General features: G+C 47.2%; 4 protein-coding genes and 3 long non-coding RNA genes across 19 annotated transcripts; all 7 read right to left on the bottom strand.

The window, feature by feature from the left end:
- Positions 1-3,560: 3,560 nt before the first annotated feature.
- PDZD9 (PDZ domain containing 9) lies at positions 3,561-10,683 on the bottom strand. Its single transcript, XM_072986314.2, has 5 exons — positions 9,773-10,683; positions 8,388-8,444; positions 6,736-6,909; positions 4,569-4,761; positions 3,561-4,035 (listed from the first exon to the last, which is right to left on the bottom strand). Exons 1-5 carry the CDS (start codon positions 9,897-9,899, stop codon positions 3,780-3,782), a joined length of 807 nt encoding a protein of 268 aa, XP_072842415.2. The 5' UTR covers positions 9,900-10,683; the 3' UTR covers positions 3,561-3,779.
- Positions 10,684-21,327: 10,644 nt separating this feature from the next.
- On the bottom strand, positions 21,328-24,222 carry LOC144584733 (uncharacterized). Its single transcript, XR_013539159.1, has 2 exons — positions 21,856-24,222; positions 21,328-21,455 (listed from the first exon to the last, which is right to left on the bottom strand). It is a non-coding gene; the product is annotated as an uncharacterized LOC144584733 (long non-coding RNA).
- Positions 24,223-24,495: 273 nt separating this feature from the next.
- LOC144584730 (uncharacterized) lies at positions 24,496-26,423 on the bottom strand. Its single transcript, XR_013539156.1, has 2 exons — positions 26,286-26,423; positions 24,496-25,361 (listed from the first exon to the last, which is right to left on the bottom strand). It is a non-coding gene; the product is annotated as an uncharacterized LOC144584730 (long non-coding RNA).
- Positions 26,424-36,723: 10,300 nt separating this feature from the next.
- Positions 36,724-43,029, bottom strand: LOC140703196 (uncharacterized). Of its 3 annotated transcripts, XR_012082573.2 has the most exons (4): positions 40,869-41,046; positions 40,161-40,320; positions 39,430-39,555; positions 36,724-37,101 (listed from the first exon to the last, which is right to left on the bottom strand). It is a non-coding gene; the product is annotated as an uncharacterized LOC140703196 (long non-coding RNA). The 3 variants fall into 3 exon arrangements; XR_013538684.1 differs by lacking the exons at positions 40,161-40,320; positions 40,869-41,046 and adding an exon at positions 42,703-43,029; XR_012082570.2 differs by having other exon boundaries at positions 40,161-41,046.
- A 28,222-nt stretch (positions 43,030-71,251) lies between these two features.
- On the bottom strand, positions 71,252-82,253 carry LOC110070704 (uncharacterized). Of its 3 annotated transcripts, none has more exons than XM_078381548.1 (7): positions 81,847-82,253; positions 81,262-81,336; positions 79,773-79,925; positions 78,488-78,562; positions 75,886-76,180; positions 74,201-74,407; positions 71,252-71,949 (listed from the first exon to the last, which is right to left on the bottom strand). In XM_078381548.1, the coding sequence occupies exons 1-7, from the start codon at positions 82,162-82,164 to the stop codon at positions 71,735-71,737; spliced, it is 1,338 nt and encodes a 445-aa protein (XP_078237674.1). In that variant the 5' UTR covers positions 82,165-82,253; the 3' UTR covers positions 71,252-71,734. The 3 variants fall into 3 exon arrangements, with proteins under 3 accessions (XP_078237674.1, XP_078237677.1, XP_072842376.2); XM_078381551.1 differs by having other exon boundaries at positions 79,773-79,847; positions 81,847-82,251; XM_072986275.2 differs by lacking the exon at positions 79,773-79,925 and having other exon boundaries at positions 81,847-82,249.
- Positions 82,254-83,510: 1,257 nt separating this feature from the next.
- On the bottom strand, positions 83,511-95,635 carry SLC35F6 (solute carrier family 35 member F6). 2 transcript variants are annotated; one of them, XM_078381562.1, is made up of 6 exons: positions 94,525-95,635; positions 90,220-90,292; positions 88,351-88,522; positions 87,521-87,733; positions 86,534-86,644; positions 83,511-85,803 (listed from the first exon to the last, which is right to left on the bottom strand). In XM_078381562.1, the coding sequence occupies exons 3-6, from the start codon at positions 88,511-88,513 to the stop codon at positions 85,337-85,339; spliced, it is 954 nt and encodes a 317-aa protein (XP_078237688.1). In that variant the 5' UTR covers positions 88,514-88,522; positions 90,220-90,292; positions 94,525-95,635; the 3' UTR covers positions 83,511-85,336. The 2 variants fall into 2 exon arrangements, with proteins under 2 accessions (XP_078237688.1, XP_072842401.2); XM_072986300.2 differs by lacking the exon at positions 94,525-95,635 and adding an exon at positions 93,215-93,524.
- Positions 95,636-96,918: 1,283 nt separating this feature from the next.
- Positions 96,919-135,458, bottom strand: LOC110070705 (uncharacterized). 8 transcript variants are annotated; one of them, XM_078381519.1, is made up of 9 exons: positions 110,565-114,152; positions 108,572-108,638; positions 107,594-108,063; positions 106,753-106,905; positions 106,326-106,472; positions 102,650-102,889; positions 102,094-102,228; positions 101,228-101,389; positions 96,919-98,251 (listed from the first exon to the last, which is right to left on the bottom strand). In XM_078381519.1, exons 3-7 carry the CDS (start codon positions 107,940-107,942, stop codon positions 102,152-102,154), a joined length of 966 nt encoding a protein of 321 aa, XP_078237645.1. In that variant the 5' UTR covers positions 107,943-108,063; positions 108,572-108,638; positions 110,565-114,152; the 3' UTR covers positions 96,919-98,251; positions 101,228-101,389; positions 102,094-102,151. The 8 variants fall into 8 exon arrangements, with proteins under 8 accessions (XP_078237645.1, XP_078237651.1, XP_078237655.1 ...); XM_078381525.1 differs by having other exon boundaries at positions 107,594-108,005; XM_078381529.1 differs by lacking the exons at positions 108,572-108,638; positions 110,565-114,152 and adding an exon at positions 132,026-135,458 and having other exon boundaries at positions 107,594-108,005.
- Between the last annotated feature and the right edge of the window lie 5,133 nt (positions 135,459-140,591).

The raw sequence follows: 140,591 nt of genomic DNA, 5'->3' as shown, positions 1-140,591 counted from the left end.
GCACCTGATTCTCACCCTCCCCTCCCCATTCCCAGCCCCATCCCTATTTTTGGAGTCTTTGATCTTCACCACCTCTCTGTGATGCCAAATACCTGGGGGATTTCCTCAATCAGTTCTCCTCTCGATTAAGTACCAAGTGCCAGGCTGGTGAGATTCTCTGGAATATCACAGTTCTGCAGAAAGAAGACCTCGTGATTTTACCGATCTGTCGGCTCCTCCTCTAGTCAAGAGACAAGCCGGGGTGTGTGAATGAAACAGGTCCCTGGGGGGGGGGAGGCTAGGTCCTTCCTGCTCCTGGCTTGTGATGTCATTAAGCCAAGGTGGCTACCTCACCCCACTCCAGCACCTGCCTGACTGGGATCTCTGCACCCACCTCCAAGCAAAGACAAAACAAACAAACAATAAAAAAGACAAAAAGGTGACATCTTAAAGATTAACTGCTATATTTTAGTTGTAGGAGAGGCAGCCGTGTTAGTCTATGCAAGCAGTACAGGCGGGGGGGCGGAGGGGGGAGCCAAAAACATGGTGGTCTCTTAAAAGTAACTTTTTAAATAATTTTTAATGTGAGCTTTTGTGGACAAGCTCAGGTTCTCATGAAGGGAACGTGCCCACGAAAGCTCGCATGAAAACAATACAAAAGCTAGTCTTTAAGGTGCCACCACCATGTTTTTTGTCTCCCCCCCCCTTATAATGCTCTATTTTAATGTGAGCTTCCTCCGTGGACCGACTCCATTTCTTCCGACCCTGAGTTGGTCCACCAACGCTCCCATGAACACACAGCAGTTAAGGCACCACAATGTTTTTGTCCTCTTTCTAAAATATTTTTTTGTTTCTTTTATTTATTTATTTTGTTTGCCTGACATGCTAAGCACAGACTCCTGGGCGGGGGGGGGGCTCCCTCTTCCAAAACCACCCTAATCTTCCAAGTCTCTCCAGTCAGTTGCCCTTGTTTTCCCTGGCACACCGTTCCCATTTTTATCACTGTTTTTGTTCTTTCTTTCTTTCTTTCTTTCTTTCTTTCTTTCTTTCTTTCTTTCTTTCTTTCTTTCTTTCTTTCTTTCTTTCTTTCTTTCTTTCTTTCTTTCTTTCTTTTTTTGCACTGCAGGATAGACTCTTCCAAATTAGATTTTGCTCAACTGCCTTGGAGGTGAACCAGAGCCAAAAAGGCAGAATGCCATATATATATGGCATGCTGCCTTCTTGGCTCTGGTTCACCTCCAAGGCATAAAGGGGAGTATTTATATGCCTTGGTCCCGCCTTGGGCTTTGCTCTTTATTTCCAATTCCGAGCCCTTTTGGGGAAAGGGGTGGCATGCCAGAGCCTGAGAGCCTTCCATGCCGTGCAAGAAGAAGGGGAGCATGGGTTGCAGAACACACACAGAGACAAAGACTCCCCCCCCAGCCTGACAAGGGGTGCTTCTCTCCCCCTTCCTCCCCCCTGCCCAGACCCCTGTATTTTGCTGGGGAAGGATAGAGGGGAGGGTTATTTTCGAGTCCCTGCTTCCCAGCCAATCAAGGAATACCTGTCCGATCAGCTGGCAGGGGCAGATTCTGTGTGGAAAAACATGACTGCCCTAAACATGATGGGTACAGAGGACTGGAGGTGGAAGAAGGATAAGCCAGAAATTTATCCAAGGCGTGACTTCAGTTCTGGTTTGCTCTGTCATTAGGAGGCCTCGCCATGGATGAGAACTTGCGTCATGGGACTTGTTGTTAAGTGACTCAACTCGGACACGCCTCGGTTCCCCCCCCCCAATGACTCGGATTTGACTCCTGACACAGAACCCACCTGTCTTGATATAGATTATTAAGGTTAAAATGTGAATTATGAATGGGATATGTAGTCATGGAATATTGAGAAGGAATCCATATTGGTTCTGTGTTAGCATGCCTGGATGTTTCGAGAAGGTTTTCTCCACGAGGCAGATGGAAAATTCCAGGGAAGCAACTTTGGCCTGAGACGATAAGGAGCCAAGGCACGACACCCTTGTTTGCATCGCGACCCGAGAGGAGGGACAACAACACCTGTCCTTCTCATGGGAATTGGAGGCGTGGTGAGGAGAGGCAGTCCTTTGCGATGACTGGTTAACATCTCAGAAGGTTGGAGAAGAAGGGTGGCCCCAGTAGGGAAGAAAAATGGAGAATGGAGTCGGAGGCTTCAGTTTTGCTTAAAAGGGGGGGGGGCTTGTATGAGGACATTTCTTAACGAAGCCCAAGCAGGAGTGAGGAGTGAGTATGCCTGCCTCCCACCACGAGGTGGAGGTGGTTGTTTAGCCATGCCTGACTCTTCGTGACCCCCACGGACCAGAGCACGCCAGGCCTCTCCTGTCTTCCACTGCCTCCCGGAGTTGGGTCAAAGTCATGTTGGTCACTTCGATGACCCTGCTGTCCATCCATCTCGTCCTGTGTCATCCCTTTTTCCTCTTGCCTTCACATTTTCCCAACATCAGGGTCTTTTCCAGGGAATCTTCTCTTCTCATGAGATGGCCAAAGGATTGGAGCCTCAGCTTCAGGATCTGTCCTTCCAGGGAGCACTCAGGGTGGATTCCCTTCAGAACGGATAGGTTTGTTCTATTACACGGAGATGCAAGTCAAGGAGGAGGTGCCCCCAGAGCCTGCAGTGAGCACACCCAGCCCCACCACCGGCTCCTCTCCAGGGGTCATCCAGCCGGCCCCAGGCCAGCCAGAGGCCCTCCTCCTGGATCCTGCAGCCCCCTTGGAGCCCTGCCTGACCAGCAACGCCCTCAGACAGTCTGCCCCCAGTTCTTTCTGGCACATTCAGGCAGATCATGCCTACCAGGTAGGACAGGGACCGGCAAGTGTCTCTCGGACCTTCGGAGACGATGGTTTCCTCCTTGGTGGTTTGGAATCATTCCTTAGCTTGGGTAGAAAACATGGATCTTGGACAGCTTGCATTTTGGGGGGGACGACAACTGGCGGTAATCCTTGCTAGCCGACACTGAGGAAGCAGCGACCGTCGTGAGCCTCATAGCTAAACATCAATGTTTAATAATGCCCAGCAAGACCCATGTGGAAGTGCTGAGGGCCTACATTCCAAGTAGGGACCACTTGTTGCCCACCCTCTGTTCTATAGACTTACTTTTTATATGACCCCCATTGAATCCCAAACGTTCACATAAGCCTGAGGGGCGGTCCCTGGATCTATCCCTCTGTGGCTTTGGCCCTGGTTGTACTTCTGATCATTCGTCAAGTCTGGAAAAGAATACTGTCTTATTGGACATTTTGGAGTAGTTTACGGTTTCTAAAAACTGGCATCTCATGAAGTGCAGTCCACCCACCCTCACCAAAATAAACACACTTCTCTGTAAAGCATCTGTCCCCAGCCTGGCATCTCCCTGTTACCAACATTGCCTTGTGCTGGGATGTGACATATCTGGAGGGGACCCAGTATCAGGAAGGCTGTTCTGTGGCGCGGGGGGGGCGACTCACCCAAAACTCCAGCTGGTGCAGAATACAGACCAGCTGAGCTAGTGGGGCCTCATAGTTAAGGTTCCAAAGAGATTGTAGAACCCCAAGTTTCAAATGATGATTTCAATAACATGAGCAGCAAAACAGTTTATTCATAATATTCAGAAATGGATGAATCGGAGCATACGCTAGCCACAACAGTGAAGATGAATATCCAGATGGAAGAGGATGGATTGGGTCTAATCGTCATCCGAAATGGGCCCTACCTCCCGATAGCAGGTCCGGTGGAAAAAAGTGCAGCTGCAAGAGATGGAAAACTCCTGGCAGGTGAGACGAGAAAATGCAATGGGCTCATTCGGTTTCTCCAATTGTTGGTAAGTCAGCATCAAAATCTAGATGAATCATGATGTCACAACCAATGTCTGAACCCACAGTCAAGGTATGCATCTTCCTTTCATAGTCATGCAGGTCTTCAGGGATCCATTTTGGAGGGGAAATGTCGTCCTTATCGAAACGAACAGCGTGGCCTCCGTTCTCCTCGATGTCACTGTCCTCGTGGGAGCCTTCGCTGCTTGACCAGGTGTCTTCGCTGGGACAGCTTGATACCCTAAAACATACAATGCAGTGAGTGATAGACACAAAAACTTTCTAAGAGAAGCCCTTTCTAAATCAGTTTTCTAGGTGGTCGATGTTAAAGCAGTGTTCTCCTGTCGGTATATATTCCTTGACATATTGAAAATGAGACCAAGGTTGGAAGACACATCTCTGTGTCAAAGGATTAGGCAGCAGCTTTGGGGCTTATTTTCAGGGGATTTTTTTTTCATGTACAACCATCTATGCTTATTCAGATTCAGTCCTGTCCTCTTCTTCTGGTTGCTGCACAAGGGTGGAGGGCAGGGTTTCACTTCACTGGGGCTTACTTTTGGGGGGTAGGGCTTATACGACGAGCATCCTGAAAAATCAGGGATGCCAGGAATTGAACCCAAGGATTTTAGCTTGAAAAATATGTGCTGTGTCACCCAGCTATGCCACCTCCCTAAACTCCACCTTGCAGGAACTCACTTTGATTTTCAAATTTTATCCCCTGTGCTTTTCAGGAACTTTCCTCAGAATTTTAGTTAGGATTCTACTGATACTTACTCCTCTATCTCTGGCCCCTTCCTTTCAGGAATATTGTTGACAGCGGCTTCCCATCTCCTGGGCAACTTCACAAAATCTCTGTACACCTGGATTTGAATGATTGTGCCGATAGGGGTGTTGCGGAACAGTTGAAGGAGTTCCCGCAGTGTCCATGCTAAGACATTCGCATGCCCAATCTTAAGCAGGACGTCACCTCGGAAAATAAAGAGTTCTTAATTTGCTAGTTGCCCTAACAATTTTGGCTACAAAGATGATACCAAAAAATGAAGGTGAATGTTGGACAACTATTCCTTTGTCAAGAAGACTGCTAGTTGCTAGTTCAGAGTGATTATTTGCCTTGCGATGTCTTCAACAGGATCTGATCGTCAGAAATACGTTTGTTTTCCAACAGTAAAGGAATCTGAGGGCTAGGGAACGTGCAAGCCCATATGTTGGGTTGAAGCTGCCATCGACCCTCACCATGGATTATCCTGGCTGGGTCTGATAGGAGTCACAGGAAACAGGATCCAAAAAGTCGCATTCCATCTCTTCTGGGTGACAGGTAGAGATGGGTATGAACTGGTTCGTCTCAGTTCGTAAAAGCAAGCCCTCCTCTGCCTCCTCAGCTGATCAGCCACTCCCCAGACCCAGCTTGCTTGTTTTCTCCACCTCCTCCTCCTCAGCTAATCTCCCAGTCACGAGCAAGAGTGCAGACTTCTCTGCCAGGCCCCTTGGTCTGAGTGGGAGATCCTCCAGGAGGGCAGGGCAGGGAGGCCGGAGCTGTTGCCAGGACTGGGAGATCCGTTGAGGGGCTGCAGGAAGCCTGGCACGCTGGGCCTGGCGAGGGGCTGATGGAGCCAGAGGTGGCGAGGGAGTCTTGACAAACTGGGACAAACTGGTTCACGCCCATCGCTAGTGAAAATTTTAAAGAGAGAACTAAGTCTTGAGCCGAAAGTTGCTGAAATACAAGGTGACCTTCATGGCTAAGGGAACTGTCATAACATTGCTGCCCTTTTTGGAGGCAGACAGGCTAGCCTGCAGACCCTCACAAAAACAGCACATACAGACACACACTTATATAAACATACACGACAAGATCCTTAGGGTGTTGTGAGGGGAGTAGGAGACTTTTGGAACAACCCGGTATTCTAGTGATGATTTTAAAGAGGGTTGGTGAAGCCCCATAGCACTAACCATCTCTGTTGAGGACAGGCGGGATAGCCCTAGGATTTTTGCACCAAAAACTGCAACTGGGAGAGTCACTGAATGAAACTCTGCCCCATCCCTGCTGGAAAAAGAAGTGTTAGAAATGAACTAGAGGTTTAGGTAGTGATAAATATTTTTAGGGGGGAAAGGATTACATGTGGGACAAAGCAAGATAGGGAGAACATATCTGAATCTCCGAAATTTCTGGTATGATCTGTGCTTGAAGGGGAACTTAAAGGGGTTCCAGTGCCCCATCTGGAAGACCTCTAAGTTGTCTAATTGTTTCATGATGTATTTGAATGCATATCTGATACCTCTGAAAAACCACACATGCAGAATTATTAGTGAAAATTGAGGTTTCTCAGAAGGCATACAATCTAATGCCTTAACTTTATTGCACATGCACTTGACAGCATCCAGTAAAAAAAACTGTCATGCATTTTCTGTCTCTGTCCACTGTTTATGTGGATAAGGACATTTGCAAATAAAACCTTAACGTGTGTATTGCAGATTAGAAAACTTACAGAAAAGCTTTTAAAAATTAAGCAAGAGGCACTTTTTGCATCCCTACCAGCTGTCACTAGAAGGTAAAGATGCTGCTCTCCAGTTCAGCTCAAAGGGCTCTCCATACTATCGTTAGGAAGGGCGAGGCAGTTGCAAGGCATTGGCAACATGGCGCCCATGAAGGCTTCCCTTCTCTCCCTAACCAGTTTATTGTCTTCAGGAGCTATGTAGAACACTGTCCTGGAGCTTTGGTATGCAGAGTGGATAGATGGTGTTCCACCCTACATTTCAGGCCTGTGTTGCACTCAGCAAGAAAAAGTGACTGTTGCGGTAGGATGTGCCAAAATCCTAACCAGGGCATTCTGGAAATGACCAGCTGGGACCACCGCAGAGCACACAGAGTCTCCATTTGGAGAGGCATGTTCTCTTTATCCAAGAACTAGCATCCCTCCAGAGGGCTTGCATCTTCTTGTCTCACCTGAATGCAGTTTTCCATCTCTAGCAGCCGCACCATTTTCCACCAGACATGCTATTTGGAGGTAAGGCCCATTTTGGATTACGATTAGCCCCAATCCATCCTCTTGGATCTGGAGAAATGTCCTTGCTGTTGTGGCTAGCGTATGCTCCGATTCATCCGTTTCTGAACCTTCATCTAGATGAGAATAAGAGGCGCCTTAATTAGTTTCATTTGCCACTCCCCCCCACCATGGACCTCCTCCCCAGTTTCAACATATGATGCTTTTCGACTACAAAAGGCAGAAGAAATCTACACGTTAATGTGCTGCATTTTTATCATGCTCTTCCTCTGAAGAGCTCTGCTTTTTCTTTCCATCCACCCCCTAGTTGTTGTTTCTTCATTGTAAACGTGAGATCCATGAGCCTGAGATATACAGTGGGGTCTTGACTTAAGAACGGCTCGAGTTAAGAACATTTTGACTTAAGAACCACTCTCATAAGAAAACATTGACTTGACTTAAGTACTTAGATTTGAGTTAAGAACTGAAAAAACCCACATGGGAGGCAGGGAAAGTGCAAAATGTGAACTTTCAGTTAACTGTTGGCCAGTGAAAAGGGTGCCTGTCTGCTTCCTCACTCCTCCCAGCATTTAGAGAGTGGATTGGGAGACAGTCTTCGGACTGCCTGGTCCTGTCCTGCCTGGACTGTCTTTTCCCTGCCTTCCCTGAACCTTTCTTGACCTAAGAAAAAAAGAAACAAAATATCCCCCGCTAGTGGTCGAAGGCGGAATAGCAGCTTCCCATTAGTTTCTATGGACGGAAAAGAGCAGATACGGATCAAATGGTTTTCAGTGCATTCCTATGGGAAATGCAGATTTGACCTGAGAACTTTTTGACTTGAGAACCGCCTTCCAATACGGATTAAGTTCTCAAGTCAAGACCCCACTGTAACGGCTACCAGGCAGTGTAGGCTGCACGGGGAACGTAAACCACCCAGTGAGAGATTTAGGCACTAGAGGGTGGTGGTGCCGTGAAGACTTGATCGTTTTATTGGGCATATGTGAAGACGCGGACTAAAGTCCATGAAAAAAGGGTATACGAAATAAAATCAATTGATTATAAAGCAGCTTATTGAATTACTTTTTGCATTGGTGATACTAATTTTGTATTACTTTAAAAAAAACACGTACTAGGCAAGAGAATGGCATAAAACTGAAAAAAGAATTACTAAAAATTCTTGAAGTCCCCTTTTAAAGGTAACTTTGAAAAGTCTCTAGAAAATGTTACTCATTACATCAGGCAGTAAGCAGCACAGCTGCTTCGTTTCTACTTGTGTTGCCTTTGGAGTGTAACCTTACTGCATCCACATTAACAGAAAGGGCAACTTCTCGAGAGTAACCACGTTACTTGTAACTAATTACTGCCAAGCTCTGCCCACCGGGAACCCTCAGAGATACCTCTGGGAAGTCCAAGAGCAAGAGAGAAGGCAAGACCCACAGCTGCCCAGTCCCCAAACGACTGCTACCTGGTGCCTGATCACAAACGTCCTTTTAGCTACCATGGCTTGGAAGTTATCCAGGGCTCTTTGGAAACTGTGCCAAGTCAGGAGCCGTCGCCACATTGTGTGGCCCTGATCTCCATCCCTTCATCGCGTCCTGGCTCTCCTGCCGCTCACCTGAATCCCAGTCGCTCTCCCAGTCTTCACACTCTCCGAGAAGGCGTTCTTCATCTTCTGTAGCAAAAGAACATTTGGACATATTGGAAAAACTAATATACTGTAGTATATTAAAGGCATAGAACTGCAAAACTCCAGGCAGCCTCTCGCAGCATATACCCCCATGTATATGTTCGACAGCATGGGGGTGTCGTGGGAGCCCCCAGGACCACCTTCTGAGTCCCTCAACTCTAGGAGGGACCACAGGCATTGTAAAGCAACGTGTCCAACTTTCATCCCGGAGACACAGCCCAGAAAGGTACCACGGTCAAGGGTATCAAAGGCCACGGAAGGGTCCAGCAGAACCAACAGGGACACACTCCCTACGTCCAGTCCTTGGCATCAGTAAACCCTAGGCACACTGAGGCTGTTACCTCAGGTAACCGATGCTGTGTTGAAGGAGAGAGCTGTGTGCGAAGGAGCCCATTCCTTATTCTCTAAGTTAGTCTGATGCCTTCAGGTGGAGTAGAAGATATTGTCCTGTCTCCAGCCCTGAATCAAGATGTCACTGCCAGGCCAGCTGGCTTTGGTGCATCCACTGAGGAATGTGCCATTTTGTTTTGGGCCTCAGGCGGCAAAATGTCTTGAGCTGACCTTACCATAACCATTCACCTTCTCATACTGGGCTGAAGGATGCAGTTCCCCCAAATTATACCACCTCTTGGCAGAGAAGTATAAGAAAAATCCAAGCCAAATGCATTCACTACATTTTTTAAAAATCAGTTTAAAGGTATTTGCAAGAATAGGCTACAGCTCATCCGAGGACTTGGGCATGCCAGTGGGACTCGTGACTTTTTTCTGAATTTTTCCTTGGAGATATATGAAGTTCTGAAGGACTTTTAGGGAGGGTCAGACCATGAACAGTCTTTGTGTGTGTGTGTGTGTGTGTGTGTGTGTGGGTAACACTTGGGCTGGCTCACTGTTACTACCGGAGAAAGAATGTCATCCACGCTCCCATAGCCCTCATAATTGGTCTTAAGGGTACATGTCCAACACTTAGATCCGTGTACACGTTAACAATGGAAACGATCATGCATTCGCAGGACGACTGTTTCCACTCCACCAAAGTAGATAAGGATCCAGGCGATTTGCTATCCAACATAGATCCAACTTGTGTCCATACAGGCAATCTATACCTTCTTGAGAGACTCCATTGGTGTTCACCCTCACTCCCCTTTTTCCACCTGAGAAGATGCTAGACCTCAAGGCTGGATCTCTGAACCGAAGAGATCCAGCCACATGGACTGAGAAAGAAAACTGTCTGCTTTAGAAATGGACGTTCTATGAGAGTAAAATACAAAATACAAATTTTAAAAAAATTGAATTAATGTGATTCTTTAACTCACCCTCTGTGGCAACCGATCCATTCCGATCCCTTGGGCTCTCGCTCATCTTGTCAAGTCTTGATAGCAGCAGGAGTACAGGAAAATCTAAAATTTGGGAGGACATATAATAAATGTATCTAAATTTCATTTCTCAAGTTCGGATGCAAGGGGCATCGATCCCCATCAGGGGTTGGACCCCCAAGGGGCAACACTTACCCTTCTCTCCTTGTGGTTCAAACCAGCTCCGGCTTGGAAGACAGACAGTGGGACGGAAGAGAATGAAATCCTCTTTTCACATTGGCTAGAAAAAAAGTCTCTTGGAAGCGAGCCCATTGTTGGTCTAGCGCCCTCTCCTTGCAGGGTGAGTTCCGATCCAGAGCCATATTGGCCAATCTGGTGAGACATGCAAATCGTTCCTTTCCGATAGGCTGTCAGGGAGCGGTGTCTTCTTCTGTAGTCAGTTTTTCGGAGACACAGGAAGAAGAGTGACCGGGTCACTAGATTGGGTTGGGGGGAAAAATTAAATAAAAGAAATAAATAAGAATGTCTTTGGTCTAGTTTGTTTCCATGCAACCTGTTGGAATGTTATCTCCCCCCCCCCAATTGGTTATTTACTGTATGTATTGTGCAAGAAAACCACATTAGGAAGAAACAAAACAAAAAGAAAAATATACCCTTAAATCACAGAGAGCTCAAGGATTTAGGTATCTGTCTACAGAGCCAGAGGTTGGGGGTTCGATTCCCCCACTGGGTCTCCTGCAAGGAGAGCCAGCCTGTATGGCCTTGGGCAAGCTGCACAGTCCCAGGGAGCCCCCGGGATAAGAGAATGGTGACCCACTTCTAAATTGCTCTTTATCTGGAAAAACCTGAAAGGGGTTACAGTAAGTCAGATCTGAGTGGATGGCATGCCATGATTAAAGCTGGCTAGGTAGCTTGGTGGTTGAAGTATCTGTCTGCGGAGCCAGAAGCTGGGAGTTCAATTTCCCGCCATGCTTCCAGGGAGAAAAGCCAGCCTGGGTAGCCTTGGGCAAGCTGCGCAGTCCCAAGACACCCCAGAAGAAGGGAAGGGTCAACCAATTCTAAGTATTTTCTACCTGGAAAACCCTGAAAAGGATCATCATCAGTCAGAATTCACTTGACAGCACATAGCATCATGCAAAAGTGAATTTGGAAAGGGGCCTACAAGGTCATCAAGTCCAGCCCCCTGCTCAATGCAGGAATTCCAATTAAAGCAGATCTGACAGATGGTTATCCAAGTTTTTCTTGAATGCCTCCAGGGTTGAAGCACTCACCAACTCCTGAGGTCACTGGTTCCACTGTCATACTGCTCTAACAGTTAGGAAGTTTTTCCTGATATTCAACCGAAATCTGGCTTCCTGTAACTCGAGCCCAGTTTTGTGTGTCCTGCACTCTGGGATGATCGAGAACAGATCTTGCCCCTCCTCTGGAGGACAGCCTTTCAATATTGGAAAAGAGTCATCCTATAAGCCCTCTGTCTTTTTCTCTTAAGGCTAAACAAGCCCAGTTCTTTCAGCCTTTCCTCCTAAGGCTTGGTTTCCAGCCCCCTGATCATCCTTGTCACTCTCCTCTGAACTTGTTCCAATTTGTTAACATCTTTCTTGAAGTGGGGTGTCCAGAACGGGACACAATACGCAAGGCCTAGCCAGTGCTGAATAGTGGGAGAATAGCACCTCGTGGGATTTGAAAACTAGACTTCTACCATGTTTCCGCCAAAATAAGACAGGGTCTTACATGATTTTTTGCTCAAAAAATGCATTAGGGCTTATTTTCAGGGGATGTTTTAATTTTTTCATGTACAACCATCTACATTTATTCAAATACAGTCATGTCATCTTCAGGTTGCTGCACAAGGGTGGAGGGCGGGGTTTTCACTTAACTGGGGCTTCTTTTTGGGTTAGGGCTTATATGACGAGCATCCTGAAAAATCATACTAGGGCTTATTTTTATTATTATTTTTATTATTTTTATTATTTTTATTATTTTTATTATTATTATTATTATTATTATTATTATTATTATTATTATTATTATTATTATTATTATTATTATTATTGTTGTTGTTGTTGTTGTTGTTGTTGTTGTTGTTATTATTATTATTTTATTTTATTTTATTTTATTTTATTTTATTTTATTTTATTTATATCCCGCCTATCTGGTCGTGTCAGGACCACTCTAGGCGGCTAACAACATTAAAAGATAATACAATAAATATACATATAAAAACAATTTACATAACAGAAATACTGAGCAGAATGGGAAAGCTAAAGGAGAGGGGGAAAAAAAGGGTGTCAGGAATTATCTGATGGGAAGGCCTGCCTAAACATCCATGTTTTTAATTGATTCTTAAAAATACCCAGCCACGCGAATCTCAGGAGGTAGGTTGTTCCAGAAGTGAGGAGCCACCGCCGAGAAGGCCCGGTTTCGTGTCTTCTCCCTCCGGGCCTCCCTCGGCGTCAGGCTCCTCAGCCTCACCTCCTGGGTCGCGCGGGTGGTCCGGGTAGAACTTGGTGGGTGAAGGCGTTCCGCCAGATATCGAGGTCCTAAACCATTTAGGGCCTTATAAGTAAGCATTAAAACTTTGAAGTTGACACGGAATCGTATGGGCAGCCAATGCAGTGCGGCCAGAGTGGGCGAGATATGTTGGAATTTTCTCACTCCACTGAGTAATCTGGCCGCTGCATTCTGGACCACCTGTAGTTTCCGCAGCAGCCTCAAAGGTAGCCCCACGTAGAGCGCATTACAGTGGTCTAATCTTGACATTACGAGCGCATGTACTAAGGTAGTGAGGGCCCCCACATCGAGGTAGGACCGCAGCTGGGCTATCCGCCTAAGATGAAAAAAGGTGGTACGGACCACAGACGCCACCTGGGATTCCATAGTGAGCGCCGGGTCCAGATGGATCCCCAAGCTGCGGACCCCATCCCTGGCGGGCAGAGTCACCCCCCCGAAAGTGAGGGAGTTTCCCAAATCCCCAACTGTCGGTGCGCCCACCCTCAGTACCTCCGTCTTGTCCGGGTTCAGCCTGAGCCCATTCTCCTGCATCCATTTGCAGTACGGTCTCCAGACAGCGCTGAAGGGACAGAACGGCATCTCCTGCAGTTGGTGAAATGGAGATGTAGAGCTGAGTGTCATCCGCGTACTGATGACACAAAGCTCCGCACCCCCTGATGACCCCGCCCAGCGGCCTCATATAGATGTTAAACAGCATTGGGGAGATGATCGACCCCTGTGGAACCCCACAATTGAGACTCCACGGGGCTGAGATACTCTCCCCAAGCTGTACTCTCTGGGGACGGTCCTCCAAGAAGGAATGGAGCCAGGCCAATGCAAGGCCCCCAATTCCCAGCTCGGAGAGCCTCCCCAGGAGGATACCGTGGTCAATGGTATCAAAGGCTGCTGAGATGTCAGGGAGAACCAACAGAGACAGTTTGCCCCTATCCGCCTCCCTCAGTAGGTCATCACACAGGGCGACCAGTGCCGTTTCTGTACCATGGCGCGGCCTGAAGCCCGACTGGAATGGATCCAGGGCATCTGTTTCATCCAAGAGCGCCTGAAGCTGATCGGCCACCACCCTCTCGACTACCTTGCTTAAGAAAGAAACATTGGCGACGGGCCTATAGTTGCCAATTTCGTCCGCCGCCAAACTAGGTTTCTTTCTTTTTTTGAGGTTAGGTCTTATTTTTGGGGAAACAGGGTATTAATGCAGCGTAACATAACATGGGCCTTTCTTTGTAGCCACATCACACTGTTGGCTCATATTTGGCTCAATTCCAAGATCCTTCTCACTTGTAGTTTTGCTGAGCCAGGTATCCCCCATCTTGTAACTGTGCGATGGGTTGATTATGATTATGATTAATGCACTGATGACCTTATGATTCATTTAGCATCTGAATAGATGGCATAGAGGCATTTCCCATGGGTTTGTATTCAGATATTTGCCAGTGTTTTGGACACAGAGCCAGTGGTCTATTGAGTTATGGCCATCATCCCGCGGGGGGGGGGAGGCATGGCCATGCTCTTGATGCTATCTGACGCATGCAGGAAGGGCTGGTTGGGCAGAGTTCTAACCCCGCCATGCAAACCAGTTGCCCGCTCCCTTTTAATGGATGGCTCAGATGGATCCCTCCTTCCACCCCAATGGATACAGAGAGGGCTTGGTCTTTCTCCTTCCTCACTCATCACAGATGCGACAAACTCCCTGGTGGAGTGGATGGAGCAGAAGGAAAACTTTAGCTCCGTGGCTTGGGCATCTGGTTGCAGAGCCAGAGGTTGGGAATTCGCTTCCCCACTGAGGATTCTGGACAACCACTGGACTTAATGATCCATAGCATCCTGTAGTGCTAAGATGATGGTGACGAACACAAATATATGGAATACAATGGAGAAAAAAGTTCTTTATGTGTATCAAAATGTTGAGTGATTCACACTGGTCGGCACAGGTCTCTGTTTTCTGCTTTGTTTGTCGCTTGTTCTGCTGTCCAAAGTCTTCAACATTCCCAGAATTTTCCCCCCTTCAAATCATTTGTTCCAGAACAAGGTTTTTGTGTGCCCGAATAAACACCAAAAGGAGGACAAGCCAGTGAGATTTTCCATCAAGAAGAAAGAACGCTCCGCTTAAAAACGTTTGCTACTTATATACAGCCCCATAGGACTTAAAGAACTCTCTGCCACTTAATCATGCAGTCTGCTCGTGGCTCCCGTCCCCACCCTAGCGACCTGGGTACTCGTGTTACCATTCTTGGCAGGAGGGAAGGCCGCGCCAATCTCGAGCTGGCTAACTGAACCCATTCAGATCAAACTCAGGCCGTGAGTGGAGGCTTGACTGCAGGACTGCAGTTGAACTGCTCTGCCACGAGGCTCCTTAGACAGTTTAAAATCAGTCTAAATTTAGTTTAATTTCAAGTCATTTTATTATGTCGTGTTTATGTTTAATTTTCAAATTCCAGAAGACATTTCTGGATGGCTGTTAAAGGAGCAGTAACGGAGAAACAGAAAGGAAATGGGGGTTTCTCAACAATGAAAAAAGAGGTTTTAAATCTGAAAATTCTGGCTAAACAGGGATCTAGTTAGTGTCAGCTCTTCGGAGGTTTTCCTTCTTTGGGCACCTCCTGAGAAGGCAGGATTCTCTGGAAAAGACCCTCAGGCTGGGAGAGGTGGCAGGCAGCAGGAAAAGAGGAAGACTGAGGGGGAGTGGGCTGACTCCCTAAAGGAAGCCACAGGCTTGAACCTGCTGGAGCTGAATGGTGGGTGTCGAGGACGGGACATTTTGGAGATGGCTCATTCCTGGGGCCACCGTACATTGGAGTGGTCTTGACGGCACATGACAATCACTAAGCTCATGGAAGATGATGGACGTTTATGGAGGTTGTGTCTAGATCAAAAAGATCCTGTGCAGGGCAGTTCTCTTGAGACCTTCAGCCTGCTTTGGATAGCCGAGCACCCTCTGCAGCCGTCTCACATTGTCTGATGATGGAGCCGGCGCTTCGCTAAGGGCCCAGTGGGGCTGCAGTGAGCTAGGAAACCTCTCTTTCTTGGACGTGGCTTTGTGTCGCTCTACGCTGGCTGAAATCCTGTGGCTTTGTGTAGCCTCTTACAGTAGAGCAGGCCAATTGAAGCAGCAGAGATTGGGTGAGTCAACGGCCCTGTATGTGCTGTTGAGTCAAACAGACCTACCCTGAAGTAAGTTGTAACCAGAATAGGCCTGTTCGAATCCAAGAATTGACTTACCAAATCGCCATTGATTCAATGGGCTTCCCTTAATGTGATTTCCCTACACCAGGCAGCAGAATTTCAGCCACTCTCTGTTCATAAGTCTCCGATTTGAGCTGTTGGTTTCTTTTCTTAGAAGAAGGGTGGGCAACCTCCAGAGTTTCAGGGACACACACACACACACACACACACACACACACACACACACACACACACACACTCACACACACACACACACACACACACACACACTGCTGAACCTCAAAGGATCCTGTTCTTCTGACTCCCCCCCACCTCGGGAAAAGGGTTCCTGGAAAAATGGGAAGTTTTTTATAGCTCTCTTGCGCCCTCGAGCGACTGTTCTTTTAAAAAGAAATCTAAAGCCGTTTCAATTGATCTACCACTCCACAGTAGCTAAACCCCACTCTCTGGGCAGTTTACAATATAATTATGCAAACCACACTTTATCTCACAGTGGTGTGTAGTGAGCTGGGCACTCATTTTACCAGCCTCGGAAAGACGGAAGGTGGACTCAGTTCTTAGCCAGCTACCCAAGTCCATTGGGATCGAATTCAGGTGGTGAGCAGAGTCTCTTGAGTGCAGTACAGCCGTTAAACCCCTCTGCCACAGGGCTCTATCTAAGCCTTTTTTGGGGTGTGTTTTGGGTGCCCCCAAGGGTGTCCTACACCACGAGGTGGTTCAGGGGACAACATGACAGACTAGGACCCGGGAGATCTAGGTTCGAATCCATCTCCAATTAAGTAAACTCACTGGGGAATGGGTTGAGCCATTTCCTAAACACGTCCCTTACCTTGGGAGCCCTATTTAGGGTTGCTATGAGTTCGTTTTCGCCCCTCAACCTTTCCCCTAATTCTTGGTTCTTGATCCCCTTTCCTTGGTTGCACACTGTGGGAAAGAGTACGTGTGGCTCACAGGTACATTCCTAATCCCTGTCCTTGCATTGAAGGCCCTTTCAAATGGAGAGTTTGTTCTCCTTAAAGCACCAAGTTCTGCTCTGATGTTACCAATATTTACCTCACCATCCGTACGACATTAAGGCTTGTCTCGCTTAATACAGTGCTTCCCTCCATCACTTTCTGCACCTTTTCAGCTCTCTTGAAAACATTTTATCAGTAGCATTGCTTTCTGATGGGGGTAGTTTAGCATTATGGGGCTTCCCATTTAAAGCTCATATTTGAGGCGACAACTCCAGGATAGAAACTTAAAATGGGCACTCAAAAGAAGAAAGAAAGCCACATAAAAGTTTGCTTACAGATCTTACAGATCAGTGTGGTGGGAACGGATGATGCAAACGCGATGTTGACAGGTTTGATGTAAACCTGAAGAAAACTGTTAATCCAGTTTTGTATAAAGCAGTTGTAAGGAGCAAAAATAATGTAAGTATTTGTCAGGATCCATGCTAAGAATGAATGTAAAGGTAACAATTTATACAGCTGGGATGATACAAGATACAGTGGTGCCTCGCTTAGCGATGTTAATCCGTTCTGCAAAAATCACTGCAGAACAAAAACGTTGCTAAGCGATTTTAAAAAGCCTATAGAAACACATTGAAATCCCTTCAATGCGTTCCTATGGGCTTAAAACTAACCTTTAAGCAAAGATCCTCCATACGGTGGCCATTTTTGCTGCCTCTTAAGCGAGGAATCCATTCCTAAACACAGCGGGCAGCCATTTTGTTTACCCGGCGGCCATTTTGGAACCGCCGATCAGCTGGCTGAAAATGGGGGCTTTGCGATCATCGCAAAGTGAATTTTCCCCATAGAGAACATCGCAAAGCGATCGCTTTTGCGATCGCAAAAATGCATTGCTAAGCGATTTTGTCGTTAAACGGAGCGATTGCTAAGCGAGGCACCATGGTACTTGTATCAGCTGTGAAGGGAAACCAAGGACTGGCTGAACCCAGAATAAATCCAGCAGCTTCAGCACACACACTCTGTGGAGGTGTGGTAATGTAACGTTGTGGAGAGAATTTTGAAGAAGAAGACTCTATTGGACTGATTTATGCCTAAACTCTGTTAATATTACTGTGAATGCCCATTGGACTGAAGGAGGACAAAGCTGTATGTATGTATCCTGCAACAAACTTGATTTAATATAATTTCTGCTATCAATACTGTCTCTTTGCTTGATGACTCCATCAATCTGGGAAATTCTACTCGTTAGCGCCACCTGGCATGCTACCAACTCTGTCAGATGTAATTAGAAATTTGCAGAGGAATACCCATGTTGTGGAAAGCTGCTTTTGAAAAATAATGAGTGGGATTAAATTCTCATCGCCCAAAGAAGTGAGTGACCTGTATAGTTACAGTATATCACAGAAATGAGAACACCCCCTTACATTTCATAAATATCTTTGTCTGTCTTTTCATGGGACAACACTGAAGAAATGACACCTGGCTACGATGTAAAGCAGTGAGTCTACAGCTTGTATAACAGCTGTATAAATGTGCTGTCCCCTCAAAATAATGCAACACTCAGTCATTAATGTCTAAACCGCTGGCAACAAAAGTGAGGACACCCCTAAGTGACCAGGTCCAAATTGGGCCCAAGTGTCACAAGTCTCAGGTGTGAAGGGGGAGCAGGTGTTCTCACTCTCACTCTCTCCGACCGGTCACTGGAAGTTCCACGTTGGTACCTCATGGTCATGAACGATCTTCTGAGGATCTGAAAAATCATGGCCTAGGCTATCAGAAGGTGGCCAAAATCCTGAAACTGAGCTGCAGCACGGTGGCCAAGACCATCCAGCGGCTGAACAGGGCAGGTTCCACTCAGAACAGGCCTGGCCATGGTCAACCAGAGAAGTTGAGTGTCCGTGCTCAGCGTCCTGTCCAGTGGTTGGCTTTGGGAAAGCGACGTACGAGTGCTGCCAGTACTGCTGCAGAGGTTGAAGGGGGGGGGGTCAGCCTGTCAGTGCTCAGACCATACACCGCGCACGGCATCAAACTGCTCTCCAGGGCTGTCGTCCCAGAAGGAAGCCTCTTCTGAAGATGATGCACAAGAAAGCCCACCTACGGTTTGCTGCAGACAAGCAGATTAAGGACATGGATTTCTGGAACCACGTCCTGTGGTCCGATCAGACGAAGATAAACTTATTTCGTTCAGATGGTGTCAAGCGTGTGCGGCGGCCACCGGGTGAGGAGTCCAAAGACAAGTGTGTCGTGCCTATAGTCACGCCTGGTGGTGGTGGGAGCTGCAGGAGTGCTGATGGCACTGGGGAGCTACAGTTCTTTGAGAGCACCATGAATGCCAACACGTCCCGTGACCTCCTGAAGCAGAGCATGATCTGCAGGGCAGTATTCCACCATGATAACGACCCCAAACACACCTCCAAAACGACCACTGCCTTGCTAAAGAAGCTGAGGGTAAAGGCGATGGGCTAGCCAAGCAGGTCTCCAGACCAAAACCCTACTGGGCATCTGTGGGGCATCCCAAAATGGAAGGTGGAGGTGAGCAAGTTCTCTAACATCCACCAGCTCTCTGATGTCATCATGGAAGAGGACTCCAGGGGCAACCTGTGAACTCTATGCCCAAGAGGGTGAAGGCAGGGCTGGAAAATAAGGGTGGCCACACAAAATATTGACACTTTGTGCTCAATTTGGACGTTGTCACTTAGGGGTGAGGGCGTCCTCACTTTTGTTGCCAGCGGTTTAGACAGTAATGGCCATGTGTGGTGTTATTTTGAGAGGACAGCACATTTACACTGTTAGACAAGCTGTATACTCATTGCTTTACATTGTAGCCCAGTGTCATTTCTTCAGTGTTGTCCCATGCAAAGATTGTAAGGAAATGGAAGGAAACTGGGAATTGTAGTTGTACCAAAGTGGAGCCTATTAGGTTCTATGTAAGATGAATTTAAAAGAGATGTTTTTCAGGAGCTTGTTGTGCAGAGTTGTTTGCCTAATTCACAAGGTCAGACAGCCCAGGAAAAGAAGACAAAACATCGTCTATAAATTCATCTTACACAGAACCTAACAGACCTCATTTTAGTATAACTACAATTCCCAGTTTCCTTCCATTTCCTTACAAAGATATACTAAAATATTTATGAAATGTGAGGGTGTGTACTCACTTCTGTGATATATTGTACATCTTTAAAAGTAACTCCTTGTTTTCTTGGTTTTCTAACTGGAGCAATTACTTAGTAACTAGAACAATTACTTAGTAACAATTACTAGTTACCTAAAGAAATTACTTAGTAACCATTACTAGTTACTTGGGAACTTTTAAAAATCACAATGGCCTTTGATACAAAATACACAAGTAATGAATCCATCTTCCTTTAATTACTGAAACGTGTGTGTGTGTTTCAATTTCTATATCACCCCATTTGTATTGCCACGTTCTGGGCAGTTTACAATATGCAGCTGGAATTGGTACAAGCTAAAAGATATGACTCTGTCTCATAGCAAAAGTTTCACATACTGAAGCCTTAATTTTTGCAAAGGGGAATTAATGACAAATAATCAGTTACTTGTAAATGGGTCTTTCCAAGTGCCAAGGACCCGTGGCCCTCTCCATGCCCCTTACCCAAAGAGATGAGGAGGCTGGCAAAAAGCCACAAGTAATCCTGCACCGCCCTTCCTTGCTGGGAATTGACCAGGGATGGTCCATGAACTGCAATAAACCTATAAAGGCGGATAAGGGGATTAGCTGCCCAACAGCTCACGAGAAAGGAGCAGAAATGGGTCGGTTGCCACGCATTCGACTTGTGGTGTTCATTCACCAGCGTCCACATAGAAGACAGATCCCGTTGTTTTCCTAACAGAAAGAGCAGGGCCAGCAGTAGCCATTCTCACAACGCGCCAGGGCCAACGTAGACGTCGCTGTTTCAGTAATGTATACATGCAACCCAATACACTGTTAAAACTCCTGTTGATGTTCAGCAGTATAACAGCTGTTTTCCTTTAAAAATAAGGTAAGAGTATACACCTTGTTTTCATGACAATCAGATCTTATGGATGGTTTCAAGAGCACAACTATGATTGACACTAGTAGGTGCTTTCTGCACACTTTATCCTTGAATTTTAAGACAATCCACATTTTTCCCAACAGCCTACAGCACTGATAGGGCTTCCTTGGTGAGGTGGCTCAAGGAGACGCAGCACAGTTATTTTTTGGAAAGTACAGTGGTGCCTCGCTATACAGTTACCCCACATGACAGCTTTTTCGCTAGACATTGATTTTTTGCGATCGCTGTAGCGATTCGCAAAACAGTGATTCCTATGGGTGAATTTTGCTGGATTTTCGCTAGACGACGATTTGCTTTTCTCTAGACAGCGATTTCAGTGGAACGGATTATCATCGTCTAGCTAGGCACCACTGTATTCCGAATGGTTTTTATACAGGATATTGAAGATGTTTATGTGTTTGGGGGATTGGAGCCATTGTTCCATGCTATGAGCATGCCGTATATGGAGCATTATGATTGCAAATGTTGTCTCCTGTGAACGCCTCTGTGATAAGCGAAATAACTGAAGGATGAAAAGAATGTCCTCTATTAAAACTAGAAGCACACAAGCACATGGACTTAATGGTGTGTTTGCTAACACTTCTAAAAGAAATGAAATTCTCATTTGCTCACACAAACACACTGGCCCGCTTCTCTTTCCCATGTTATCGTCACTTGGTAGCATGAAAGCGAAGAAACATGTGCTTTAGGCAAGGTGGCATGGGAGCAAGGCGATTGATCTGTGGGGGTCCCTTCACATGGCTCAACTCACTCCTCCAAAGGACAGCGACCAGCTCGTGAAGTGGATGGAGTTTGTACTCCACTGTAGTCTATCCCCAAAACCAACCCAACAGAGAGGAGTGAGTTCAAGAGTCTGAGACCCTTTTTCCCTTCATGTTCCCTTCGAGCCTTCTGACCTGCCTGCTCTCCTCTATCTGCTTGTGGCTCCGGCTCTGTTCCTCCTCCACCAGCTTCTTGGCATCAGGGTCTTCTCCAAGAGCCTCCCTAGAAAACAAGAAAAAGGAACCCATTCACCACTCCTTTAACCAGGCTTCTGTAGAAACTCTACCCCGAAAACCTTGGAAGGGTCGCCACAAGTCAAACACAATTATTATTATTACTGTGTCTGGTGGTGCCATAAACAGTATAGTTCTGGAGCAGGTGACCTATGCTGGATTTATTATATTTAGTTTTACAGGAGTCAAATGCCATCTTAAACAGATTTTGAAAAACAAATTTCCTTTATTCTTGTTGACTTTCATCTTAAAACTCTCATCCTCCACATTTTTATCCAATCCTCTATTTTAATTTCTATCTTTAAATCATTTTCCCAAATTAATTTCAAACCTTCTGTTCCCCAATCTTTTTCCTCTTGTTCCAAAATTATATCATATATTTTACTTACTACTCCCTTCAACATTGTATCTTGCATATCTTCATGTGATGAAAGAAATTGTTCCTACTCGGTAAGTTCTCAACATTTACCATTAGTTTTCAACCAATCATTTGTCCAGATGTCTAACTGAAAAAAAAATTATACCATGATAGCTTATTAGTTTGAAACTTAAACATAATCAACTCCTTTGATCTCATTTTGCTCATCCTTTCTTACAACCCTTTTATTCCTAAACAGTTCTGCTAAACCCTTTAAATTTGTAGGAAAACTTTCTATTTCAGTCACTAATTTTAATGGTGAAGTTGAGGACAAAACTTCTCTTTATGTTTATTCCATATATTTAACATATTTCAGCATTCCCATTTATTTCTGAAGATTCCATGTCCCACCAAATTAATTTTTCTTTAATGTATATCATATCTTAATTGGTTTGTTCCAAATGACTGACACTCCTGTCAGTCATTTGGAACTCTAATGCAGGAACCTATGAGAGGACAGGAGGGGCGGGACCAAGGAGACAGTTGGGGACAGTTAGGGAGAAGATTTGGAAGCCATTAGCAAGAGAGAGGAAAGTTGGTGCATGAGAGAATATAAAGGAGTTACCAGGAATAAGAAATAAATAGACAGTCAGAATATATTGTTACCGTGATTCAAGTGAATAAATACAAACAAGCACATATGTAATCAAATCCATGTTTAATGAATGAATAATAAAAGAACAGCAATGACTTTACATCTGTGATTTACCCACCAAGCCTTAAATAAACCTGGTTGTATTTGGCAGCACTGGTCTAAGATTCATATTTGGTACATTGAGGACCTATAGTGGTCTTTTAGGCCAGATGGGCGGGGTATAAATCAAATAAATAAATAAATAAATAAATAAATAAATAAATAAATAAATAAATAAATAAATAAATAAATAAATAAATAAATATCTTCTAGTGGCAGCGAAAAGGGTGAAAAGAACAAGTCGTGTCTGAGTGGACCTGTCTGTGAGGGAAGACAAACAGGAGACACTGGGGGTGCGCCACCATCATTTTTAAGATTAGGAATATCTAATCCTCTTTTTCTGAGCCTTATACCAATATCTTTTGTTTATTCTAGATTTTTTACCTTGATTACAAAATCCATTAATTCATCCCTGCCAATACTTTAAAAAATCATCATCTTCTAGTTGTATTGGGAGCATCCTAAATAAGAAAGTAAACTTTGGTCCTATTTTCATTTTAATTATAGCAATTCTCCCAAACCATGATAATTTCAATTTAGAATACTCTTGCAGTTTATCTTTAATATCATTTTTTATTTATTAATTTTTTCTCCTTTAATTTTTTAATTGTTCTAACTATATTTATACCTTCATATTTAATATAATCACACATTTTAGCACTATATTTATTCACAAACATTTCTTGTCCTGTATATTATAATTAAACATCATCATTTGTGATTTTTGCCAATTAATCATTAATCCTGTTATTTCCCCAATTTTTTTCTAAATGGTTTTTGATATTATCTATACTCTCTAGTGGGTTTTTAATAGTCAATAGCAAACAAATTAATTTTAATTATACTGTTTTTTCCTATTCCTTGAATTGATTCATCATTTCTTACTGCATTAGCCAACAATTCTATAACCATACAAAACAATATTGGTGAAAGTGGACAGCCTTGTCTTGTACCTCAGCCTAGAAAAATCTTTTCTGTTAAACCATCATTAACTATTACTTCTGAAGTATTGTCTGAGTATAATTGATCTATAATCCCTCTAATTTTTTTTTTTTTACCAAACCCCTGGTTCTCTGAGGTAACATTTAACAAGCAGAGTTGGGACAACAATAAAAAAAGCCCTTTAATAAAAATTACCTCAGGGAAGCATCTGTGAGGTCCCTACCCTTTTTTCTGTGAGGTCCTTACCCCTACCCTTGTCCTTTATCATATCCATCTTTGTGCAAAATGTTCCAGCTAATTTTAAGGACAGATGGAGAAGGGAGATTGCCCCCCCCTTTCACAGAAAGAAGTTGTTCCATGACCTGTACCAGAAGGCAATAATTGGATACCACGCTCTGTTTCATGATGAACAGCCCTCTACCTCCCACCCCAGAAGATCTGTAGCCAATAGCTTCAGGAAATCTATAGCAGGGAGCAAGCAAAATGCAACCAAATGGTGCAAAATAAAATTTAAAACGGTAATTCTTAGAATAAAACAAGAATTTTACATAATTGCTCCTGATCACTTGGGTCACTGATAACTCAGGTCGGTCATAAAACCGAGAAAAGACTGCAGCCAAAATATCTGAAGGAGGATAAGACTTAGAAAGATAGCTTTGAAGGAATGAGAAAATATCTTCAGAAGTAAGATGTGTTGCTGGAGACCGAGACCAAGGACATCCGTAGGATGGTATTCCCCATTAATATCTATGGATGTAAAAGCTGAATATTAAAGGAGCCGCATGGCGCACTGATTAAACTGCCAAAATTGTGCTCATGACCTGAGGTTCAATCCCAGGTAGCTGGCTTGAGGATGACTCAGGTTTCCAAGGTTGGTACACTGAGTACTCAGCTCCCCGGGGGGGGGGGGCGCGCGAAGGAATGTATAGCCTGCTTAATTAAATTGTAAACTGCTCAGAGGGTGCTTTAAGCATTATGGGGTGGTATATAAGCAGCGTGTTTTTTAAAAAGCTGATGGGAAAAAATGGTTCAGAATATGGACAGCTTTACCGATCTCATGGACCACAAGAGAGTGGCCCCTAAGTGGGTGCTGGATCAAATAAAGCCTCGGCTCTCTAGAGAAGTGAAAATGGATGGATGGAGACTTTTATACTCCAGAAGTACCAAGACTCACACAAAATGACAGCAATGTTGGAAAAAAAACAAGACAAGTAGGAAAAGAGGAAGACTGAATCTAAAAGCCATGGCCTTTCCTTTTGAGGTCATGAATTCACAGAGCACATAACTTGGAATTGATGTGATGATGCACAACAACAGTTGTGAACTGCTTTTGTCCCATAATAATAGAGTCACAATACAGCAATATATCAACAAAAACTCAACAGCATGCAGTGATTTCCAGACGGTATTGGATGCCATACTCCCAGAAGCCCTTAGGCAGCATGGCCAATAACAAAGGATTCTGTGACCTGAAGCCCACTATCATCTGTGAGCCTGCAGGCGGAGAAAGTCACACAAACTTTGTAAAGTGGGGTGGGGTGTGGAGATGCTGCCCTTTCTAAATCTGTTTTCTAGGTGGTCGACGAGGTGGCTGGACTGCAGTGGCCAGCATTTCTCCCTGTTGAGTACATTGCCTAGGACTATTTATTATTTTTAATATAGAAATTATTGGAAAATTGTATTTCTTTAGAAATAGAAACAAGCAAACAAACAAACAAAGTAAAAAGCCAACAAAATACAAAAAAACAAAATCAATAGTATCACGTCCATCCTCATTGTCACTTTCATTGTTGGATCCCTCGCTGCTTATCCATTTCGATTCGGTAGCACACCTTGATACCCTAAAACATACAATGCAGTGAGTTATAGAAACGAAAACTTTCTAAGAGGAGCCCTTTCTAAATCAGTTTTCTAGGTGGTAGATGTTAAAGCAGTGTTCTCCTGTCAGTATATATCCTTTGACAAATTAAAAACGAGACAAAGGTTGGAAGAGTACATGTTTTACCATCTTTTACCATCTCTGTGTCAAAGGTTTAGGCAGCAGCTGAAGGGAAATGCATGTATCTGAGACTTAGTTACGCCATAGACAATGTTGGGTTAGCAAAGTCAATTTTCTAATTTTTCAGCCATCTTTTGAACAGGATGCATTCAAAAAAGGTTACCACAATCAAAGCACAGAGTACTTTGTGTCGTAAAAACCAGGTTTCCTAAGAAACTGCTTTTACACGAGACAGAGAGGGTCCGGAATGATCAGCTCCTTTACCAGGCAAAACCGGGTCCATTAATTTTACCCTAGGGCAGCTGAACACTCTCCCAAGTCTGACCCGATTTAAGAAAGAACAAAAGCACTTACAGGAGTTCTAGGGAATCTAATCTTCCTAGCACTCTTTAATATGTAGGACCCAAATGGTAGCATTAAGTAAATGTGGCCGTATTGAGCACATCAATCTAAATAAGCCAATTAACTATCATAGCTTATGGTCTATCCAAGAAGCCAACTTCCAGACATTTAGCATTTTTATATTTTATTAGAAAAGTATATAGATTAGAAAGAAATTCATTTAAGAAAGCAAAACAAGACATATTTCTATAATCAATTATTTCCAACCCCAGCCATCACCAAAAGACAGAATTCCTCTATAAAAAACGAAAATAACAAACCACTAACTATTATAATTAGAGGAAGGCTGACCTTCTTTCCAATTCCAGTAAAACTACATTTTCAAACAAAACTGTAGATTCTATTAGGTAGAAGTCAGTCTTACTGTCCTTTCCAAAAATAAAGTTCTTCTGACGTCCATCTTCTAACTCTCTCTGTGCTGGAAAACCTCCTCTCCTCTCATGCTGGAATTCTTTTCTTATGCTGGAATTCTTTTTTCTCTTCTCCTTCCCATGAATCTTAAATAGAGTTATGTCCTTGCTCCTTCTGGGCTAAGATAGTTGCTTGGTTACAAGATAAAGGTCACCTTGAGCTGCAAACTGCAAAAGAAACCGTCCTTGGAAATTTTACCTCTCTAACTCACACACAGAAATCAAAAAGGATTTTTCCAGACTAACTTTGTACCTATAAATTAAATCACTATTTAACTTTCATAAACAAGTTCATCACACTTTGTAGAGTCAGAATACAGCAATATATCAACAAAAACTCAACAGCATGCAGTGATTTCCAGACGGTATTGGATGCCATACTCCCAGAAGCCCTTAGGCAGCATGGCCAATAACAAAGGATTCTGTGGAACTGCAGCCCACTATCATCTGTGAGCCTGCAGGTGGAGAAAGTCACACAAACTTTGTAAAGTGGGGTGGGGTGTGGAGATGCTGCCCTTTCTAAATCTGTTTTCTAGGTGGTCGACGAGGTGGCTGGACTGCAGTGGCCAGCATTTCTCCCTGTTGAGTACATTGCCTAGGACTGATGGGCGCGGTACTGCAAAAACATGCATAGGGTCTATTATTGATGTAAGTTTGTTTTGTCAGAACTGGGTAATGTTGCCTTGTGAGGCTTTTTTTTTGGCAAGAGTAGTAGAGTCATTTCAGAGATAGGGGATAAAATTGGGATGTTGTCCATTTGGGTTTGAACATGGAACCTATCCTCAGATGTCATCACTCCAGGTGTAATATACCATGTTTCTCAAAAAGTAAGGGTCTTATATTAATTTTTGCTCTAAAATATGCAGTAGGGCTTATTTTCAGGGGATGTTTTTTTCATGTACAACCATCTACGTTTATTCAAATGCTGTTGTGTCATCTTCTGGTTGCTGCACAAGGGTGGAGGGCGGTGTTTCACTTCACTGGGGCTTATTTTGGGGGGTAGGGCTTATATGACGCTCATCCTGAAAAATCATACTAGGACTTATTTTGAGGTTAGCTCTTATTTTCGGGAAAGCAATATATAAAGAATTTTGTACTGATACTTTTACCTGGCTGTTTAATGAACAAATAAATAAATAAATATTTTAGCCACATGCCTTATTCCCTGCATCTGTTTTGTTGATGTCAGAAATTTTACTCTTAAGCAGAGAGCTTGCATGGATGGACTGTGCCAAGGGCTTGTGCCGTAAGTGGAAACATGGAAGGGCTTTGAGTTCATAAATAACTAACTTCAGATAAGAGGAGGGGGGGGGAGAGAAGAGCTACTTGTCAGTCCTGGAGGTCATGATTTGAGTAGAGGTTTGGAAGACCCTCCTTCAAATCCTGGAGACCCAAACCTAGGCAGCATAAAATCTAGAGCAACTGACGGCTACCTGCGTTCCTGTACAGTGATATTGCTGAAGAAATTGAGCTCAGCTAATATATTCTGCCAGCTGCCCTCAGACTTTAAAAAACTCAACAACTGACCTCTCGTCTTCCCCAGCTTTCCATGACTTGTTTTCTCCTTAGATAATTTAACAAAACAGTTAGTTATCTGGTTATAGCGCTGAGAGGAGCGGGATTTCGGTATAACAAAATGTCCACACTAAATCAGTAGGATAGGTGTGTGTGTTTAGTCGTTTAGTCGTGTCCGACTCTTCGTGACCCCATGGACCAGAGCACGCCAGGCCCTCCTGTCTTCTACTGCCTCCCGGAGTTGCGTCAGGTTCATGTTGGTTGCTTCGCAGACACTGTCCAGCCATCTCATCCTCGGTCGTCCCCTTCTCCTCTTGCCATCACACCTTCCTAACATCAAGGTTTTTTCCAAGGACTCTTTTCTTCTCATGAGATGGCCAAAGTACTGGAGCCTCAGCTTCAGGATCTGTCCTTCAAGTGAGCATTCAGGGTTGATTTCCTTTAGAACTGATAGGTTTGTTCTCCTTGCAGTCCAGGGGATTCTCAAGAGTCTCCTCCAGCACCACAATTCAAAGGCATCAATTCTTCGGCGGTCTGCTTTCTTTATGGTCCAGCTCTCACTTCCATACATCACGACAGGAAAAACCATAGCTTTGACTATTCGGACTTTTGTTGGCAAGGTGATGTCTCTGCTTTTCAAGATGCTGTCAAGATTTGTCATCGCTTTCCTCCCAAGAAGAAGGCGCCTTTTAATTTCAGGGCTGCTGTCTCCATCTGCAGTGATCATGGAGCCCAGGAAGATAAAATTTGACACTGTCTCCATATCTTCCCCTTCTATTTCCCAGGAGGTGATGGGACCAGTGGCCATGATCTTAGTTTTTTTGATGTTGAGTTTCAGACCGTTTTTTGCACTCTCCTCTTTCACTCTCATTACAAGGTTCTTTAATTCCTCCTCACTTTCTGCCATCAGAGTGGTATCATCTGCATATTGGAGGTTGTTGATATTTCTTCCGGCAATCTTAATTCCGGCTTGGGTTTCTTCCAGTCCAGCCTTCCGCATGATGTATTCTGCATATAAGTTAAATAAGCTGGGGGACAATATACAGCCTTGCCGTACTCCTTTCCCAATTTTGAACCACTCAGTTGTTCCATGACCAGTTCTAACTGTTGCTTCCTGTCCCACATATAGGTTTCTCAGGAGACAGATAAAGTGGTCAGGCACTCCCATTTCTTTAAGAACTTGCCATAGTTTGCTGTGGTCCACACAGTCAAAGGCTTTCGCATAGTCGATGAAGCAGAAGTAGATATTTTTCTGGAACTCTCTGGCTTTCTCCATAATCCAGCGCAAGTTAGCAATTTGGTCTCGAGTTCCTCTGCCTCTTCGGAATCCAGCTTGTACTTCTGGGAGTTCTCGGTCCACATACTGCTGAAGCCTACCTTGTAGGATTTTGAGCATAACCTTGCTAGCGTGCGAAATGAGTGCAATTGTACGGTAGTTGGAGCATTCTTTGGCATTGCCTTTCTTTGGGATTGGGATGTAGACTGATCTTTTCCAATCCTCTGGCCACTGTTGAGTTTTCCAAACTTGCTGGCATATTGAATGTAGCACCTTAACAGCATCATCTTTCAAGATTTTAAATAGTTCAACTGGAATGCCATCGCCTCCACTGGCCTTGTTGTTAGTCATGCTTTCTAAGGCCCACTTGACTTCGCTCTCCAGGATGTCTGGCTCAAGGTCAGCAACTACATTGTCTGGGTTGTCCGGGATATCCACATCTTTCTGATATAATTCCTCTGTGTATTCTTGCCACCTCTTCTTGACGTCTTCTGCTTCTGTTAGATCCCTTCCATTTTTGTCTTTTATCATGTTCATCTTTGCGCAAAATGTTCCTCTAATATGTCCAATTTTCCTGAACAGATTTCTGGTCTTTCCTTTTCTGTTATCTTCCTCTATTTCTTTGCATTGTTCATTTAAGAAGGCCCTCTTGTCTCTCCTTGCTATTCTTTGGAAGTCTGCATTCAAGTTTCTGTAACTTTCCCTATCTCCCTTGCATTTTGCTTCCCTTCTCCTCTCTGCTATTTCTAAGGCCTCGTTGGACAGCCACTTTGCTTTCTTGCATTTCCTTTTCTTTGGGATGGTTTTCATTGCTGCCTCCTGGACAATGTTACGAGCCTCTATCCAAAGTTCTTCAGGCACTCTGTCCACCAAATCTAGTTCCTTAAATCTGTTCTTTACTTCCACTGTGTATTCATAAGGGATTTGGTTTAGATTATACCTGAGTGGCCCAGTGGTTTTTCCTAATCTCTTCAGTCTAAGCTTGAATTTTGCTATGAGAAGCTGATGATCAGAACCGCAGTCAGCTCCAGGTCTTGTTTTTGCTGACTGTATAGAGCTTCTCCATCTTTGGCTGCAGAGAATATAATCAATCTGATTTCGATATTGCCCATCTGGTGATTTCCATGTATAGAGTCGCCTCTTGTGTTGTTGGAAAAGAGTGTTTGTGATGACCAGCTTATTCTCTTGACAAAACTCTATTAGCCTTTGTCCTGCTTCGTTCTGAACTCCAAGGCCAAACTTCCCTGTTGTTCCTTTTATCTCTTGGCTCCCTACTTTAGCATTCCAGTCCCCTAGAATGAGAAGAACATCTTTCTTTGGTGTCAGTTCTAGAAGGTGTTGTAAATCTTCATAGAATTGTTCAATTTCAGTCTCCTCAGCAATGCTGGTTGGTGCATAAACTTGGATTATTGTGATGTTGAATGGTCTGCCTTGGATTCGTATTGACATCATTCTATCATTTTTGAGATTGTATCCCATTACAGCTTTTCCCACTCTTTTGTTGACTATGAGGGCTACTCCATTCCTTCTACGGGATTCTTGCCCACAATAGTAGATATGATAATCATCTGAGCTGAATTCGCCCATTCCTGTCCATTTTAGTTCACTGATGCCCAGGATGTTGATGTTTATTCTTGCCATCTCCTGTTTGACCACCTCCAGCTTCCCAACGTTCATAGATCTTACATTCCAGGTTCCTATGCAGTATTTTTCTTTGCAGCATTGGATTTTCCTTTCACTTCCAGGCACGTCCACAGCTGAGCGTCCTTTCGGCTTTGGCCCAACCACTTCATTAGCTCTGGAGCTACTTGTACTTGTCCTCCACTCTTCCTCAGTAGCATGTTGGACGCCTTCCGACCTGAGGGGCCCATCTTCCAGCGTCATATCTTTTAGCCTTTTGTTTCTGATCATGGGGCGTTCTTGGCAAAGATACTGGAGTGGCTTGCCATTTCCTACTCCAGGTGGATTGCGTTTAGTCGGAACTCTCCACTATGTCCTGTCCGTCTTGGGTGTCCCTGCACGGCATAGCCCATAGCTTCTCTGAGTTACTCAAGCCCCTTCGCCACGACAAGGCAGCAATCCATGAAGGAGAGTAGGATAGGACTGTCAGTTAAATACCAATGAATTCCACAGTGGGTTTAGGGAAAACTTGTACAATGCTACTGCCTGTTTAGAAAGTGATTTTTGATCAATGTTGACACAGTTGTTTCAGAGGAAACCTCTTTCAAACATAGTTTTAACTGAGCAGAAACTGTTAAAAGATGAAGGGTTCCTGTTTAATGACATTTACCAGACAACCTTCTAGCAGTGGTGCCTCGGTTTACGAATGCCTCGGTTAATGTAATTTTCAGTTTATGACTGAAAATCCATTGAAAATAATGTCTCGGTTTACGAATGTTTTTCACAATACAGTACGAAGAAAGTTGCCCCAGGATGCATTGCACCTGGAAGGCTTATAGCACTGCCCCGTGCATGAATTCCTATGGGAAACCATGTTTCGGTTTGCGAATACCAGCCTCTTGCCATGAAGCCTAAAGCTTTTCTTGCCAGTAACGACCCCTTAGGTGAAGGCCTTGCATCTGTTTAGAATAGGAAAGCACCCAAGGATGGTAGTGTGGTGGTACCCAGAGAGCCATGTTCAACGGCAGGATATGAAGTTCTACACCCCAACCTTGACAGATAAGAATTTATTTATTTATTTATTTATTTATTTATTCATTCATTCATTCATTCATTCATTCATTCATTCATTCATTTATTCATTTATTTATTTATTTATTTATTTATTTATTTATTTATTTATTTATTTATTTATTTATTGGGCTTGTATCCTGCCCATCTAGACTGTGTCTACTCTGGGTGGCTCACAACAAATAGAGCAAAACCAATTAAGATATAATAACAATTTCACAGCAATGCACAATCATTCAAGATGGAAGGTAAAAATAAATTAAGTGGTACCCGGAGGGAAGGCCTGCCTAAATAGCCAGGTTTTAAGTTGGCTTTTGAAAATACCCAGGGAAGGGCCACATGGATCTTGGAGGGGAGATTATTCCAAAGACGGGGAGCCACTGCCGAGAAGGCCCGGTTTCTTGATTTTTCTTTCCGGGCCTCCCTCAGCATTCGGCTCCTCAGCCGCCCCTCCTGGCTAGAGCGAGTGATACGGGTAGATCTAGGTGAGAGGAGGCGTTCTGCCAGGTATCAAGGTCCTAAACCATTTAGGGCTTTATATGTTGTCACTAAGACTTTGAAATCAATGCGGAAACGAACGGGCAACCAATGCAAGGCGGCCAGAGTGGGAGAGATATGTTGATGTTTTCTCACCCCACTGAGAAGTCTGCCCCCCCCCATTCTGCACCATTTGAAGCTTCCACATCAGTCTCAAAGGTAGCTCCACGTAGAGCGCATTACAGTGGTCTGACCTCGAGATTATAAGTGCATGGACGAGAGTGGTGAGGGCCCTGCTATCAAGACAGGGACGCAGCTGGGCCATCCGCCACAGATGGAAATAGGCGGAGGGGACCACTGACACCTCCTGGGTTTCCATGGTGCTAACGCCTAGAGTGGACGACTAGTACAGATAGGTGGGGTATAAATCAAATAAATAAATAAATAAATAAATAAATAAATAAATAAATAAATACATAAATAAATAAATAAATACATAAATAAAATCACTTACATGTTTGCATTTACGATTTCTTCGTTTCTTATCGCCTCAAGCAAGTTCCATAAATCTTCCTCTAGAAGGTAAAGTGTTAAGGTTATAATTTCTTCATTGTCTCCTGCAACACAAATGAAAGATGGTCGGGAGTGGGTCTAGGAAGTAATTTCCCTCTTGCAAATAAACTGTGCATTCTGAGCTCACAAGCTGCCCTGTCAGGCACGATCATCTTCCTTTTCACCAGAAAACCATCCCAACACGGCTTCTTTCTTACTTCTCATGGAGGGCCCTGTGGTTCACATAGGGCACACAGGACGTTTTGGAGGCTTCGGTGGAGTCCGATAAGAAGGTATCACATCCTTCTCTTGACGTTTCTTTCGGACGTGCCACTCTAGGAGCTCCTGGTCCTTGTAGGCAAGGAAACGACTCTGATGGGATGAACGGAGAGGCTCTGGGGAAGAACATGTTGAGGACGGGGCTGAACCACGCTGGGCGATGATGGAATCCATGGATGAAGAGCAGGTCATCCTGCAGTGATAGGGAATGGATTCAGAAGCACAAAGAAAGCAAGTTAGGGCTCCTGATTTGTTTTTCTTCTTGTTTTTATATACCATTAAGGCAATGCTGACCTCCAGTGACCCCTAACAGGGCTGTCAAAGAAACCATAAAATACTAACCGTTTTTGAATCCACCAGAGAGTTTTAAGAAGGAAGCAGTCACTGAACGGGCATTATTTAGTTCGTCTCACAGTTAAGATGGACATATTAACCCGAAGAGATGCTGAATACAAATCCTTCAAAATTTAAGTTGCTGCTCGAATTTCTCCATTTCTGATGGAGTGGCTTCATCAGCGAGCTACTTGGGGGGTATCAGCAAATTGAACACTTCCTCTACTCCTCAGCAGAGGGGGAAAGGAAGTGAGGAAAAAAAAACAGATCATAGTAGACTGTCACTGATGCGTAGCATCACATATTTAAATTTTTTAAAAATCCTTTGCTTTTTCTGAAGGAAAAGACAATGCCTGCAGCCAAATCCATAATTCATTGTAGAAGGCAACTACACATAGGTGAACTGGCTAGCTAAGCCAAACAATTATTTGAATTAATGTTATTCTTTAACTCACCCTCTGTGGCAACCGATCCATTCCGATCCATTGGGCTCTCGCTCATCTCAAGTCTTTTTGTTGATTAGACGTATGGGAAAATCCTTTTCTCCCTTAGTAACGGGGAGGTCTCCTCGTCGTCCTCGCCATACCGGGTCTCTCTCACCCGTGACCTGTCCCCATAGTCCTGGGAGTACATCCTCCTCCTCCTCCTCCTCCTCAGCCCACCATGCTCTTTGTTCTTCATCTTCTGGCTCCACAGCCTCTCTTTCTTCTCTCAGCTGCCTCCTCCACTCCCTTGCCCATGATTCTCCCCAGTAAGAGGGGCGCTGAGGAAGTCCCTTCCTCCCCTGATAATCAGCCTCCTCCCAAGGCGCCTTTACCCGCTCCCATTTCCCGGTCCACGGGTCTTCAACCCAAATGAGTTCCCAGCCACCCGGGATTTGATCGTCTTCTCTATTTATCATCCCCATTCCCGCCTCTGCCATGGACCTCCCCCTTCCTCCTCTTCCCGCCAGTTCTTCTTCCGTTTGGGGGGCTCCTGTCAGACCTTGCAGGCTTGTCTCCATCTCTCTGGTCTCAGTCCCCTGGTGTATTCTTTTTTTGGGGGGGGCGCATTGGTGGTGGGGTAGTTTGTACCTCTATGGAGGTTCTACCTGAGGACGGCACTCCGAGGAGAGTGTCTACTCTCTCGTCTCGTTTATCACAGCAGGGTGGGCAGCACCAAACTCCATAAGCGGTGATGATAAGCCCCCATGGCAGAGGAGTAAGTGGCTGCATGGCGGCCAAAAACAAATAACGACGCCAACCAAATAACTCCTCATCTGTTAACAGTAAAGGAGTGTGACCACCTGTGACAACCGAGCGGGGTGTAAGAGGATTGGTTGGAAAGTCTTCCATTCCCTGTGACTCTTGGGAGTCCCAATCTCCTGAATAAGGAAAGCCCTCCTGACGATCAGAGGGGAAGACTGTCCTAGCATGGGCCTGACCAAGCACAGGCTCAACAGTTGTAGAACGGAGAAGGCCGAATGGGTTAACAGCTGGTTTGGTCGAATCTGCAAACATTGTGCTGCCGGAGCTGAATTTGAGGGAGCACAACACCTGTGAAGTGTATGTGGAGGCACAAAGCACTCCGTAGCCCATGGCTCAGAACGATGCCAGGTGGGGCAGGATGGCGGTGGTGGCAGAAAGCTCAAAGCTCCTACACCTAATAAAAAGGGCTGGTCCTACGCAACCTTGTCAGTGTGATAGGACCTACCTGAGGAAAATTACCCAGACCTGCCTGACAGCCGCAGGGTGCTTGGGTGGACTCCTGCGAGTCCTTTTCCTATGATCCTATGCACGCACCGGCAGCTGAGACGGGGCCGCAGGCTACTACGTGAGCCAGCCCATTGATAAAGAGGGCTGTTTTGGGCCAAATTATCAGCCACCAAACAGGTCTTACCCCAGGCAGGGATACCACCGACTAGCAGGGCTAACGGTGGGAGTTGCAGGCCCCCCCTTTTCAAAGGCAAAACTAGGGCTGTCAAATGTTGGCATAAAGCCCTTGCCTTAGCCCCTAAGGATCATCCAGTCCAGCCCCTCTCAGGGAGGCCCCGTGGGGGAATCGAACTCCCAACCTCTAGCCCTGCAGGCAGAGACCTGTAGCCCTGACCTATCCAGTTGGCTCATAATCTTTGAACAGCAGAGCTGGAAGGGAGCCCCAAGGATCATCCAGTCCAGCCCCTCTCAGAGAGGCCCCGTGGGGGAATCGAACTCCCAACCTCTAGCCCTGCAGGCAGAGACCTGAATCCCTGAGCTATCCAGCTGGCTCATAATCTTTGAGCAGCAGAGCTGGAAGGGGCCCCTAGAGATCATCCAGTCCAGCCATTCTCAGAGATGCCCCGTGGCGGAATCAAACTCCCAACCTCTGGCTCCACAGCCACAGACCTCAACTACTGAGCCATCCAGTGGTTCCTGATTTCACTGACAAGGGTTCTGGGCCTGATGGTTATGGAAACTGCCATAAGGAGAATCTTTTCGGAAAGTAATGTGAGAACCTAGTTTTCCATCACTGCAGTCAATAATGAGGATGGTCTAATTTTCAAACCCAGTAACAGGTAAAGACGTGGGTTTAAAAAGCAATCTAGCTCTAGATCCAAGAGAGGGATACGAATGGGCCTCCAACGGGATTTCCCAAAGCTTTGCTCACAGGTCCCAGGTTTTCACCTTCTGATCCTCAAGAATGAGGTCATGCTGACTTAGAAAGCCAAGATCTGAAGCACAGTCTCTGGCCTCCCTCCAGTGGCCCGTTCTGGTCACTTCATCATTTGAAATGGATATGGTTAGGATTTTTCTTTTAATATTTTTAATGTTTTCAGACTGTGGATAAATGAATCAGTGGATACTGATCCCATGGATAAGGGGAATCCTACTCTATTTACTGGTTTTTCCAGTATGGAAGTGAGAGCTGGACCATAAAGTTGGCTGACTGCCGAAGAATTGATGCCTTTGAATTGTGGTGCTGGAGGAGACTCTTGAGAGTCCCCTGGACCGCAAGGAGAAGAAACTTCTCAATTCTGAAGGAAATCAACCCTGAGTGGTCACTGGAAGGACAGATCCTGAAGCTGAGGCTCCAAGACTTTGGCCATCTCATGAGAAGAGAAGACTCCTTGGAGAAGACCCTGATGTTGGGAAAGTGTGAAGGCAAGAGGAGAAGGGGACGACAGAGGATGAGACGGTTGGACAGGGTCACTGATGCGACCAACATGGATTTGACCCAACTCCGGGAGGCAGTGGAAGACAGGAGGGCCTGGCGTGCTCTGGTCCATGGGGTCACGAAGAGTCGGACACGACTTAATGACTAAACAATAACAACAACTTTATTTACAAATTTACATATTGTCTATTCCTAATTAGGGACTGTCTATTTTGCAAGCTGGCAAACATGACTTTCCAAGCTGTCTGATGAGAAAACTGGTATTCCAGCTGGACCATGGTGCTCCCGAGCTCCACGCTCGGTGAGATCATCTCCTTCGTTTGAAAGTGGATCTTTTCTTCCTTGAAAGCCTCAGTTCTCAATCCAGCCTCTTTCAAATTCTGAGCCTTCTCACAGCATTTCGAAGCTTTTCCCCCAGCAGAGACTAAGAAGAATTTTGACAGAGGTCCAGAAGCTAAGTTTGGGAGGACAGTAAGCCCCAGTGCCTTCATAGGAGAGGAAGTGAGAAGGGCAGTCTATCAAAAGAAGAAAGAAAAAGAGAGAAAGAGAATAAGAGCATCTTGGAGTCTTTACAACCTCGCATACTTCCTTTAGTAAGATTGGCTGGGCGGGACCTTCTTGGGCTGGTGTGACTGTCAATCTTTGCAGCACTAACCAATCATTTCTTCCCTGCCCTTGAATTCCAAGAGAGCCCCGCCTTTCTGCTGAGATTTTTCTCCCTCTCTTTAGTCTGTCATTGTAGGCTGTTCAAATGCAAGTAAATAAAACCTTTTATTCTTTCTCCAACTAATATTTCAGAGTGAGGTATTGAGACAGTTAATTTTGTCGTTCTGTGCCATCAAGTCAGAACAGCACAATAATTTACATTTTTGTGTAATCCTCTAAGAGAAAAAACACACCCTCTAATACAGCTTTCAAAGCAACTGAGATATTTGAAGAGTGCTTTTGCCAGTTCTACTCCCCCAGTGAGATTTCATGGCCAAATGGAGAAATGAATCCTGTTCTCCCTAGTCTCTCACTCTATCCACTAGACCACTGGTTCTTAACCTTGGGTTACTCAGGAGTTTTGGACTGCAACTCCCAGAAGCCTTCACCACCAACTGTCCTGACTGGGGTTTCTGGGAGTTGCAGTTCAAAAGCATCCGAGTAACAAAGGTTAAGAACCACTGCACTAGACCAGTGGTTCTTAACCCTTTTGAAAGAAACGCCCCCTTGAGCCTTTGAGGAAGTTATCATCGCCCCCCTCCCCACGGTGATGATAATCTTTTTCTTTCTTTCTTTCTTTCTTTCTTTCTTTCTTTCTTTCTTTCTTTCTTTCTTTCTTTCTTTCTTTCTTTCTTTCTTTCTTTCTTTCTTTCCTTCTTTCCTTCTTTCCTTCTTTCTTTCTTTTTTATTTATTTATTTATTTGTTTGTTTGTTTATTTATTTATTTATGACACTTAAATCCAATGACCCCTGAAAACAAAATTCAATTCCAAGAAAATGAAATGCCCCCAAAAAGTAACATTTAATGATTTAGTTGCAAGCGAATTTTAAGACGCAAAAAGAAATATAAAAAGGGCATAAAAACAAACCACAATGCAGGAACTAAAAATTTCAAGACGAAAACTCTGAAACTAAATTAAGATTGGAGGAAAATATATATTCATGCACACTGTAAAAAGGCTGCAGCCATCTTAACAGGTTTGGCTTGCTCCAGCACCCCCATACCGCCCCCTTCTGCTCCAGTGCCCCCATGCCACCCCTTTTTGTTCTACCGCTCCCCTGAAAAATGAAATCGCCCCCTGGGGAGCATTATCGCCCACGTTAAGAACCACTGCACTAGACCACCCTGGGAGATTATAAGTGGCAGTTAATGAGAAAAAGGGATGGCCTGCTCCTGGGAACTTGAAGCTATTCTGTTCTGTGACTCCCTGCACTTCTGCTGCACAGCTAGAGGAATGGAACCAAAAATACAAAACTCTGCAACAGAGCAGTTTTTGGGGGGTGGGGGGTAGGGAGAGTAGAAATCTTGCAAAAATCAAATATCCTTTCTATATGTGATGGAAATCAACATGATTATGTATTTTCATTTAGCCTACTTTTCCTCCATCTATCTGATCTTCCCTAATTCGCCATCCCAAAAACAACCCTGTCCCATCAGTCCGGCTGAGACAGAGCACCTGGCCCAAGATTCACCCTGTCATCTTCGCGGCCAAGAGGGGACTAGAACCCAAGTCTCCTTCAGCCCTAATCCCAAACGCAAACCCCACTGGTTCTATAAGAATCGGTGTTAAAATTAGACAGCAGACAACAGAGTTGGAACTCTATAGCAGGCATCTATAAGCCAGCTGCTCTGGGAGACGGTGTTACCTCTGGCTACGTCTTGTTCATCCTCAAAATGTCCTCTAGATGGGCTGAGTGTAATTCCAAATATTACTGGATGAATTTACTACCCATCCTCCCCAGGAAGACTACACCTCCCCGAGGGGGCTGCAAGCGATTGAGAGTCTGTCTGTGTATTCAAGAGGGACAGGGAGTTTAGGAGAACATTTTGTCTTGTTCGGTAATGCTCTCCTATCCCTGGGGGATTGATTCCAAGCCACTGTGGATGCTGAAAAACACGGATTATGATGATTATTTTAATAGTGAACATTATACATCGCATGGTCTCCGGCTTCCTCTAGTGGCCATCTTCATCTTTCAAAATATTTTTTTCCTAGGATTTTTCTTTTAATATTTTTAGACCATGGATAAATGAATCAGTGGATACTGGTCCTGCAGATCAGGGGGTCCTGCTGTATATCTTCTTAGCCAAGTATTCTGGCTAAGTTGGCCCTCTCCTGCAAGGGGCACCAACTTACCAACGCAGCAGAGTTGAGAGCCACCATTGCAGGTTCCCTTCTCGATCTTCTGAGCAGGACAGAGTGTGGAGTGACACATTCCTTTGTCTTCATAACACTTCTGAGTGTCTCTCTCACGGCCGTGCCCTGAACGGAGACATAAGACAGGGATCATCCGCTGAGAAGCAATAGCAGTGGTTTGTGGTGTGGGAAGGTTACAGTGTTAGGAGAGGCAGGGTACTCTGTCCCTAATTCCATTGGCATTTTTAACGAAGATTGCCAGTTTCCTAAATGTCCCTTTGCAGCTGTTATACCCACCGCAGAGGTGTCAGCTGGCAGGTCTGCTGGATGCATTTAAGAATCATAATTACCTGCTTCCATCTATCTATCTATCTATCTATCTATCTATCTATCTATCTATCTATCTATCTATCTATCTATCTATCTATCTATCTATCTATCTATCTATCTATCGATCGATCGATCGATCGATCGATCGATCGATCGATCGATCGATCGATCGATCGATCGATCCATCCATCCATCCATCCATCCATCCATCCATCCATCCATCCATCCATCCATCCATCCATCCATCCATCCATCCATCCATCCCATTCCATTTATACACTGCCACCTTAGTGCAGTGAATTACTCGGGACAGTTTACAATAAGAGAAAAAAACAGCAAGCATGAATTAAATGAAAGAAATAACAGCAGACAAACGGCCACCTCCAGGAGAAATTAATTACCAGCGAAAATGAGGGATGTGGAGTTGTGAGTTCGATTCCTCACAGCGCCTCCCAGGAGAAAAGCCAGCCGGTGTAGCCTTGGGCGAGCTACACAGTCCCAGGGCAACCCCAGAAGAAGTGAAGGGGAAACCACTTCTGAGTCTCCTCTACATGAAAACCCCTGAAAAAAGGTTGCCCTAAATCAGAATGGACTTGGTGGCACACAATCTCTTTAAACTCCAGCCCTGAATCCGTGGCCAGACACTTCAGTGATGTGGCACTTAAAAGAAATAAAATGTGCAGCTTCTTCTTATTCTTATTCCCCAACAGAGTGTTGAGTTCCAGAGCCAGCCTCTGGAATTCAGGGTTTGCACAAAGGGACAAGGGTTGGCAGGGAAGGAAATAATAACTTTATACAAAGGAAATAAAGGTTCATGCCAAGGGGATCCGGAGCGTCTAGTAGTGAGAATCATGGTTCACAAAAAGCGGGGATAAGGAGCTTTACAAGAGCCGATTAGGTGCAGCCTGCGGGGATAAAACCAGTCCCGGTTTGCATTCTAGACAAGGGTTTTTAGCTGAACAAAGGGAGACAGATATCACTGTTTGCATTGGAATAAAACAGGGCTTAGTATGATCCAGGTGTGCCCCTGTAAACAGGACACGGGAGTGGTGTCGTGTCCTGATTCTTAGTCCTGGGGAAAGAAGATTTTCAGATTCAGAAAATTCTACCACGCTTTCCAAATCCAAACTCTCAGCTTTCCAGACTCAAAACTCCCGATTCTTCTCTTCTCCCGCCGAGCCAATCAAGGCAGGAAGCAGGGATCGTGAGCGGCCGGTCGGGGGATCCCCCGAGGATCCTGTTCGCCCCTCCGCCGCAGGACAGGGCTCCGTGGCCAGGATGGCGGGCGCCCCCTGCTGGCTGAGTGGCGGGACTCCCTGCTGGGAGGGTTTCCCGGTCTGATTCATCTTTGCTACAATGTAGCGCTGGCTCTTAGCCTTTTGTTTCTGATCATGGGGCGTTCTTGGCAAAGATACTGGAGTGGCTTGCCATTTCCTACTCCAGGTAGATTGCGTTTAGTCGGAACTCTCCACTATGTCCTGTCCGTCTTGGGTGTCCCTGCACGGCATAGCCCATAGTTTCTCTGAGTTACTCAAGCCCCTTCGCCACGACAAGGCAGCAATCCATGAAGGAGCAACAGTTAGAACTGGTCATGGAACAACTGAGTGGTTCAAAATTGGGAAGGGAGTACGGCAAGGCTGCATATTGTCCCCCAGCTTATTTAACTTATATGCAGAATACATCATGCGGAAGGCTGGACTGGAAGAAACCCAAGACGGAATTAAGATTGCCGGAAGAAATATCAACAACCTCCGATATGCAGATGATACCACTCTGATGGCAGAAAGTGAGGAGGAATTAAAGAACCTTGTAATGAGAGTGAAAGAGGAGAGTGCAAAAAACGGTCTGAAACTCAACATCAAAAAAACTAAGATCATGGCCACTGGTCCCATCACCTCCTGGGAAATAGAAGGGGAAGATATGGAGGCAGTGTCAAATTTTATCTTCCTGGGCTCCATGATTACTTCAGATGGAGACAGCAGCCCTGAAATTAAAAGGCGCCTTCTTCTTGGGAGGAAAGCGATGACAAATCTTGACAGCATCTTGAAAAGCAGAGACATCACCTTGCCAACAAAAGTCCGAATAGTCAAAGCTATGGTTTTTCCTGTCGTGATGTATGGAAGTGAGAGCTGGACCATAAAGAAAGCAGACCGCCGAAGAATTGATGCCTTTGAATTGTGGTGCTGGAGGAGGCTCTTGAGAATCCCCTGGACTGCAAGGAGAACAAACCTGTCAGTTCTAAAGGAAATCAACCCTGAATGCTCACTTGAAGGACAGATCCTGAAGCTGAGGCTCCAGTACTTTGGCCATCTCATGAGAAGAAAAGAGTCCTTGGAAAAAACCTTGATGTTAGGAAGGTGTGATGGCAAGAGGAGAAGGGGACGACCAAGGATGAGATGGCTGGACAGTGTCTGCGAAGCAACCAACATGAACCTGACACAACTCCGGGAGGCAGTGGAAGACAGGAGGGCCTGGCGTGCTCTGGTCCATGGGGTCACGAAGAGTCGGACACGACTAAACGACTAAACACACACACACACAGCGCTGGCTCTCCTTAAGGCTGAGTTTCGCCAAGTGGGTGGTTTTTCCTCCCATTCCTCCGGCCTTTTCTGTGAGAAACGGCAAAAACTGGGAGTGCCGGGCGACATGGCAACTTTATTAAATTTTGTTTTGAATTTGAATTCTGTTCTTCCCTTGTCTGTGTGACCCTCACAAGAGGGCCAGACAAGGTGGACCATGAAGGAGGATCTTTTTAAAATCTCTCTTCCCCCCCCCCCCGATACACAAACACTTTAAAGGGAGAAACTGCCTAAATAGGGTTGTTAGAAGTGCAGTGTGGGAGGAAGAGTTCTAATGAAAGCTTCTGCTGCCACCCACCAGTATCTGCCAGTTGCCTCCCTCTTCTTAGTGGTAGGGCCGGCCCTGATGTGAAGCCACACTCACCTGGAGTCGACGTCCAGAGGAGCAAGAGCCCAACCCAGAAAAGCGAAGGAAAAGTCCTCATGTTTGGTTCCTTGTGTGCTGGAAGGATTCGGGCTGTCTTTCAGCGCTGCACCAACTATCTGGGAAAGGAGCTTCCTTCCATTTCGGTCTTTTAAAAGGACTGGGGGGGGGGGCTGCGTGGCAATTGCGAAAGAAACATGCTTTTGAAAGAGGGATTGGATTGGATTTTGACTTGTCAATGATCTGCCTTTCAGGAAAAACTGGATCCGAAGGGGAAGTGACAGAACCCAAACAATAGAGGAAGGTCACAGGTCAAGCTGGTGGGAGGGGAAAGGCAAGAACCGGTCTTTGTCATCCTCCCAGAACTAGATGCAGTCTCTTGGGTGACTCAGTTGATAAGAAGAAACATCATCCTTAAAGACAGGAATTCCAAAGCCTTGGTCAACCTTTACTCATCACACTGGGGGGAGGTCGTCCAGCTTAAATTGCTGCAGGTCAGTTCTTACGTCATGGTACTGAACAGCATCAGTGGGGATTTTTTTGGTGATCCCAAGAGGTTGCTTGATTATATTTTCTTTCATTGGATTTCTTAAGTTACATTTTATAGCCAGCTAATAATTCAACCCTATGATGCCTACTGGGAACTCCTCCTCACGGGTTTCAGCTGCAACTTCACTCCCAGGGAAGTGACCAGTTGTTTGTGAACGTCTATTCAGCATGACTGTAATATATACGACAATAGAGCTGATTACTCTGGGAGGTGAGGAGTGCTCCAATATTGGAGGCAGTCACAAAAAAGTCAAACAACCATCAGTCAGATTTGCTTCGGCAATATTTAAAAATTAAAATAGTAAGTATACAAATATATAAAAGTTTAAGAAAGATTTAAAGAAGTATTTTATTAAAAATAGTAAGTAAAACCAATACTAAAACACATTTAAAAGAACAGTTTGAACTGAGCACAACAGTCCCAAACCCCACTCAGGCCACCAGTCAATAAGGGAAAGCCTGCCTGAAGAGAAAGGTCTTCTTCGCCTGCTTGCGGAAGGACAGCAAAAATGGGGCCAGGCTGGCTTCCAGTGGCAGGGAGTTCCACAGTCTGGGAGCAGTGTGCTAAGCAACAGGATCCTGGCCAAGGATTGGGAGAGGCTGAGATGAAAGGAAGCGAGGCTGTGGTGCGGATCAAACAGTGGCGGTCTAGAGAAATCAGAGGCCCCAGCTGCTGTCTGGCGAAGGTCTACCTACAATGTTTGTGCCCTTTTAGGGTTGCCACCACCTTCTTTCTGACATGGTCCTGGCCGTCCATTAAGAGTTATAGAAGGGGTAGCTGTGTTAGTCTGTGTAAGCATTATAAGTGGAAATCAAATAAAAATAAAGAATAAAAAAGACAAGAACGTGGTGGCACTTTAAAGACTTTTGTATTCTTTAATGTGAGCTTACATTAGTCAGGAGGTGAGGCTGAGGAGCCTAACGCCGAGGGAAAGAAAAGACAAGAAATAGGGCCTTCTCGGCGGTGGCTCCTCGCCTCTGGAATAACCTTCCCCCTGACATTCGCGCGGCTCCCTCACTGGGTACTTTTAAAAATCAATTAAAAACACTGATGTTCCGGCAGGCCTTCCCCTCAGCCAATCCCTGACCATTCCTATTTCGTTTTTCTTTCTTTTTTCTTTTTCCCTCTCCTTATTTCTGCTTCACTTTTTCTAAGTTTTTCCCTTACTTATAATTGTTTTTATTATATTGTATTATCCTTGCTGTAAGCCGCCTAGAGTGGCCTTAAGTGGCTAGATGGGCGGGATATAAATAAAATAAATAAATAAATAAATAAATAAATAAAATAAAAATTACACGGACAAGTCCACTTCATCAGAAACCAGTATATTAATTAATTATGAAATACTGTACAGGAACTAATTAATGTGCTGCCCATCCCACTCTGGGCAGTTTTACAACAAAGACAAAGACAAAAACAGTAAGCAATAAGCAAAGCGTCTAACCTTACCCAATCCTCAAAACATCAACACTCATAAAATCAAATGCAACCTCAGCATCCTTGGCCTGCCAAAACAGGGAGGTTTCTAAAAGGTTCTTGAAGATTGACCGTGAAGGGACCAAGTAGACAGCTGGAGGGAGTGGAGTCCACAGTCAAGGAGTTTGCTCCCTCCAGGATTCTCTTAGGGTCAGCATCCTCAGATGTCCAATCTTGGATGAGTGAGGATGATGGGCAGTTCTCACTGGAAGAAGGTGTCCTGCCAGGTAACTACAGGGCACCTAACACCTCCAGGGCAGATAGATAATATACTAATAACACTCAACTCTGTCATTTCCATCTAATTCCAAGCCATCTCAGTTCTACACCAATGCCTGGTATCAGTCGCGGCTTGGATGAGAACAAACAAACGGAGACAATCCAGATAAAAGAGAGGGGCTCTTTGTCATTCAAAAGGCAGAGGAGGGAACAGGAATTCGGCCTACACTAGATGGGGGGGTGACCCTCTGCATGAGAAGGCAGGCCTGCAAGATGGGTGTCCAGCTGGACTTCCTCCCAGAGCCTGGATGCCCAGGTTTCCTCAGTGGCCAGGAGTCCCTTTGCACAGCACAAACTGGTGTGCCAGTTGTTTCCTTTCCTTGAGATTTGGTTACAGGGAGATCTCTCTCAATTACATGCCATTTAGGTTACTGTAAGTACCTTCGACGCAGGGCTGCCTTTGAAGACAGTTTGGACATTTCATCTGGTTCAAAATGCTGCAGCTTTTCCCACAGCAGCTAGGCTGTAACTGCAGCCTAACTGGGGGGGGGGGGGCAGTCACAGGGAGAACAGGACTCCCCTTGGAGAACAGCGGCCCTGGCTACTAGTCTGTGTCCACGCTGAGTTTAAAAGGCTGGCTAGATCCTACAAAGCCCTAAAGGGAGTCCATGCTATCTGAAAGGCCATCATCTCCCCATATGAGATCTTCGGAGGAGGCCCTTCTCTCAGTCCTATTGCCATCACAGATGTAATCCATGGGGAGAGAGGACGGGGCCTTCTCTGTGGCTGCTCCCAGGTTGCAGAATACTATCCCCTGGGAGGCTACTTTGGCCCCTTCCCTTTGCTCCTTCTGCTGACAGTTCAAGATCTTTCTCTTCAGGCAGACTTTTAATAACTACAATTGGGTCCCTGGATGCTAGGGGTTTTGTTTTTGTTTTTTTCGTTCTTGTGGGTTTTTAAATTGTAAAAAATGTGTCTTAATTATTATGGTATAGTAATTAACTAGCGGCATGGGGATTGCTAGGAAATAGACCACATCATCCTATTCCACAAGCACCCCAAATGGCGATCTTTTTCTCTATGTGATCGTCTCCAAAGTTGGGAAGGAAGGAAGGGAGGAAGGTGTTGAGACTTCTGGGAACTTGCTTAAGATCCAGTAAAATGCGCAGCCGAAGGCCAGCTCCTTAGGTAGAATTAGCTGTAGAAGTCCCTTTCCACCCTCACCAAAAGCCTAGCAATTTAGGAAATAAAACTCAGGAGACGATCTTTAAGTATAAAAAGGTTTTCTGTATTTTACTCTCATAGAACGTCCATTTCTAAACCAGACAGTTTTCTTTCTCAGTCCATGTGGCTGGATCTCTTCGGTGCAGAGATCCAGCCTTGAAGTCTAGCATCTTCTCAGGTGAAAAAAAGGGAACTGAGAGTGAACACCAATGGAGTCTCTCAAGAAGGTATAGATAGCCTGTATGGACACAAGTTGAAAGGTCCGCCTTGGAGTCGTATTGAAATCATTCTATCATTTTTGAGATTGTATGCCAGTACAGCTTTTCCCACTCTTTTGGTGACTATGAGGGCTACATGTCTGAATTGAATCTGTTTTAGTTCATTGACGCCCAGGATGTTAATGTTTATTCTTGCCATCTCCTGTTTGACCACATCCAGCTTCCCAAGGTTCCTAGATCTTATATTCCAGGTTTCTATGCAGATTTTTTCTTTGCAGCATCGGACTTTCCTTTCACTTCCAGGTGCATCCTCAGCTGAGCGTCCTTTCGGCTTTGGCCCAACCACTTCATTAGCTCTTGGGGCTACTTGTCCTCTGCTCTTCCTCGGTAACATGTTGGACGCCTTCCGACCTGAGGGTCCCATCTTCCAGAGTCATATCTTTTAGTGTTTTGTAAAGTTTCTAGAAGAGGTCTATTCAGATTTTGTGGGTCCTATGCCATTATCAGCAGCTAAAAATAGATATTTTCTTGCCTTCACTGAATCTAAAAGTAAATATACTGTACTTATGTATAGTGCATATACTAAAAAGTGAAGATGAGACTCTTGAGAAGGTTAAATCCTATGTAGCTGCAATTAAAATTAGATTTGGCAAAGCTCCCCTAGAATTACATACTTATGGTAGTGGAGAATGTTGTAATGCAGATCTCAGGAGATTTTTGGAACAGGAAGGTATAGAACGTAAAGTAACCATATCCCACTCCCCACAACAAAATGGATGTTCAGAAAAACTGAACCGTACATTGTAAGAGATGTCTATATCTATGTTAATGCAAGCTGCATTACCAAATCCAATAAATAAATAAATTCTTTGTGGGCTAAAACAGTAGCATTTTCTGTAGGCCACCCTTTTCCTTCTTCCTCCTCCTCCTCTCGCTCCTGCATCTTCTCCTTCTCCTCCTCTGTGTCAGTGTCCGTCTAACCGCTCTCCCTGGCTGAGGCACTGCAGGTGGCAGAGATGGCATACCCCCCCTTCTGCTGCGGTCTCCGCCAGCAACAGCCCCTGGCCACCCTCACCCCACGGAGCCGTGTGCAAACTGCCATGGCTGCAAAACCTTCTCTGCAGAGGGCCATTGTTTCCAACTCAATTATTCTCTCATTTTATGACTCCTTTATTACCACAATACAATTCTCAGGGCAGAGACCTGGCCCTAGAAATGGCATCAAACTATTATATATATATATATATATCTGTGCAATGTAACGACAGTTGTTCATATAAAGCAGAGATTCTGAGGATGAGGAATTCTATGCCTGACGTAGTGCTATTTCTGAGCTCCCACAGAGCAGGGGGTTAAAAACAGAGCTGCAGAAGGCTGGGGCCATGTGTTGCGCCCTTGAGATTGTGTAGGGGATAGAGTGAAGGACGGGGATTCTGGACGCCAGGTTAACTTTGAAAGCCCTATTAGGGTCACTGGAGGTCATTTTTTGACTTAATGGTATAGAACAACAACAAGAAGAATAACAAAATAGAGGCCCTAACTTGCTTTCTTTGTCCTTCTGGACTCATTCCCCATCCCTGCAGGATGGCCAGCTGCTCGTCATCGACCTCCATTTTTTCTATGATCAGCCAGCATGGTTTGCCCCCATCCTTGAAAGATTTTAAATCTTCCTCAAAAGGGCCGAGTCTTCCGAGATGCCATCACAGGTGAAATACTTTTCTTTACCTCCTTGTCATCCTAAATAGGTGTCACATGGGGAAACCACGGCATGGTCACCCTGGGCGCTAAATTCTCAGTGGTCACCACATTTAAAAACCAATGCCAGGTGGAGTCAGTGTGGAGGAGGCCGCGAAAGGCCCAGGAGACCAGGCTAGGGAGGTCCGGATCCAGCGGGAAGCCGAAAATCTGCCCCAGCAGTTCCAGAGGGGGCCTCTCCTTGCTGCCACCATGTTGTTTTCCTCCTCTGGCATTTTCCGTAGGGGACCCTTTTCCTTCTTTCTCCTCCTCCTCTCCAGGTTTCAAATGCCCACTTGGCTGTGGAAACTCAGTGGAGATGTGGAACTGAAAAAAAAATTACTTCCACAATACCTCATTAACTTTGAAAGCCCTGTTAGGGTCACTGGAGGTCATTTTTGACCTAATGGTATAGAACAGTGATAAGAAGAATAACAAAATAGAAGCCCTAACTTGCTTTCTTTCTCCTTCTGAACCCATTCCCCATCCCTGCAGGATTGCCCGCTTTTCATCAGAGACCTCGATGGATTCCATGATCGGCCAGCGTGGTTCGCCCCCATCTGTGATAGAGGTTTCAAGGCTGTACCTTTCAGCCAACCAAGAAAAGCGTCACAGGTGGAGGCTTCCAAAATGCCATCACAGGTGATATTCTTTAACTCCTTGTCATCCTAAATAACATTAGCAAAGTTATCGTATGCCCAGACGTTGGTTTTAAGCAAAGTGTTAAATTAAAGACATTTTTTAAAAAAATATGTATATAATTTCAGTTCTTTCTACTGTATTCATGTTGTATAAAAAGTATTCTTGGGGTTCCGATAGAGATCCTGCAATCCTATACTTAGCCATATGAATTTATTTGACTGAGATATAATATTAAGTGCATATAACATAATGTTATGTACCAATATGACTTTGACCCAATTCTGGGAGGCAGTGGAAGACAGGAGGGCCTGGCGTGCTCTGGTCCGTGGGGTCACAAAGAGTCGGACACGACTTAACAACTAAACAACAACAAACATACTGTTTAATTAGGAAGACTGAACCCTCCTAGTTTTACAGATTTGTACCATTTCTTCGTATGAACCCTTGCCTTTTCATCTCCATTACGAAATGTATTAATCCTCTTTTGCCAACTCATCTTCGGTTATCTTTAGCATAAATAAATACCCAATCAAATGCGTTTGAAATATCTAATGAGATTATTCCCACCTTCCCTTTTGTTTTTCATAACATCCTTGCAGGATCACCCGCTGGGAATCAGTGACCTCCATCATCTCCCTCTGCAGCTGGGCCCCGTCCTCCAAAGAAGGGGGAGCTTTCAGAGGTGCTCTCCCTTCTGGCCAGCGGAGGATTAATTTCCTCGCCTACAAGGAGCAGGAACTCCTGGAGTGGCACGTCAGGAGGAAGCGTTTCGTTTCTTTTAAAATCTTTGGACACTTAACGAAGTTTTTAAATATCATCTTTTAATGATATTTAAAGCCACCCGGAGTCACTTTGAGAAGAAAGGTGGGGCAAAAATATACTCACTCGTGCACACCCGCACTCCCACACTCGCTCGTTCACTTAGTCCATCAAATTCTCCAATATTAACGCAAGCCAGACCCAAAATTTGCAGGATTCTCAAGCTTAGAGAGGATCGTGGTGTATCGGCCAGCCCTGTCCTTGTTAAAAATGAGGTGAAGCCAATGTGAACCCAAAGGCTCGGCCCCTTCTCTGTCTTCCTTTGAACTTCTTCTGTTTAAGTTCTAAGTCTTAGGGAACTACAACTCCCAGCCCTGCACTGGTGGTTGCGCAGGCTAAGAGATTCTGGATACTGTAGTCCAATGTGAACTTTCTCCTGCTCTCGGGCAGAGCTCTCAGAGTAGAATAAAGGGTTGGTGACAGAGGTGTCTGAAGATTTCCCAGCAACGTCATCGCTACCGACAGTTGTGTGCCGATCACAATGCGACAGCAGAGATAGAAAACTAATTTATTCATCTTTTCTCTTTTCTTTCTTTTTGCTATGTACAAGTTTAATGGAGAAAGCTTTGTGTTGGAAACAAGAATAACAGGCTATCTGTCTCATTTCCCCCTTTTGGTGTTTTTTTTTTTAATTCTACAATTAAACTGAAATAAATCATCATCCAAACTACATGGGTTTTCTTTCCTTTTTTTTCACCCCTGGGTCTACTTCGGGAGCTGTCATCCATCCCAAGATATGGGTGGAGCTGAACCGCTCATTTGCTTCGGTCGCATGGCCCATGGTCTTTGTCTCGCACCCCACACAATGAGACAGTGAGATCCAGCCTTGGGCTGCTCTGTAGATGAACAGGGCTCTCCTGCATTCATCCCTGAATCGACCACCATGGCCCATGGGCCTGCCTGAAGGTGGCTGTGATTTCTAGCATCTATAACGACGCCAACAGCTATTTCTTCTTCTCACCCTCTGACCTTACTAATCACCTAGCCCACCCGCTTCGTTTGGATTCATCTCGGGGTCCCGGATAATGTCCGCTGCTGGTTTGCTTGGCTGCCTACCTCGGGTCCCCTCCGCCTTACCTGCCACTGGCCTCACAAGACCTACTGCTGGGGTGAGGAACCTTTGCTCCCCCAGATGTTTTGAACCTCAGCTCCCACAGGCCCTCACCCCTGGACAGGGCTGGGAGGAATGAGAACCGTAGAGCTGGGGTGGGGTGGGATCCCCAGGATTCTCCAGTCCAACCTCCTGACAAGTCAGCCAGCACACCACACCTTGTTGTTGGTTCCACCTTGAGCAGACCCTCTGAATCCATGGAGCTTACGCGTTGACTTCCCAAGGGCCCCTTGATTCAGTCGGTCTGCTCTAATGGCCATGCCCCATTGGGTTTCAGCCCGCAGATTTCACCTTCATGCTTCACGACATAATTCAAAGTGTTGGCTCTAACCTATAAAGTCTGGAACTGCTTAGGCTCAAGAGATCTCAAGGATTGTGTTTTCCTTTCTGAGCCTCCCCAGGAGAGGCCTTTCTCTCGGTCCCGCCCCCTTTACTGGGGAGCTTGGTGGGGACACGGGAGAGGGGCTTCTCTGTGGCTGCTCCCAGACTCTGGAACTCCCTGCCACTGGAGGCCAGCCTGGCCCTATCTTTGCTGTCCTTCCGCAAGCAAGCCAAAACCTCTATCTTCAGATGGCTGTCCCTGCATGATTGGCTTTCTGAGAGGGGTTTTTAAATGAGGCGTTGTGCCATTTGATTCTTTTGTAATATTTGTATACTTCCTGTTTATAGGTTTAAATATTGTCTTTGAATGATGCAAGTCGCTTTGGGTGCTTTTTTAAGGAGAAAGGTGGGATAGAAATATTTTGAATGAATTAGAAATAAGAAATCCTGGGGGGGGGGGAGGATGGATGTGGAGGAAAGAAAAGGACTAGCTGATGGCCGCGCTCTGCTTTATGACAGAGGTGAGATTGGAACCAGGGACTTTCTGATTTTTAGATCAACCCCGTTGCTAAATCCTACCGAGAGGAAGCTCAGCCGGGCATCTTTGCCATTAGGGAGGGAATGACTCCACCAGCCGCTAAATATATGTGGTTTGTTCCAGCAGCCCTTTTTTAGAGCTAACTGGCTGCTGAGCGTTGTCTTTTTATACTGCATTTTTGCTTTCAATTATGCTTTTACTTTTATTCTGATTAAGCGGCTGATCTTGTTAATTGCATTCTTCTTTTCCTGACATGATTGCAAGCTGCCTTGAGTCCCACTTTGGAGAGAAATGCGGGACAATAGCCAGTCGTGAGGTTCCCAAACACTTCCCAAAGGGCTAGAAAGATTCCTAGGAACCTGGAGGGGGAGAATATGAAGCTTTCAATGAAACTGAGGATTACTATCCCAGGAAGAGGACATCATCATCAGAGTTGCCCTGCGTGCAGTAACGCCAACAGGCCTTCCACCCACTTCAAATCCTTTTTCAGCCGCATGTGTCGTTGAAGAAATGGGAAAGGGTGCTTAATCAACAATATGTGAGACCGGAAGCAAACAAGGAGGAATAGAAAGCTCCTGATTTTGGGAAGTTCCTGGTTAGAGAGCCGACCAGCCAGCCATACCTTCTTCTGGGATGACTCAGTTCCAGTGCCACGACCATGTATTTTAACCCCTTTCAATATCTTTTCACCCTTCTTTATTTTATTACTCATATAACCCGTCTCTGGCCCACTTCCTCTCTGTTTCACTCTCACAACAAACAGGACAACCTGTAAAAGTGGATGGGCACAAGGTCACCTGCACACCTGGCTAGATGGAGATTTGAACCCACGACTTTGGAGTCCAACACGTTAACTATTGCATCACACTATCTCTGCGGCCTGTGTGTACTCGAGTCCCCTGAGGCTTCAGAAAGAGTTTGAGGGTTCTGCTTCATCTGCCAGTGGTTTCTTTTTGAGGACGTAGGTCCCTCTAAGTAGACTTGGTCGCGGGGAGAATACGTTTTTAAAGTGGGCCCTTTGCAAAGCAAAGCAAACTGTGCTGCTTATAGACCGCCCCGTTGAGTTTAAAGCACGGTCCAGATGGTTTGCAATTTAAACATTGTATTAAACGATAAATTAACTACTGAACTTAAGATGAAAAGAGGGGAAATAAATTCAAATATTTTTATGCTATTTGGGGTAGATTTGTTGAATTTGTACTAGCGAAAGGAAAGGAGATGTGAGGGATAGTCCAAATGTCACACCTGTCCATCAAGTTACAACCCTGATGTGGGAGCCAGTGACAGAACAGGAGGGCGGAACCAAGAAAGTGAAGCAAAAAAAAAAAAAAAAAAAAGGAAGACAGTTTGAATCAGTTACGGTGGACAGTTAGGAAAAGTCAGTTAGAGAGTTAGAAAGGAGAAGGAGTGAGGTTTGCTGAGGGAGAGATAGTCAGAGATAGAAAATGAATTCTTACTAATAAATATACGTACACTGGTTAAACTGAAAAATAGTAAACAAAAAGTGGTCTCATGTGTAACATAAAATATATCAGTGATTGTGATCTAATGAAAACGAACAAAGACCACCTGAGATTCTGAGTTACCCTTTCATACCCTTTAATAAAATTAATTCTGTTATTGGCAGTAAGTGTGAGAGTAAAGTTCTTTACTGCATGGATAAGAGAAATCCAGAGTGCAATAGGAAAAAGTGGAAGAATTTCCTGAAACTAAAGATGTGACCTTGGAATCCCAATTTCCACATTTTTGTTGGGTTTTATACCAACCAAAGGACAAACCTTTGACCTACAAATATAAACCTGGTGCAGCCTTTCTGTTTTGAGATAGCCCACCAGTGTGGGCAATTTCTGAGGGACCATGAAGAAAAAAATAATTATTATTATTATAATTATAATAACACCCATGGATGGATCAGATCAAAGGCCTAGAAATTCAAGTCCAGATCCCTGCATGGATCTCTACGCATGCACACTCAGGGAACACACCATTCCCGCCCAAAATCCCAAAATAGTATTCGCTTGTGGGCAAGGCACTGGTCTCTTCCTGTGGAAGTTACCTGAGGGATTCATGATCTACCTGATTATTATTAATTTTTAAAGTTTATGAGAAACTGACTGAAATCTATGAACAGGAATTTTGGAAAATCAATAGGAGAGGCATATTTTGAATGAGGGGTTTCTTTCCCCCATGCCCTCGCACACCCTCCTCAGCTTTTTCACCCCACATATTCTAGGGATGAAGAGGCGCCTCTGGCACCCCTTCCCTCCCCCAATGGGGATGGGTGGTTTTGTTTTCTTCACCACACAGGCTGGCAAAGTGCAATAGGAAAAAGTGGAAGAATTTCCTGAAGCGAAAGGTGTGACCTTAGCATCACAATTTCCACATTTTTGTTGGGATTTATACCAACCAAAGGACAAACCTTTGACCTACAAAAATAAACCTGGGGCAGCCTTTCCGTTTCGAGATAGCCCACCACTGTGGGCAATTTCTGAGGGACCATGAAGAGAAAAATAGTAATAAAATCGGTTGAATGAAACTGCAAGGCTAAAAACACTTTTCTGAGAGTGAGGCTCAGGAAACAGAGGGCGAAAAGCAGAGGATGGTGCTGTTCAATGTGGTGTACGCTCAGCCCTAGTGTGAGGGAGGTGACATGATTCCCTTTTCCATCTCAAGCATAAGGACATAGAGCTGTGGCACCAGAAGGCAGTTGAAGGTCATCAACTCCAGTTGAGGGGGAAAGATCTTGCCCATAGTAGAGAACTTCCATTTTTCATTTCAGGAAGAAATCTCGGTCCTGCCAGTAAACAATAAAAGTCATCTATGGATCTGAGTGCAAACGTTCCTGATCCGTGGCATAAATGGAAATTGAAAGGGCAAAGGAAATGAAAAGCGTTGGTGAAATAATGGTTTTAGACCAATATATTGGTCAGTTACCACCAGAAATTAAACTTTTGGTGAGAAAACTGTGATGGAGGCAGCAGAGTTGACTGACACGTTTTCATTGAGCAATGGAGACGTGGAGACCCATTCTGAGGCAACTGCTGAAATGGAGCAAGAGGGCAGTTTGAAAATAATGTTACCCCAAACTGGGTCCCTGTTCTTTATATCCTGGGGAGATGGACCATGAGAGGAGAGAGAGAGAGAGCCCAGCCAGATTCCTGACAAGAAGACCACACACCAACAATTTTTTGGGTTAAGCACTCTTCATGTCACATTTATTGATGAGACACAAGACACAGGATATAAGACAAGAGGCACCAAGAGGCCTCTCTTCCATCCTTCCCATTCACACAAGACGCTCACTCATCCAGAAGGCCCTCCCCTGATGGGGGGATCAGTCCTCAGAGAGGATGATGGGGGTCCTTCCAACCCTCTTCTGAAGCCCACCTGTCCTTTCCTGGGTCATCCTTCTTATGGGTCTTTTCCTTGTAGGCTTTGTTAATGGGCTAAACCTGGGCGGGCACAAGCACACGAGGAGGCAGACCCCGGCTTCCTGGGCAGAGACAATCCGTTGCCATGCGGGAACGCTTCCTTTCACGTGTACAGTCTGTCCCATCTGCCACAGACTCGGCTCCCGCTCAACTGCTTCCTCTTTCTTAAGCTTGCTTTCTCCAGTTTTAGTTATATTTGGACTTCCTGCTCCAGGTCACTTCCCTCTTGCCTGGGCACAACAACTGCAAAAATACAAACCTTTGCCCACACATGGTCTTTAGGTTGCAAGCTTTATTGAAAAGTCTCTAGGCCTTATGAGAGTTGTCTCTTTGGAGACTTTCCAGAAGAGAAGCTGAGCCGATGGAGCTCCAAAGACCATCTGTCTCTCCTTCTAGACCGCCTCTCCAGAGCTTTCAGAGACACTTTGACCCCCTGGAAACTGGAGGTCTGGGAACTCTCGGTGACTCTTCACATGCTCTCTTGAGTTCATTGTCCTACTCCATACTTTCCAAGAAAATCTCTTTGTGCACTTTTTCCTAATTGAGCATTAAAGTCCTTCATTTTGGAATACAGGTGTTTCTTGTCTTATATTCTATAAGCATAGGCATAAGTAATCAGTCTGAGGAAAAGTTTTGAAGCTGCCTAATGTTGTAAGGGAATAAAATAAAGCTGAATAAAAGATTTTGAGTTCTTAAAAAGGATGCTGTCATTGAAATGTATAAATAATAAGTCTCATCAATAAATGTGACATGAAGAGTGCTTAACCCAAAATCGTTGGTGTGTGGTCTTCTTGTCAGGAATCTGGCTGGGCTCTCTCTCTCTCTCTGCTCTCATGGTCCCTCTCCCCAGGATATACGTAAAGAGCAGGGACCCCTTTGGGGTAACACCGCTGTGCCTCCTCAACAGGGGCTGGATTCGATGATCCTTAGGTTTCCTTCCAGCTCTGCCGTTCCAAGGTTATGATTCTTAAATAAAAAAGGCCTTCATCTCATGTCAAAAAAAAAAAAAAAAAAAGGGAACAGAGGAACACGGAAGTTGGCTTACTGTAATACAGAATTAGATCATTGGCTTTTGTGTATACTGTGAGGGCAAGGTGTGGGCTGTAAGTAAGCCCTATGTGGCCTCTGCCTCTTTTTACTTCTACTAGGCATATCCCCAAACCTGCTTGCAGAAAAAAAAAAAAAAGTCTGCAAAAGCAGTACTGTACTGCTTCTGGCACGCTTTTGCTTTGGAATGATGATTCCGCTTTAAAAGAAAGCACAGGACTTCCTTTTGGCCCCAAACACGAAGATGAGCTTTACAGAACCAGAATTGAACCTCAGGATACTTCTCCAGATTTCTTTTTTCGGGGGTATGAGATGATTCTAAAACTAAGATTGTGGCCACTGGTCCCATCACCTCCTGGGGGAAGATATGGAGGCAGTGACAGATTTTACTTTCTTGGGCTCTGTGATCACTGCAGCTCTGAAATTAAAAGATGCCTGTTTCTTGGGAGGAAAGCAATGACAAACCTAGACAGACTCTTAAAAAGCAGAGACATCACCATGCCAACAAAAGTACACATAGTGAAAGCTATGGTTTTTCCAGGAGCGATGTATGGAAGTGAGAGCTGGACCATCAGGAAGGATGACTGCCGAAGAACTGATGCTTTTGAATTGTGTTGTTGGAGGAGACTCTTGAGAGTCCCCTGGACTACAAGGAGATCAAACCTATCCATTTTGAAGGAAATCAACCCTGAGTGCTCACTGGAAGGACAGATCCTGAAGCTGAGGCTCCAATACTTTGGCCATCTCATGAGAAGACTCCCTGGAAAAGACCCTGATGTTGGGAAAGTATGAAGGCAGGAGGAGAAAAGATTGTGGGGAAAAATCCCATCACCCTCATTTGTAGGCACATTCACTCTGAAGAGATAATATGGCTTGATTGTAAACCACTTGCTTTGAATTCAAAAGTTCTGAGATATGTATTCCCGGTGTGTCCATTTCAAACCATCACTGCCCTGCTGGCAGGAAGTTATGTTAAAAGATATATGGCTGGGCAAACAAATAAGGCCACTTTCCTACAAGGCCGTTTTCTCTGCTCTGTTTTTGCATTACTTGCTTTCAATATGGCCTTTCAGGGGTCACAGTGTCTTCTCTGTGTTCCCAGCCCGGGGGGGGGGGGAGGGTTTGATCTAAAAATCATGAAGTCCCTGGTTCAAATCCCACCTCTGCCTTAAATCAAGGGGGTGGCCTTCAGATAGTCATTTTTTCTTCTTCTTCACAGTCCCCCAACAACAACAACAACAACAACAACAACAACAACAACAATAATGGCCTAAATCCAATGGGTCATCACAACAAGAGCAGGCCCACTGAATCAAATGAACTGCTGGATAGCTTAGTGGTTTTGATAGGAAAATATTCACACCAGTATAGTAGAAAGCAGTTTTATTTTCATGTCTGCAGGAATGGAGAGAGCAAGCATGGGCTCTGCTGGTCCAGACAACAACTTTTATACCTGAGGCCTATTTTCCCTCTCTCTCTCCCTCTGACCAATCCGGTCACGGCAGAGGGCTCACATTCGGCCTATCACACCACGACGACACAGCTTAGGCCCTTATTAGTCTAAACTGCCTATCCTCCATTTTGTAAAATCCTCCATCATAACCCTTGATTACTGTATTGTGAATTTAGAACTTTATAAACTACAGTTTTATATCAACTCCCTCATTTTCTTTTTATTAAAAACAACTTCTAATGTTCACATTTAATGATCATAGTAATTGTCTCTTTTTCTTTTTCCCGGATTAAAGGAGCCAACACTTCTTGCTGTCTTGTCTTAGTTTTCCTTATACATGGCATCCCTAAAGAGACGCCTTGCATACAACAACAAACTACTATTCCTATAACTACTATAAAGATAAAGAACACAAAAATCCTTTTAAGCCATGAGAAATCAGGTAGCCATGAAGTGAGCCAATCCCACCATGATTCTCCAGCCACTAAGTTTTTCGCACACTGGCAGCAATATCTTGTGGTTTACTAATATCTAATTCAACCTGGCCACTTTGATTTATATAATGGCAACACGTGGTATTAAGCCAAAAACACAACCTGCCTTCTTTGCTAAGGAGGTAATCTAAAGCCATTTTGTGTTGCATTAGCATCCCAGCATGTGACTCAATTTCTGTTTGCAAGGCCTTTATGCCCTTGGCAGTTAGATTTGCCAAGGCTTCTACTTGGTAGGACAATTTCCTGAGTTGTTTAATATTTACAGCAACTCCCGCTTATGGCCACATAATTGCTCTCCACCTTTGTCAGTCTGGGGTACTGGATTGTACCCCAGATTGTCCTCATAACTCCTTTTTCTTTTACTCAATCTAAAGTGAGAATCCCATGCAGTTTTAGGTTGATCTTTATTCCCCCTGGGGCTATGGGACCTTGACAGAGGCTGGATGCCACAATCCATAGGCCCCTTCCAGTTCTGCAGTTCTAAGACATAAGTCACTTATAGTGACTGCAATACAGCTTTCAAGGTGATGTACAGCTTAGCTAAGACCATGGCCACTGGTCCCATCACCTCCGGGCAAATAGAAGGGGAAGATATGGAGGTAGTGACAGATTTTACTTTCTTGGGCTCCCTGATCACTGCAGATGGTGACAGCAGCCACGAAATTTTAAAAAGCCTGCTTCTTGGGAGGAAAGTGATGACAAACCTTGACAGCATCTTAAAAAGCAGAGACATCAAACAAAAGTCAGCGTAGTCAAAGCTATGTTTTTTCCAGCAGCGATGTATGGAAGTGAGAGCTGGACCATAAAGAAGGCTGACTGCCAAAGAATTTATGCTTTTGAATTGTGGTGCTGGAGGAGGCTCTTGAGAGTCCCCTGGACTGCAAAGAGAACAACCCTATCCATTCTGAAGGAAATCAATGCCAAGTGCTCACTGGAAAGACATATCCTGAAACTGAGGCTCTAAGACTTTGGCCATCTGATTAGAAGAGAAGACTCCTTGGAAAAGACCTAGATGTTAGGAAAGTGTGAAGGCAAGAGGAGAAGGGGATGACAGGGGACGAGATGGTTGGACAGTGTCTGCGAAGCAACCAACATGAATTTGACCAAGCTTCGGGAGGCAGTGGAAGACAGGAGGGCCTGGCGGCGTGCTCTGGTCCATGGGGTCACAAAGAGTCGAATACGACTAAACAACAACAACAGTTTTTCTCTGAATGGAAATTTACCAACCACATCCCCCTCCTAAGGATTTCCCCACCAATGGCTGAACTGAATAGCTACATGGGAGTTAAAGCTATTTTTAGCAGAAAAAAATTACAGTATATAGGTCTGGCAATGTGACAGTAGCAGACCTTTGAAACCACAGCTTCTAGGGGAAACACACAAGGCCCCAAATCCTGTTACTGAGCGTAATAAATGGCACTAGAAGAAGCCTGCTGAATTAATGGGCATTTGATGTGTCAAATGATATTGCTTGATATCTCACTGCTCTACTATAACCTGGGACTCAAGACAGCTTACAAAAAGATCAACTTTAAAAGTAAGGTTTAAAAATGTGGAAGTGTGGCTGTGGTTCCCAGTCCCCTGCCTGCAGGTACCAGAGATTTTGGATATAGTGAACCATGTATATATGGTTCACTAGACATATACAGTACATATACAGGTATACTGTATATGGTTCACTATATCCACAATTTCCAGCATCCGCGGAATAGATATACAGTACTGTATATATAGAGAGAGCATAGTCTCTGGTTCCCTCTAGTGGCTAGTTCTGATAACTTGTATTTCTGGGGAGTGTTTAATATTTTCAGGATACGTGAAATCATGGGTCCCATGGATACGGTGTTCCTACTGTAATGCTTTATTTCAAACGAGGCAATTCTGCTTCCATCCAAGAGATATAATTGACATCTATTTTATTTTTTAATTAATGCCTAACTTAATTATTGTCCCTTTTTGCCCAGTTATTTTAAATTTAATTTTTTAAAACTTTGCTGAAGACTTCCTGTCCTTTTAGTGGACGTGTGTTTGTGCACTTCCACAGAAAGATGAGTCCAGCAGATTTTTGAGGCGCACTCGTCTCATCCTCCCCTGCCTTTTCCAGGTTCAGCACTCTTAATGCCCCCTCCAGTTCAAATACTGTGTTTCCCCGAAAATTAATTTTTGCTCCAAAAATGCATTAGGGCTTATTTTCAGGGGATTTTTTTTCATATACAACCATCTATATTAATTTAAATGCATTCACTGTCTGGCTTCGGCCTCAGCTTTTGCTCTTTCTTGTTCCATGGCCATCTCCTTTTCTCTGACCCCTGCCTCAACTGTGATCTGTAATTCTCTTAATTGAAACTCTTTCTCCAATTTCCATTTCACAAAATCCTGGGAATTTTCTCTCCCTGAGCCACCCTCCTGTTCCCTTGAGCCCTCATATTCCTGGCCCTCTTGGTCTGACATTTTCCCTTCCTGAGGTAATGTGTGACTCTCTGCTAGCTCCATAACTAACCTTTTCCCTCTCTTAGAAGGCATGTTTAACCGTTTATATTCTTGTTAATTTGGCAGGTTGCTTTCTCACAGATTCAAATAGACAAGCCTCGTTTTAAAAGGAACCTATTTTTTTTTCTTCTGTGTTAGAGATATTGATAGTTTGTAGTTTTCCCCCAAGAGCCATGGGTTGCTACTTAGACACCTAGCCTGGCTGTTCCCTGTGTCTCAGACACTGTTTCTTCTAGCCTCCAGACACCCATTTTTTTTTCTTTTCAGAAATATTTCTTTTCTTGTAAACCCCTGTTGTATTCACCTCAGCTATTCCCTTAGACCTTGGCTTCCACTTTTGGTCCCCTCAGCGCTCCCTTTCTCAGAGCTCCCTAGCCCTCTTGGCCCTTACACTCTCAGCTTGAGGTAAACTTTTAACTACAGAAATCTCCTCAGAGTCTTTTTTCCTGCCTTTGTCTTTCCACAATCCGGAGTCCCTACCAAGCTATTCCCACAGAGCTTCAGGGTTCCCTACTCCTTCCTTGGACTATTGACAACAAGGTCTCTTAGACTCAGAGAATTTCTTTCCCTTTTGGCTTACTGGCATTCATTCGCTTTGAATCCCAGAACCAGAAAATGTCTTCTTTATTTTGGCTTACTGGATTTCTTTCTCTCCGAATCCCACCTCTGCTCACTATTTTATGTCTCACACACACACCTCAGTTTCCGGGTTTGTTTTTCTACACACCCAGGTTCCCTTTCGGGCATGACACATACTTTTTCACCCTTTTTCACTGCCACCAGAGGATCTGTTCCTCTCTATATCAAATATGACTATTAGACCAGTGTTGTCCAATATAACAATGTTTATTTATGTGTTTGTATGTAAATCATATACAGAAAATCATGGATGGTCTTTTATTCTTCATTCAATGAATGTTGCTTTGATTAAATTTAAGGTTGCTTGTGTAGATTCACTTTAATCAAGTTATTTATATTCAACTATTAATTTATTTCTTAGCACTTTGAACTCTTTCCAGTCTTAACCTCATAAACTTTCCAAGACTTGTCCTTTTCTTATCTTATTCTCTCTCTCTCTATTACTCTATTACTCTCTAACACAACCCTGGCCCTAACTGCCTAAACTGTCAATAACGGTCTTTCTTTCCCCTTTTATTTCCCTGGTTTCGCCCCTCCTGTCATGTCATTGGTGATCCCATCAGTGTTCTACTGTGATGGACAGGCTGGGTATTTGGATTGTCGGTCACAATGCCTAACTTAATTATTGCCCCTTTTTTGCTCAGTCATGTTAAATTTAATTTTTAAAACTTTTCTGAAGACTTCCTGTCCTTTTAGTGGATGTGTGTTTGTGCACCTCCACAGAAATACAAGTCCACCAGATTTCTGAGGCACACTCGTCTCATCCTCCCCTGCCTTTTCCAGGTTCAGCACTCTGAACACCCCCTCCAATTCAATTACTATGTTTCTCCTAAAATAAGACAGAGTATTATATTAATTTTTGCTCCAAAAATGCATTAGGGCTTATTTTCAGGGGATTTTTTTTTTCATATACAACCATCTACATTGATTCAAATACAGTCAGGTCATCTTCTGATTGCTGCCCAAGGGTGGAAGATGGGGCTTCACTCAACTGGAGCTTATTTTGGGGGTAGGGCTTATATGACGAGCATCCTAAAAAATCCTACTAGGGCTTATTTTCAGGTTGGGTCTTATTATCGGGGAAACAGGGTAACTGTTGTACCTCTTTTATAACTGCATTCGCAATCAAATCCATAGATAATTGAGCCATTGTTTAATTTCAAGGAACGGAGCCAGCTTGCTTTTTCCACCGCACTGAACATAAAGACAGAAACCTGGCAGGTCTCAGGTCGATTGCATTGGCAAGATGCGCCTGGTGGGGGTCACAAACTCACAGGCTGGAGAGTTCCCCCAATTCATATTTCTGCCCATTCAGCATGCACTGATGAGATTCGGCGTAGAAGAGGACAAGAGCCTTCAAGCACTCCGATTTTGTCATTCACAGGAGGGCCCAGAGATCACCATGCGCAGCATGCGCTGAAATTCCACAGTCTTTCTGAAACTCATGCTAAGTGTCTTGAACAGAGAAGGGGGGCCTTTATTGTGACTCAGAAAAGGCTTCCTTTCTCTGTGTGGTTTCAAAATGCAATAATTTTACTGCTGACTCAAGAAGAACATGTGGCTCACATCTGGAGTTTTATTTCTTTATTCGTGCCATTTTTACCCTGGCTTTCTCACTGTAAGCTCACTAGGGTATAAGTGACTCTTTTCTTCACACCAACCCTGTGAGGTTAACCAGGCTGAGAAAGAATGACTCGCCTACCACTCAACCCCAGCGGTTCCCAGTCTTGGGTCACCCAGGTGTTCTTGGACTATAACTCCCCCCAAAAAACCTGGCCATCACAGCTGGCGGTGAAGGCTTCTGGGAAGCACAGTTCAAGAACAACTGGGTTGACCCAAGGCTGGGAACCAGTGCTTCTAGATCAGTTGTTCCCAATTTTGGGTCCCTAGATGTTCTTGGACTACGACTCCCATAAGCCTTCACCACTAGCTCTGCTGGTCAGGATTTCTGGGAGTGGTAGTCCAAGAACATCTGGGGACCCAAGGACGGGAACCACTGATAGTTCTGTAGCTCATCAGAGTCTAGGAGATGAATCTTCAAAATCCCTGCGGCCCAGATCCTCTAACCATTTACATCATGGAGGCTCTCAGATCTAGACGGTTGATGTGCAGTGCTATTTTTCACTTACCTCCCAAGTCATTTCCCACATATGAAATGGTATCTTGTTTTATAGTTACAAGGATAGAGATTAGATTAGATTAGAAGACGCTGGGCTCTTTGTTTTCCCGCCGCCTGGCTGGATAGCTCAGCGGTTTAGGTCTCTGGCTGCGAAGACTGACGTCAGCAGTTCGATTCCCCACCGCGCGTCCCAGGGGGAAAAAAAGCCAGCCTGTGTAACCCTGGGCCAAGCAGCACAGTCCCAGGGCGGTCCCAGTGGAAGGGAATGGTAAAACCACTTCTGGGGACTTTCTCCCTGGAAAGGGAGGCGTCCTAAGCCAGAATGGACTTGACCGCCCATGATGATGATGGTTTTGCAGCCCCATGGGGCATTTACAGAGTGCAAAGCAAGAAATTTACGCAGCGCGGACTGCTCCCTTCCTGGTTCCCATCTGCAGCATGACCCTTTTGCCTTTCACCCTGTCTCTCCCGCTTGAGTCCAATAAGGCAGTGGTCTGCCAGAAGCCTTCACCACCACCTCTGCTGGCCAGGATTTCTGGGAGTTGTAGTCCAAGAACATCTGGAGGCCCAAGGATGGGGACCCCCTGCTCGAAGGCATTGTAAGATCTGGCCATTTACTAACGTGTCGGCAGGACCGGTCCTCCCGTTCTCCAACTTTGGAGCCTCTTGTCTTTGGAACTTAGATTTTATGCCAGAACCTGCTGCTTCCACATTTGTCCAGTGCAATTTTGGAGATTTCCGTTTCTCCTGCCACCCACCCCATGTCCCAAAGGCCCTTCTCGGCTAAGATGCCCCAGGAACTCGAAAGTGGCTGGGGACACTCTCCGTGGACCTCATACTTCGCACAAACCACTTCTGTCCGGATATTTATTCTGTCCGGATATTTAATAACTCGCCCAACACTCAACCCCAGTGGTTCCCAGTCTTGGGTCACCCAGGTGTTCTTGGACTATAACTCCCCTCAAAAAACCTGGCCATCACAGCTGGCACCTGCGCCTCTTTTCAAGGCACCCCCCCCAAAGCAGCCTTGAAACCATCCGGGGTGCCTCACTCAGCTCAAGGAAGTCACTGTGTTCTTTGGTCTCCACCTGGCAGCAAAAAGGAAAGGAAGAAAAATAAGGAAACCTAAGTCGTGTAACAGCGGAAAGACTAACCGCTTCATTTCAGTGCTTTGGAGGGTCAAAGTGCTCAAACTCTGGAATAGGGAGGGACAGGCCGCAGGAAGTCGCTGGAGGGGCTCCTCCTGAATGTCTTCCCAAAGCCCCCCTCCCTAGATGCTGGCGAGGACGCCTGGAAAGGAGTCCTGTGCGTGTTTGGGGGTGGTTCGGAGCTGCCCTATTCATAAGCGACCCTAATTGAGGATTCAAGACATGTGAGACATCTAAGGAATGATTTTACCAATTCCACCCCCCAAATGAGTTTCCATGGCTGAGCAAGGATTCGAACCCAGGCCTCCTGAGTCCTAGTCTGTCACTTGATCCGCTGGGCCCCACATGAGGAGCCCATTTCTAGACCTCCCGGGCCAAGGTGAGAAGCCTACACTTCTCCGCAATTCTCCCAGGAAAGGGTCGGTCCCGGCAGGAAGCCAGACCCGCCTTGACCAGCCTTTAAGTCCCCCCCCCCATCTGAGTCTAATTTGTTTCATGATTGCCATAATTCCAGGCAACATCCGGCTTGTTTCTTCTTCTTCTTCTTGTAAAAATGTTGGCCCATAACTCAGGGCACCCACAAGGGAAGGGGGGGCACCACAGAGTTTTTTCCATTGCCAGGTTGGCAAGTCCTTGAGGTGGGGGCCTCCTTTCTCCAGCTCCACCAGCCTCATCCCGTTCCCCAGGTTTTGCTGCAGAGAGGACGGCCTGGACCCCACAAAAGCCCCGAGGCGGATCTGGGCTTAGCCCTTGGCTGTGCTCCTGCCGCGCCAGAAAGGAGAGGGTTTGGCCCCTAGAAACCTCTCCTGCTCCCCCCCCCCAGCAGAAGGGTGCCAGCCGAGAAAGGAGAGGGTCACCATAGGGCCCACCAAACTGCCCCCAGCCCCGAGACCCACCCGCTCAGGATGCTCGGTGGCCCTCTGGCCACTTCAGTAGTCACGCTCTGAGTGACTAGCCTTCTTCCCGACTTGGACATGTTTGCCAGCGGGTCCCCTCTCCTCCTCTTCCTCCCTGCTCCCTCGTCCCATCCCGCAGACTGGCGGTTCAGAGTGTCCCCGAGGACCTGACACCTCAAACACCCACCTGCCTGTGCGGAGGAGACCCCGATGTCTCTCTTTGACTTTGCCCAGGGGCGGGGGAGTGCGTGTTCTCTCTGAGCCAGGGTTTTTTTAACGGGGGCCATGGGGAGGGGAGAGATGGATTGGACATAAGGGCTGGTTCATTACGTACCCAGCCAGGCACCTGGGAGTGCATGCATTGCAACTCACAAGAAAGGGAGGGAGCAACTTGGCAGGCAGAAAGGAGGACCCAGACCAAAGGCTTTCTCTCCTCCCCCCCCCCCCAAGAGCAGAAGGACTGGAGCCCAGAAAAGCTACTTTGCAGATTAAATTTGCCAGAACCCCTGCTTCCCTCCCCTTCACGGCATGAGTCCTGGCCACACAAAGTCCAGCTCAGAGTGGACATCCCATCAGCCACAGACTCACCCCTCACTCATATTTTTTTCCAAGCTCATGATGTGTACAATTTAAAAGCTATTCTTCAACCAATGTGGCTCTCCCAGGACACAGGGATTCTAAAATGCACATACATTGTTGTAAGGAAAATAACGGGCATTTTAAACTCAGGAGAGGAAGAAAGTCTTGGGTTGAGATTCAAAAGAACCCAGAAGTCATGACAACCCCCCCCCCCAAAGGCAGAAATCAGACTGCTTCACTGACAGTATGGGGTGAGAAACAAAAGCGAGAGCTTGTTACAGCTGATCATTCAAGGCAACCTTAGTGGAGAAAAAAGCTTCAGAGGGAGAAGAACAGCCAGCCAGGAATAACTGGGGGGAAACGGGGGGGGGGGGTTAAGGTTAGGACAACACTCTCCTTGTTTAAGTGGCAGGATAGACCTGGAGGTGTCCAGGGTTGATCCAAGGCTCTGGTGAGCCCTGGGCAAAAATATATATATATAATAGTGGGGGCGGGGGGGCCTTCCTCTCCCCCTCTCCCTCACCTCCCACCTAAATAGGTTACCCAGTGCGGACAATGTAATATAACTTGAATTAGGCTGATCTTGCCAGCAGTTAAGAAGGGAACAATTCTCAGGTGAACAGATACTAACACCATGGCCGTGAAAAGTGAAAGGGACGTCTAGCGTGTGAGGATGATGACCCCAAGCAAGCCTTCAGGGCTAGGAAAGAAAAAGTGCCTCCAGAAGGAAACCTGCCGTGGCAACAGGAGGCTTCGTAGGAAAGGACTAAAGGTCTTCCCTCCTCTTATGTGGCCCAAATCAACCCGTTGGATCTGTCATTTTTTATTTTTTTTTATTTTTTGCACAAGACCTAACTGGGGATCCGACATGGATCGGGTCATTGACCGAGTCCAGGCCATCTGGATAGCCGTGGCGGTGCTCTCTCTGCCTTCACGGGAACGGGAGGAAGAGGAGGAGGAGGAAGGCCCCTCTTTGAAATGGGGGCAGGGGTTGGTTGACCCACCCTCCGTCCTCAGGGAGCATTTGGTGGCGGGGGGCCCTAAAAAGGAACCTGTCTCCTCAGAGGCCAGCTTTCGTGGAGCGCAGCCCATCTCCTCAGGAGCAAACCGGGGCTCCCTCGTGGGACTTTTTTGGGCCAGCCAGGCCTCCCTCGCAGGGCGGTTGCCAGAATGACATTGGGGGGGGCGTTCATTTGGAGGTCCGGCTGCTCTGACCGAGCCCCAGCCCCTTGCAAGACGAGTGAGAGGAACCTGCCAGGCAGAAACTCCGGATTGAACCAGGGGCCCCAAGTGCGAAATCCCCTCCGCTTTCCACCTGGTAGGGGGCGGGGAACTCCCGGCACCCACTTTCTCTTTCCCTTCTGCCTTGTTTCCCTTTCCCTGAAATGCGGAGGGGCCGCACTTTGTTCCTGGAAATGCGCAGCCCCAGTGTTACTGCTTACACCGGAGGAGGGGGACCCTGTTCTGTGCTCCTGCACAAAACGCATGGGGTGTGGGTCCAGTGCATGCGGGATCACGGCTCCCTGCACATGCCTAGAGGCGTCTCCCCTGTTGGTTGTTGGCACGATGAAGGCCAGAACCTATTTCACGGGAGCCAAGAGGGCCGAGTGCGAGGGCAAGAGAGAAAGCCCTGCCTCTGAGCAGGCACAGAGCGCTACCCCAGTCTCGGATCCCCTCTCCCGTATTGGCCCTTCTCCCACTCAGCTGTCCTTCGCATGTCACGGTGGACACCGGGGAGCCGGAGGTGATGCGCTCCCCCCCCGTGGGAACTCCCTGGCGCAGCAGGGGGAGATGGCTTGGGACCCCGGCCCACCTCTCAGGGCTGTTGGCAGGATAAACGATGGGTGGAAGGAAAGGAGTGGAGACGAGCTAAGCGGTGGATTGAACCCCACGGGAGGGCGAAACGGGGGGGGGGTGTTTTCCTGGGGCCCAGAGCAGGTGCACAGGAGAGAAGCGATCATGATCTGTGGCCTCATCCATTGCGCGCGGCCCTCCCACTGGGTCCCGCTTGGTCCCGATCTCCTCAGGTGCCCAGCCCTCTGGCCTCGGAGAGAAGCGAAAGCCAAGCCCCACCACCGGCGGGGAGGCCGAGGACCGGAGCGCTTCCTGCTCCCGCGTCCTTCCCCAGGGTCAAGACCAGGTGCCCCGGAGCATGGGCAGAGAGCTCCTCTCCCCATGAAGCGCGCCGTCCGGTCGTGGGACCCCAAGAAGGAAAGTCCCCAAAGGCAGGCCACCACCGCCTTGGCCCCGAGGAATGCCAGAGGAGCCTTGGTGGGTGGGTGGATGAGCCCCTTCCTGGATGTCGCTCTCGCTCCGAAACCAGCCAAGGAGCACAGGACAAGCCCCGAACACAACAGGAGAACAAACCGACCTTCAGACCTCTTGCTGCCCCAAGGCTGCTCCCTCTGAGAACTTCTGGGGGGGGGGGAAGAGAAGCGTTTCCAGCTGCCTCTTCAAACGGATGGGTGGGAAGGGGTGGGAAGGGAGACACCCCCCCCTCCAGGAGCAGAGTCTTTCTTGAGGGTTTTCTGACCTCCTTCGGAGGAAGAGGGCCTGGGAGGATCTGGTGGCCACCCGGGGAAGATGACCACCTCGGGGAGAGATGCTCCGACAGGGAACCCTGGTCCCTCATCGTTATAAACAAGGGCTCTCAATGGCCCAGCTCAAGGTGAAACCACCCTCCAGTCCTTCACATGAGAGTGGGGACCCTGAGCTCTGGATCTACAGTATCGTTAAGAGTCCCACCTAATTGAGCAGTTGTGAGTTCTAAGGAATCACAAAGCCCATGTGTCTATTCTTGCAAAGTACTGAGTAAACGTAAAGTGTTCTTTTTAAGGTCAAAGGGCTGACGCCACGCACTGCTGAGGTCCTGGGAATGGCCCCAGCGCAAAGATGGTCGGTCAGCGGCCTGTCGGGCTCTCTGACCGAGGGCAATTTGCCCCTGAAGGGGATTTAGTGCCCCGGAAAACCCATCCAGTCTTTCCTGACAATTGGAAACCAGTGAAAACCCCCATATGTACATTTAGTGTCACCGCCAAAAGAGAAGCCTCTCGCGCCAGGTGTGACCTTTCGGAGTGGTGCTGCGACTGCTCGTGGTGGCCTGTAGAAGCTCAGCCTTCTTCTTCAGGATTGTGGCTTCCAGAGCCCCTGTGGCGACTGCTGCCCTTGGCAGGTTTGGGCCGGCCCTCTCCCACAAGGCCTCCAGCCCTGAAATAAGAGGTGGGCACAGCCTTCCGCTCATCAAGCTCTCCAACCACGTAAGAGGGACCTCCGCCCTTGGGTTTCCTCCTCCAAGGGCCCCGGAAGGCTCCACGCTCTCTAGCCTCGAAGGGCTGCTGGCCGTTGGAGGGGGAAAGGAGGCCTTTCCGACTGGAGCCTCCTGCAAGGGACATGGATGTTCCTCTTCGCCCTCTTCCTCTTTCTTACCCCCACCTAGCCACCCGCACGGTCTTGCAGCCAGGAGAGAGTGCAGGTGGCCAACCACCCACACGTCCTGACCACCACCACCACCGTTGACATTCTTTACTGGTCAGAAGAAGGTTCTTCTATCTCGGTCACCGGGATGCTCTGTAGAAGGGCCCCTAAAACAAGGAAACAGAGGGAAGAAAGGGTCAGGCTGCCCCATCCTTTCCCAAGTCCTGGTTCAAAGGAGGATTTGAACAGAAAGGAGAGGCTGGTTTAGCTTTCTTGCTGGGAGTTCGATCCCCCACTGGGCCGTCTCGACCAAGGCTGGCCTTGAGGATCCATATGGGGTGTGTGCGCGTCCCTTCCAGTTCCCCAGATCTAAGCTGATGATTAGATTACCTGAAATTTCCACAGCTTTCATCCGGACCTCGTCCTGGCCGCTCGAGAAATAGGTGGCAGCTTTTCTCAGGAGGCCCACGCTCCGTTTGGGGCTTTCTTTGACCTAAAGATTCCGGTAGCGATCACTTCAGTGTGCTGGGCTGCCAACATCCATGTTTAAAATAACATGAGGATGATGGTTTATCCCAGTCTTGGGCAGATAGTTCACAAGGCTCTGTTGCATTTTTTTTTTAAGAATGACTTTTTGGTTGTTTTTTTTCTTTATTACTGTACATATAAATAAAATCAATGATTGCTTTTCCCAGCTTATGAAAAGGGCCGGTGTTCCTGCTAGGGTCTGTGTCTTGGCCAGGCATGTGACCGAAACCTGCGCCGGCACCTTGTCAACTAGTCCCTGTTAGCTACAGTCCAGTTATGGAAAGCTGACCCAAAGGCGGACACTGGATTTCAATATTTGGTCTGGTTTGCTTGCTTGGGTGACAGAATAAACCTGGCACGGCCAATTGACCTTTCTGAGGCCCAGCTGATTGCCAAGGCCTCGGGCTCTCCCTCTTGCTGTCGTTGTGATCTGTCATCAAGTCGGAACCAATTTCTAGGGACCTTAATAGGGCTTTCAAGGGAAGGGAGCTATTTAAGGAGTGGCTTGACCCACTCCAAGCCCCCAGGGACCTTTCGTGGTGGAGTGGGAATTTGAACTCAGGACTCCTGAATCCTAGTCTGCCACTCTGTCCACTGCTCCACACTTGGGGTGTGTGTGTGTGTGTGTGGCTGACTAAGGAGCACAGCATGAACCTTCAGCATCTGATTTTCACTCCTTCACCAGTATCCACAAGCAATTTTTTTTTTTTGGTGGAGTAGCCCAACATGGCCTGGGCACCTTTGGTGGCCTTTGGGGCAGCCTACCCTGCAGGGCTGTTGCAAGAATGAAAGGGGGGGCTATTTGGGGGAGAAGGGCCCTGAACCAAAGCCCTCTTCTCAGGAGGATGAACTAAAAAAACCTGCAAGGTCTGAATGGACAATATAAGGATTCAAGGCCTGGCCGAGACGCTCCTCCTGCAAGGGGGAAAACCCCTCTGCTCTCGGATTGGGGCCGGGGGGGCAAAAGGGGAGGTGGGCCGATGGGGCTCAGAGAGGCTGCCCCCTGCACCCCCTCCCTGGTGGAGGGAGGGGGTCGCTTCTAGAGAGAGGAGTGCACCCACCTTGCAAAGCCCTCCTCCCCAGGGATTGTGGGGGGGGGGGGGAAGTCGAGACCAAACATCTCCCCAGCTCTGGAAAGGACAGAGGCTCCACTCCCCCCTAAACCTGGGGGCAAAGGCTGCTCCTCTTGGCCTTCCATCCTGGTGGGAAAATCCTGTTGCTGAAGTGCAGAGCAGAAGGGGAAGGGCCTCTGTGAGCCCCACTCCCACATGCTCCAGAAGCTCCCCCCCCCAACAGCATCACTCTTTCCGTGAGTGAGAAGAGACACCCTTGGGGGGAACTGGAGACTCTGGCAAGATGGTCCTCCTGCTCAGGGTCTCCCCAACAGGCTGGCAGGGACACATCTTCACCTGGTATGTTGTGTTTTGTAAGCGGGAGGAAAAAAAGGCTTCTCCACTCCTCAGCTCGCTCATGCTTTATTTCACCTTTTCCACAAGTAACACAATGTTGAAAATTCAACTGCATGCAATCACTCGGCTGGCCTTTCCCTTCCATCACCAATTATTTCTCCCCCCCCCCCTTGTTTTGAATCACCCACTGGGACTGTGGAAGCACAGGAGGAGACCAGGAGGCTGACCCACCCAACAAACTCAGCCCCCTCCCTTCTCTCTCTCTCTCTCCCTGAGGCTCCGGGTCAGTCTGTGCTTGCCCAGAGGAATAGGGATGATTTCTCCGACCACCGCAAGCAAACTCCTCACCTGAAAGCATGTTGCTGCTACATGGCCTGGGAGGTGTGCAGCCCCCCACCCCCAGTGCAAGAACCCAGCGTGCACTGAAGCAACCTCCAAACGTGTCTTAAAAGCCCCCCCCTTGCGACCCTTCCCCACAAGATGACATCACACGAGAAGGACACCAGAAAAAGCCAAGTCCCCCCCCCCCCTCCTCAGTGATCTTCAGCCAGGGCCTTGAGGGCAGCTGCCACATCAGCCACGGCCCTCTCGTTCATCTCACAAGGGTAGAAGCCGTCTTTGAGGGTGAAGCGCGTGTGCACGGTCCGCACCACGGCTGGATGAGGGACCCGGTGCTTAGCATCCACAGAGGTTCCTGGGTTGTCCTTTTGAACATAGTGCATCACCACCAGGAGGACCTTCCGCTCACCTGGAAAAGGAAGGAGAGGAGCAGCTGTGAGAACAAGGCTGGAGGGGAGGTTCACAAAAAAAGTGGGGTGGGGAACCTCAAGGCCGTCCTTGGGGGACAGTTCTGGGGGGGTGAGTGTGTCCTCGGGCTGATCAACTGGAGGTCCTGGAGTCCCCCGATGGGAGCAAAGGAACTCTTTACAAGCCAAGGAGAGGGTCTCGTGTCGTTTGCCTGCACTGACCCACTGGATCATGGCTCTAAGGTCAGGGGAACCCAAGAGGGGTGTGTGCGCGTGTGAGGGGAACAGTGGCAGGGAAAGCCACAATTACTATTATTATTATTAGTTGCTTGATTTATACGCCACCCATCTGGCAGCCATGGCCACTCTGGGCGGTTTGCAACAGATAAACAAAGAACAGAATAACAAAAATAATACATATATGAAATAATAATACTGCAATACAATTGGGGTGTAAACCAAAGTATCATAAAACTGTCGCCAGGAAGCTGCCCCTCGGGAGGGACCGGTCGAGGGGTTTCTGAGGTGTGGGGAATGCCTCCCTGCGGAGGGGTCGGATCCCACTGTGCTCAAAGGAGGCAAATAGGAAGACTACGGTTGGGGGAAAAAAACAAACCCTCCTTGGACCCAAAGGCACCGGATAATTATACTGCCCAGTCTCTCCGTTTCTCAGGCAAGGAGCTGGAGCAGGTTGTGGCTTTCTCATCTCCAGGGCGGTCCTGGATGAGACAAGAGAATTTCGATCCATTTCAAGTTTCTATTGGTTCTGAGTCGGTGTGTCTGGTGTCAGTCATAGATTTGATGAGGGTGAATAAGCTGAAACTTCATCCAGACGAGACAAGAGGGGCTCCTGGTCCCATCAAAAGGCAGATCAGGGAATAAGGGATGCAGCCTCTGCTGGATGGGGTGTGTGTGTTACGGGGTTACCCTCCCCTTGAAAGCACAAGTGGGCAGTTTCTGGGTGGTCCAGGATTTGTCTCTCAGCCTGGACGTCCAGGTTTCAGCGGCAGACAGGAGTGCCTTTAGACAGTTAAAACTGGCGCGCCCACTGCACCCGTCTCTTGAGAGGGGCTGATGTGGCCATGGTGACGCATGTTTCAGTTACATCCCATTTGGATTACTGTGACATGCTCTCTGTGGCATGATCTGTTTCCGGGCACAATTCAGAGTGAGGGTTCTAACCTATAAAAGCCCTAAATGGCTTTGCATCCAAATGATTAAAAAGACTAATTTACCCTCCATGAGTCTGTCTGGGTTTTAAGATCATCAGACTTTCTATCTGTCCCACCATTTCAGAGGTACGTCTGATGGGGACAAGGCCTTCCCTGTGGCGGCTCCCAGCCTGTGGAACTCCCTCCCACTGGAGGCCTTCCACAACCAGGCAAAGACCTGGAGATGCTTGTAGCTGATGAGGTTTTCAACCTTTACAGCCAAAGAGCTACTCCGTAGGATTTCAGCCAGTGAGTGCTAATTAGCTTGCTTATTGCCAAGATAGCAAATGGCGCAACAATAAAAGCAAAAGCAAAGCGTGCTGCTCATAGACCACCCCATAGCACTTCAGGCACTCTCTGGGCGGTTTACAAGTTAATTATGCAGGCTGCTGGGTACTCATTTTACCAACCTCGGAAGGATAGAATGCTGAGTCAACCTTGAGCCGGCTACCTGGAATTGAACCCCGGGTCGTGAGCACAGTTTTAGCTGCAGTACAGCGGTTTAACCACTGTGCCACGAGGCTCATAATAAGATGCTTGCTATTCAGTGATTTTTCTCCCCGTGTTCCACTTCCCTCTAATCGTACTACATCCTTTAGTCTCCAACCACTTACATCTGCATAAATATGATATATTTCAAGGTTTTGTCTTTGTCATACAAGATTAGGGGACACTTTTTCAACCCCCCTAAAAAACCCCACCTGCCTTGCATTTTAGAGAAAGGACCTTTCATACTGTGCAAAAAGACCTATCTTTTTCCCTGCGGTTGCAATGAATGGGGGGGAGGGGGGCTGGTGTTTTTACTCTCGTGCAGGAGCCAAACCTCAGCCAGCAGGTGCTCAGGGCTTTTTTTGTTTGGAAAGGATGTCTTGATGTTTTAAGACTTATTTTCCTTGGCTCATCAAGACATCCTGCCTTTGATGAGACTTTTTTGTCAATACATATTCTATCGTTCACCGCGAAGCTGCTCCAAGAGTTTATCAAGGCTCTAACAGCCAGAGAGGGACACCACGGCCACCCCACCCCAAAGTCAATTACTCACTGCTGAGTCTCTCGAGGGCGTTTTCGATGTCGGTGCCCATGCGGGAAGCGATGGGGCAGAAAACCAGAAGGAGGTGTTTTGAATTCTCGGTGAGCCCCTTCACTTTTAGAGAGACGCCTTGGCGGGACAGGAGCATGGAGACATCCTGTAAAAACTGCCCATCGTAGCCATAAGTCTTCCCAGTGGTCTGGACCTGAACGTGGAAGTCTGGAAAGAAAGTGGAGGGGAGGGGACAAAGTTCCCATTAACATCTTACACCTGAAGGAGAAACTGAGGACCAGCCTAAATGCCACCCTTTCCCTGAAAACAGCCAGGATAACAGGCAGCTGTGGAGCCTCTCTTGTGGAAGAGACACACATGCGTGGTTATCGTCGGCGTGAGGTGTAGGCCAGGCGGTGCTGGGGGACGCCTGCTCAACCCTCCGGCCGCTGGCCTGTGGCGTCCCTCAGGGTGCTGCTTGCTTTTTAACATCTACATGAAACCACTGGGAGAGGTCGTCTGGAGATTTGGGTTTTGGTGTCCCCAGTATGTGGATGATGCCCAACTCTCTCTCTCTCCTTTCCACCTAATTTCAGGGAAGCGGTCTTGACTCTAGACCAGTGCTTGGCCTCAGTCATGGGCTGGATGACGGCAAACAAACTGAAACTTGATCCAGAAGAGACAGAGGCGCTCCTGGTCCGTCGGAAGGCAGATGAGGGAATAGGGATACTACCTGCGCTGGAACAGGGTTACGCTCCCCCTGAAAACTCAGGTCCGCAGCTTGGGGGTTACTCCTGGACGCATCCCTAAGCTTGGATGCCCAAGTCTCAGCGGTGGGCAGGTGTGCATTTGCAGAGCTAAAGCAGGTGCATCAGATGCGCCCGTTCCTTGAGATGGCCGATCTGGCTACAGTGACACATGCCTTAGCTGCATCCCGTTTGGATGACTGCAACGCGCTCTATGTGGGGCGGCCTTTGAAGACGGTTCGGAAACTTCAGCTGGTGCAAAACTCTGCAGCCAGACGACTGACTGGGGCCAGCGACAGGGAGCCTAGAATGCACCTGTTACAAAAACCGCATTGGCTACCCGTCCGTTTCTGGCCCCAATTCAAAGTGCTGGCTGTTACTGATAAAGCCCTCTATGGCTTGGGTCCAGGCTCCCTGAAGGACCGTATCTCCCTATAGGCGCCTTCTCAGCCATTAAAGATCAGCAGAGAAGACCCTCCTCTCGGTCCCACGGCCAGTGTAGGCACGGCTGATGGGGACCTGCGAGACGGGGCCTTCTCGGTGGCCGCTTCCACGCTATGGAACGCTCTCCCTCAGGAGGGCTGGCTGCTCCCCCTCCCTCTTATCCTTCCGCCAACAGCTGAAGATCCACGTTTTCAGGCAGGATTTTAACAATCACAAGCGAGTCCCTGAATGGCTTTTAAAAGTTACGATAGTTTAAAATGTTTACTTGCTTTTAATTATTTAATCCTATTTTAAATAGGGCACAGTTTAATTGCTTTTTAATGTTTTACATACTAAGATTTTAACCCCATTCCTTTTAATATTGTGAGCCACCCTTCTTGGGAGAAAGGTGGTCTATGAATGAATGAATGAATGAATGAATGAATGAATGAATGAATGAATCAATCAATCAATCAATCAATCAAAGTATCTCTTCCCCATCTCCAAGGCTCAGTCCCATCCTTAAGAACCAGTCACCTTTTTCAAGAGTCCTTACGCCTGTGGATGGCGAGGGCCGTGAGGCTGATCTTTGGGGAGCGGTTTGCTGGGCTCTGGAGGCCTCCTGGCTTCTCTTCAGCTCCCGCACTGCCTCCTGTAGCTGCGCCTTCTCGTCCAGGTGACGGGAGACCATCTCCTGCTGCTGGGCTTCTAGGCGGTGCAGCCGGCTCTTCAGCTGCTGATGCTCACTGAACAGGCGGAGAGCGAACTGACCAATGGTCTCTATGGCCCTGATAAATTCCTGGGCCAAGGGGTCAGGGGAGCGCCTCAAAGCCTGCCAAGGAGGAAAGAAGGGCAAGACATCAAGCAACACAGGCTTCTGTGGTCTTTGGTACTGTTGCCCACAGCATCATTATTAGAGGACTCCAGCAATGGCAGGAGGCTGAAGGTATTTAGGTGGAGCTGTTCCAAATAAAATAGCAGGGCTCCTGGGAAGAACAGCAAGACCTCCTTATCTGCTGGGGATTGATGCCAAGCCCCCAGCCTCCCATGGATACTGAAAACTGTGGATAATAGCAAACATAATTGATCTAAAAGAAAAAAAAATATTTTCACAGGTATTACCAGAACTGGTCACTAGACCATGCTATGCATTTCTCACTAAGAAGTATTCATAGAACGGTCTCTGGGACCATCTAGCTGCCAGGTCTGGTAATACATGTGAAAAGTTTTTTCTGTTTTTTTTTCTTTTTAAAATATTTTCCAGACCGTGGATATGGATACAGGGATCCTACTGCAATTCGGGCCAGAGTATCCACCTCTGAAGCATGTCCTTGCCACCAATTCTGCTTCCTAAATCTTATTTACCTCCCCCGCCCACTAGAAACAGTGTTTTAGCATCTGGAGGACCTGGACAAAGAACTCTCAGAACCGCTATCCATTCTTTTCTTGAAATCGTGGGAAACGGGGGAGGTGCCAGAGGATCGGAGGAGGGCTAACGTTCTCCCCATCTTCAAAAAGGGCAAAAAAGGAGGAACCTGGGAACTACATGCCAGTCAGCCTGACATCCATCCCATGCAAAATTCTGGAACAGATCGTAAAGCACCTAGAAAACAAGGAACTAATAACTAGAAGCCAACACGGATTTCTCAAGAACAAATCCTGCAAGACTAATTTGATCTCATTTTTTGATCAGGTCACCTCCCTGACAGACAGAGGGAATGCTGTAGACATAGTAAATCTTTAGCAAAGCTTTTGACCAAGTGCCCCATGATCTCCTGATGAGCAAACTAACTAGATGTGGGCTGGATAGATCAAGTGTCAGCTGGATGCACAATTGGCTACAGAATCGTACTCAGAGGGTGATGAGGTAACTAGTGCGGGACCCCAAGGCTCAGTCCTAGTGCTCTTCAATATTTTTATTAATGAGCTGGATGAGGGAATGCTTGTCAAATTTGCAGATGACACCAAATTGGGCAGAATACCTAATACCCTAGAAGAAAACAAAATTGAAAATGACCTTGGTAGGATGGAGCACTAGACTGAAAGCAACTGAATGAAATTCAGCAGGGATAAGTCCTGCACCTCAGAAAAAGAAACCAATTGGAGTTACAAGATGGAGGAGACCTAGCTCATCAAAACTACAAGCAAGAAGGATTTTGGAATCATCATAGATCACAAGCTAAAGATGAGCCAACCGTGTGACGTGGCTACAAAAAAGGCAAATGCTATTTTAGGCTGCATTAATTGAAGTATAGTTTCCAAATCCCGCCGTGTGCTATTCCCCCTTTATTCAGCACTGGTTAGGCATCACCTTGAGCACTGTGTCTAGTTCTGGACACCCCACTTCAAGAAGGATGCTGACCAATTGGAACAAGTCCAGAGGGAGAGCAAGAAGGAGGATCGGGGAGGGGGCTGGAAACCAAGCCTTAGGAAGAAAGGCTGATAGAATTGGGCAGGTTTAGCTTTGAGAAAAGAAGACTGAGGGGAAAGAGGAGAGCACTTTTCGAAGACTTGAAAGGCTGTCTTCCAGAGGAGGGTCTGGATCTGTTCTTGGTCATCTCAGAGTGCAGGACAGGCAACCACGGGCTCAAGTTAAAGGAAATCAGATTTCAGTTGAATATCAGGAAAAACCTCCTAACTGTTAGAGCAGCATGACAGTGGAAACAGTTACCTCAAGGGGAGGTGGTGAGCCCTCCAACCCTGAAGGCATTCAAGAACTTAGATCATCCCCTGGCAAATCTGCTATGATGGTCTTCCTGCGCTGAGCACGGAGTTGGACTGGATGGCCTTGTAGGCCCCTTCCAACTTCCCTTTTTCTATGGTTCTATGAGGTCCTTTGAGGATTGCAAAGTATGGGGAAAACCTGCAAGTATGAAGGAGTTCCTGCATGTTTAAATATGGGAATGGGGGCCATCCAGATCCCTCAGCCTTGTTACCCAGGCAAGGCTTTTCAAGGGAGACACCTCGAGCCACTAGTCAACCAACCAGAACTGGGCCCTCTCTTCCCCCGCTATGCCCCCCCAACAACAACAACAACATTAGCCCTGGCCAAGGAGCCCAGAAAAGGAACTGTCCCCAGATGTGACGGAACATCCCTTCCCCCCCCCCAGCCACAGAACTCCCTTCCAGGGTGACTCACCTGCAGTCCTTCCTCAAAAGAGAAGGTGCCCTCCCCTGAGCGGTCTGGGGTCTGGGACGCTCCTTCAACCAGATCCTGCAAATAGAGAGAAGCAAAGCTTCTTAACAGGCGCGCCACCAGACAGCCAGAGGGAATACTGTACATGGATTCTTCTGCTGGCCTTTCCCCTTAGAAAAGACATACTGTACAGTCGTGCCTTGCTTAATGGCGATAATCCATTCCAGGAAAATCGCCGTTAAGCAAAAACATCGTAAAGCGAAAATAAAAAGCCAATTGAAATGCATTGAAAACCTTTCAATGCGTTCCAATGGGCTTAAAACTCACCATCCAGCGAAGATCCTCCATACGGCGGCCATTTTCGCTGCCTGTATAGCGAGGAGCCATTTTATTTAAACACAGCGGGGAGCCATTTTATTTACCCAGCGGCCATTTTGAAACTGCCGATCAGCTGTTGAAAAATCATCGTTTTGCGAAGGATCGGTTCCCGAAGCAGGGAACCAATCATTGCAAAGCGAAATTCCCCCATTCAGACCATCGTTTTGTGGTTGCAATTGCGATCGCAAAAAGATCGTCGTAAAGCGGATTCGTCTCAATGCAGGGCAATCGTAAAGCAAGGCACCACTGTATTCAAATAATTTCCACACCTCTTTGAAATCACTTGCCTTTACCGTTCTGCTTCTTATTTTCATTTCACATGTTCACTTATCATTAATTGCTAAGCTCCACATTGCTTTGTACAAGACTTCAAGATTAGTTTGTTTGTCCCTTTTCCTCCCCCCCCAAATATTAATCTTGCCACTGTAAACATTATAAAAACGAACTCTTTCTGATCTTTTCTGATCGCTGCCAATCTTCCAAGTGTTTTCCTTTGATCTCTATTGGGAGCATGCAAAATACACAGTTCAGTTTAGGGATAATCTTCATTTTATACAACACTATTCTACCAAACCATGACAGTGTAAATTTTTGATAGTGATTTATCTGTTCATTAATTTTTCTTCAGTGGGTCCATATTTAATTTAATTATGTCTTGTAAATGCCATGTAATGCAAATTCCTAAAAATGCAATTATCCTTTCTATTCTATTTTTAAATTCTTTTTTCAATTCCTCCTGATCTCTTTCTGAATGATTTGATGAAATACATTTGGATTTCTCCCAATTCACTTTTAATCTAGTTATTTCTTCAAATCAATGTGAATGTGTTTTAATTTTCTGCCTGCCCCCCAACCCTAGCCCTGGCCAAGGAGCCCAGAAGGGGATCTGCTTGCTCCTCAGGTGACTCACCTGTGGCCCTTCCTCAAAAGAGCAGGTGCCCTCCCCTGAGCGGGCTGGGGTCTGGGACGCTCTTTGGACCAGATCCTGCAAAGAGAGAGAAGCAAAGCTTCTGAACTGACGCACCACGAGACAGCCAGAGGGAAGGATGGTCAAGCAGGGAGCCTACGAAGATGCAGGGGTTTTAAAATAAAAATTAATTTTTATTTTATTTTTGGAAAATGACAAGTAGCAAAACTAAATTAAAGTACAAATTCCATAACAACTACACACAATACAAATGAAACCTTTTGCAAATATTAATCTTGCCATTGTAACCATTATAAAAACTAACTCTTTCTGATCTTTTCACAAGTGGTCATTCTTAATTATTTTCAGGAGGGAAATAATTGGCGATACCAGTTGCCTTGGGAGTTAGTGAGTGCTCCAACATTGGGTCCATTCAAGAAAAACTTAGATAATCCCCTGGCAGATCTGCTTTGATTTGGATTCCTGCCTTGAGCTGTGTGTGTGTGTGTGGGGGGGTTGAACTGGATGGCCTTGTAGACCCTCTTCCAACATCATTTTTCTATGATTTATCAGAAAGGGGTTAGTTATTCTCTTGATTTCTTCTACAATTTTTTTCTTTAAAGAAGAAGCCTTCAATTTTATCAGGGTATTCTGGCATTTCCAGTTCCTTCCATATTAGGTTTATATTTTTACTATATTATCTGATAAATATCTAAATTGGTTTGTGATGTCGTATGATTTAATATTAGGTCATCCAAGCCCTCCTCCTTTTTATGGAATCTACTATAGCCTCATGTGGATCCTTGTTCGCTCATTCCTATTACAATAATTATTTTTTAACCTCTGCCAATTTTCCAAGTATTTTCCTTTGCTCTATATTGGGAGCATCCAAAATACACAGTTACATTTAGGGATAATCTCCATTTTACACAACACTATTCCACTAAACCATGACAGTGCTAATTTTTGATATTGATTTCCCTGTTCATTACTTTCTTTCTACAATGGGTCCGTATTTAATTTAATTATATCTTGTAAATTCCATGTAATGCAAATTCCTAAAAATGCAATTATATTTTCTATTATCTTTAAATTCTTTTTTCAATTCCTCCCAGTCTCTTTCTGAATGATTTGATGAAATACATTTGGATATCTCCCAATTCACTTTTAATCTATCTATCTATCTATCTATCTATCTATCTATCTATCTATCTATCTATCTATCTATCTATCTATCTAATTAATTAATTAATTAATTAATTAATTAATTTATACCACCACCCCCTATCTGGCCCATCGGACCACTCTAGGCGGCTAAGTTATTTCTTCAAATGAATTTGAATATGCTTTAATTTTCTGCCTGCCCCCCAACTCTAGCCCTGGCCAAGGAGCCCAGAAAAGGAACTTTCCCCAGCTGTGAAGGAACATTTCTCCTCCCCCCAAAGGTGGATCCCTCTTCCAGGGGGATCTGCTTGCTCCTCAGGTGACCCACCTGCGGTCCTTCCTCAAGAGAGCAGGTGCCCTCCCCTGAGTGGGCTGAGGTCTGGGACGCTCCTTGGACCAGATCCTGCACAAAGAGAGAGTCAAGGCTTTTTAACAGGCGTGCCCCCAAAGAGCCAGAGAGAAGGAAGCCCCCCCCCCGCCACAGGCGCGCAGGGAGTCCCCGATGATGCCTTTCAATGGGGGGAAGGCGGGACCCGGAGAGAGAGAGAGAGCAGGGGTTGCCCGGGAGGCCGGCGGGCGCTCCCCTTTGGAGAGGGTCCCCCGAGGAGGGCGGGGGGTGGGAGGGTCTGGCTCCGCCCCCTCTCTTGCCTCTCCATTCAGCCAGCCGGTAGATTGGGGAGGGGGGGAGACCGGCTGGCTTGCAGCTGTGCCGCAGACGGGGCGGGTCGGACGTGCAACCCGGTCCCGAGAGCGAGGCGCCCCCGCACCTGCCCGGAGACCGGATCCGGCGGGGTGGGTTGAGCCGGCGACTGGACGGGACCGGAGAAAGAGGCCAGTCCGGATCGGGCCCGGCCGAGTGGCTGGACGGGGGGGGGGGGAAGGCAGGCGCGATGAGCGGAGGGGGGAGGCTCACCCAAGGGTCCGGAGACGCCGGCGCGGGGGGCGCCTCTCCGCCCGAAGACGGCTGCGAGGTGAAGGCGCCCATGGCCCCGAGGGACCCTCGGGGGGCTCCCGCCGCCGCCTCCTCCTCCTCCTCTTCCTCGGGGGGCGGGCGAGGGAAGCCGCGGGGGCTCCCCTTCTTCTGCCTCCTCTGCTGGCCGCCCGACGGGGCCCTCCGGGGGCTCTCCGCCCCTCGATCCAGGGCCCCGATCCCGGCAGGACGGCGGCGGGTCTGCGGACCCCCCTCGGGCGGCGGCGGGATCCCGGACCCCCCTCCGACGCTCCGGCTCATGGGGCTCCTCCGGGCTCCGGCCGCCCAGAACTTCCTCCGCCGCCGCCGGGCAGAAGCGAAAGCGAAAGCCTCTCTCCCTCTCCAGCGGGCGGAGAGCCGTTCCTGCTTCCGTCTCTTTGTTCTAGGGCAAGATCAAGGAGGGGCCTCTGAGCATGGACAGAGTTCCCCTCTTCCGACCTGTGCCGCGGGGCCCCAAGGAGAGCCCTGAAGTGCAGGCCACGCTCTCGCCTGCCCCCCCCGTTGATCGTAGGAGGAGCGGGTCTTTTGCAAGGCTAACGGCTCTGAACTGCCCGTCCAGGGCAAAGCCATCCTCCAACCGTCCGATTTCCAGCGGGCACCGTTTGCACCCATCTCCTGGGGGAAATCCCGTCCTCTCCCAGAGGTAGAGAGGATTGACAGCTGAGTTCAGAAGCAGAAGCGGCGGGGGTGGGGGGGAAGGACGACGAGGCGATGCCACCCCCTGCTCAGAACGCTGCGGGGCTCTGAGTTCTAGTTCCAGCACACATTTAGATGGCGCTCTTTCTCATATATACACATACACACACACCGCGCTACCCTCTGGACCCAGGACACACGAGGGAAAGGGCCTTTTCTCCTTCCAGCCAGGCTTGCTCTGGGATTTGAACCTTGGAGATCTTGCAACTTTACCTGCGAGACAGCCGCCCGCTTCCCTGGGAGGAACCCAAGCAGTTGTTTGAGGAGAAAGCGAGACTATTCTGCCTCTCCCTGGGGCAAAGGGTCTACTCAGTGGGGCAGCTTGGCTGGCGAGGTGGGGGCGGGCCTCTGGCTATGGGGAGAGGGTCTGCCCTAGCAGGGTGGGCAGAAACCCGCACCACTTATCAATGAGCACAGAAGTGGGGAAAAAACCCATCCCTCAATTTGCTATTCAGATTGAAAGCTCCTCGGGGCAGGGACCTACTTTCTTGACAACCCCCCCCCCCCAACTACCAGCACAAAAGATTCCCAAGCCCTTCTGGGTTGCGAGGTCGTGTGCCCCGTGCTCCTCCTGGTGGGGAACACTGCCTTCTCCCCACCAGCCCCACTTACCTTTCCTGATGGGTTAGAGCTCAGCTACAGCAGCCCTCCCCCGGGACTCTTGTTATTCTGGTTTGAGTGAGAAAGGTCAACTCGGGAGTAGAGGCTGGGCTGCCCCGTTCACCGGCGCGGCTACCGCTATCGCGCCCTGCTGTGCGGGCATCTTTACACCCACCCTGCAGGGAAGGCCAGGCTGAGCCTCGGATCGGTGCCCACAGCGGCCTCTGATCCCCAGAGGAGACAAAGCAGCTCGATGGGGCCACCACAACTGGTCCCAATCCCGCCCTGAATGTGTTACGAAGGCCAGGCTGTTTTTATTGACGTCATTTTTAATATCCCCAAGATAGAGGCGCGCTCCTTCCCTCCCTCCCACTACAGTCCCCATTATCCCCCGAGGGAGGAAAGGCAAACAAGGTCTGTTCAGAATCCAGTCCCAAGGCTGAGCCTGGCTGGGCAGCTGAAGCCGGTCCCTGCGATGGCCTCATCGTGAGCTGATCTTCCATAGCCTCGCTTTGGAAGGGCCACCCTGTGGAGATATTAGGCTCCTCCCCGTCCATGGGAGTGTTGATGCCGCCGCCCGTTCAATGGGGTTCCAAGACCCACCAAGGGGCCGAAACGTCTTCTGGAGGAGGGAGACACCGAAGTCTAGAAGTGGGCCCAAAGCTGCCCCCCAAGTGAGTCAGATGGAGAGGGGCAACTCAGCATGTACCCCAAAAGTGAAGCCAGGGAGACGCAGGGAGGCCACCATCCCGGGACTCCGTCTTCTCCAAGGCTCTGGGTCAGCCTTTACTCCGGGAAGGACAGGCCCAGGGAAAAAAGGGCTCAGAGTTTGGAGCTGGGGGGGGCAGTTTAGAGCCCCTTCCTCCTCCTCCAACCCTGGGTCCCTCAGGGTGAAATACAATCCTTCTCTTGCCCGAACAGGAGAAAAAGGTAACTGCATCTGAGAGTAAATGGCAGTTTCAGGGTTCGAACCTTTAAAAATGCAAATGCAGGAACAGGTGATACCTTGATTGGTCCATTCAGAATAAGGATTTAAAAAAAAAAACACCAGCAAGCTTTCAATGAGGATTCCTCTTCTTCAGACTGTGCACTCAGTTCTTATGGGTGGCTCCAAATTCTATGCTTTTATTAAAGTCTCAACGTCTTGTATAATTTTGGAGCTATCCATTAAGAACTCAGTGCATAGCCTGAAGAAGATGAATTGTCATTGAAAGTTTGCTGTTTGTTGCTTTGTTTTCTTAATGGTCCAATAAAGGTATCGCCTGTACCTGCTTTCGTATTGTTTTGGGGACCATGGGGCCTTCTCCTTACTTCTGCTAACCCTTAAGAAGTTTCTGTGTCCCCCGCATCTCTTCCTTGTGGAAAGACGCTAGGGAGAAGGGCTTCGTCTCGCAGAAGGACCTTAAGGAAGAAGCTCGTTACATTGGGGAAAGGATGCCTTCTACTTCTCCAAACGTCCCGGGACTGCAATTCCCACCATCCATCACCGCTGGGGCCAATGGGAGTTGCAATGCAAAAAAACACACTTTGGAACTGCCCACTATAGCTTTTAACAGTAAAAAAAAAGGGGGGGGAGGCTGTTAGGGAAGTTAACTCATGGATTCTGATTGCTTTGTGTTCGGAGAGAGAAAACTCTCGAGAGTCAAAACCAGAGATGAGAAACATTCCTTCTCACAAGGACACATCCCAGAAGGCCCAGCCAGTGCGGCCACTGGCTCTGAGGGATGCTTCAGAAAAGGAGCTTTTCCCATCTCTGGGCCGTGATATGAGAAGGGTCTCCAGGAGGAAGAGGCAGGAAGGGGCTTCCGAGCCCTTTTTTAAACCCTCCCCGTGCCAGGAAACGGAGCTAGATGCTGGGTGGTTTTCTAGCAAGGACTGGAAAGCAGGTCCCCGGTCACTTTGGGCCGACCATTACTGGAACAACAATGCAACCGATGGACATTCTTGGAAGAACGCAGAATGATGTGGCGCAATTTCCCACCTTTCCCATTGACACGAAGCGCCCCCCCCCAGCAAGTGTCCAGAGCCAACCACAAGGGGTGTTGGGGGTATGTGTGTCCCACCCAGGACATCCCGGTGGCAGGGGCAGGTCTGCCTGGCCAGAAGCACAGCCCAGGTCATCACCACTCCCTGGTCATCAGCTGTCCCCATTGATGGACGCCCCATCGGTGGCCACGAGCCCTTCCGTATCGCCGCCCGCCCTCAGCCTGCTCCAGGGCAGGCGGGCCAGGAGTGGCCGGTGCAGTCCGTTGTAGAGGGCGCTCCCCCCCAGGAGGATGAGGAAGCCCAGGATCTGGAGCCCGTGGAAGGCCTCCCAGCCGACGGCCAGGCTGACCACCCAGATGACCACGGTGCGCAGGCTGTCCAGCACCATGCGGGTGGTGGCGCTGATCTCCTTGGTGACGCTGATGCCGGCAAAGTTGAAGAAGGCGATGCTGCTGATGTTGCCCAGCAGAGCCACAGCGATGAGCGGAAGGTGTCCGATCTGGCAGAAGGCGTCCAGGGCATCCTCCAGGACCTGCCGGGGGTTGCCGCTGAAGCTGCCCCCCGGGATGAAGTACATGGGGATCAAGAGGAGGGAGAGGATGACAAACCCAAAAAAGCCTGCCGGGAGGAGAGGAGAGAGGAAAGAAGAACTGAGCACAGGAGGACGGTCGGCTGTGCCGGCGCCGACCCATTCGAGGGGGCATTGACCTATCAGCCGAGTCCAATTTACATCATTTTCTGGAAGCCACAGAGCCTCAAGGAAGGGACGTCAAGGACACGGGAGGAAGGGGCTGGTTACAGGGATCCCGTAGATAATCCCTTGGCAGATCTGTTTGGATTTGGATTCCTGCCTTGAGCAGAGGGTTGGGCTGGATGGTCTTTAGAGGCCCCTTCCAACTTCACTTTTCTAGGATCCTATAACTATCGTGTTAAAAACGCTTCCCCAGTTGCCTCTCTTTCTAGACTGGTTACGACCTATTCACACCTTTCGTGGCTCAAGTCCTGGTGATCTGACGGAGCGTGTCTCCTGGCGTGAGCCTTCTTGGCTCCTCAGACCTTGTGGTCTCACCCTCACCACCCTTACAGAGACATTGGGTAAGGATGCAAGGGATGGCCTTCTCGGTGGCTGCTCCCCGGCGGTGGAAGGCTCTCCCTGGAGAAGTCAGGTGGGCTCCCTCCTGCTGGCCTTTCCGGCAGGAAGACAACAAGGGAGAGTGTCTGGACCAGCTGCTGCTGATGGAAGCTCTTCCCTGCGGAATGCCAGGAGGATGGGGGCTCATGGAGTCCTTTCATGGCCTTCCCCTCTCCTCACGCATGCACACACGCACACACCCCTCGGGTCCCATACCTTCCGTCCCCACGGCCTGCAGAGGGTGGACGTTGTGCTTGTAGACAAACTTCTCCTCCAGGACCATCTGGATGGCGATGATCACCTGGGCCATGATGATGAGCAGGTCCCCTGCAAAGTGGAGGGACTTTAGGCACTCCAGGAAGGACACCCCCATCCTCCCCAAAAACTCAGCGTCCCCACGGACTCCACGAGAGGAAGACATAAAACCGCTCTCCGTTCTGCCGAGTGGGCAAGAGCCTGGGGAAACACACACTCCTCTCTCTGGCCCACATGGGCCATTGTTAAGGCGGTGACTGATTCTATCATCTTTCTCCTTTGTGGTTATTAGTCTGATTTCATAGGACACGATCCAGATTACAGGGAATTAACACACACCCAATGAAATGAAACTTCCCTTTAGAGATTATAATTAATATACCCCGACTGATTTAGGCTGCTTTAACTTCCCCAAGGAATGCTCTTTAAGGCTGTTGTCCCCCCCCCCGCCCCAATAGCTCTGAAGCCCAATGGGAGGTTGTGTGAAGTGGGCTGCTCCTCTACAGCGGGGGGTGGGTGAGGAAGATGTGACTCCCCAGAGATTGCTGGCAAGCAGCTTCCTATCATCCTCAGCCAGCCCATGGTGTGTGGGAGGGGCATGAATCGGAGCCCAGCAACATTCAGAAAGCCCACATGCTCCCCCAACCCAATCTCTGCTCTAGAGGAAACATCCCCATGCCCCTGTAGGATGATGATTGGGCATGCATGGTGTACGGTGACTGGACCGCATGCAGACCTTCCCTTTTGCAATGTTGGCTCAAACTCCATGCTCAGCATTTCAGGGCCCGGTCCACCCTCATTCCACTTTCTGTGCCATGGCCTGCAATGTCTGAGGACTTACAGCCTCCCCCCCTCCCCCCAAAAAAGTAACTTTTCCAAACTGGGATTCTAGGCACCGGTCCCTCCCTGCCTCCCACTAGGCACCCACCCATCCTCTCCTTTCCTTACCTGTGATGACCTCGCTCAGCTTGTGCTTCTCGTCATGGCTGTTCAGCAGATCGGCCAGCCCGACCACCACCAAGCCCAGGATGGTGATCACGATGCCCAGCCACTGGCTCACCCCCAGCTTCCGCCCCAGGAAGGCCACGGAAAGGAGGCCGGTGAAGATGACCACAGCCCCTCGCAGCATCTGGAAGCTGGAGGCGCTGGTCATGTTGAGCGCTGCAATAGAAAGGCCGACGTCGTGAGAAGACAGGAGATGTAGCGAGCACAAGGGGAAAAGGCGCTGCATCTAGAAAGCGCCCAGTCGCTGTGGACTGCCGAAACGGAACCCCGACGGACCCCCCGAGTCCCTATGTTATATTACACACTTTCAAGATCAAGCCTTAACTCTCAGCAGAAGCAAAAAGGCTGAAGCTGAGGCTTTGGGCACCATCGTGAGAAGGCAAAACTCACTGCAAAAGACAGGAGCGCTGGGGAAAGGTGGAAGGGCAGCAGGAAAAGAGGAAGACCCAATACGAGATGGGCTAAATCCCTAAAGGAAGCCACAGGCTTGCATTGGTAAGCACAGAACAACAACTAATTTGCATTTAACGCAGAACGTGTTTCTAGAGCTCCTGGTTGAGAGTCAGCGTAAGTCAGACATGACTTGATGGGACATAACAGAACCACAAGGCGAGACGTTACTTTACAAACCGTGTTTTGCAATTTGCTTTCTGAACACTGCCAGAAACTAACAGTAACGGGTTACTTAAAAAAAAAAAACTTTGCAAACTCTGGTCTGTGCATCACTCCAGGTGCCAGGTTAGCCCTTACAGAGAAAAAAAAAATACACTCACCCACATACATGAGGCTGGTTCCCGTCATGTCACACAAGGCCGGTGGCAGGAAGAGCAGGGGGTTAAAGGGCTGAGGGGGAGCCATAGTGGGCTCAGCCCTCCGCCGGTCGCTGCAGAGCAGGAGGTAGAAGACGGCCAGGCAGGAGAACTCGCCCAGGAACATGCCCGCCGCCTAGAAAACAACCAGAACAGTCCGTGAATGTCTGGAGGGAGGCTGGCGACAGATCCTCACCAGCAGGAGAAGCCAGGCTGGCTGAGTGTCCAGCTGAGTGTTTTTATCTCAGGCAGCCAGACGGCAGCCTTGCTCCAGAAGGCCTTTTGGTCTTGGACTGGTTTCAAAACTAGCTTTTAGAGCATCTTTCCGAGTCTGGCTGAATCTATTTCTCCATTCACATTTTGAAACCTGTTTCCAGGGCCGCAGGCCGACCGGTGGTCCCCTAGAATGGACATCACTGCCCTGCGGCTCATTGGCGACGTCCCAGGGCGCGTCTCGGTCACATGGGGGATTGTACACCCCATTTTGCAACCAGCGTGCACCCCTGGCACCTCACGAATTAGTCATAGCCAGTTTCCCAGACTTCATGTGAAGCCCGGCCGGACTCTTGATTTCTAATTTCAGTCCATCTCCTGGGTGTGCCCGTGGGGGCCCCGGTGGGCAGAGAAGTGCCGCGTTACGACTTTAAATAAGGAAGCGATAAGGATTGTACAAAAGAGACACAGCTTGGGTGCTGGGTGACCTTTCCTCACTTAGGCAAGCCAGAGTTTCCTCCCTGGAAGCCCCACCTGCGTAACACCCAACTGTCGTGGAAACATGCTCTTTCAGGTATGTAAACCATCTGCCTCCTGGTGAAGGGAACGGTGGGTGCTGTGCGTCTGCTTTAGAACAGGCGTCCATTCCGATTAGGATGAAACTTTGGGGTACTCAGGCCTGTCCATTAATGGCAACGGCAAACACAAGGGGGGGTGGAGGTGGGCAAAATCAAAGGAAGCTGCAAGAAAATGGCTCCCCGCTGTGTTAGGGGTGGATTCCTCACATTACAGGCACCAAAAATGGCCACTGTATGGAGGATCTTCGCTGGACAAGCAGGTATTCAGCCCACTGGAACGCACTGAATGGTTTTCAATGCGTTTCAATGGGGTTTTTAAAAATTTTGTTTGACTATGATTTCGCTCTACAGCGATTTTGCTGGAACGAATTAACATTGTCAAGCGAGGCACCCCTGTATAGAAAAGTATCAACAACTTCTCTCAAACTGTCAAACCATAGAGGTTAACAATGGTCTGTCTAAGACTAAGCAAGTAAATAATATGGTGAGAAGTCTGAGATGCTGAAAACAAAGACATTCATGAACCTATAATAGTTTTCAAACACAGTTAATAGACTCTCGGAGGTCCAAGGAATATCTTCTGAAGAAGTAAAAACACCATGAAACGAGCTTCATGGACTATTATTTAGGCCCAGAGCTCGTCAAATTACCCCGAGGATCCAAGACCTTGACGATCTAATTGAATGGACTTTTTAACCCAACCCTTCCAGACCCTAGACATTGATTTTCTACGAGTAGGGACACTGGACTGCATGGGAGAACTTTATCCTATTATTTACTTGCTTAGTCCTTAGACAGACCATTGTTAACCTATATTGTTTGACGGTTGGATACAAGTTGTTGATGCTTTTATAAATTATATACTTAATGCTCTAAGTGTTGTTCAGTTGCAATGCGGAGTTTCCTGGGTTGGTTTATCTTCTCTTCCGTCCTCCCTAGATTTTGATGCTTCCAAGAAAGCTGGGCAGAGACCGGCCCATGACGACCCTCAGGTGGGAGGTCATCTAGGTTGACTTGGTTAGGGGTTCAAGGTTAGGGTTACCTGGAGGAAGGGATGCTCAAAATTGTGCACCTCTTTGCTGTCACATCCGGGTGCCTGCAGTTTGTCAGCCCACCTGAAAGGAAGAAGGAGACACAAGGCCAGTCACACACTTTTCCACTTTTGTAGAATCTCCCCCAACCACAACGGCCTTTTGCTTATGGGGTGGTGGAGAGGCAAGACCAAACGGGTCCAGATCCAATTATGAAGCGGTGGAGGAGGAAAGCTTCTTCACAGGAAGATGCTGAAATCCTGCGTCTCGGCCAAGCCTCGTCGCTGCTGAAGCCGAGCCAGCGACGGAGAAAGGCCAGCCCAAAGCGGGCGCCTCTCTGGGCCCTGGGGCCGAAAGGTCCAACAGCCTGCCCCAAAGTCTCTGGGCCCCCTCTCTTCTAGCCCAAAAGGATCCTGGCAACGGGACAACAAAACCATAATATCCGGAGGGCCACCTCCAAAAGGTCCAATCATGGCCTACAAAATAATAATACTTTAGGTGTGCTGTTTTTCTCTCGGTACAGCAACCCGAGAGATTACGGCACACTTCTTATTTGCCTAAGACATTTCAGGAGCAAAACTCTGGCAGCCTCCAATGGGAGAAGCCCCAACGAGGGAGACCCTTCCGGGGTCCCAGCCATTGTTTTGGCTGAACTGACTGCCTCCCAAGGAAGAAGGTGCAGGGCCTGCCTTCCTTCCCACCCAGAGGTGTCGCCTCTCCCAGCCGGGGGTCCCTCTGCTGACACTGGGCCCAATGTCTCCCTGTTTTCTGGAAACGGAATGGCTTGTCTCACAAGAGCAAGTAGCAAGACAGCCGCTGTGCAAGAAGGAGGATCGGGTGTCCGGGCTGTCCCTCATCTCTGCCAGAACTGACATCCTAAGAGACAAGGTGCTGCCGTGCAGAACGAGCCAGGTGGCTCAGGTGGCCTTAAGAAGCGGAGAGCCGCCTTCTGTCCACTAAGCAAGCAGCCCTGGACGCCCACAAGAGGCAGGGCCGCCCCACTGCGGACATGTGCCACCACCACCACCCCCAAGTGAGATTTCTCAGACCCCCGCTCACGGACACGCACGGGACCGCCTGCAAAGTGCCTCGTTGGACTGTGATTAGAGTCGAAAACAACTCCTTTGGCAGGAACAGAGGCTTTCTGGAAAGGTTAAGTGCAATGTAGCGTGAGGGGAACACAGGGAGAAAAGAGATAAGGGAATTCTAACTGTCAGGAAAAAGAGGCAGCCAGGGAGGGGGACCAGCAGGAACTGGCCTCAAGGCAGGTGCCAACCTGGCAGTCGGCTTTCCACGTATACTTTTTTTTTCCTGTGCCAGGGAAAATAAGAGGCCGTGGCTGCATTCCGAGCCAGAGACCGCTGGTCCATCTGGGGTGCGCGCATCTGGAGGGAGGGGGGTCCTCTTTTGGGGGGAGGGTGGTCGGACGGGGTTGGAAAGATTCGGGAAGGAATCTTTCCGACCCCGTCTGGGAATGCCAAAAACAGACCCACAGACCCTCTGTACGCGACCCACCTGCCTCGTTCCTGGTCAGTCTTTACAAGCCCCGACCCGGCAACCGGATGGGGTGCAGCCTCAACACCGGCCGGCCATCTCAGGCCCGACCCTCAAGGATGTCGGCAGAGCTGACGGGGATCCGTCACCATCATGTGCCGTTGGAGGAAGGCAAAGGAGCCAGAAGGGCCAAGGAAGAGAGGGTTGGGGTTTTTTGCTAACCCAGCAGAAGCTGGGATTTCACCACCACGTCAGGGAAGTGTTGTTGACAGTGCAGTTTTTTTAGGACGTCTGCTTACTCAGCTTTAGATTTCCTCCAAAGCAGCCAAGAGGGGGAATAAAGTCCTACGGAGGGCTTTCCAGGGAAGGAAGAAGTCAAAGCCCAGAACGCTACAGGTTTCCCAAACTCTGTGGCCGTTTCTATAGACCTGACTGGCACGCTTTTGAGCTCCGCCTTGACAATAAGGCCTAGAAGCTTAAGTGCCGTTTAGAAACACACGGAAAACAAGCATCCGCACATGAAGGAGCAGGGAAAAGACGGATCCACGGACAGTGGCCGACCCTGGGGTAGAGCGGCCAAACGGATGGGTCCCTTTCCTGCAAAGACGTCGGTCAGTCTCGTTAGGTATGGCTAGTTTAAGGATAGCCACAGATAGCTAGACACAGGGAGGGGGCCCAAGGGCGCAAGGCTAGAGGGGAACCCTGGAGGAAAGGAAGGAAGCCCCCCCCCGCTCAGTTCCTCAGCCCCACGTGTGCAGGGACACACATCTGGAACCCGTGTCTTCCCATCGGTGAGGATGGTGGGAAGGTCCTTCCTTGAAGCGGGATGATAAGAAGCTGCGCTCCAAGAGTGAGTCACCGGGAGTGTGACCGCAGGGGTGGGGAAGGGAGGGGGGCTGATCTTTCACCAAGTTTTGGGAGAACCCGAAGCCCTGAGTCGGACCCTCACCCATACTCTCTGGGTGTGTTTCTGGGTTTGTCCGCCCCGCACAGGCTTTGCCTCCGAGCAGCGCCCCTTGGCCGCTGGAACCTCCCGCGACAGGACTCCGGCGTTTCTGCTTGGCAAAATCCTCGGCATCTTTAGAAGGGGGGTGGGTGGGAAGGGAGGTTTCCGCTCCCTAAAGAGGGAACCGGCCCATTTCAGGGGGGAGCCGTCCTGAGCCTGAGTCCCGGGACACCCCCCCACACTCAACGCGAACCGGCCACCTTTTCCCGGTTGCTCCCGACTGTGGCCCCAGCCTCTCAGTCTCTCTCCTCCCCCCCCCCACAAAAAACCCCACCCCATCACCTGGCTGGAAACCTGGCCCAGCTGGGGGGGGTGTTTCAGGCCAAGCCCCCCCCATCGCCCACCGAGCTCGGCCCCGTCCGACCCCCCCTCCCCCCCCAAAAGAGGGCCCCCCTCCCTCCAGCCTCTCCCGGTAAAGGTCGGCAGCCCTGCATCCCCTTGGGGGGGTCTCCCCCTGCCCCCCTGCCCCCCTGCCCCCTGCTCCCCCCCTCCCAAATGCCACTCACTTGGCCGAGAGGGTGTTGATGGAGCCCGTGACCAGCATGAGCCCCGCCAGGAAGAGCTGGTACTTGGTCCACGCCATCCTCCTCCTCCTCTTCCTCGCCTTCTCGCTCGCTCGCCTGGGGAGGGGGGGGACGGACTCCCGCCGCTTCCGAGCCCTGGCCCAGCTGGGGGTCACGTGACTGCTGACGGTCAGCTGACAAGGTGGGGGGAGGGGCCAGCCCGGCTCTCTCTCTTTCCACCCAAGGCTTCCAGAGGGGAGAGGGAGGGCGAAAGGGGATCATGGGAGTTGTAGTCCAAGGGGTAGAGCTGCCGCCACCCCATCTCGGTCCTCCATGTGCGGCCGCAAACCTCTCCCCCCCCTTTCCCGGTCTGGACAAGAAGCTTCTTCCCGGCCAGGCTTTGCAAGATGGGAGTGGGGGCGGAGGTGCGGTTGGGGGGGGGGGAAATCCTCCGAAGAGACTCCCAGGCCGCCCAAGAGGAAGGTCGGCAGACCCCCCCCTTTCCGCCTCCGCCAGCCTTTCAGCCCGAGGCGGAGACCCGACACGTGTCAGCCCTTTCTACACGTGCTTTACGCACGTCTTAACCCCCCCCCGCCCCGCCCGCGCGGTTCCGCTCTAAGCGACAGAGAGCGCGCGGCCGGCATCCGTGTCAAAGGGGGGCCCTCTGGCGGCCGCCCGTGGTCATAGCAAGGCTCCTCCAGGTTCCCAAAGGGCTTTGGGGCGGGGGCTCCGCTCATTCCCCCCCCCCCGCTTTTGAGAGACCCCCCCCCCCGGGGTCGGGAGGGGGGGTCTCCGGAATGGCCAAAGACTCACCGCCCGCGGGTTGCTCTGCAAAAGGTCACCATCCAGATGCACGGGGGGGGGAGAGCAGCTGAGGGAGGGGAGACAGCAGAGTCTCCTTCAGGGGTGGGCGGTGGGGGGTGCCCTGTCCTGAAGCCCCCTGACCCCTTTCTGTGTGTTGGGGGGGCTGCAGGGACGTCCGAAACGGTCTGAAGGCAACCTTTTGGCCAACCTCGTCTCGCCCGGTCCAGCCTGGGGTGAACGTCAGAAGCAAAGCGCAAACCCGGCGGGGCCCCGTAGCGCTTAAAGGGCTCCCTGGGCAGTTGACCCCCGTCGGCAGTTGACCTCCTCCACCATCAGCAAGCTGGACACTCAATTCACCGACCTCAGAAGGATGGAAGGCTGAATGAACCTCAGGCCAGCTATCCGGGAGCCAGCCCGAGTGGTCTTGAGAAGAGCTTTGGCCGCAGTACTGCAGTTGAACCACTGCCCCCTGAGGGCTCCTTCAAGGCCTGGTCACTCCCCAGGATTACCTGCCCTTCAAGCTGCTGCTCAGGAAAGGCCGTGGCTTCGCCAGGTGCTGTTTTCTTTGTTGCTGGAGGTGTCCACACACCTGCCTGCTGGTTGGTTGGTTTTCAGGTGGGGATGGGAGGCTTTGACCCTCACTGCCCTGTGCTCAGTTCGTGTAGTGAGTGAGGGTGGCTGTAAGGGGTGTGAGTGAGGAAGGAAGGAAGGAAGGAAGGAAAGAAGGAAGGAAGGAAGGAAGGAAGGAAGGAAGGAAGAGAAAGATAGAAGGAAGGAAGGAAGAAAAAGATAGAAGGAAGGAAGGAAGGAAGGAAGGAAGGAAGGAAGGAAGGAAGGAAGGAAGGAAGGAAGGAAGGAAAAGATAGAAGGAAGGAAGGAAGAAAAAGATAGAAGGAAGGAAGGAAGGAAGGAAGGAAGGAAGGAAGGAAGGAAGGAAGGAAGGAAGGAAGGAAGGAAGGAAGGAAGGAAGGAAGGAAGGAAGGAAAAGATAGAAAGATGGAAGGAAGGAAGGAAGGAAGGAAGGAAGGAAGGAAGGAAGGAAGGAAGGAAGGAAGGAAGGAAGGAAAAGATAGAAGGGAGGGAGGAAGAAAGGAAGGAAAAAATAGAAGGAAGGGAGGAAGGAAGGGAGGAAAAGATGGAAGGAAGGAAGGAAGGAAAAGATAGATGGAAGGAAGGAAGGGATAGAAGGAAGGAAGGAGCTGATGATGGGTGGAAGGAAGGAAAAGATAGAAAGATGGAAGGAAGGAAGTAGCTAGCTGGTACATGGACGGTTGACAGGCCATATTGGAGATCTCCAAGAAAGGTTCCCCCCCCATGCACCTTCCCCTTTAAATGGGGAAGAGGCCAGGTGTGTCAGGGACGCTAAGGGCAATGTAATCTGGAAACCAGACTCTGTTACAAGCCTGAATTTGCAGTGGGGACGCACAAGGCTGAATGGTCAAAGCTCAGACACCAGGTTAAGATGGACCCATCCTCCTTCCATTCATCGGTTCGCCTGTCTATTAATGTTCCTTGCAAGTGATGCCGAAGGTTCATGTCACAAAGGCTCTTAGGACACAGAGAAATACCAGATGTTCAAGGTGGGTTCAGAAAAGAAGGAGACACTGGAGATCATTTTACAAAAATTAGGCATCCTTCAGTCTCGAAAGACTATGGTAGCGTGCTCTGTATGGAGGGCTTGGAACAGCGCCTAGTGTGGCTGAGAAGGCCAATTCGAGAGTGACAGTCCCTTCCACACTGAAGACAAATCCAGTCTGTCCCCTGTCCGGCTCCCTGGTTTTGCTGCTTTTGTGACTTCCTCTTTGCCTCGGCCTGCTGGGCAAGGGTCGCTTCAAATTGGGAGAGGCCGTGATGCACCGCCTGCCTCCAGGCTGAACGCTCAGATGTCAGGTTTTCCCATCTGTTGAGGTCTATTCCTAAGGCCTTCAGATCTCGCTTGCAGATGTCCTTGTACCACAGCTCTCTGGTCTCCCTCTGGGGCGATTTCCCTGCACTAATTCTCCATAGAGGAGATCCTTTGGAATCCGACCATCAGCCATTCTCACGACGTGCCTGAGCCAACGTAGACGTCGCTGTTTCAGTAATGTGTTCATGCTGAAAATTCCAGCTCGTTCTAGGACTGCTCTATTTGGAACTTTGTCCTGCCAGGTGATGCCAAAAATCCGTCGGAGGCAACGCATATGGAAGGTGTTCAGCTTCCTCTCCTGCCGTGCACAAAGAGTCCATGACTCACTGCAGTACAGGAGTGTGCTTACAACACACGCTCTATAAACCTGGATCTTCGTATGTGTCGTTAGCTTCTTATTGAGCCATACTCTCTTTGTGAGTCTAGAGAACATGGTGGCTGCTTTGCCAATGCGTTTATCCAGCTCGACATCTAGAGAGAGAGTGTCAGAGATGGTTGAGCCAAGGTACACAAAGTCATGAACAACCTCCAATTCTTGTGTGGAGATGGTAATAGAGGGAGGTGAGTCCACGCCCTGGCCCATGACTTGTGTTTTCTTCAGGCTGATTGTTAGTCCAAAGTCTTGGCAGGCCTTGCTGGAACGATTCATGAGTTGTTGGAGGTCTTCAGCAGAGTGGGCAACAATGGCTGCATCATCTGCGAAGAGAAAGTCCCGTATGCATTTCAGTTGGACTTTGGTCTTTGCTTTCAATCTAGAGAGATTAAAGAGCTTTCCATCTGATCTAGTCCGGAGATAGACATCTTCTGTTGCAGTTCCAAAGGCATGCTTCAGCATGACAGCAAAAAAGATCCCAAAAAGTGTTGGTGCGAAGACACAGCCCTGTTTCACTCCGCTTTGGATGTCAAAAGGGTCTGATGTTGAGCCGTCAAAAACTACAGTGCCTTTCATTCCCTCATGGAAAGATCCATGAGGGATTTCCTCATGGAAAGAAAAATATATTTTACAAAAATATATTTCCTGTATCAAGCATATAAAAAAAGCAGGCGAGAAAATCAGTCTGGTTTTTTTTCAATTAAAGCTAAGCCTTTGACCAGGTGGATTATAAAATGCTGCAGATAATTCAAAATGACATGAGGGCACAATGGAATTTGATTTAATGTACAAACACCATTGCGTGAGATACTACCATATTTTTCCATCTATAAGACAACCCAATGTATAAGATATCCCCCCTTTTCTAACCCCAAATAAGAAACATTGATCCCTACTTTTCCCTTCCTTTTGCTAAGCCACGGAGCTTAGCAAAAGGAAGGGAAAAGCAGGGATCAAAGGTCTCCGTTTGACCGCTGCTTTTCCTTTTGCGAAGCCACGGGGCTTAGCAAAAAGGAAGGGAAAGCTTCCTTTCGGTAAATCAGTGATGAAAGGGCTGCTTGATCGCAGCCCTTTGATCCTGAAGCCCTTTCATGGCTCCTTTACCCAATTCCTAAGCCCCGCCTTCCGTGTATAAAACGACCCTCAATTTCTTTGTCTAATTATTTAAGGAAAAAATGCCATTTTATACAGGGAAAAATACGATACTTGATTTCGACAATGACCTGCAGGTGGCGACCCATAACAAAAGGGCTCTTGTTAGGGTCAAAATTAATTATAATCTTTATTAACATATACAGGGTCCGTCAACAGCTTAAATGTTACTGTATCAGCCCTGCCGGATGCATGACTGATATTCAGGAACTCACCAGTAATGCCCTAAATTGCCCACTTTGAAACTTGCAGCTGAGAGACCTCATAGACAGTATGGAAGTGAAATATTGAGGCTCTTGTGGAAGAAGACAGTATAGAGATTCTAACAGTGCAGCTAAGTATAAGCATATGGCAAAAAGTTACAAACTATTTTTCGTTGCAAGAATTGCTTTCCCCATACACTTTTGTTGCAAAAAGCTGCTTTCCCCCTACACTTTTTGCAACAAAAGTGGAGGGGAAAAGCGATTCAACAGGGGGCTGGGCTTGATGTCCTTGATTCTATAAAAGGGGAGAAGAAGGCCTTAAACCCCAACCCTTCTGTTTTACATTTCCCCCCTGTATCAGACACAACATGAAATTACTTTATCAAGTGAACAAAATTCCATCAACAAAGGAAGTCAGGACGAATGTCCTGGGCATGCAAGTTAAGCAAACTAAATAAAAATGTCAGCATTGCACAGAATATAATAATTTGCTTAAGTGATACAAAAGAATGGTGCAGAGTCTCATTGCTGGTTCCGGGAACTCTCCTCTGGGCATCTCAGCCGCTCTTTAATCACTTTAATTTCTTGGTTAAAGTGTAATACTGTTATGAAAAAAATGACAGAAGAAAAATTACTGGTTTCCAACTGTTTTTCAGTCACCATGTTTCTTACAGTAAATCATCTTTTCACAGACACATTTCCAGATACATCTTTACAGGGTGCAACATGAGACTATTATGCTTTGGACAGATCATTAGAAAGGAAGACTCAGTGGAGAAGACTAGTGCTGGGGAAATTTAAAGGTGGCAGGAAAAGAGGAAGGCGAAATACAAGATTGATTGACTTCCTAAAGGAACCCACAGCCTTGAACCCACAAGACCCGGGCTGGGCTATAGGACTTTCTGGAGATCATTCATTCTCCGCATCTCCGTAGGTTGGAACTGACTAATGATGGGATTTTCAGATTTCTCTAAATCCCACAATTCCTCATGGTGGGAGCTCTGTCTGCCTCATGTACCCCTTACAAAAACCTTAATGTGGCTTGCCCAGAAGAAAAGGCTTAATATAAAAGCCTTGAGTCTTAGCTAGGCCTAGGTAAAGGTAAAGGTAAAGGTTTCCCTTGACATTTTAGTCAGTTGTGTCTGACTCTAGGGGGCGGTGCTCATCCCCGTCTCCAAGCCGTAGAGCCAGCGTTTGTCCAAAGACAGTTTCCGTTGCCACGTGGCCAGCACGGCTATACAGTGGTGCCTCGTTTTAAGATTGTTCCGCATTACGACAAAACTGCATTACGACGATCTTTTTGCGATCGCAAAATGATGGTCTGAATGGGTTTTTATCGCTTCAGGAACCGATTCTTCACAAAATGACGATTTTCCTTCAGCTGATCAGCGGTTTCAAAATGGCCACCGGGTAAATAAAATGGCTCCCCGCTGTTTTCTGGGACGGATTCCTTGCAAGACAGCCACCAAAAAAGGCCACCCTATGGAGGATCTTCGCTGGACAGTGAGTTTCCAGCCCATTTGAACGCATTGAAGGGGTTTTAATGAGTTTCAATGGGCTTTTTATTTTTGCATTATGACGTTTCCAGTCTACAGCGATTTCGCTGGAATGAATTAACGTTGTAATGCAAGGCACCACTGTACACGGAACGCTGTTTACCTTCCCACCAAGGTGGTACCTATTTATCTACTCGCATTTGCAGTACATGGTGGCGTTGCGGATGTGGTGGCGCTGCAGGCTAAACTGCAGAAGCCTTTGTGTGCTGCAGGGTCAGAAGACCAGCAGTCGTAAGATCGAATCCACGCAACGGAATGAGCTCCCGTTGCTTTGTCCCAGCTCCTCGTCAATGTAGCTAGGCCTAGGATTACCCAAACTTCCAGTCCTAGTGCTACCTGGGAACTTTCTTTCTGAACAGGAAGCCAGGCAGAGCTGGCCCTAGCTAAGCCTCAAAGCCTTCCAGTTTAGGCCCATTCTCCCAGATGAGTCAAATTTCAGTTTTTGTAAGGGAGGCATGGGCTGGCTGGAGAGCTCGTTGAGTTATCTATCTGGCTGCAGAGCTACAGGTTAGGAGTTCGATTCCCCACTGTGCCTCCTGGGAGAACAGCCAGGTTGTGTCGCCTTGGGCAAGCTGTGACGTCCCAGGACATAACCCAAAGAAGGGAATAGCAAACCACCTTTACATATTATTTGCTTAAAACATCCTGGAAAGTGTCACCCTAAGTCAGAATTGACTTGACAGCTTGCGATTTTTATTAAGCCATATGTAAATCTGAGAACTCTCAGAATAGGGAATTATAGCCGCCCAGAGTGGTGGAATATATGGGGTAGATGGGTGGGATATAAATCAAATAAAGAAAGAAAGAAAGAAAGAAAGAAGAGAAAAGAAAAGAAAAAGAAAGAAAGAAAGAAAGAAAGAAAGAAAGTAAGTTTGTAATCCAAGAAATCTGAAAATATAATCAATATAAGTGATTTGATGGCAATGTATTTGCGAAGGCTTTCATGGCCAGAATCTAATGGTTGTTGTGGGTTTTTCAGGCTCTTTGGCCGTGTTCTGAAGGTTGTTCTTCCTAATGTTTTGCCACTCTCTGTGGCCGGCATCTTCAGAGGACAGCACTCTGGCTGAAAAACCCACAATGATGATTTGATGGCACATTAACAAGAACATGCATTCTTAGGAGGATGTGACTACATAAGCTGCCAGAACAGGGCCACTGTATCAGGAGATAGGTTATGCCTTGAAATAACATTAAAAACAAGTACAGTGGTGCCTTGCTTAGCGATGTTAGTCTGTGCAGCAAAAATCGCTGCAAAGCGATAACATCACTAAGCGATTTTTAAAAAGCCCATAGAAACATTTAATGCATTCCTATGGGCTTAAAAACTAGCCTTATGCGAAGATTCTCCACAGCGGGCGGCCATTTTGTTTACCTGGCGGCCATTTTGGAACCACCGATCAGCTGGCCGAAAATGGGGGCTTTGCGATGATCGCTTCCCCGCGATCATCGCAAAGCGAATTTTTCCCATAGGAAACATCGCAAAGCAATCGCTTTTGCGATTGCAAAAACAGCATCGCTAAGTGATTTCGTCGCTCAACGGAGCGATCGCTAAGCAAGTCACCACTGTAGAGTAGTTCTTTTAATAGAGAGTTGCTAGCAATATCCTTCCATTTCTGCCCCACCTCATGAGGCAGTGGGGGGCCTGCCTTTTTCAGAGGGGTGGTGAATCCATTCCAGGCTTCACTCTGCACTTTTACAGCAGTTACTTGAGGGGAGTTCTCTTGGCGAGAATGTTCAGCACATAACAATAGTTCTTGTCAAGGGTGGGCTAAAACCCCAGGTGGATTCCCCGCACCTCCCATATCAGAGTCATCAACTGCCCCTTGCCAGGATCATGTGCAAGAAAAAGTCTTCCTCAGAAGGTGGGAACATAGGCCACAGAGGAGCAGCCCCCCATGATCTGCCGGGGAAACTTTGTGACATGAGAGCTTAGATGACGGGTGGACCTTCAACAAGCCTTGTCATGACCATGATCTTGGATGCAGCCAGAAACACCAGGGAAGGAGCCCTTGTGTTACTCACCAGCAGACTGGATAACTTCGGTTAGAACCTCCAGCTGGCCCATCACATCCTCCAATGAAGCGGCTCGCCTTCCTGCTTCAATGGATGCTGTTTGCACGGCCCTGGGCCCATTTTGTCCTGTTCTTGCAAAGGTGGTGGTTGCTTTCCCTTGGCGACTGTTTCCTGTCAAGAGACAAGGAAAGTCCGTCTGTAGTCAAAGCTATGGTTTTTCCAGTAGCAATGTATGGAAGTGAGAACTGGACCATAAAGAAGGCTGTCCGTTGAAGAATGGATGATTTTGAATTGTGGTGCTGGAGGAGACTCTTGAGAGTCCCCTGGACTGCAAAGAACAAACCTATCCATTCTGAAGGGAAATCAACTCTGAGTGCTCACTGGAAGGACAGATCGCGAAGCTGAGGCTCCAATACTTTGGCCATCTGATGAGAAGAGAAGACTCCCTGGAAAAGACCCTAATGTTGGGAAAGTGTGAAGGCAAGAGGAGAAGGGGATGACAGAGGACGAGATGGTTGGACAGTGTCAGCGACCAACATGATTTTTGACCCAACTCCGGGAGGCAGTGGAAGACAGGAGGGCCTGGCGTGCTCTGGTCCATGGGGTCACGAAGAGTTGGACACGACTAAATGACTAAACGACAACAGGGTCCCCAGAAATGTGTTCGCCCATGGCAAGCGGTGCACCCCCTGAAGATGACGGTCTTCTTTGCTGACAGATTCCACACAAGCTGTCCCATCCACCTAATCCCGATTCTGGCAGAAGCTCTTCAAGGGCTCCTGAAGAAGACCTCAGCCTCTCGGCTCACCACCAAATGCAAACATCTAGTATGTTGTGCTTCCACAACACGGAACAAGGCCCGTTTTTGTCCTTACCTTTCAAGGGCTGTTTCCCCAGAAGAGACGTAGCGTTGACTTCACGGGATCTTAGGCTTCACGTCCCAGACCCACCTGGGACGGCACCTCTTGTGGCTGTAGAAGTGGATGGGTGTGGGGATTCTCCCCTGTCTCCTGTTTTAGACAAAGATTTACCATGAAGTTCAGGAAGTTCATGAAGTGGACAAGACTCAGTTTCCAAAGGCCAGCAGATCCTGTTTCTGGACCGTTCACACTTTGTCGTGGTCTGGTCAAACTATGCATTTGTTCCCTGAGCTTCTGGAAGCTTTCCTAGAGACTAGCTGCAGCTCACTACAGCTGCAGCTCATCAGAGATAATGTAAATAGGCGTCTTGGTCCTGTATATAAGGAAAAACGCCAGAACAGTTGGTGTGGGTTAGAATGGGTGTGTAGGAGTGCACGTCTGCTGCTATTTTCTTTATTTTGTCTAAAGTAAAGTGCCTCTGAAGAAGACTTGCTTTGCTTGTTGTGCTTCCTTTTGCTGGAACCTCTGCTGAAAAGACATAACCCTTACATCCAAAACACAACACACTTACCGCCTGGTGTCCCAGTTCTGCGTGCAGGCTGCTCTTCTTGCCCCACATAGATTTCTGGCATGGGTTCAAAGGTGGCCGTCCTACTAGTCCCTTCTTCCACCGCCATCACTTCGTCCTCCTCCTCCTCCTCCTCTTCCTCCTCCTCTTCCTCCTCCTCCTCTTTTTCCTGTTCCTCCTCCTCCTCCTCCACCTCAGTGTCCTCCTCTTCTTCCAGCAATGGCTCCTCTCCTTGCGCCATGCCTGTCACAAACCGGGAACATAAGGGACCGCCCACAGAAGCCACTGGCAATGGTGCAGCTAAAAAATATTGTAAATAAATAAATAAATAAAAGCCCACAGATATTTGCATCCATTCATATGTGCGTCTAGAAGCATGTGTGGATGTGGAAACCTGAAGCAAAATTACCCCTACAAGGAATGTAACACTCTGGTAGACCACGTGGGATCCACCCACAGGCAAAAAATTTTAGCAGTCCTGAAGGAGAAGATCTCCCACGAACCTCTTTTCAGATTCCGCCCCACCCCCTGAAGAAGGCATGTTAATAGCTGTAAAGATGGTTTTAAACCAACTTTTTAAAGGTGACGTATTTTAAATACTTTTGGATTTTTATTTTTATTTTTTATATGGAACCTAGTAGATCATAGAATCATAGAAAAGTGAAGTTGGAAGCACTCTCCAACTCCTAAGGTGACTGGTTCCACTGTCATACGGCTCTAACAGTTTTTCCTAACTGAAGTTTTTCCTAAACAGGAAGTTTTCCCTGATGTTAAACCAAAATCTGGATACCTGTAGCTTGAGCCCATGGTTGCCTGTCCTGTACTCTGAGATGACAGGGAACGGATCCTGCCCCTCCTCTGTAGGATAGCCTTTCAAGTCTTTGAAGAGTGCTATCACAGAATTGTGTCATACTCAGTTTCTTCTTGGGCCACATCGGCATTATGTTGTCCTCAAAGCAGATATTCAAGCGTACAGCTATTGTACAATTTATTGAAAAGTGAGTTTTAGTTTTTTTAAAAAATGTAAGTTTTTAAAGTGCTACCATATATTTGTCTTATTTCACTCCATATATTTATTAATTAATTATATTTATATCCTGCCCATCTAGTCATTCAGCTACTCCGGGCGGTGTACATCAAGCAAAATAAATAGATTAAAATAACATCAATATCCAAAAATAATTAATCATTCAATATGGAAATAAACAAAGAAAATAGATCAAATAGTGCCCGGAGGGAAGGCCTGCCTGAATAGCCAGGTTTTTAATTGGCTTTTAAAAGTACCCAGCGAAGGGGCCAAGCAAATCTCGGAGGGGAGATTATTCCATAACCGAGGAGCCACTGCCGAGAAGGCCCGGTTTCTTGTTTTTTCCTTCTGGATCTCTCTAGGCTCCTCAGTCATACCTCCTGGCTAGATCAAGTGATACATGGAGAGATTTTGGTGGGAGAAGGCATTCCATCAGATAGCGAGGTCCCAAACCGTTTAGAGCTTTGTATGTAATCATTAAAACTTTGAAATCGACGCAGAAGCGCATGATCAACCAGTGCAAATTGGCCAGAATGGGAGAGATATGATGATATTTTCTCACACCACTAGGGAGTCTGGCCGCCACATTCTGCACCACTTGAAGTTTCTGCATCAGTCTCAAAGGTAGCCCCACCCAGAGCGCATTACAGTGCTCTGATCTCAAGATTACAAGCATGTGCACAAAAGTGGTGAGGGCCCCGCCATCAAGATAGGGACGCAGCTAGGCAATCCACCGAAGATGGAAATAGGCGGAGCGGAGCACTGATGCCACCTGAGTGTCCATGGTGAGCACCGGGTCCAGATGGATCCCCAAGCTGCGAACCTCACTCTTCGCGGTGAGAGTCAAGCCCCCCCAAAAAAGAGAGGGAGCTTCCCAAACCGCCAATGGTGGGGCCACCCACCCTCAGGACCTCCATCTTGTCCGGGCTCAGCCTCAGCCCATTTTCCTGCATCCATTAAATTACAGTCTCCAGACAGGGACAGAACGGCATCCACTGTGGTTGGAGAGAAGGAGACGTAGAGCTGCGTGTCATCAGCATACTGATGGCACAAAGCCCCACACCCCCTGAGGATCCCACCCAGTGGCCTCATATAGATATTAAACAGCACTGGGGAGATGAGCGAGCCCTGCGGAACTCCACGATTGAGGCTCCACGGGGCTGAAGCTTTCTCCCCAAGCTGAACTCTCTGAGGATGATCCTCCACATAGAATTGGAGCTAGGCAAGCGCCAGGCCACCGATTCCCAGCTCGGAGAGCCTCCTCAAGAGGATACCGTGGTTGACAGTATCGAAGGCGGTTGAGATGTTGAGAAGGACCAACAGAGACGTTTTACCCGTCGGCTTCCCTCAATAGGTCATCTAACAGTGCGACCAGTGCCATTTCTGTGCCATGGCGTGGCCTGAAGCCCGACTGGAACGGATCCAGCACATCTGTTTCATCCAAGTGAACCTGAAGCTGGTCGGCCACCACCCTCTCCACCACTTCGCTAATGAAGGAAACATTGGCAACGGGCCTGTAATTACAAATATCGTCCGCCACCAATTTCAGTTTCTTTCTTATGGGCCTAATGAGTGTCTCCTTGAGGGCAAGGGGAACCCTGCCCTCAAGGAAAGACCCATTAATTATCATCGTTGCCCATTCTGTTGTTATAGGCCTGGCTGCTTTGATTAGCCAGGCCGGGCAAGGGTCAAGAGATGAGGTTTTCGTTTTCACCTATAATGTTTGCACAGACGAACACAGCTACCCTTTTACAAGTAAAATAGAATACAGTTGTGCCCCGCTTTACGATTACCCCGCATTACGACAAATCCGCTTCACGATGACATTTTTGCGATCACTTTTGCGATCGTAAAACGATGGTCTAAATAGGGTTTTTTCGCTTTGCGATGATCGGTTCCCTCCTTCAGGAACTGATTCTTCGCAAAACGATGTTTTTTTAACAGCTGATCTATGGCTTCAAAATGGCCGCCGGGATTTAAAATGACTCCCTGCTGTGTTTAGGGATGGATTCCTCATTATACAGGCACCAAAAATGGCCGCCGTATTGAGGATCTTTGCTGGATGGTGAGTTTTTAGCCCATTGGAATGCATTGAATGATTTTCAATGCGTTTCAATGGGCTTTTTATTTTCGCTTTATGACGTTTTCGCTTAACAGTGATTTTCCTGGAACGGATTATCGCCATTAAGTGAGGCACCACTGTACTTATTGCCACTGTTGCTATGTTTGCAAAAGAAATTCTAAAAAAATCATGGGGAAATACACACTGTTCCCCTCTAGTGGTCAGTTCTGATATTACACCAGAGAATATGAAAAGATGGCACAAAACAGTACTGTAATTCCCTTGCACTTGATAAAGACACCGGCATTGCACTTGAAAAATCCCAACGAAGTGCCACTTGCAATGCCTTAAAATGCTCTTTGAATGTAACTGGAACATTTATCTTATCAAAAAGATTCTTTGGGACTGCCTATTTTATTACTTTTGAAGTAGAACTAATTTCTATGGTTACTGCAAAAGTAATTCATGATAGGAATTGTGATCCTTGTAACTAGTTGCTTCCAAGCTCTTCCTGAAGCTATGTGGTTTCCTTCAGGGGACTACTAGAGGTGGTCCCAAGGATTAGGGCCACCACTGCTCTGCATACTCACATGGCGGAAGGCCGTGATGTGGATGCCATCGTTTGTGGTTCCAGGTGGCTCCCGAGGCTTCCTGGCCACTGGCACCTTCCCCTACTGGTCTCTGCTGGAGCTGATGCAGAGATTGGTTGTAGTCCCTGGCATAAGTGTTGGCTTCTTCTGTAAGAGGAAGAGCGGGGAGGCCATTCAGATGTGCATTGCTACCAAACTGGTGCTGCTAATTCAGGACAAGGTGAGCCCCGAATCCACGCCACTTGCCTCCCACCTTCCCCTGGAGAGGAGCCTTCTCGGCCATCAGGAGAGGCAGAAGATGCCATGTTGGCCATGAGGGCTGTGTTCTTGGTCGATGCCACCACGCAGAGCGACCGAGAGCCAGGCCCTTTGCCCGCCTGCCCACCTACCCCGTTATCAGAAGGAGGGCCACCGTGGCCGTTCTCACCCAGCCCCGAGGAATTCGGCAGTCTTGCTGCAGCCGCAGGTGCCACAGGTGGGAGTGGCTCATCCGCGAGCCTTGGTAATGAGAGGACGCGTTGCCTCCTCTTCACTTGTGGGCGCTGACGTTGCGGCTGCCGTTGGCAGGGCTTGTTGGCTGCTGGAAAGGGGAGAGCGGAGCAGGTAGCCATGACAGTTGCAGGAGGAGGGGAAGAAGGTCATGATCCAGCTACATGGGCCACCACCCTCTGCCGGCACCTTTTGAGGGACTCTGCAGCCCAAGGCTCCAAGAGCAAGACCCGTAAGAAGGAGGGGGGATCTGAGACCTTGAAGTTGCATTCACGGCAGGGGACACCCAAACCCTGGATCCAGCCGCAGGCCAGCCGGTCCACTCAGTGCCTCCTGAGTGAGGTGCATTGTTATTCTCCTTGACCTATCTGGCCTAGAGGCCTTTCAAAGGGGACGGGACAGATTCCTGGAGGACAAGCCCTGATGGGGATGTACAATCTCCAAGCTTCGAAGGAAGGGACCTCCAAAGGCCAGATGCAGAGGAAGAGGGGGATCAGGAGACAGGGGTCTCGTGGTCTCATGGGCTCCCAGAGGCATCTGGTGGGGCCACTGGGAGATATAGGAAGCTGGATTAAGAGGGGCCCTTGGCCTGATCCAGGAAGGTTCTTCTTAGATTCTTATACGTTAACGTCTGGTTTTGCACTTGCCCATATAAATTTCCATATGCCACATTATGCAGATCTTTCTTCGACTTCTTCGTTTGGTGATGGAGGCGCGCGCGCACACACACACACACACACACTATGCCATGTGGTACCTTCCCACTTGCTGAACCTCACCTGTGCGGCGTCTGTCCCTGAAGATGGGCTTCCCTGCCCGCTTCCACAGCCGAAGCATTGACTGATAGTATGGAGGAGGATCACGACTGTGAGCCTTGTAGATTTTGTGAAAGGCTTGCTCCGTGTAGAATTTTGACTTGATCATCTTCCAGCAGTTCCTGAGCTGGGACACCTTCCAGGGGTAATTCCTTCTGGCCATCTTTTTCTCCACTTTTTTCCAGATGGCCAAGTTTGGGGCTGATGAGCTTCCCATGAGGCGGATACCCTCAGGAAGGCTTTCTATTTCTTTGATGAGCGCTTGGATGGATTTGGGTGACCAGCGCATGTGCTTTTTTCTGGAAGGAGCCATTGCTGAGCTACCAAAGGATTCGTGCAGCAGGAGTTTTATCTGTGACCTTGTGCTCGGATTGCTCTGTAAGATGTACGCGAAATGCTTTCAGGTCACAATACGAAAGCTGGCTATTGTAAAGCTAAAATGCAAAATGTTAAATTTATTTGTATTATCAAGAGATCAGATGTATAAAATGAAATTAATTTCTGGTTGCTGTAGGTTTTTCGGGCTGTTTGGCCATGTTCTGGAGGTTTTTCTTCCTAAGGTTTCACCAGTCTCTGTGACCAGGAGGATAGGAGTTACAACTCTGTCTGTGCTCTAGTGTAGTGTGCAAAAAGGTCCACGAACTCTACCCAGCCACAAGGACTGGTGATAACTGCACACAAAAGACTAGCTAATGACACCCATCAATCACAGTGACAGATCATCTCCCCCCTGTTCATGCGTCATGGGAGAAAATGTAAAGGTACAGTCAAATTTACAAAGGTACTAAGTTTCCTCAGTAATAATTAAGTTTTTACAAGAAAACATGTCTGCTAAAAGGGAATAGTAAATAAGATAACTAGGTACATGTATATTATTACCAGTTTGATCAGACTATGGATATTTTATATTGACATACATTTGATGGAATTAAAGGTACTTACTGTAGCTGCTTGTCGGCAAGGGCTCACTAATAACTGCTTACAGGCAGGCAGTTAGAAACTCTGAATGCTTAAATGCAAGGAGAGGTAATTGCAAACAAATAGTGCTTGTAACCATTTTCTGTGGCTGAAGAAATATATAAAGATGAACTGATTTTAGACTGAGACGCAGGAAAAGAAGGACAGGAATAGGGATAATCCATAAATGTGTTTTCCATTCTACGATAAGAGAAAATATTACGTAGTTTAATTTTTATTATCTATTATTTTATGGTGTGTATCAATTATTATAAGACTTGGCTTATGGTTCTTGGGAAATGCATGGTTTTCTAATATAAATGTGGTTGAGAAAATAACAGTTTATCCTATAATTTTTTTTGCATAGTAATATTTTTTATATTCCTGGCATGTCTATACTTTTATATACATTCCCTAAATAAAAAGAAGAAAAGACTATACTTGTCGGTTTCATACATCACTTATTTTTCTGTCCATAAATGGGATCGACTTTATGTAAAAGATATTCAGAAGGCTTTCTAAATCCATTCTTAATTATCTGGGTTCCAAATCAATGATTTTTATCCCATGAAGAAGAATGTTTCCTGTGAGACTGATCCACAGGCTTCTCTGAACCCTTAGAGTCTACTTTAAGGAGCAGCCGAGGAAGAGATAACACGTATACTGTATACACATATGGAAGGTATATGTTATTCAGTGAGTTTTCTTCTTTTAAAAAACAACAACCCTGATTTATAGAATAAATCAAACGTTCTCTTAAAGTGGTCTTAGAGTGGTCGCAAGACCAGATAGGCGGGATATTAAATAAATAAATAAATAAATAAATAAATAAATAAATAAATAAATAAATAAATAAAGAAAGAAAGAAAGAAAGAAAGAAAGAAAGAAAGAAAGAAAGAAAACAGTGACTATTCTTAATTACAAATTAAAATGCCCACCTGGAAGCATAAAAGACCCTCTCACCTGTCCATACCCAGCACATCTGTGAAGGCGATGGGACTGGCAGAGAAGATTCTCCTGGTGGTCTTAATGCCCAAGGAGGCTCACAAAGCAGGATGGGGTCCTTGAAACAGCTTGCACCCAAGCCGTTTAGGGCTTTACGTATAAGTTAGAAGCAGTCCTTTCAATTGTACCTGGAAACCGATTGGCAGCTGGTAGAGCTGCTGTAACCGGGGGGGGGGGGGGGGAGACGGTGTTGTGTGACCCCTATAACCAGCCCCACTCAGCCACCTGGCTGCTGCATTTTGGACCCAGTGAAGTTTCCAGACACTTTCTAGAGGCAGCCCCACATAGAGCGAGTCACAGTAATCCAGCCGGGATGGAACGAAGGCATGTGTCACGGTGGCCAGAACAGATCCCGGTCTCCAGGAATGGGCACAGCTGGCACACTAGTGTTGGATCACGCTAGCTGGGTCCTCTTTTCTTTGTCTTTATCAGGGATATGCCAATCAATAAGACAAAGAGGAGGTCCTTTAACTGCACCTGGGACCACAGGGAATTTTGGAGGAAATTGGAAGGGGGCCACTGTTTTTTTTAACAGGCATCATCATTTAATTATTATAAAATATTTAAATTTTAACAATATTTTTTAAAATATTATATTTTACGAATAACATACATTAATTTAAATTTTATTTCAAAAAGGCAAATACTCATCATTTTAAAACCTAGAATGAAGCGTAAGAGGATAAGAGAAGGAAGCTCTAACAGAATAAAGTGGATGCAAAAGACGCCGGAGGGAGAGATGAAAGCGTTTGTTGCCTTCAGGCTTAGCACTAACAGAGACCAGGACCGTGACCGGCAGGGTGAAGGAGCAACGGGTTTGCTGATCCAGCCTTCCAGGGACCAGATGAGGAACCCCACGCTCACCAAAGCAGAGATGCCCAAAAAATCTAGATAATGCAGTGCCAAAGGCAGATGAAGTGCAAGATTTTAAAGGGTTTCAATTCCAATGGTAAGAATATAAAAATATACATACCTTTCTGTATTTTTAAACTCTATTGTAAACTGCTTTGGGTCACAGCACCAGAGACTGTCTTGCTTTGTTTTCACCTGACTCTTGATCCTGAAACTAACTTTCGGTTCCTTTCACCACATGTTCCCAGAAACCTAGACTATGAGAAAAATAAACGAAAAAGAAACCAGAGTGTCGCAACAGATGTCTGCTGGATTGTAAAAGAGCCAATATTAATAATCTCAGAACAGGGATAAGTATGGTCTCATGGCAGGAGATCCTAACAAGAAAAGGAGTCCAAGAAGACTGAGAGCTTCTTTAAAAAGAGAGAAACTTTAAAGGTGTAACTACAAACAATCCCAACAAGAAAAAAGGGGGGAAGGCAGCAGAAAAAGGCTGGTGTGGCTTCACAAAAAGCTCAGGGAGGACCTAAAAACCAAAAATGACATGTACAGGAAATGGAAAGAAGCCCAGGCCAACAGGGATGAGTACAAACAACTAGGAAGGAAATGCAGAGACGGCATTAGGAGGTCAAAAGCTGAGAATGAGCTGAGGTTAGCTAGAGACACTAAAAGCAAGAAAAAACCATTCTTCAGGTATGTGAGTTGCAAAAGACAGGCAAAAGACATTGTGGAACAGCTCCATAATGGAGATGGAAAAATGATAATAGAGGACAAAGAAAAGGCAGAGGTTCTCAATTCCTATTTTAGCTCAGTCTTTTCCCATAAGAAAGACAATGAACTTCCAAACAAATGGGAAATGCAAATGGAGGGGTCAGGATTGCAGCTGAAGATAGATAAACAAGTAGTCAAGGAATGCCTTACCACCTTGAAAAGAGTTCAAATGTCCAGGGCCGGATGAACTGCATCCGAGAAGACTGAAGGAACTGGACAAAGAACTCTCAGAACTGCTATCCATTACTTTTTTGAAATCGTGGGAAATGGGGGAGGTACCAGAGGATTGGAGGAGGGCCAATTTTGTCCCTATCTTTAAAAAAGGCAAAAAAGGGAGGAACCTGGGAACTACAGGCCAGTCAGCTTGACATCAATCTCAGGCAAAACTCTGGAACAGATCGAAAAGCAGTCCTTGTGCCAGCACCTGGAAAACAAGGCAGTAATAACTAAAAGCCAACACAGATTTCTCAAGAACAAATCCTGCCAAACTACAGTGGTGCCCCGCATAGCAATGATAATCCGTGCAGCAAAAATCGCTGCAAAGTGATGTTGTCGCTATGCGGAAATAAAAAGCCCATAGGAATGCATTAAAACCCGTTTAATGCGTTCCTATGGGCAAAAAAAAAATCACCTTTAAGCGAAAATCCTCCTTATGGTAGCCTTTTTCACTGCTCGGTAAGCGAGGAATCGGCGCGAAAACACAGTGGGCGGCCATTTTTTTAACCCGGCGGCCATTTTGGAACCACTGATCAGCTGTTGAAAAATCATCGCTATGCGATAATCGGTAAGTGAATCAGCGTACCGATCATCGCAAAGCAATTTTTCCTATTTAAATCATCGCAATGCGATTGCTTTTGCGATTGCAAAATCTTCATCGCTATGCGGATTTGTCATTAAATGGGGCACCTGTTAAGCAAGGCACCATTGTAATTTGATCTCGTTTTTTGATCAGGTCGCCTCTCTGATAGACAGAGGGAATGCTGTAGACGTAGTATATCTTGACTTCCGCAAAGCTTTTGACCAAGTGCCCCATGATCTCCTGATTAGCAAGCTAACTAGGTGTAGACTGGATTGATCAAGAGTCAGCTGGATGCACAATTGGCTACAGAATCATACTCAGAGGGTGATGATTAATGGGTCCTTCTCTAATTGGGAGGAGGTAACTAGTGCGGTAACCCAAGGCTCATTTCTGGGCCCACTGCTCTTCAATATTTTTATTAATGACTTGGATGAGGGAGTGCATGGAATGCTGGTCAAATTTGCAGATGATACCAAATCGGGCAGAATAGCTAATACCCTAGAACAATGGTCCCCAACCTTGGGCCTCCAGATGTTCTTGGACTTCAACTCCCAGAAATCCTGGCCAGCAGAGGTGGTGGTGAAGGCTTCTGGGAGTTGTGGTCCAAGAACATCTGGAGGCCCAAGGTTGGGGACCACTGCCCTAGAAGACAGAAACAAAATTCAAAATGACCTTGATAGGATGGAGCACGGGGCCAAAAGCAACAGAATGAAATTCAACAGGGATAAGTGCAAAGTCCTGCACCTCGGAAAAAGAAACCAAATGCACAGTTACAAGATGGGGGAAGACCTGACTCTGCAAAACGACGAGCAAGAAGGATCGTTGAATTGTCGTAGATCACAAGCTAAATATGAGCCAACAGTGTGATGTGGCTACAAAAAAGGCCAATGCAATTTTAGGCTGCATTAATAGAAGTCTAGTTTCCAAATCCAGACAGGTGCTAGTCCTCCTCTATTCAGCACTGGTTAGGCATCACCTTGATTATTGTGCCCAGTTCTGGATGCCACACTTCAAGAAGGATGCTAACCAATTGGAACAAGTTCAGAGGAGGGTGACAAGAAGGATCAGGGGGCTGGAAACCAAACCCTATGAGGAAAGACTTTAAAGAACTGGGCATGTTTATCCTTGAGAAGAGAGGACAGAGGGGACATACGATAGCTCTTTTCAAAGATTTGAAAGGCTGTCATACAGTGGAGGAGCAAAATCTGCTCTCGATCGTTCCAGAGTACAGGACACCCAACAATGGGCTCAAGTTACAGGAAGCCAGATTTTGGCTGAATATCAAAAAAAAAAAAATCTTAACTGTTAGAGCAGCACGATAGTGAAACCCACGGCCTCGAGAGGTGGCGAGTGCTCCAGCCCTGGAGGCATTCAAGAGAAAGTTAGACAACCACCTGTCAGATCTCCTTTGATTTGTATTCTTGTATTGAGCAGCGGGTTAGACTGGATGGCCCCAGAGGGCCCTTCCAACTTGACTTTCTATGAAGTGGATGCTCAGAATGTCCCGAAAGCACAGTAACAGTCAGGGAGTGAAGTTTTTTGGCTAGACTTTGATAAACTGCACTGAGACCTTTCCCCTGAGCAGTTTTTCTCATAAAGTTCTGGATCCCTCAGAGTTGATTTTCCTGGACAAGAAGAAGGGCCTGTAACTAAGCCTACATTTAAAATATCTTTGATACCTTATCCAGTACAACTGTGGCTGTTGGTGTGGGGTGAACGAGCGTTTCCTCCTGTTTTTATGTAGTGCCGCACAGAATTGAGTCAGTGTTGTGACTGCACCCATATTTTTGAGGAACTACTCTTCCTGAGTGTTATGTTTAAGCACACTTGGCTTGCTCATATTGTCAATGAGAAAACTTGAATTCTGGATAAGACAATATTCTGAAATCCATAGGCTGCCCACAGTCCCGTCAAAGGAAGCATCCAGGCTCTTAAGCTTCAATTTTTAAAACCTACCCAGAGTTTGAGGCTTGGTTCAGATTTGCAGGAAACCGGTTTCTGAAATCCTCAGGTAAGTGCTGCTTCTTCCGTGGCTCTCGGTTTTCGCCACTCTGCTTGTTCCGAGTTCTCCCGGAGACTTTATATCACTGGTTTGTCAACGATTTGGCATGCATGGTCCGTCTGTGGCATGCCAAAAACATGAGGTTTCGCTGTGGGTCGGCGGATGAGCGGGAAGACTCCGAGGGAGGTTCTTGAGCCACTGTGGCCGTCTCTTACCACAAACTCCTGCAGATCATTATTTTAAAGATTTTTTAAAAAGAGAGGGAAGGGGGTTAGATCATGCTTGCAGCCTGAAAGAAGGGTGGAAGAAAACATACCATACCTACCACTGGTCTGAACATATTAATAAGGAAGACATCAGAGGAGACAGGTGGAATGCTGCATAGGGCGGGAGCAACAGCATTTGTTTGCTTCAGTGTTTTCCTCATTTTCGTTACTCATTTTTTTTAATATAGATATTATGTTGTGTTTTATCCACTTAATTCCGTTGTTGGCTTACTGTTGTGCAGTGCTCGGTAGGTTTATATTGTGCCATGTAGAAGTGACGTTAAGTCAGTCATGGATTATTCTGAAGAGCCATGGTGGACCTTAAGAGAAAATAGTCATGTGCTGTGAGGTCGAGAAGCGGCTGTTGTCAGAAAAAGCTGCTGTTGTGGCTGACTTGATCAGCGGCAGAACGGGACTTGTTGGAGAACTTTTAAATTGGGTGTCTTCCAGCTAGGGCCTCCTCTTTCCCCCCCTGTTTCTCTCCATTCAGGGAGGGTGGCTTTGAGGTGAGCCAGCCGTCCTGGGACGCCCAGGTACTCTTTGAGTGGTCCCGAAGGGAGCTGGGGAGAGTTGCCTTTTTGGACAACTGTTCCCCTTGATCCTGTGGCTATTGCCTAGAAAAGTAATGCTTCAAAGTTCTGGAGGAGCTTTTTTGGGGGGGGCAAGAAGGTCACAAGCCCAGTGGGAGGAGGGAAGCCCTCCCCACGGCTTTTGGAATGCCTTTCCCCAGGGCTGTGTCGGGATCAGACTTGCTGGAAGGAGGGGGTTTTCTTTCCTCCTTCTGTAGCTGGGGGTGAATGTGATCCAGTCCATCAGTCTAAACTTTCAGCTCAAGAAAAGACAAGAAAGTGAAACCTAGGTGGGGCAGGACAAGTTCACCCACTGGTTTGGCTGCAAGCCCAGTAGTGATGATTGATTGGGTTGCCTGTCTGGCCAGACCCGCTCCAAGCCACTCTGGCCAACTGCGCTTAGCCTGAGGATCTCCAGGCAGAAGGTGGCAGCTGTTCTTGCTGTTGCCCAGAGAAGGCCGAGGGGCGTCTGTGTCTTGTTTGGGGATGGTGGTGGGACCCCCTTTACCTTTGGATCCTCTGCTCTCTGGATTGCCCTCCCCATTTCTCTCCCAAAAATCTTTTTGGACTGCTTCCCTTTCACATATATTTCTTAATGCAAGACTCTTTGTGCGAGAGTTTATTTTTTTTAAAAGCCAGTTGCAGTATCTAAAAGTGAGCCGGAAATGTATTTTATTGTGTACTTTCCCCTTTAGCCTGTCTGTCTCTGTCTGTCTGTCTGTCTGTCTGTCTGTCTGTCTGTCTGTCTGTCTATTCATTCATTCATTCATTCATTCATTCATTCATTCATTCATTCATTTATTTATTTATTTATTTATTTATTTATTTATTTATTTATTTATTTATTTATTTATTTATTTATGGACTTGGAAGCTTTGTTTATTAATTGTCATCCGTTTTATTCCCCAAGAGAATTCTCTTCGATAATCTTAGGTGGAATTTACATTGCCCCCCAAGGTTGTACCAATAATGCAGTATGTATTCTTGCTGACTTGATAAATAGACTAGAGAGGAAATATCCTGACTCTCTGCTTATAGTCTTAGGGGATTTTAACAAGGCAAACTTATCACATGAATTGCCTAGATACAAACAGCATGTTAGTTGTTCCACCAGGGATAAGAATGCGTTAGACCATTGCTACACCACAATTGAGGGTGCTTATCGTTCTGTTCCTCGTGCTGCCCTCAGTCGCTCTGACCACTGCCTGATTTTTCTTATTCCAACTTACAAACAGAAATTGAAAGCTGTTAAGCCAGTGGTTAAGACAGTCAAGCGTTGGACTGAGGATGCAAAGTTAAAGCTGCAGGCTTGTTTTGACTGCACCGATTGGAATATGTTTGAGTCCACTTCCAATAACCTAGACGAACTTACTGAAACCATAACATCTTATATTAAGTTCTGTGAAGACTTATGTGTGCCTACTAAGACCGTGCGTATCTACAATAATAACAAAGCCTGGTTTACAGCAAGGCTTAAGAAATTTCGACATGCCAAAGAGGTAGCTTATAGCAACGGAGACAGAACCCTGTATAATCAGGCTAGAAATATACTGAATAAGGAAATTCGAGCAGCAAAAAGAACGTACAGTGACAAGTTGAAGACACAAATGGAAAATCATGACTCTGCTACTCTCTGGAGGAACTTACAGAACATTACGGGTTATAAGAAAACATCTTCCCCGGTTCTGGAAAACCAGAAACTGGCAGATGACCTAAACGAGTTTTACTGCAGATTTGAAACACCATCATTTATACCTGCGGTAAACCATTTGGGTTCAGAAGCATTAAAAACCGCCTCTCCTACTGTTGTTCCTTTATCTCAGGAACCTACTTCCTTGGTGATTTGCAAAAAAGATGTGCGTGATCTTCTTCAGATACAAAAGGTTAGGAAAGCCCCGGGAGCAGACGGGGTGACTCCCTTCTGTTTGAAAGTGTGCGCTGCACAATTAGCGCCTGTTCTAACACGGATTTTTAACAGCTCGTTGGAGTTGTGTAGTGTCCCTACATGTCTTAAAACTTCCATTATTACCCCAGTACCTAAGAAAGCTTCTATTAGCGGACTGAACGACTACAGACCCATCGCCTTAACATCTGTAGTGATGAAAGTCTTTGAGAGACTGGTGCTGACCCATCTGAAGGACATCACTGACCCTTTGTTGGACCCTCTTCAGTTTGCATATCGGCCTAACAGATCAGTAGATGATGCTGTCAATATGGCTATGCACTACATCCTACAACATCTGGATTCCTCAGGGTCTTATGCACGGGTTCTTTTTGTCGACTTCAGTTCCGCGTTCAATACAATTGTACCATCTAAATTGTATTTTAAATTGATTCAACTAAGGGTACCCACTTCTGTTTGTAAATGGATACATAGCTTTCTGACAAATAGGAAACAGCAAGTGAGACTGGGGAAAATAACATCTAATATCCGTACAGTTAGTATGGGAGCCCCCCAAGGGTGTGTACTTTCCCCACTACTTTTCTCCTTATATACGAATGATTGTATTTCACGAATCCCTCTGTTAAGATTCTAAAATTTGCAGATGATACGACGGTCATTGGACTTATTAAGAACGGTGACGAGTCGGCATACAGATGGGAAGTTGAGTACCTTGTCGCATGGTGCAACAGTAATAGCTTAGTGCTCAACCCACAGAAAACGGTGGAGATGTGTGGCCGGTAGCCATATTAAATTCCGGGTATGGTTTACATACCTGGCCAGTAAATAAATAATAATAATAATTATTATTTATTTATTTATTTATTTATTTATTTATTTATTTATTTATTTATTTATTTATTTATTTATTTATTTATTTATTTATTTGATTGATTGATTGATTGATTGATTTCTATCCCACCCATCTAGACCAAAGGTCTACTCTATCCTGTCTTTGTGCTATAAACTGCTTTAAGCCAAGTTTTATCCATTGAAAAGCAGCATGCAGATAAGCAGATGATCATGATCATCATCATAATGATAGTCTAATCCTGTCAGACTGATTTTATCTCATTTTGACTGGCTAACCTCCCTGGTAGACGGTGGGAATGCTGTAGACATATATTGTCAGGGTTTTGGCGACAGTAGAAATACGCAGAGTGATTGAAGACACTTTACAAGTTCTTCTGTGTTGCAAGACGGTTGTATTTACAAGTATTTACAGTTATATACAGGCAGGCATCTCAACAGCACGGCAGAAACATGGCAGCATGCGTGGCAGCAAGTGGTAGTGGAGGAAGAGAAAGAAGCAAAGACACAGTCCACTTATATACATGTACATGGCACATTCAGTCCAATCAGATTACAGATGACTTCATCCTTTTGCACCTGGTCTTCTCCTGGTTTCAAGTCATTGCATCAGCTCCAGAGTGATTCAGCATTCTCACATCTGTGCACAATGGCAGCTCGTTAATGAAACAAATATACAGGTTCAGGCCTATAAAATTTCTATATTCTGACACCCTCCTAATTTTTATGCCTGAACATACACATTCCCAGCTCATTTACACATTTCTCATGCTTCTGTGTACATAAAGGTTTTGTCAGTATATCAGCTATGTTATCTTCAGTTTGACAATACTCTAATTCAATTAATTTCTCTTTTATTACATTATGATACTTGATGTCAACATGTTTACTTCTGTTTTTCACTCTTTCTGTTTCAGCCATGTGTATACATGTATTGTTTTATTGCACCACTTGTTTCATTTCAAAAACCATGTTTTCTAACCTTCATTTAAACACACATTTGTTACCTGTAACCTCTGTGCACTGTAGGTAGCTTTGTTTCTGTGAACACCTTGTGTTTTTCATGTACTCCATTTTCTCATCCAAGGCACCTAGCCATTTTCTTTGTTCAAAATTAGGAAGTTCCAAAACCTCTTTGTAATTTCTGGGTTCTACATAAACATGACAGACTCTTGCTCCACCCACTCCAAATCTCTTGGGTGGCACACCCTTGTTTGCCCTTTCAGACCTCCTAGGACCTTGTGTTTCTGTCTCTATCTCTGGCTCACTAATCTCACTAATGTGTTTTTCTTCGTGTTCTTCGTGTTCTTCAACATCTTCTTCATCTTCATCAGCACTTCGTGTCTTGCTCATATGTTTCTGTCTGTCTAAACTGACTTCTTCTTCTGTCATTTAATGGAATATATATTTGTGAATTTGCATGTACCTTATCCCAGTTCTCTCCCTCATTGAAGCTAGCAGACCTGGAAATCACAATGTTTCTGTTACCATCCACAAATCTATATGCTTTTGAGCCAGGCTCATAACCCAGGAACCTCATTTTCTTTGTTTTAGCTTTACCTTTTCTCCTTAGCTCTTTTGGTATGTGTACCCACGCGGTACAACCAAATACCCTTAAGTGCTTTAAAGAAGGTTCCTTCGCAAACAACATAAAATATGGGGTCTGATCTATGGCAGATGACCAAATTATGTTCACCAAAAAATTCGCCGTCTTCATCGCCTCGGCCCAGAAGCCATGATGCATCCCTGCGTCCGCTAGCAGTGCATCCTTCATTTCCTGGAGCACCCCATTTCTCCTTTCAGCCACACCATTTTGAAATGGACTATATGGGCTAGTTTTTCTGTGTCTGATCCCTGTGCTTTCTAGCCACCTTTGAAATTGTGTGTTCATAAACTCTAAACCTCTATCAGACTGCAATTGCACCACCTGGAGGCCAAAGTGTCGTTCAATTGATTTCAGCCAATTCCTAAATGTCTGAAAGACCTCTGTTTTTGACTTCAGTGTCAAACAGAACGAAAAACGTGTGTAATCATCCACAATCACCAGTGCAAATTTTGCCCCTCCTAATGAGGGTGGAAATGGCCCTATCAAATCAGCATGTACCAACTCAAAAGGCCTGCCTGTCTCTCTGAGACTCTGTTTCCCCTTTGGAGCCACATGCTTTTTACATTGTTTACAAACTTGGCAATCCAAGTAATTTTTTACAATCTTTTATGTTCACACCTCTAGCCATATTCTCCATTCTCTGCACAGTTTTAAAGTTTACATGACCCAGTCTCCTGTGTAGTAAGTGGATGCAACTGTCATGTTGGGGTTCATTCTTGTGTACCATGTGCGTGTCTCTATGTGTTCTGCTTTTTAACACATATAAATTGTCCTCTTGCTTTGCTCTTGCAACTACTCTGTTGTTTTTCTTAATTATACATTCCCCTTTTTCAAATATCACAGCAAACCTCTGTCTGTCGAGGGCTGAGACGCTTAAAATGTGATAGTCAATGCTGGGAACCAGTAAAATGTTACTTATCTCTTCCTTCAGACTGGGAACATACACTTTCCCTCGGGCTTCAATGTCTGCTTTCTCTCCATTTGCCAGCGTCACGCTCCTCAGCTCCGTTCTTCCTAGAAGAGAAAACATATCTACATCATTAGTGAGGTGATTTACAGCTCCTGAGTCTATCAGCCACTCAGCTGTGTTTGCGACCTTGGATACCTTATCTCTTGTTTTGTTAACAAGAGAAATTCCCCTCCTGCTGCTGCTTTCTGCAGAGCGTCTGTAATCTACTGCTTCTGGTTTTCTTCTGTTTGAAAGCGTCCCTCCTTTCAAGCAGTTTTGTTTCTCTTCACAATCTTTCAAAAGATGATTCCTAGATCCACATCTAAAATAGGCTTTAACCATCATGGCATGCCCACGCTGCTCTCGGTCTGTAGCCGGCGTCCTTCTCACGCTGCCGTCTGGAATCTGTCTCCAGCTCTCCCGGTCAGCTCCCATGTGGCTTCCTTCAGCAGTTTGGGATCTCTCCTTCCAGTGATCCTCCTCCTGTAAAATTCTGCTTGTAACATACTCAAGAGTTAGTTGTGTATCAGGCAGACTTTCCAAACTTGTAATAAGCATACTAAATTCAAGAGATAAACTGCTCAAAATCAGGAAGACCTTCTGCTCCTCTGGAAAATTAACATTCATTAACTGCAGTTCATTGAACAGTCTTTTAATGGTTTGTAGATGCTTAGAGGCACTTTCCCCAGACTGCATCTGGCACTTATACAGCCTTCTGGTTAGAGAAATCTTGGAGCCTGCTGTTTCTCTCAAGTAAATGCCTCTCAATCTGTCCCAGACTGCCTTGGCTGTGGTCAGTCCTTGCACATGCACTAACTGTTCATCTTCAAGGGACAAAATAAGGGTACTGAGAGCCCTCTCATGCTCTTCCTCTGGCTCCTCTGTTAACTGGGCTGGAGGATTATTCACATATGACCACAAAGATTCTCTATGTAAGAGCATTTCTGCTTTCACTGCCCATGTTCTATAATTTTTGTCATTCAGCCTGTTTATTGCTAATCCTCCAATGCCTCCTGTGCTGTGCGCCATCCTGCCTTCTCTTGCAGTTCTCTGTTTCCTTTCCCCTCCTGGGCTAACAGATGAACTGTCTTCTCCCAAATCTTCTATTTCACTGCCACTTTCGCTCTCCTCCTTCATTTATATACTTCACCCACGTTATTCACCACCGTCTTGGCTTTATCTGGCTTGCGCAGCACACGTTGCTGGGCCCATAACCTCTGTCAGGGTTTTGGCAGCAGTAGAAATACACAGAGTGATTGAAGACACTTTACAAGTTCTTCTGTGTTGCAAGACGGTTGTATTTACAAGTATTTACAGTTATATACAGGCAGGCATCTCAACAGCACAGCACGAACTCTTTGTACAATCTGGCAGCATGCGTGGCAGCAAGTGGTAGTGGAGGAAGAGAAAGAAGCAAAGACACTGTCCACTTATATACATGTACATGGCACATTCAGTCCAATCAGATTACAGATGACTTCATCCTTTTGCACCTGGTCTTCTCCTGGTTTCAAGTCATTGCATCAGCTCCAGAGTGATTCAGCATTCTCACATCTGTGCACAATGGCAGCTCGTTAATGAAACAAATATACAGGTTCAGGCCTATAAAATTTCTATATTCTGACATATATCTTGACATCAGCAGAGTTCTGTGGCAGTTCCTGGGTTCTGGCAGGCTCTCTCTTGGGGGGACGGTCAGGCTGGCCCCTTCCCTTTTATCCTTCCCCTCAAAAATCTTTGCCAGATCCAAGCTCATGTGTCATTGGCCACCAAGTGCTCTGCTAACAGAACATCATGAGCTAATTGCAATACCTGTTTTCTCGACTTGTCTGAAACTGTTAATAAATTCACTTCCTCTGTGGCTTCCTTCACACAATACACCCGCCCATCCCTCAGCCAAAGCATATTTTCTTCTGCTTCTTCTGTGGCACTGCTCCTTGCCTCGTCAGCAGGGCATCTAGCCCAGCGGTCATGGGGGCTCAAATGCCTCTGGGTTCATTCAGGTCCCTTGCCACCCAGATGTTCTGATCTGGACGGACACAGCCCTTTCAGGGTAGATACTCTGGCTCTAAAGCCTGTGTGGACATCTGGTCTTTCCCTCTTGGTCTCCCTTGTGGCAGGCCAGCGTGGTGCGCTCCTTTTGCCTCAGCCTGGACGTAGGCTTCCAGCCCGCATCCCTGCCACCTCCAGCATCGCAGGCTGGTGACATTGGATCCATCCTCGCATGTTCTGTGGAAGTGTAGCCAGTAGCCATTCAGAGACTACCAGTTTCACCACTGGGCTGGGTGGTGTGAATCACCAGCTTCAACCACCGAATAGCATGGGCCTTTATATTTTTTTGTGCCAATGTCCTTGGCGGGATGCCCGGCTTATATCGCAGCTCCCAGAATCACCACCTGTAGGTTCCCTCCGACCGGTCTCGGGTCCCTAGAATGGTGATTTTAACCTTCTCATAGTCCCAGGCCTCCTCTGGTTCCATGGTGTCCATGATTTCCTACACCAGACCAGTCAAGCAGGGTGTGAGTACCAGAGTCCCCTGGGCTTTGGGCCATTTCATTGCTTTCCACCATCTGTTTCAGCACGTGCAGAATGGTCTCTGGGCCATCAGAGAATCATAGAATCACCGAGTTGGAAGAGACCACAGGGGCCATCCAGTCCAACCCCCTGCCATGCAGGAACATCCATCAAAGCAGTCCCGACCGATGGCCATCCAGCCTCTGCTGGAAAACATCCAAAGGAGTAGACTCCGCCACCTGTTCGAGGCAGCCTATTCCATGGCCGGACAGCTCCTCTGACCGTCAGGAAGTTCTTCCTGAGATTCAGGTGGAATCTCTTTTTCTGCAGTTTGAAACCACTGCTCCTTGTCCTAGCGTCTGGAGCCATGGAAAACAAACCTGTCCCCTCTTCAATATGACATCCCTTGGGTATCCTGTCCCCTCTCAACCTCCTTTTCGTAAGGCTAAACATTCCCAGCTCCCTCAGCCGCTCCTCGTAGAACATGGCTTCCAGACCTTTGACCCTTTTGGTCACCCCCCTCCAGACACAATCCAGGTTGCCAAACTACTTCTTGAATGGAGGTGGCCCACTGGATCCCACGCTCTGTGGGATTGGGAAGTGGGGCCCTGGCCCCACATTCTGTGACTCCGACCAGGACCGCCTGCCTCCTCCGTGGGGTTCTCAGCCACAGAGGACACAACCACGTCTTTCATCAAAGGCAATTCTTTCTTTGTCAGCAAATGCAACGGTTGACTTGCCCACTCTTTTTGGTGGCTTTTCCTTACGACCCTTTTCTTCCCTATCCAACCGATCCCTTGCGAACGGTCCAGGGGTAGAACCCCAACTGCAGCCCGCCTCTTTAGACTGGCCTCTAATCTTCCTATCCTCCTCTGTGGAGATGAAGAGTCATGCGGGGAATAAGCCCATCTTCCCGAATGGTTCCCACACCATCTTGCTTGGGGGTTGGTCTAATACTGGGAGGGAAAGGATTCTTCCCGGGAGAATTCCCACTAGCCCCAGAACATCTTCTATTTTCTCTCTCAAAGCTCTCTCTCTCTCTCTTCCTTTGCTTTCCTCTGTCTGTCCCCAGGAGGGAGGTTTTCTATACATCTGTCTCCTCCACTCTCTCCCCACTTCCTCTCTGGGTGCTTTGAACATGCACCCACTCTCCTGTCCTAGGGTCCTCCTTCACTAGGTCAACCCGACCTAAATATCCTGTTGAAAGCGTTGTAACACACCAATATCATAAAAGCTGTTCCCTCATCTTGCCAACTTTAAGAACTTTTGCAATTGTAACAACTCTTATTGCAAAAACATCAGTTCGGACTAAGGTCCAGATAAGAGTGAGGTGGAACAGTATCACATGAGGGGTAATTCAATATAATTTAACAATTTAATTTGATTTATGTTTTTTGGTTAGATATTAATGCTTTTGTAAATGTCTATCTGTTATTTACATTTATTCTTAGTTATTATTCGTTAAATTGCTTTCCTTAACTTTTTATAGTGTATTTTGTTAATTTTAATTCCCCCCCTTATCTTTCTCTTCTATTCCTCACTTTCTATTTTCTTGCTTGACATGGAGAGGAGGGCCTGCCTTCCCAGCGAGGGTTCTAATATTAGGGTGATTACGGGTAGAGGGCGATATGGCGGTGGCACAGTGCCTACTTGTGTCAGGAGAACAGAGAACAGATGTCTGAAGGCTGTTCACTGTTCTGACATTGTGACCAACTGCCAAAATCGAGGTAGGCAGCCCAGCTGGCTCTCTACTCTGAACCTGGTGCTGTTGAACGCCAGGTCTGTATCCAACAAATCCCAGCTTATTCAAGACCTTATTCTAGAGGAGGATGCAGACCTGGCGTGCATAACTGAGACCTGGATGGGTGGGGAAGGAGGGGTTCCTCTAACCCTCTCCTGCCCCCCAGGATATGCAGTCCACCACCAGGGCAGACTGGAGGGGCGGGGGGGGGGGAAGTAGCCATTGTTTATAGAAAATCTTTAGAGGTTACAAGGCGCTCCTCGGTTGTGAAGCCAGGTTTGGTGGCCCTTCATGTGTGTATTGGGGCCAGGGATGGTATTGGGATCTTGCTGGGTTACCGTGCTCCCCGCGATCCAGCCACCTCCCTACCGGAGCTGGCGGACTTCGTCTCTGCGGCACTGTTGGAGTCCCTGAGACTTCTGGTCCTGGGTGACTTCAACATCCATGCAGAGGCGGAGATATCTGGTCCAGCTCTTGACTTCTTGGAAACCATGGCTTTCTTGAACTTGTCCCAACATGTTAACGGTACCACACACATGGGCGGCCATTTGCTTGACCTGGTATTCTCCACTGAGGATAGTTAGCGCGGTCTGATGGTGGCTGACCTCGTGTCAGTCCCCTTGTCATGGTCGGACCATTACTTGATAAAATGTAACCTCACAATGGAGCTCCCCCCCTGTAGGGAGCAGGGACCTATTTTAATGGTCCGCCCTCGAAGGTTACTGGATCCTATGAGATTCCAGGATACCATGAGAGGGATTCCAGCGGCACTGTCTGGCGCTCCTGTTGAAGTCCTGGTTGATGGTTGGTTCTCCGCCACCACTAGGGCAGTTGACACGATCACACCCAAATGCCCTCTCAGGAGCAGAGCTCGGCCAGGACCCTGGTATAGTCAGGATCTATGAGCGATGAAGCGAATAAGGAGACGGCTAGAGTGCGCGTGGAGAAGGAAACCAACAGACTATAGTAAGATAGCTGTCAGGATCGCAACTAACCGTTACCTAGCCAAGGTGTAATACCCGAGCCCCGGGTCGCGAGGTGATGTTAGGAGTGCCGTCTCGCCCTAAGGCAACAACGGGTACCCAAACCACTCCCCGACCGTTCCCTCCACGCATGCTCCATCAGGCTGTGGATACTGAGGATCTAACCCGGGAGCTGAAAGGGTTAAGTGTATGGCAGAAGGCCTAGAGGAATCCTGGATCTTATAAGAGAGAGATGGGAGGAAGGGGAAGACCATTCTAAGGGGACATTACAACAAATTGTAGAAATGAGAAACAGCTTGCAATTGGCGTGGGAAATGGCCAAAGAGAATTTGGGGCAGGCCCAGGTTAGACAAAAGGGGTCATATAACAGAAAAGTGCGAGCCTCAACAGAAAGTATTGGTCTTACTACCCACTGATACTTCCAAGTTTTTGGCTAAATGGCATGGACCTTATACGGTCCTGAGGCGGTTAAATGAAGTAGACTATGAAGTTGAAACCCCTGATAGAAAAAAGAAGACACAGATATTTCATGTGAACTTGTTGAAGGAGTGGGTAGACCGAGAAGTGTTGTTTGGTTCAGAGGTAGATGACGAGTTAGGGCCGGACAGGGAAGAACTTCAGGAGGCGATGTAATTGTGGGGGAACTCCTGTCTGAGGAACAAAGGCTACAAGCTATACAATTACAGGAAGATTTTCCTCAGGTGTTTTCCCCAAGACCGGGGTGTACCCAGTTGGTAGAGCACAGCATCGAAACCCCCCCTGGGAAGGTTGTGAGGGTCAGCGGAAGATCATGGCCCCGGCATGTGATGGGAGTTATTGACCAGGAAGTAGAAGAAATGCTTAAACTAGGGGTGATAGAGCCTGCTGATGGACCCTGGAGGAGCTTCCCGGTTATGGTACCGAAACCAGACGGGTCGCTTAGGTTCTGCATTGACTTCAGACAGGTTAACGCCATTTCCAGATTTGATGCATATCCCATGCCCCAAGTGGGAGACCTGTTAGATAAGTTAGGGGGAGCCAAGTTCTTGAGTTCGATCGACTTAACCAAGGGTTATTGGCAAATCCCATTGAGACCCCAAGATAAGGAGAAGACGGCATTCTGCACCCCTAAGGGATTGTACCAATTCAAGAAAATGCCGTTCGGGCTGCATGGGGCGGCTGCGACGTTCCAACGGTTAATGGATAGGGTGTTGGAACCCTTGCAGGATTGTGCAGCGGCCTACATAGATGACATCATAGTTTTTAGTGGCTCATGGGAAGAACATCTATCCCACCTTAAAAGAGTGCTAGAAAGGCTGAGAGAAGCTGGGCTGACTGTTAATCCGAAGAAATGCAAGATAGGGTTACCTAAAGTGGAGTATTTGGGTTATAAAGTGGGACAAGGGGAGATTCAACCCCAGGAAGAGAAGGTGACCAAAATATCTAGATGGTATAGACCTATGACTAAAAAAGAGGTTCAGCAATTTCTGGGTTTAGTTGGGTACTACCGGCAGTTTGTGCCTAACTTCGCTTCCATAGCAGCCCCTTCAACCGACTTGACCAGAAGGAAGGCCCCGGTGAAAGTAAAATGGGGTCCTCCCCAAGAAGAGGCCTTTAAATTACTGAAGGAGATCATCTGTGAGTTGCCCACTAGGTTTGCACCTGATTTTAGTATCCCCTTTACTCTCTTCACGGACGCTTCTGACCGGGGCCTTGGAGCAGTTCTATCTCAGGTCAAGGAGAGGATCGAATATCCAATTTTATATCTAAGTCGTAAACTGTCTCCCCGAGAGCAGAAATATGCCATCATCGAAAGAGAAGCATTAGCCATAAAATGGGCTACCCATAAGCTTAAATATTATTTACTGGGGGCCCCCTTTGACCTGATTACCGATCATGCACCCCTACAATGGTTAGAGAGGATGAAGGAAACCAATCCTAGGTTGACCAGGTGGTACTTGGCTTTACAACCCTTCTCGTTTCAAGTAAAGTATAGGAAAGGGAAAGAGCATACTAATGTTGACTATTTTTCTCGGCAGGGTCCGTGGGCGCGCAGCGAGGAAGAGCGGACGGCACTCTTGGAGGGGGGGATGTGTAATACCCGAGCCCCAGGTCGCGAGGTGATGTTAGGAGTGCCATCTCGCCCTAAGGCAACAACGAGTACCCAAACCGCTCCCCGACCGTTCCCTCCACGCATGCTCCATCAGGCCGTGGATACTGAGGATCTAACCCGGGAGCTGAAAGGGTTAAGTGTAGCCACCCAGACTCCTGCAGTTTGGGCGGGTAAAGGGAGGAAGGAGTCAGGAGAGGGACAGAGGTGAAGGCGGATGGGAATGGGTTTCGATCCAAGATCCCTGGACGGGAAAATGGGAGACAGTACGCCTCTCCCACAAAGAGGCTGAGGAGAAGAGAAGGAGGGAAATGACCATACGACCCTCTTACTGGGGAGAAAGAGAAACCCGTGAGTGGCGTCGGAAGTTAGCAGAGGAAAAGAGACGGGTATAGAGAGAGAGAGAGGAAAAGCGACAATGGCTTTTGGAGGAGCTGAGGAAACTGGGTGGCTACCCGGACCCTGGGGCTACAACGAAGGGGGAGGATCACGTACCCTGGGGATACACAGGGCACGAGGAAACAACCCCACTTCTGACGAGGGAAGAAGACGACCTCGTACCTGAAGACACCTTACCAAGACCAACCGGTCTAGGGGTGACGAGGACAAGTAACCCTTTGTTGAAGATTGGACACCCCTGAGAGGACCATTGTTCGACCAGGAGAAGTTTTGTTCGAACTTGATTGATGCTTCTATACCCTTACCCCCTTTAATAAATGAAGACAAATTGTTTGGTTTAAAAGAGTCTCCGAATTTATTTGGTTCGGGGGAGGTGAAGAAAAGCGAACCCTCACACAAGGTAAAGGCTGCTAGAAGATCTTACTTCGCTGACCGGATAAGCGAAGCTTTTAATCAGCAGGTGGAACTTTTCCGTATAGTTCGCAATCTATCTGGAATTGGTCTGGGTGAAGGGCCTCCCGCTAGCATCTCGCCTGACCAATTTGCAGCGTTTTTAAAATCTAAAGTGGAGGCCATCCACCGTGATCTCACTCCTTTTTCAAATACAATGGATCGAGCTGAGATGTCCAGCGCTCCGCCTTGCCGGGTAATTCTCTATTCCTTTCAGCCTGTGACACCAAATTTGGTGGACAAGGCGCTTGATCGCTGCCGGGCCTCCACCTCTTCTCTCAGCCCTTGCCCGGCCTGGCTAATCAAAGCAGCCAGGCCGGTAACAACTGAATGGGCCACTGCAATAATTAATGGGTCTCTCCAGGAGGGCAAGGTACCCCTTGCCCTCAAGGAGACACTCATTAGGCCCATTAGGAAGAAACCAAACTTGGCGACGGACGACATCAGAAATTATAGGCCCGTCGCCAATGTTTCTTTCCTTAGCAAGGTGGTTGAGAGGGTGGTGGCAGATCAGCTTCAGGCGCTCTTGGACGAAACCAATGCTCTGGACCCATTCCAGGTGGGCTTCAGGCCGCACTACGGCACAGAAACGGCACTGGTCGCACTGATGGATGACCTGTTGAGGGAGGCCGATAGGGGTAATATATCCCTGTTGGTCCTCCTTGACATCTCAGCGGCCTTTGATACCATTGACCACGGTATCCTCCTGGGGAGGCTCTCTGAGTTAGGGATAGGTGGCCTAGCGCTTGCTTGGCTCCGATCCTTCTTGGAGGACCGCCCCCAGAGAGTACAGCTTGGGGAGAGGGTCTCGACCCCGTGGTGCCTCAATTGTGGGGTTCCACAGGGGTCGATCATTTCTCCAATGCTGTTTAACATCTACATGAGGCTGCTGGGGGGGGGTCATCAGGGGTGTGGAGCCTCGTGTCACCAGTATGCTGATGACACACAGCTCTATATCTCCTACTCATCTTCCTCAGTGGATGCTGTTCTGTCCCTTCAGCGCTGCCTGGAGACTGTACTGGAATGGATGCAGTCGAATGGGTTGAGGCTGAACCCGAACAAGACGGAAGTCTTGAGAGTGGGTGGCCCTTCTATAAGTGGTATACGCACCTCCCTTTTTTGGGGGGGGGACGAACCACACTGCAAAGAGTGAGGTCCGCAGCTTGGGGATACATCTGGACCGGTGCTTACCATGGAAACCCAGGTGGCGTCCGTGGTCCGTTCTGCCTATTTTCATCTATGGCGGATTGCCCAGCTGCGGCCATATCTTGATCGGGGGGCCCTCACTACTCTAGTCCACACGCTCGTAATCTCGAGACTAGACCATTGTAACGCACTCTACATGGGGCTGCCTTTGAGGCTCATGCGGAAACTTCAGGTGGTCCAGAATGCGGCAGCCAGGCTACTGAGTGGGTTGAGAAAACACCAACACATCTCCCCCACCCTGGCTGCTTTGCACTAGTTGCCCATCCGTTTCCGCGTCGACTTCAAAGTGCTAATGATTACTTATAAAGCCTTAAACCAGGGGTTTTAAACTCAATTTACCTGGGGGCCGCTGGAGGCAGAGTCTGGGTGAGGCTGGGCTTCGGGGGGGCGGGCAAGGCGAGGGCCACAAACTATCATCTAGGGGGCTGCAAATGGCCCCCGGGCTACATGTTTGAGACCCCTGCGGCCTAAACGGTTTGGGACCTCAATATTTGGCAGACCGTCTTCTCCCACCCGGATCTACCCGGATCACCCGTCATTGCCAGCAGGGATGGCTGAGGGGCCTGACGCTGAGAGAGGCTCGGAAGGAAAAAACTAGAAACCGGGCCTTCTCGGCAGTTGCCCCTCGGCTGTGGAATGCCCTTCCAACAGAAATTCGCCTGGCACCCTCGCTGGGTGTTTTTAAAAGACTGTTAAAAACTTGGCTATTTAGGCAGGTCTTCCCTCCAGTCAGCTAACTCTTTTCATTTCTTTTTTCTTATCTTATCCCAACCTAGTATCATTTCTTAAATTAATTGTTTTAATTAATATAGAAATTGTATTTTATGACTATATATATATATATTTATATACATCTATTTTATGTTGTAAGCCGCCCCGAGTAGACATGGTCTAGATGGGCGGGGTATAAATTTAATAAATAAATAAATAATAAATAAATAAATATTCCCTGATCTGCCTTTCGATTGATCAGGAGCACCTCTGCCTTGTCTGGATTAAGTTTCAGTTTAACCCTCATCCAGACCATTCCTGACACCAGACACTGATCTAGAACTCATACAGCTTCCTCGGATCTAGATTTCAAGGAGAGCTAGAGTGACAGAGTCATCACATTTGGTAATGGATTAAAAAACCCTTGGCTGATATTTAATGGACATCAATCAGACATCAGAAATGACAATACATAGAAACCTGTCTCAAATCACTGCGATCTTCCAGGACAATATCTTCACAAAATATGAAATTTGCTATTCTGGAGAAGAAAAACTACGTAACAAGAATTGAGAGGGAAACAGCAGAGATAAAACATATACACATGCTAGACGCCGATATCAATGGATTAAAAATCAGCTATGTTTTCTTAAGTAATTACCAATTTTTATTTATTTATTTAATTGTGAAATCACTACTTGGGGAAGTTTACAAAATATAGATATATCATGCAATGTACTACTTATGTTGTTATTTACTGTTATTTTCCTTTGCAACTGCCATTAAAAGACAGTAACAATAAGTGTGCAAATGCTAAAAAGGAACAAACAAATGCCACTCTGAGATATGGTAAACACAAAGATTACTAAAGACCCAGCCAGAGCAGTAACGCACAACAATTCATCTAAAAATTACTCATGTTGCCTGTAAACATGAGTAATTTTTACTCATGTAGGGAATCACACTGGCAGGGTCATTGAGGGAAGGCTTGCCTGAAGAGGAAGGTCCACGCCTGCTTGTGGAAGGACAGCAAAGAGGGGCCCAGCCGGGTCTCCAGTGGGAGGGAGTTCCAAAGTCTCTGGGAGCAACAAGACGAGAAGGCTCTCTCTCCCGGGTCTCACTTGGGAGGGAGGAAGGAGCAAGAGGAAAGCATCCTCTGATGATCTTAACACCTGAGAAAGCTCATCTTGGGAGACAGCTTGGACCCAGGCTGTTTAGGGTTTTATAGGTTAAAGCCAGCACTTTGAGTCCTGCCTGGAAGCCGATTAGTTACATATGATTCCTGTAACCAGCCCCAGTCAGCCCTCTGGGACCACAGGGAACTTTGGAAGAAATTGGAAGGTGGTCACTGTTTTTTTTTTTTACAGGCCTCATCATTTAATTATTATAAAATAATATTTAAATTTTAACAATATTTTTTTAAAATATTATCTTTTACGAATAACGTAAGTTAAATTTTATTCCAAAAAGGCAAATATCATTTTAAAACCGAGAATGAAGCGTAAGAGGATAAGAGAAGGAAGCTCTAACAGAATCAATTGGATGCAAAAGACGCCGGAGGGAGAGACGAAAGCGTTTGTTGCCTTCAGGCTTAGCACTAACCGAGACAAGGACCGTGACCGGCAGGGCGGAGGGACCAGATGAGGCAGCCCACGCTCACCAGAGGAAAGCAGAGGAGCCCCCAAAAATGCACATAATGCAGTGCTAAAGGCAGCCGAAGTGAAAGATTTTAAAGTGTTTCAATTACAATGGTAAGAATATAAAAATGTACATACCTTTCTGTATTTTTAAACTCTATTGTAAACTGCTTTGGGTCTCAACACCAGAGACTGTCTTGCTTTGTTTTCACCTGACTCTTGATCCTGAAACTAACTTTCGGTTCCTTTCACCACATCTTCCCGGAAACCAAGACAATGAGAAAAAGAAATGAAAAAGAAACCAGAGTGTCGCAACAGATGTCAGCTGGATTGAAAAAATGACAATTTATATAATCTCAGAACAAGGATAAATAAGATCTCGTGGCAGGAGATCCTAGCAAGAAAAGGAGCCCACGAAGGGTGGCAGCTTCTAAAAGAAGAAATTCTAAAGGCACAACTACAAACCATTCCAACAAGAAAAAAAAGGGGGGGGAGACAGCAAAAAAGACCAGCGTGGCTTCACAAAAAGCTCAGGGAGGACCTAAAAACCAAAAATGACATGTACAGGAAGTGGAAAGAAGTCCAGGCCAACAGGGATGAGTACAGACAAGTGGCAAGGAAATGCAAGGATAGCATTAGGAGGTCAAAAGCTGAGAATGAGCTGAGGTTAGATAGGGACACTAAAAGCAACAAAAGAGTTGGGTCAAAGTCACGTTGGTAGCTTCGATGACACTGTCCAGCCATCTCATCCTCTGTTATCCCCTTCTCCTCTTGCCCTCCTCTTGCCCTAACATCAGGGTCTTTTCCAGGGAGTCTTCTCTTCTCATGAGATGGCCAAAGTATTGGAGCCTCAGCTTCAGGATCTGTCCTTCCAGTGAACACTCAGGGTTGATTTCCTTCAGAATGGATAGGTTTGTTCTCTTTGCAGTCCAGGGGACTCTAAGAGTCTCCTCCAGCACCACAATTCAAAAGCATCAATTCTTTGGCAGTCAGCCTTCTTTAGGGTCCAGCTGTCACTTCTGTACATTGCTATTGGAAAACCCATAGCTTTGACTATTCAGACCTTTGTTGGCAAGGTGATGTCTCTGCTTTTTAAGATGCTATCGAGGTTTGTCATTGCTTTCCTCCCAAGAAGCAGGCGTCTTTTAATTTCATGGCTGCTGTCACCATCTGTAGTTATCATGGAGCCCAGGAAAGTTAAATCTGTCACTGCCTCCATATCTTTCCCTTCTATTTGCCAGGAGGTGATGGGACCAGTGGCCATGATCTTAGTTTTTCTTTATGCTGAGCTTCAGACTGTTGTGTTTTTTTTTTTTTGCACTCTCCTCTTTCACCCTCATTACAAGGTTCTTTAATTCCTCCTCTCTTTCTGCCATCAGAGTGGTCTCATCTGCATATCTGAGATTGTTGATATTTCTGCCAGCAATGTTAATTCCGGCTTGGGATTCCTCCAGTCTGGCCTTTCGCATGATGTATTCTGAATATAAGTTAAATAAGTTGGGGGACAATATACAGCCTTGTCGTACTCCTTTCCCAATTTTGAACCAATCTGTTGTTCCATATCCAGTTCTAACTCTTGCTTCCTGTCCCACATATCGGTTTCTCAGGAGATAGATGAGGTGTTCAGGCACTCCCATTTCTTTAAGGACTTGCCATAGTTTGCTGTGGTCCACACAGTCAAAGGCTTTTGCGTACTCAATGAAGCAGAAGTAAATGTTTTTTTGGATCTCTCTGGCTTTCTCCATAATCCAGCGCATGTTAGCAATTTGGTCCCTAGTTCTTCTGCCCCTTCGAAATCCAGCTTGGACTTCTGAGAGTTCTTGGTCCACATACTGCTGAAGCCTACCTTGTAGGATTTTGAGCATAACCTTGCTAGCGTGGGAAATGTGTGCAATTGTATGGTAGTTCGAGCATTCTTTGGCATTGCCTTTCCTTGGGATTGGGATGTAGACTGATCTTTTCCAGTCCTCTGGCCACTGTTGCGTTTTCCAAACTTGCTGGCATATTGAGTGTAGCACCTTAACAGTGTCACCTTTTAATATTTTAAATAGTTCCACTGGAATGCCATCACCTCCACTGGCTTTGTTGTTAGACAAGCTTTCTAAGGCCCATTTGACTTCACTCTCCATGATGTCTGGCTCAAGGTCATCAACCACATTATCTGGGTTGTCCGGGATATCCAAATCTTTCTGGTATTATTCCTCTGTGTATTCTTGCCACCTCTTCTTGATGTCTTCTGCTTCTGTTAGGTCCCTCCCATTTTTGTCCTTTAACATGTCCAACTTTATACAAAATTTTCTTGAACAGATTTCTGTATTTTCCTTTTCTATTATTTTCCTCTATTTCTTTGCATTGTTCATTTAAAAAGGCCCTCTTGTCTCTCCTTGCTATTCTTTGGAAGTCTGCATTCAACTTTCTGTAACTTTCCCTATCTCCCTTGCATTTTGTTTCCCTTCTCTTCTCTGCTATTTGTAAGGCTTCCTTGGACAGCCACTTTGCTTTCTTGCATTTCCTTTTCTTTGGGATGGTTTTTGTTGCTGCCTCCTGTACAATGTTACGAGGTTAGCTAGGGACACACAAATCAATTAAAAGGTATGTGACTCACAAAAGACATGGTGGCATAGCTCCACAATGGAGATAGAAAAATGATAGCAGAGGATATTTTATTTAATGATTAATGGGTCCTTCTGTAACTGGGAGAAGGTCGCTAGTGGGGAATCCCAAGGCTCAGTCCTGGGCCCAGTGTCCTTCAATATTTGTATTAAAGACCTGAATGAGAGAGTGCAGGGAATGCTTGTCAAATTTGCAAATGACACCAAATGGACTAGAAGACAGAAAAAAAAAATTCAAAATGACCCTGATAGGGTGGAGCACTGGGCTGAAAGCAACAGAATGAAATTCAACAGGGATAACTGCAAAGTCCTGCACCTCGGGAAGAAGAAAGCAATTGCACAATTACAAGATGGGGGATACCTGGCTCAGCAAAATTATGAGCGAGAAGGATCTTGGAATTGTCGTAGAGGAGCAAATGCCAAAGAGGAAGGAATGCTTTGTAAGGAAGATTCAACATGCCTTAGAGAAAAGCTGCTCCATGCATGAGTTTGATTGGGTTCACTCTAGCTGTTCCTCTTTTTCTACAGGAGTAGAAACTGGAGCGTCAGATGTGCGCCAGATATCCAGAGGACCTCACTCGGAGGCTTCCTTCCAGGAAAAGCCATCGCCTGCCTTCCCCTCTGTGCAGCTGCCCAGCCCAGCCCAGCCCAGCCCTTTCCTGCCTATGAGTTTGCCCGAGCCCCACAGAATGCTCTCTCCCAGCCACGTCCCTCTCTAACCCTGGGGTCTAAGGCTTCCTTCTCCCTCATTCTCCTGAGGGATGTGGAGGTGCTGGTGGCACTTCAGCAGCTGTGTGGGACCAGTCAGAGTGGGAGGAGCAGCCCCCGGTGTCACATCCCACTGGACAACAGTAATGCACCCTTTGTGGTGGTGCTGCCTCTGGAAAGCCTCTGGAAACTTCAGCGGGTCCAAAACACAGCAGGAAAATTGCTGCCTGGGGGAGTCACGTAATTCCCCCCCCATGACAGCTGCTCCACTGGCTGCCAATCCGTTTCTGGGCACCATTCAACTTGTTGGTTTTGACCCATAAAGTCCTACTTGACTTTGGTCCAAGCTATCTCAAGGACTGCACCTGCCTTTATGAGCCCACCCGGGTGTTAATGGTGTAAAAGTGCTCCGTAGTTCAGTTTTTCCTGCGGCAGGTCTGGTTTTATTGATACCGAAGAGAGGGGGGAAAGACGCCCATGCCCACAAAGCAGTAAAGCTAAGAGTCTGGTTAATGACCAATGTTCTGCTCAGGACAGGAAGGCATTGGGAAAGCTTTCCAAAGAAATGTAATTTCTAAGGCATCTTTTGTTTAATCATGGTCAAAGAACTATTTGTCAAAGAAATATTTGTTCTTTGATATTCATTTATTTATAGCATAAGGTCATTAACTATAGTAGGCATACAACATGTGCTGATAAAATCAAGGTGCAACCACACAGGAGTAGTAATACTACCTAGCATTCATCAAAATCACTTTTGACAGGTGCGCCGCCCCTGTGAGGTGGGACAAATGGTCAAGAATTGACCTGGGGCCCTCCTCCCGGGTTGGCACAGCTTTAGGGTGATGTAGGGGTTTGTTGAGGCAACCGTGGGCCTATAGGAGGGGTTAATAGATGCCAGGGTCCCCCGTGACCAGAGCACGGCCTCAGGATTGGCCCCTGAAGTAGGGTTGCCGGATGTCAGGCAAAAGGAGGACATGTCCTCCTTTTTAGCCTAATGTCCTCCGTCAGGCAGGCAAAGATAAAAACCTTTAAAATGTCAGGCTTTTGTACATTTTATGTTATAATTTTGGATGGGATGGGGAGATGTGGAAGGACCCCCTTCCCCCTGGCTTTCTTTCCCGACCCCACCTGCCCGCCCACCCCCGGTATTTCGAAAAAAAAGCCTCCATTGAATTTATTTTTATTTTTTGGCATGACTGTTTCTTGGTCGGTTCACTAAGAGACATTTATTGGCAGCTATTGTAATAAAATTGTATTGATTGTGGGGTTTAATCTGGAATGATTCAAATGAAACATTCAATAGGTCCTCCTTTGTCCTCCTTTTTGTCTTTCCACGTCCTCCTTTTGGTACCCGTGTCTCTGGCAACCCTACCCCGAAGTGATGTGTCACCCCCTGCAGCCTTGTAGGCCAATGGGGAGAGGTTGGAGGGGGTTGGCTAGAAAAAGGCTGGCTGTAAGGCTTGACTTGGGATGCCCTTAGGCCGTCTGGGCCTGAAATGCCACAGCTGTTGCTGAAACGCCACTGCAGTGATTTTGGGGGCCTTCTGTGTGTGCTTGCCGTTCTTTGCAGAGACCGGTGCGGCTTGGAAAAGATGGAGGACAAGGAAAACCAGCTCTCCAGGACAAGCCAAAATGCCTGAGTGAAAGCCAAAAGGCGCTTGCACCCCGAGGTTACTACTATGGGCCTGTGGGTTTCTCCAAGCCCCTGTGCCCCTTAAAACCCTCTGCAAGTCTCAGGGTGTCAGGAGTGCAGTCGAAGATCTGGAATGGTCGATTATGGAGCTGATCGCTGTTTCATTGACACGGCCTTTGTGAAACAGCACCGGATCCCGGGACAGGATAAAGAGACCCCGACCCTAGTTGAGTCCATAGACGGGCGTCTCCTCCGCTCCAGCCCAGTGACCCAGGAAACCCATCCGGTCATTCTCCAGGTCCAACACCATCAGGAGCAACTGCAATTCAACCTTGCACGCATGCCCCGTTTCCCACTTATTCTGGGACTTTCTTGGCTCCCAACACATAACCCCCTAAGTTCCCAACCTTTGTTACTCGGATGTTTTTGAACTGCAACTCCCAGAAACCCCAGCCAGCACAGTTGGTGGTGAAGGCTTCTGGGAGTTGCAGTCCACAACTCCTGAGTAAGCCAAGGTTGAGAACCAGTGCATGGACTGGACACAAGGGGAGTTGCGTTTCAGGGACCTGTGCCCACATCTGGGTCCACCGGCTACCTTGGCTGCAGCAGGGACAACAGACAGTCTCATGATACCCTTGGGATAGAAGGACTTTGCTGATGTCTTTGGGGAGAAGGGGGCTGACCAGCTACCCCCACACTGACCCTGCTATCAATTTGGTGCCTGGGGCACCCCTTCCTGTGGCGCGGATCTACCCCATGTCAGAACCAGAACTTGCAGCCTTGCGGGCCTTTCTTGATAAAATTCTGAAACGACGATTCATCCGGCCGTCTACGTCGCCCCTGTCTGCACCTGTTATCTTTGTTAAAAAGAAGGGCGGAGAGCTCCGCCCCTGCAATGATTACTGGGCCTTGAATAAAATAACCATTAGAGACCGCTACCCTCTGCCGTTGATTGGCAAACTTTTGGATTACCTTAAGGGGGCAGGTATTTATACCAAGTTGGTTCTTTGTGGCGCCTATAATTTGGTGCAAATCCATGCTGGCGACGAGTGGAAGACGGCCTTCAGAACTCGTTATGGCCAGCATGAATACTTAGTCATGCCTTTCGGTTTAACTAATGCTCCGGCAGTGTTCCAGCGGTTCATGGACGTCATCTTTCGGGACATGCTTGATCGCTTTGTAATCATCTACCTGGATGACATTTTGATTTACTCTCGAGACCCCGCTCGGCACACGGAACACGTTCGCCAGGTTTTACAATGATTACGAGACCACCGACTCTACGCCAAGCTGGAAAAGTGTGAATTCAAGAAGTCCAGTTCCTAGGTCACGTAGTATCTCCCCGAGGTATCCAGATGGACCCAAAGAAAATAGAGTTGGTTTTGACCTGCCAGAAACCCTGAAACCGTAAGGATGTACAGCGGTTTCTCGGCTTCGCAAATTATTACCACCAGTTCATGCCAGCTTACGTGGACATAACCATGCCGCTTACCCTCCTCCTCCAGCCCAAAAAGCCATTTCTTTGGACTCCGGAGGCAGACCATGCCTTCACAACACTAAAAGCCCGCTTTACCACCAAGCCCATTCTACGCTATCCGGATCCCCAACTACCGTTTATTGTGGAGACGGATGCCTCCAGTGTCACCCTGGGTGCAATACTGTCCCAGCGGGAGCACCCCTCATAGCCATTGCAGCCCTGCACGTTCTACTCCCAGCAGTTCACACCCCCAGAATGCAACTACACCATCTGGGAAGCAGGAACTCTTGGCCATAAAAACCGCTTTCGAGGTCTGGAGGCATTACCTCGAAGGGGCCTGTCACCCTGTCCAGGTTTTGATGGACCACCAGAATCTGGAACACTTGCAGATTCTGCCCAACGCCTTAATCAATGTCCAGTGGAGTCTCTTCTTCTCCCGGTTTGACTTCCGTATTACCTACATCCCACATACTCAGAATCCTTGTCCCACAAACCAGAATACGCTGTTCCAACCTCTGAAGAGTCTCCGATTACACCTATCCTATCCCCTTCAGTTTTTGCAGCCACGACAACTTGCTCATCCCTGGCTGAAGAAATTCAAGCCAGCCGAGCTCAAGATCCCGGGCCAAGCAACTTTTGCAGGAACTCCAAGAGGGCTCTGCCAGGGTCTCCTATTACATCGTGGACTCTTGTACGTTCCTCCAGGGCCCCTCCGAACCAATGTGCTCTATCTGATCCATGATTCCCCTCCTGCAGGACACTTTGGTCGGTACAAAACTCTGCACTTACTCACATGGGAATTCTGGTGGCCCCGGGTTCGAGCTGATGTTGCCCGTTGTGTTGATTCCTGTGAAGTTTGTTGTCGAGCCAAGGATGAACCAGCCAAACCTCCAGGTCTGCTACAGCCATTACCCATACTGTACTGGCTGGCCCTTGGGACACAGTATCCCTGGACTTCATCACGGATCTCCCACGATCACAAGGGTATACCTGTGTTCTAGTAACAGTGGACCTGTTCACCAAGATGGCTCATTTTGTCCCGTGTTCCAAGCCTCCCACAGCTCCCGAAACAGCCCAGCTCTACCTTCACCATGTTTTCCGTCTACACGAGCTCCTGACACACTTAATTTCTGATCGTGGTACCCAATTTACTTCCCGGTTCTGGCAAGCCTTACACACCAGTTTGGGTGCCCAAGTGCACTTGTCATTGGCGTATCATCCCCGTCTAGTGTGGCTGAGGAGGCCAATTCGAGAGTGACCATCCCTTCCACACTGAAGACAAATCCACTCTGTCCCCTGTCCAGTTCCCTTGTTTTGCTGCTTTTGTGACTTCTTCTTTGCCTCGGCCTGCTGGACAAGGGTTTCTTCAAATTGGGAGAGGCCGTGATGCACCGCCTGCCTCCAGGCTGAATGCTCAGATGTCAGGGTTTCCCATCTGTTGAAATCCATTTCCAAGGGCTTCAGATCCCACTTGGAGATCTCCTTGGATCGCAGCTGGGGTCTTTCTCTGGGGCACATTCCCTGCACTCATTCTCCATACAGGAGATCCTTTGGAATCCAACCATCAGCCATTCTCACGACATGCCCGAGCCAACATAGACGTTGCTGAAATTCCAGCTCTATCTAGGACTACTCTATTTGGAACTTTGTCCTGCCAGGTGATACCAAAAATGCCCACAATCGCACTCAAGCTCATCATCCTCATCATCATCCTACATCAGGGTGCAGGCCAGCTTTCTTGTGTTTTTCGGCTTCTGCTTTGGCTTTGCGGTAAATACAACTAGGTCTTCTGCAGACCTGCATTTTCTTCTTAGATTTTCTGGGTAATAGCCCCTGTATAACTGAAAGGCCCATTTATTTGTACCCTCAGAAATGGAAAATGGGGCATTTTTAAGGATTGTGTACCAGCTCTGAGGATACTGTATCTTGGCTAGACCAACTGTTACATAACAGCACTGATGTTACCTGTCTGTCATGGGTTTGGAGGGAAAGTTCCATCCTATGGGGAGTGGAAGGCGGGACATCAGGAGGAGGGGCTGTACTGTATAAATATGTGATGCCTGTGTGGTGAAGAGTAGATGCTGAGACAGACTGTGAGACACTGGGAGGGACGAAGCAGCAGCTGGGGAAGAAGAAGCTGTTGTGGGAGTCTGTGTGTCTGACAGGGTACTACTGTGTGTCAGAGTACCAACCTGAAAGGTTCAGGGGTCTGTTGGTTAGCCAGAACTGATGGGTTCAGGGTCTGTGCTTTAAGTTAAAGGTTCTAGGTGA

Source organism: Pogona vitticeps, chromosome 1, assembly GCF_051106095.1.
Source record: "Pogona vitticeps strain Pit_001003342236 chromosome 1, PviZW2.1, whole genome shotgun sequence".
Taxonomy (NCBI): Eukaryota; Metazoa; Chordata; class Lepidosauria; order Squamata; family Agamidae; genus Pogona; species Pogona vitticeps.
The sequence above is the reverse complement of the archived record's forward strand: the minus strand, read 5'-3'. Positions and strand labels throughout refer to the sequence as shown.

Coding starts and splice junctions, on each gene's coding strand:
- PDZD9 (XM_072986314.2), bottom strand. CDS start 9,899: ATGAAATTTAGATACATTTATTATATGTCCTCCCAAATTTTAGATTTT. Junction 8,445..9,772: donor TGGATCGGTTGCCACAGAGG/GTGAGTTAAAGA, acceptor CTTTTGCTACAG/AAGATGAAGAACGCCTTCTC. Junction 4,036..4,568: donor AAGGGGCCAGAGATAGAGGA/GTAAGTATCAGT, acceptor TGTATGTTTTAG/GGTATCAAGCTGTCCCAGCG.
- LOC110070704 (XM_078381548.1), bottom strand. CDS start 82,164: ATGAGCCGGAGCGTCGGAGGGGGGTCCGGGATCCCGCCGCCGCCCGAG. Junction 78,563..79,772: donor CTTTTGAGGAAGGGCCACAG/GTGAGTCACCTG, acceptor CTCTATTTGCAG/GATCTGGTTGAAGGAGCGTC. Junction 76,181..78,487: donor CTTTTGAGGAAGGACTGCAG/GTGAGTCACCCT, acceptor CCTCCTTGGCAG/GCTTTGAGGCGCTCCCCTGA.
- SLC35F6 (XM_072986300.2), bottom strand. CDS start 93,291: ATGGCGTGGACCAAGTACCAGCTCTTCCTGGCGGGGCTCATGCTGGTC. Junction 88,523..90,219: donor TTGAGCATCCCTTCCTCCAG/GTAACCCTAACC, acceptor GTTGTTTTCTAG/GCGGCGGGCATGTTCCTGGG. Junction 85,804..86,533: donor GCAGGCCGTGGGGACGGAAG/GTATGGGACCCG, acceptor TCCTCCCGGCAG/GCTTTTTTGGGTTTGTCATC.
- LOC110070705 (XM_078381529.1), bottom strand. CDS start 107,942: ATGGCTCCTTCCAGAAAAAAGCACATGCGCTGGTCACCCAAATCCATC. Junction 106,906..107,593: donor CAGGGACAGACGCCGCACAG/GTGAGGTTCAGC, acceptor TCCCCTTTCCAG/CAGCCAACAAGCCCTGCCAA. Junction 106,473..106,752: donor GCCGAATTCCTCGGGGCTGG/GTGAGAACGGCC, acceptor TTCCTCTTACAG/AAGAAGCCAACACTTATGCC.